This window comes from Emydura macquarii, unplaced genomic scaffold (assembly GCF_026122565.2).
Source record: "Emydura macquarii macquarii isolate MOO-44397 ecotype Brisbane River unplaced genomic scaffold, CSIRO-AGI_Emac_v2 contig_2417, whole genome shotgun sequence".
Taxonomy (NCBI): domain Eukaryota; kingdom Metazoa; phylum Chordata; order Testudines; family Chelidae; genus Emydura; species Emydura macquarii.
In genome coordinates, this window is record NW_027132554.1 from 448576 (window position 1) to 570471 (window position 121896).

The 121896-nt window shown below is 59.2% G+C and overlaps 2 protein-coding genes across 3 annotated transcripts in view; both read right to left on the minus strand.

The window, feature by feature from the left end:
* CLIC3 (chloride intracellular channel 3) overlaps nt 1-8196 on the minus strand; it is a 12143-nt gene extending 3947 nt beyond the window's left edge. The window contains exon 1 of the mRNA XM_067561478.1: nt 8161-8196. Coding sequence (XP_067417579.1) covers nt 8161-8196 — 36 coding nt within the window. The remainder of the gene's footprint in view (nt 1-8160) is intronic.
* Nucleotides 8197-11532: 3336 nt separating this feature from the next.
* Nucleotides 11533-120676, minus strand: ABCA2 (ATP binding cassette subfamily A member 2). Of its 2 annotated transcripts, XM_067561446.1 has the most exons (49): nt 120290-120676; nt 79202-79295; nt 73911-74022; nt 72420-72586; nt 70725-70852; nt 67895-67999; nt 65256-65441; nt 64608-64826; nt 63508-63830; nt 62096-62255; nt 60524-60652; nt 59295-59462; nt 58509-58605; nt 57207-57380; nt 57004-57106; nt 56484-56598; nt 50560-50750; nt 49541-49691; nt 48449-48653; nt 47950-48114; nt 46714-46894; nt 45810-46022; nt 44974-45170; nt 44165-44347; nt 42152-42336; nt 40917-41037; nt 39606-39896; nt 35907-36125; nt 35346-35448; nt 34211-34539; nt 33001-33214; nt 32019-32124; nt 31179-31290; nt 30420-30480; nt 29770-29944; nt 28054-28169; nt 26706-26853; nt 26213-26336; nt 24200-24332; nt 23233-23350; nt 22520-22698; nt 21934-22075; nt 20545-20679; nt 19844-19947; nt 19319-19411; nt 18539-18641; nt 17338-17475; nt 16667-16873; nt 11533-15894 (listed from the first exon to the last, which is right to left on the minus strand). In XM_067561446.1, exons 1-49 carry the CDS (start codon nt 120353-120355, stop codon nt 15859-15861), a joined length of 7524 nt encoding a protein of 2507 aa, XP_067417547.1. In that variant the 5' UTR covers nt 120356-120676; the 3' UTR covers nt 11533-15858. The 2 variants fall into 2 exon arrangements, with proteins under 2 accessions (XP_067417547.1, XP_067417546.1); XM_067561445.1 differs by lacking the exons at nt 67895-67999; nt 70725-70852; nt 72420-72586; ... (1 more) ...; nt 79202-79295; nt 120290-120676 and having other exon boundaries at nt 39687-39896; nt 65256-65371.
* Nucleotides 120677-121896: the final 1220 nt, after the last annotated feature.

A 121896-nucleotide genomic window follows, 5' to 3' on the forward strand; every position in this document is an offset into this window, starting at 1 on the left:
ATGGTGAGGCTGCAGGGAGCTGGTGTAAATCACCATTGCTCCATTCCAGTCTTTTACATTTGCACCAGTGAAGGATTTGGCCCTTGAGTCTTGAAGTTGGTTTTGCCCAAACATCTTTCCACAACTGCTCGCTGGCGGGTACACCCCGGCTCGCCCCGTCGTTTCCAAAGCTCAAAGGGGGGGCATGCTTCGTGCCTCCCGCAAAATACTGCCTGACTTCCCCAACAGCCAGCCTAGCCCCATCATCACCCACGCCAGCAGCGAAATCCCCGGACTTCTGTCACAACGAATTCCCTGGCGGAACCTGGCCAAAGCCAACTGGGCCTGTTATAGGGAAGCCATCCAAAAAGTGGTGATCATCTCTTCCTTGGCCTCCTTGGTGCTGCTGCCAAGAAGAGCATCCCCAGGGCTTCTGGGAAGAATACACTCCCCGCTGGACAAAAGAGGCCCGGGACCTGCTTCGGAAATACACCCAGGTTGCGAAGGCCCTGATAGGGGCTCTAGACTCAGCCAGATGCCAGCGGTAGATTGAGTGTGTTGAAGGTCTGGACATCACATGCTCTCTTCGCTGTGCCGGGGCTTGGAGCCATGGAATATCGGCCCTCGAAAGTCCAGCCCAACTCCAGAGCCTCCAAACTGGTGGGGAGCACAAACCGAGCACTTGACAAAAACACCGAGGAAGAGATTCAACATCAGCTATGATTTCAAGCCCGCCACAAGCCCCCATCACCATCAGCACAGATGAAGTACAGGAGGGTTTAGCCACACTGAAGGAAGGGAAGGCGGCCGGTGGAGAGGGTATACACCTGCAATTTTTTGATCAACTGGGTCCCAAGGGACTCCAATGGCTGGCGACACTGTACAGCAAAACCATGGAATCCAGAGGCCTCCCCAAAGCCTGGGAGGAGGCGATAGTCATTGCCCTACTCAAACCGGGCCAGGTGACTGACCAGCTGGGACGCTGTAGGCCGATATTCCCATGCATGACCTAGAAACTCCTGGATAGTCTCATCCTCCAGAGAATCAGCCTCTTGTCGAGTCCATGATCTCCGAAGAACAAGCAGGATTGTGGCCTAAAAGCAGTTGCTGCTACCAAATTTTGGCCCTTGCCATGCACATGGATGCTGGATTCCTGAAGGAAGCCAAGACCGGGGCAGTCGCTGTCATCGGCCTACGACACAGTCCCGATGCAGAAGGATCGTCCCTTGCCTCAAAACACTTCGCCTGCAATGGACGATGCTGAGCGAGACGTGGCCATATGCACGGTCGGGCAACAAAGTCAGCTCGCCCCAGCGCCAGCCTGCCACACGGCTCCGTACTCGCGCTGACGCTCTTCAACGTCTACAAGGGCGCCGTGCCGCCAACCGACTCACGCAGGTTTGCGTATGTGGGTGACTTTGCCCTGGCACCACAAGCAGCCGCCTTCAGCGACATCGAGTCCCCCTGGAATGGGGCTCTAGACACCACGGAGGAATATTTCTGGGCCCAGAGGCTCAAACCCTCGCACAAGAAGAAGCCCGGTATTCCATCTCGTGAAGAGAAATGCTGAGCGCACCCTGCAAGTGACCGTCTGCGGCGCCGCTGTGCGACAGGCCCTGATCCATCTCGGAGTAAAGTGGGATCGCCCACGAACCTTCCACCGGCGATGGCCCTCGTGTGCCCTGGAGCCGAGTTCTGTGCTTCGCTATGGACCACCAGTAGCCACACTCGGCTTGTTGCTGCCCAGCTGAACACGGTGCCTCACTGGAACCCGAAAGCCGACCCCCGGCTGCCTGTGTGGTCACACATCGCTCCCCCATCCATTTGCCGCGATGCCACAACCCACCGGGAGGTCCAGCGAAGCGAGGGAAATGAACGTCTCCCCGTCCACCGGGAGCTCACCGCCGTCCTTCCCCACCGCTTGAGGCCGTGCGAGCCCTTTTGAGCCCACACGCTCAACCTTCCACCAGTGATGGCGCTTGGAAAGCCGAACGGGGTTCCCAAGAAGTCCCAAACACACACCCGGTGAAAGGCCCAACACCGAAGCGCCTGGCTTCGATCTCCCGTGCAACCCTACACCACATCCGCACAAGCCGAGGCAGATGCGGATACTCAATGCACAAAGGGCAAATGAAAAACTCTCCAGGACAGAGCACGGACCGTGTAACGACTCAGTGCCCGATTCGCACATCCGAAGCAGGCATCCCAGCGATACACCCTGCTACTCCTGCTCCAATTATCTGGCTTAACCCCCTGCATGTAAAATAAAAGTTGTTGCTCTACATCAGCCATAGGAAGATGTTTCGATTTTAGCAAAATAAAACTTTGCAGCTGACCCAGAATGACTTTGTGGGGAATTCATTTCCCAGCGCAATGTTACGGCCTTGTTCCATGGCAGCCTGGGCCAAAAACTGTCCAAATGGCCCATTTTCCTCTGAAATGAACAATCCGGCTCAACGTGCAGCTCCGTCGCCTTGTGCCGACGTTTATGGGCGTGTGGAATGCACGCCCACGGCAGGCGTAGGTGTGTGTTACACCCCCTGTGTGCTAGTGTAAGTGCTGACACGTGGGGAATTGGGCCCGGGGTGGGACAGATCAGACCCCGTCCCCATGTCATAAAGCACAAAGCCCTGTGCAAAGCCGCCACGTGTCCTGTGCCTCACAGGAGTGCGCGGTGTCATGCACCCTGGCTCCTTGCCCTCCGCTATGGCTGGGGTGGGTAGGGCAGGGAAGGTCTCCTTGCGATTGTCACCGTCACAAAGAGCACAGCTGTTGGCCACGACATTGATTTCTTAGACACTAGTTCCCGTGCACTGGCCCTTCAACAAAGGGCTGAGCTGAGCCTCCAGATTTGCCGCACCAGTGAATCCAGCCTTGTGCTTATGGGATAGCGACCCAAGAGGACAGGCCAGTGTAATGTGGGTATTTGCAGCCAAGGGCCCAGATTATAACCCCACCTCCACGGCCCTGCCTGCGTACAGCCTGCAGAAAGGGCCAGGGTTCGGAGCAAGCCCAGCTCTGTGACACCGGTGTTCCTCTGCTGCTGGAGACGGGGGGGGGAACCCCCCCAGGTCAGAGTCTCAGGGGGCCCTTGTGACACCTGCCCACGTTCACCCAGTGGGGGTGCTGTCAGCCTAAGTGGTGAAGTCCTGCAATGTGGGAGCCCCAAGTGCTGGCTTCAGGACTGTGCCCAGGTACCCTCTACACGCGGGGCATGGAAGCAATTGCCCTGCATGGCTCTTTCACCTGGCAGGGCTGCGCTGTTAAATTCCCAGCTGTGGTGGTGCACAGCACCCTGCTCCTGTTCCCAGAGCGGCCACTGAGCCTGCATGGGCGCTGCCTGGGTGTAGGCAGTCCAGGAGCCCAGTGGTGGCTTGTGGAGGAGCCCTGCTCTAAGCCATCAGCCCCAGGACTCTGGCAGTGCTGTTTGCAGGGTGGGGAGCATGGCTTTCCTGTGTCGCCCACGTACGGAAGCAGCAGTGAACGCAGGTGGCCTGCAGCTCCCGGCGCAAAGCAGGTGAGGTGCGGGGAGTCGGGCACGCGATTCCCCCGAGCACCGTGAATAAGACCTACCCTCTATCAGCCTGGTCCATCTCCTGAGCCCAGGGTCAGAGCTCTGGCCTGCTAGCTCCCACCGCCTCATGCTGCCCTTGCCTGGGAGGTGGGGAGGTGACCCCAGCCTGCGCCCCACCAGAGTTGCAGGGGGGCTGAGCCCCTAACTCTCCAGTGTGGTGCACTGGAGCTTCCAATATTTTTCTGGAGCAGGGACCTCCCAGCCATCAAGAAAAGCCAGGGCGGGGAAGGGCCCCAGACAGGCAGAGAGCCCAGCCGCTGGCACAGACAGAGGTGATGCATGCAGCTCAATCCCCGAGGCACAGGGAGTCTCATGACAAAATTTAGTCTAAACAGACGTGTCCTTCTCGCGAGTCCCAGGGTGGATGCTGTGGTCTGGCTCCAGCTAGTCTGGTGCAGCGGGTGAGTCAGACACTGGCTGAGAATTACACCCAGGTTAGCAGCCCTGAAATACGAGCTCCAGTCCAGTGCCCTGGACACAGCCACTAGCCCCGGCGAAACCTGCCTGGGGCTGAGCACAAAGGCTAGGCAGGGCTCTACGAGCCAGGGGCTGCCTGCTGCAGGCGGGGGTTAAACCCGGCCCTTGATCTATGGCGGCGAGAGGCTGAGCTTCCCCAAACAGCCGCCATTGGAAGCTCCCACTTGTGGGGCCTGGTCTGCGCGTGGGCTGGAAGGTGGGTGGGGCTGAGGGGGAGGGGGCAGGGCAGGGGGTGGGGCCCCAGTTCAAGTGCTGGTGGTCCCCTGCCCTGCCTCCCCATCCCCAAAGGCAGGAGTCAGGGGCCGCCCATGCTCCCAGGGCGTGTGTCAGCTCTTGGGTTGAGGTTTATAGATCCCAACGCCCGAATGGCCCCGTCCCATCATTTCGTCTGACCCCCCTGGATGTAACACAAGCCAAAAACCTGCCCCCCAAGAATTCCTCCAGCAGCTAAACAGCCAGTCTTGAGTTAAAATTGCCAGCGATGGAGAATCCACCACAACCCTTAGTGAATTGTTCCAATGGTGAATTACCCTCACTGTTAAATGGTTAATTACGCCTTCGTTCCAGTCCAAATCTAGCTAGCTTCAACTTCCAGCCATTGGCTTGGGTTAGCCCTGTCTCTGTTGGATTGCAAAGCCCAGTATTAAATATTTGTCCCCCACATACGTACTTACAGTCTGTGAGCAAGTCAGCCCTGGACCTATCGAGCTCCTTCTATCTTCCACAGTAAGGCAGGTTTTCTAATCCTTTCATTATTGTGGTGGCTATTTTCTGAGTCCTCTCCAATTTACCAAGAACCTTCTTGAATTGTGGGCACCAGCCCAGGACACAGGATGCCAGCAGCGGTTGCACGAGTGCCAAGTAAAGGTCAAATAATCTCCCTATGTCTATTGAAGAGTCCCCTGTTTATGCATCTTTTTTTCAGCGCTACCACTGAGCTTAGCCAAAGGACCACACAATATATTGCACGTACCACTGCATGAGATGTTTGCACTGGATATTGCCGGTGCGGTATGGCCTGTGTGAGGCATAAATGCTGTACATTGCTGTAAGTGGAACGTAGAAGGAGTTGCGCGAACAAGGGCGTTTTGGAGGTGGCAGCACCCCTAGCAGAGGGCCTGCCGGGAGGATAAAATGTAGAAATTCATGAAGTCTGTCCATTGGGTTTTTTTACCCTTCTGTAGTGACACCTCTCCAGCAAGTCTGCAAATCTGTCAGACATTTGCCTGGAGCCTATTAACACCCCAATCAAATCCAAAACTTAACTGCCAACCTAAGGATGACACGTAGCCCAACCTTCAACACCTGCTCGTTTAGGAGGTAGCAAGTGCAGACATCAGTCAAGAACGCCCAAACTACAGAAGTACATAAACACGGGCACATTCACAGACTGTCTCACGCACCTTGCGTTGCCCAGCGGTGGGGCTGGCCATAAATTACGTGGTACATTAAGGGGTGAGTGTGTTTGTTTCAATGCGACAAGCGATGGGTGGGTCTTGAAAACCACCCAAAAATATGTTGTGCAATTTATGGACAGCCCCTTAATGAAGCAACCCTGCCCTGCAGGAGGTAAGTGTTTATTACCAGGCCCTAGTTTATGGATGGGGAAATTGAGGCACACGGCTGACGTGTCTTGTGCCAGGTGACACAGCAATCAGGAGCAGGAACAGGAGGCCCGGATCCTGACACCAGGCTTGTTTGATGAGCAGTAGATGCTGCCCCCAACAAACTACCCAGTAACTGTGGTCGACGAAGCTTTACACCCCGGCTAACCAACCCCTCTCCACAGCAATCCACACAGGCACCCAGTGGTTCTTCTCTCTCAAAGACACAAATCATTTCAAGTAAACATGGCTGGGGTGGGGCCCAAGTTCCAACAAGACTGCGTGCATTCTGCCAGCCACGAAGCCTCGTTGCGTAGAGTACAGGATTCTTTGTCGCGTCGTGTCCGAAACCATTGCCACGGACTGTTCCACCCCAGAGGTGGCTGCACTTCAGTGCGGGGAATCCCAGACTAGATGAAGTCTGTGAACCACGTCAGGAGCCTCCTGGAGGAAAGGCGCTGTAGAGGACAGCTGTGTGCTTGGGGATTTGCCAGAGGGAGGCGGTTGGGAAGGGCGTGTGCTGCGCATCCATAACCGGTTGAGGAGGTTGTGTAAAAGCCCGTGCTCGTTATCTGGGCAGGGTGTCGGCCAGAAACCAGGGGTTTGTCTTTCGATGCAGCCAGCTTGGCAACAGGAAATCAGTAGGTTGCTTTGCTCATGCAAATGCCCGAGGCTGGGGCAGTGGTGCAGGGGCTTTGACCCCTGCCAGTCCACAGGGGTGAGCGCCCAGCCGCTCCAGAGACTGGGGTCGGGCTCCTGGCAGGAGATCTCAGCTCCAGTGCCCTGCTTCCTCCTGTGCAAAGGAGGCTGCTTCGCTGGCTCTGAGAAGCAGCCAGTGGCCCAGGGCGTGGGATCCATACAGGCACCAACAGGCCCTGGGCAGCTGAACACCCCCCGCCCCCCAACTTGCTGGGAAAATGCTAGTGCACAAGCCGGGCACTAATTCGGTGCAATGGGGAGCGAGGAGCTGGGCTGGTGGAACCTGAGCTGCGGGGACAGCCGGTGAGGGCAGGGGACAGCACACGGGAAGCCGGGGGGACTGGAGGGGGAAGCAGAGCAGACAGGTCTGTGCTCTGAGGATACACAGGAGGGCCAGGCTGAGTTTATCCAAGTGCATCTGCCTTCCCCCCCGCCAGCCCCGCAACTCAGTCGCCCTTTTCTCCCCCCGCCTGCCAGCCTTCTCCACAGCTTGGCCTGATACTCCTCCACGCAGCCCTGCCCCACAACCCCTGCTCCCACAGACCCACCCCCGAATACACGCGTCTCTTGCCAACGATCCACAGCGATGGCTGCAAGCTGAATGTGCTAGAGGGGCACGGTGGGGGTGGGGACGACATGCAGAGGAAGGGGGAGCAGCAGGACCTTGCAGGTTGTTTATGGGGTACTATGGGCGGGAGAGACGCAGGATCTGGGGCTGGGGGAGGCGAGGAGCCATGTGTCTTTGTGTTGGGCAGACACCCTGATCGTGGTCCCTGGGCCTAGCTGCCAAGGTTGCTAAAGCCAAGAGTGAAGGCCCAGAATCCTTCCCACCGCCGCAAGAAAGGAGGGGACTGGCCGTGTTCCCATTAATGTCCACGGCCTGCCCGGCCTGCTCAGATCCACCCCACCCCTATTGCACGTCGGTGTACAGCCTGGCACTCTGCACCCATGCCCCACCGCCATTGCTAGAGCTGGGCACAAGTTTTCAACCAAACCCTTTTTTTCAGCAACCAAAGCAGAGTTGGGGCCACCAAAATATTTCATGTTGGTTTCATCAAATTGTTTTGGCCAAAAAAAAATCTCTTAAAAAAACCAAACCCACAAAAAGATCCGGCTCCCGTAGCAAAAAGTTGCAATGTTTTGATTCAAAATAACTTTTTGTTTTGAAACGTCCCATTTGCAATCCTTACGCCAGTGCTCAGAATTGAAACCCCGCATCTCGCTGGGCTGGACCTGAAACAACTCGAGTGGCCAAGAGTTGAGTTTTCATTTGAGCCCAAAGTGAGATTTTTCTTGAAAGTGCCAGCAACCCCCAAAAGCTGCTGTTCTCCCAGCTCCCCTCATCAACGGCCCAGCCACGACTCCAACCCCTGCGCGGGAAAGAGAGACGGGAACCTGGTCAAAAGCATCTATGGCCCATTTTCAGAAGGGCTGAAAGTGCCCAAAACTCAGGGATTTCAGCTCCCCTGTGACTTAGTCCCATCTGAAAATGTTCCCGCGTCTCTCTCCAGACACGGTGCTCGCTAGCGCACTGGCCAAGACTCCGGCAGGTGTCTTGCTCTCTGGCAAGGAGAAGGCCCATGCTACTGCGGAGAGCCCAAGGGTGATTTTCATGCAGTTAATGCTGGACTCTCCTATCAGCCTTATCCCCAGCTTCCCTTAACGGAGTGGCATTGGTACGATCGACAAAGCAAATATAACAAGTGACTCTCTCTAGTTCAGTGATGTGCTGTGCACAGATCCAGCCAGCATTGACTACCGGCCCAGCACCCCCCAGCCAGCCCTTGCACCTAGTTCCAATGGGAGCTGGGCAGCTGCACCTCTCACCTTGATAAACAGCTGGAGTTTGGAGCTCTCTGCCATCCTTCCCGTCTTCTCTGCAGCGGTGGGTGTTGCTCTGAGCGCACACTCAGGCAGACCGTCTTTATAAAGCTCTGTCACTCTGCCCCACCTTTGCTTGAGCTTCTTCAAGTGCATTCCTCTCTGGGGAGCGGGCAGCACCCGGGGCTGCTGGCTGTTCTCCTCCCAGCTCTGGTGCACAGAAACTAACCTGCACCTGGTAGCTATTTCCGCAGAGATCAATGGAGAGATGTTCTTGGGAACATCTTCTGGCCGATGCAGGTGCTGCCACCTGGGAGCTGAGCTGAGGGGCAGTGTCCTGCAACGGCTGGAGTCTGGGGGGCAGGGACTCGAGGGGGCATAGAGCAGTGCGGGGGGCGGCTGAGGGTGGCGGTGGAAATGGAGCAAGGCAGCACGTGGCCAGGGGACCCTGCCCTTCACATCTGACCTGCCCAGCTAATCAGGGCCCTGGTCCTGCAAACTCTGGCCCATGGGGCTGGGCTCCTTGTCACTCCTGTGAGTCCGTGGCACTGTTCATGTGCTGACAGCTAAGCTGGTGCTGAGGGACTGGGAGAGGAACACACTCACAGGTCAGCGATGCCGTCTGTCACGGGAGGGAGGGAGGGCTGGCTGGGGGACGTGCATACAGCACTGTTCATTCTCCTTTGGGCCCCTCGCAGCGCGCCACATTCCCCCCCCCCGAGCTCCCCAGCTGGCTCTCATGGGTAGGGCCCTACCAATTTCACGGCCATGAAAGATGCGTCAGGGACCATGAAATTGGCCCTTCCCCGTGAAATCTGATTTCCCCTGTGCTGCTGGATCCAGCCAGAGCCCCACGCCTGCTAGTGCCAGGTGGGCTGAGCCACTCCCAGCATCACCCACAAGGGAGATCAGACGCACTTCCCAGCACAGCACAGAGGTGAGGGCTGCAATCCTGCCACCCCCCTGACAACAGGTTTGCAAACTCCTCCTCCCTTTAATCCTCTTCTCATAAGAGAGAAGCAAATGGGGAGCGAGAACGAAGCATCGCATACAATCTAAACAGAAAGTGGAAGCTCTTCTGACAGTGTGTGTAATCTGGCCTCGCCCTCGGGGGAGTGAGGTTGGGGAAAAATACCAGTAACTTTCTAGATTGATTTATATGAAAATCCGACACCACTTTGGAGCAGACTCTTGGCTCTGTAGGGAGAATTACTTGATCCTTACGAAAGACAGTAAAGGGCGGGTCTGCCCTTCGTGCTTTTAATTCACCTGTGTGCCTTGCCGAAGCAGCAGCTCTCCAGAAGACTGTTGATTGATAAATAAAACTTACAGCTCCCTGTAGGTCAAACTGTGGGGCTGGGCCTGGTGCTCTACTCTGGGTGTTGCGCCCTGGTGCACTGCATAGCAACACCCAGAGCAGGGCGCCAGCCCCCCCTACTCAAACTGGGCCCAGCCTCCAGCCCATCATAAAGGCCCCCATTACAACCAAGTCTTGTCTTTCGGATCTTCCTGTTTGTTCTAGAAACGCCTCGGCCACCCAGCCCCAGCCTCTTCCGGATTAGGGGGGGGGCTGTACTGCAGCCTTAGCGTGATGTCACCCCTAGTTCTTCCCCCAGCGACTTGCAGCTGGTTTGCGTCTCCCCAGAACCACGTGCACGCTGGACGTACAATGCAGCCCCACCTCCCCTGTCGCCCTCTGCCTGTCCGTCATGAACGAGTCAGACCCCGCTACTCTATACCCGTACTCCACACATGAGATTCACCCAGCGCGCGGGGCGGGCAGACGCCCCTTGAGTGGTAATTTAGCCCGTGGACTAAAACTTCCTGTTCATTCTTCAGCCGCTTTGCATTTGTGACCCCCCTGCTCCCGGGGTCAGGGCAGTCAGCCAGAGCTGGAGGACAGCCTGGGCCCTCAGCACATGAAGCACCCACCGGCCCCGTCTCTTGCTGTGCACTCCAGGGCTCTGAGAGCCATGCACAGAGCAGCCCCCGCCCGCTGCTGCGACGGCAGCTCCTCCTCCTGCCCCTTCCCCAGGAAGGGGCGAAGCGCCTGCTCCGTTTTCCCAGCCGCGCTCTCTGTGTAAACACACATTGGGGATTTGCATAATTCTACGAACATTTGCATTCTGCTTTGGGCTGGTAGGCGACTGCATGGTGTCATTTAGACCAGGGGCTGCAGCACATGGCGACCGGCCCCCAGGTGTGCGGCCCCAGGACCTGAGCAAGAGCCTCTAGCGTCTCTGGGCAGCGTAAACACGACTGGCGTGGCACACAAAAGACAGGTTCCATTTGTGAGACCGGTGCCCACGCCAAGGGGCAGGGCAGGTGTGTGCAGCACCTAGCGCAATGGGACGTGTGCGGCGAGCATGATGGGGGCGGCGGTAACTCGCCTGAAAACAGCCAGGGCGTGGCACAGCGGCACCCTGGGCCATGGTGACTAAGGGTACGTAGGCAGTACCGTAATACATATAATAGCTGCTGTACCACAGTCCCCAAGAGGTCAGTGGGTGGCTGCAGCTCTCAGCCCCTGCACTCAGAGAGCAGAACCAACGACCCAGTGACCAAAGGCTCTTCCCCCACCCACCTCCTGAGTGGTTCTAGTCCCAGAGCTGGTTTGAAAGTCTTGGCTTTGCCCGGCTGGGTGGATCCAACCAAGTCGATGCTGTACAAAGACTCATAGAGGATGAGGGTTGGACGGGACCTCAGGAGGTGTCTAGTCCAAGCCCCTGCTCAAAGCAGGACCAGCCCCAACTAAATCATCCCAGCCAGGGCTATGTCAAGCCGCAGCTTAAAAGCCTCTAAAGATGGAGATTCCACCACCTCCCTAGGTAACCCATTCCAGTGCTTCACCACCCTCCTAGGGAAAAACGTTTTCCTAATGTCCAACCTAGACCTCCCCCACTGCAACTTGAGACCATTGCTCCTTGTTCTGTCATCTGCCACCACCGAGAACAGCCTAGCTCCATCCTCCCTGGAACCCCCTTTCAGGTAGTTAAAGGCTGCTATTAAATCCCCCCTCATTCTTCTCTTCTGCAGACTAAACAAGCCTAGTTCCCTCAGCCTCTCCTCATAAGTGTTGTGCTCCAGCCCCCTAATCATTTTCGTTTCCCCCTCTTAGACTCTCTCCAACTTGTCCACATCCTTTCTGTAGTAGGGGCCCCAAAACTGGACACAATACTCTAGTTGTGGCCTCACCAATGCCGAATAGAGGGGAATAATCACTTCCCGCAATCTGCTGGCAATGCTCCTACTAATGCAGCCCAGTATGCCGTTAGCCTTCTTGACAACCAGGGCACACTGCTGACTCCTATCCAGCTTCTTGTCCACTGTGACCCCCAGGTCCTTTTCTGCAGCAGTAAGTCGATGCGCAGGCAGGGATTGTTATATATATATATATATTTTTTTATTTAAAACAGTCATTTTCACATCTTGTTGGTTTTTTTTTTACTAGCAATATACAGGCTCTTCCAGGCTGTCCCCACTAATTAGCGCCCGCCGCACCAGCCGTGCCGTACAATCGAACAGCACTCCGCCCACCCCTGCCCGGAAAGAGAAACCGGCAGCAGAGGTGAGAGGTACAGGACCCGAATCAGAAAAGCAAATGGAGTTAAGGCAGCAGGCCAGACAGCGGGGCTCAACTCCCAAAGGGAAGGCAACAGCTCAGAAAGCCCCGTGTGGGGCAGGTTTTTGGGGCAGCGGCACCGCTGACCTCCCGGGAGCCCCCCCCTTGGGAGCTTTCGGGCACTGTCACTTGGCACAAGGGTTGGGGCTGTCTGAACTTGGAGCTAAAAAAACCAGAGGCCTCTTCTGCTTGGCCAGCCCTCACCTCTGTGCGTGACCTAGCCCCGAGGGGGACAGAGAGCCAGGTGGGGTTGGCAGGGTGTGGGTGGATGCTCACCTCTCCTTCCGTGTCCCAGTGCCACCACCCGCGTGGGTGTAGCTACGCCAGCCCTGCCCAGATCGCTGCCCTTTGGGATGAACCCATGGCTGAGGGAAAGGGCCAGAGGTGCTGCATGGAGAACCACGGGCTAGCTCCGAGCCACGGACGACTCCGCTTCTACTGCTCGCCTCCCCTGGGGAGCAGAGGCTCAGCACCAGGCGCTTTGCTGCTCCAGAAGCTCGCGCCCTGTGGCCGCTGTGGGATTGGCACAGGGAAGAGCAGCTCAGCTCAGAAGGCGGCAGCAGGAGGGAGGCATACTCAGAAAAAAAGGGGCCTTCTTTCTATGTGCTCTGGGGGTGCCGGTGACCCGGGCTACAGGGCAGCACCAAGCCAAGACTGATGGAGCCCTACCCTGAAGGGGTTAGCAGCACCTAGCCCTTGCACAGACCCTCTTCACCGGCATGTTCCTTCCACCCCACTGGGGAGCCGGGGGGAACTGTTCAAAGCAAACCAGTGGGTGGGCTTCTCCCCGGGAAAGAGGCATACTCTGAGTTTGTTACCAGGGGTCTGGCAGCCCTGGCAATCCGCCCTCTGCTGAAGGGGAGAAGCCATTGCCCAAGGGAGCAGACTGGCCCAAGGATGGCCCCAGGCAGGGCCAGCATGGAGAGCTCCACGGCAGGTATCCACAAGGGAAGCTATAGGGGCTGGAAAAACAAGCACCATTTCTCTTCTCCCCTCAACTCCCACCCGCAAGTTACATAGGTTCTTTCAGGCCAGGCTGCCAGTCCCGGTTAGCGACCCTGCATTTTATTGCAGGTTTTAATGTTAGAATAACTATCCCTGGCCCGTGGGCAGGGGCCTGGGCTGACTCCATCCCCGCCGTGCAAGGGAAACCAATAGGATTCACAGGTTCCAGAGAAGGTACAGCACTTCTGAGCAAGCCTCCGGCCCCACGCCGCTGTGTCTGCCACGGCGGGTCCAGACAGGCATTCAAGCATGGAAGAGACGATTATGAACACCACCAGGTGAGGAAATAAAAGAGGGGAAGGCGCATCCTGACGGCAGCTCTGTTAATGCAATGCCAGGATACTGGCCAGCCTGTGCCCAGGGAGCCTGCGGCATCAGCAGAGCCCCATGGGCACGAGCCGGCTTGGACACCTGACAGCTCCTCACGCACCATGCGGGCTCCCAGGGCGAGGCCAGCTTGCCACCACAGCACAAACAAGAAAAAGCTGCAGGCACGCCCATCAGGGTGTGAAAGGCTGAATGGCAGCAGAAGCCCAGCCGAGCCGGGGGCCCACCCCACGGCCAGCAGCGTTTACTTGGCCCCAAACAGGGCCATGCCAGGCCGGATGGCAGGCACAGCCCTTGTAGAAAAGGGGGCTTTGCAGGGGTCCCCCAAACCGCCCTTGTTCCATGTGGATCCCCGGCATCCCCTCGGGGGAGCATCGTCCCCTGGGGAGATCACATCCAAGCCTTGGCTCCCATGGATGTGGGCACAGAGGGCTGCCCGGGCCAGCATGGCTGGAGATGTGCTCCCGCTGCAGACCTCAGCCCAGCCCTTCTGGGGCGCCGCTGCACAGCTGCTGGGAGATTCCTGCTCCATGGATCCACCCCCCTGCAGCGCATGCCCTGGCTCCGTGTGGCAGAATTAACTAGGCAGCGTGGGCACTGCCTGCTCACCCTCCCCTCTGCTGCCAGGCTGGGCCCGGCTCTGTGGAGAGGACTCGGGAGGCCTCCTCCCAGCCCAAGCCTAGGTACACCCCTGCCCATCTATGTCACCCTGGGGCCTATCGTGGCAAGACACCGTGGGAGCTGAACAGCTTCCTGACCCAGGCTCCACCCCAGGAGGCTGAGGGCAGCTGCGCGTTCTGGCTGGGCAGCACTGGCCCTGAAACACCAGGCCCCGGTAGGCTGGTGCTGGGCGGCTTCAGATGACCAGGAAGGAAGCCCCACCACCTCCATGGGTGCCACTGGCCCGTGTGTGGGAGGGCCGGCCTGCTCCAGCAGGCAGAGACGCTGAATAAATTACATCCCCCCCACCCCACCCCACCCATGGCCACGTCCCACTAGAACAGAAACCCTAACACTGCTCTGTGGTGGTTGCAGGATTACCCCTTCAACTGGAACTGGCTCCTTAGAGCTGGAGGCACTGGGCTTCCCCCCCCCCAAAAAATCTCCTCCTTCTCAACCAAAAATTATTCCAGGTTTTTTTTATAATTTAAAAATTACAGTTTTTTAAAACAAGGGGTGTGGAGAGAGATGAGCCCAGAGCATGCAATGCCCTGAGCCTGCTCTGTCCACCATCCCCCCCAGGGGCTCTCTGTGTCCCTGCTCTGGTGACAGGTCTGATTAAAACCACTACTGTGAATGCCCCCCACCCTCCCAAGCCAGAAAAGTGGCTGGGTTAGCCTAGTGGGGGGGTGAGGGGCAGGCCCTTGGAGATTTGACTGCTTGCTTTCCATAACAAAGGGAGAAAAACTCAAGCTGGCCTCACCGTGCGGCTGGGAGCAGAATGGCTCCCCGCTGATGCAGAAAGCGGCATGGAAAGCAGGCCTGGGGTCCTGCCGCTCCCTGGGCTCAGAAGGGTTAGCAGATCTGATGGAAGGTGCGGTGGAGCAACGAAAGGCAGGCTGGCGCCTTGGCACAGGTTGCAGCCGTTTGCTTCAGAGACGGGCCTGAACCCGAACCTTAAAGTGGGGCTCTGCCGTCAGGACGCTCCTGCGGGCAGGATCTCTTGCTCAATTGAAGGAGCAGCGTGGAGGATGGTCTGGTGGGGAATGCTGCCCACCCCCTCGCCCTGCACTGCAGTGGAATGCGGTCTCGCTGCCAGGCCTGGGGGCCATGTGTGGGTCAGGCAGGAACTGTATTACAGAGGGGTCGCCAAACGTGAACAATGGGTTTGTTCCGCTGTGGCTGGGAGTCACTTGTGGTGTCCCTCAGCATCCAGGCAGCCCAGCGGGCAAAGGGCAGAGACAGCCAGTCTCAGACAGCACTGCTTGGGGCAGCAAGAAAAGCCCACCCCCTCGGTCCCGCTCCAGGCCAGCATTTCAGCGTAGCTGGCCCTCTCACTACAGCCACTGCCCCTTGTTTAAAAAAACCCCACAGAAGCCAGATACCTGAAGGGAAGCAAAGCCTGGCTCCCGCCCCTGGGTGGGCTGGCATCACACCCACAGCAGCTGCCCCACGCCATCTGTCACATCATTAAAAAAATAAATCTTCCCACTTTGCAGCTGCACCATCCACTCCTGCCTCTGGGCGGCAGCACTGGGTAACCACACAGAATCCGCACCTGGAGCCCTTTGCGGGGCGGCAGAAGCGAAGCGCCAGCCCCCGCCGCCCTGAGCCGGGTGCGGCTTCCCTCGCCGGCCGGCCAGAAGTGATCAAAGTTAGCGGTGGCCGCACGAGTTGGCTCTGTACATTTTCTCCTTCCTTCTTCGCCCCATTTCCGCAGCCCTCCGGGCCCCCTGCCCTCCTTCCCTCTGCCATCGCAAGGGGCGCCCCCCATTGCCGCAGAGAAAGTAGCTGCCACAGGCCTGGGCGAGGGTCCCCTAGCTGTGCGCACGGCCAGCGGGGAGAAATCCCCAGTGTCCGTCCAGCCAGTGCTCAGCTCTCAGTTCTCTCTGCGTCTGGCTCCGGCAGCCCTGGCGTGGGCTGGAGGATGCAGGTGGCGAACAGCCTCGCTGACGGAGAGAGGGCGGAGACGGCCGCCCGTCTCGCTCATGCTGGCTGAGCGCCGCTCAATGGAGGTCAGGGAGGGGAGGGGCGGGGGCCAGGGGGAGTCAGCGGCTCCTAGGCTGGGGAGTTCGCCCCCCCCCGGCTCCTCAGCAGAGAGTGTCCGTGTTGAAGGAGAGCTGAGCCTGCGGAGGGAAGAGCGGGAGGGGGTCACATGACAGCAAGCGTCCCTGGGGGACCATGGTGGTTCTGATCCACACAGGGTCTGCAAGCCCCAGGCAAAAGCGAGATCCCCCCCCCGCCAGCCAGCAGGGAACGGAGCTCTGGGAGCATCGCTCACGTTCCAGTGAGCCCAGCATCCCTACGCCAGATCCAGTCCAGGGCACTGGGACCCAGCCGGGCCCCTGGAAAGCTTCTGGGACCATCCCCCGTTGCCTCAATGGGCTGCGCAGGCCCCGAGGAGCGTGTGTGAAACCAAAGTAGGAGGCAGGAGGGCTCAGTGGCTGGAGAACGGGCATCGACTGGGAGCTCAGGGCAGGGTACCAGGGGCACCACCCCTCCCAGGGATGGGGTCTTGCCAAGGGGTGGGGCTTAGACAGCAGAGGCTGCCCGGGCAGATTCCTGCGTTGGGTTCTGACCCGAGCCCGTCGGGGTAGCCCCTCGGCTGCAGCAGACTCTTGGCAGGTTCAATCTGGTCCAACGGGCAGCAGAGTTGGGCCCAGACTTTGTTCTGGGACTGGCCAGCAAAATCCACTTCGGGGTCTTTGCTTCTTCCTCCTTATTCCCAGTGGAGGGTCGTGCCCAGGGCCTCCCCGTCATGCTGTGTTAGCCCTGCCCTGCACGGGCACACATAGGAGAGGACAGGGCCCTGACCGGCCCCTCTGCCCTGGGCAAAGCTAGGGTGGATGTCTGGGGACGGGGGAGCTGCAGAGGTCACGGGCCCCCCCATCCCCTCACCCTCTCCTCCTCGAAGCTGATCAAGCCCTCGTCATCTGTCTCCAGGTCCTCCGGCTCGTCCACCACCAGGGCCCGCAGCTCGGTGGGGGCGGCGCGGGGCCGCAGCAGGCTCAGGATGTGCTCCAGGGGTGACTGGATCGAGCAGTTGGGGCTGGTCTCCTGCTGCTCCAGGTTGTCGCTTTGCTTCTTGGCAAAGTTCACGAACACCTGGAAAAGCAAAAGTGAAAGTGCAGCTCTCCGGAGAGGGCTCGGCCGATCCCACGCTGCACGCCGAGGCCGGCTCGGCTTCCAGCAAAGGCGTGTGGTTTTCTGTCCCACCCTCCAGCCTACGTGCGCACCCTGTGGGGCTGGGCTGTGCCCTGTGACCCCAGCTCCACTGGAGATCGGCCCCAGCACTGGGACTCTAGCACTCGCTGGGGTCGGGCAGCAGCCACATGCACCGCACCACGGTACAGCCGTGGTCCCAGGCCACGGAAGGGCCCATCAGAGTGAAATGCCCAAGAGAGGCCGATGCTGGACAATCAAAGGGGGGCTCTGATCTCCCTCAATCCACCTGCAGCTAGCACGTTCCTGCACTTACATGGCAGCCCCAGAGCCGGCTGCAACTCTGCTGTGCTAACAGCCCTTCCCAAGAACCCCCGTGGGTGCCCGGCCCTAGCCCAGGGACTCACGTTATCAAGCGTGGTCTGGCTGACGGAGTAATCCTCGATGCCCAGCACGTCCACCACCTGCTCCATCTTGCTGAAGACCTGAGCCAGCGAGATCTGTTCAGACTTGAGCTGGTACTGCACCTTGGTGTGGTGTCGCTCCTGGGGGACGGGACAGGCGTCAGGGGCAGGACCAGGTACTGCACATCTTCTCTGCCCACCCCGACTCCCTCCAGTCCCTCTGTGATGCGAGAGCAGGGGTCCCCCTTCTGAGGCCCAGCCCTGCTCCAGGGCTCTTGCCCATGGCAAGAAACCCCCCGTGTTGGAAAGGCGGAGAGGAAAACGTACCCAAATGCTTGGAAGCCCCTGATGCCCCCCCTCCTGCTGTATTGACCCCAGAGCTGGACAGACAGGCACCAAGGGGCAGCTCCCGGCCCTTGCAGGGAGAGGGCCTCGCAGGCCAGTCCGCCTGTATCTCTTGGACTTGGCCGAGCGTTTCGTGGTGACCTGCTGGCCACGGTTCTGATCTCCGGGCAGGCGTCCGTGGAGAGGGCAGAGGTTAGACTGCCAGCTACCCAGGGTAGCGGAAAGCCGTAACTCTGCTCTGCCCCTCTTGGCGCTGGGACGGTTTGGATCCAGGACAGCAGGGGGTGGCTGGCGTGATGCATCCCATCTCTGACGCTGGCTAGTACCAGACCCCTCCATAAAGCACCAGACGGCAGGACTGTGAGCCAAGGCTCCTGGCTATTCCTGCGTCTGCCGCCAGCGAACTGTGACCCCACTTCTGCTGTCCCGGCCCTCAGCTTCCCAGCTGCACAACCAGGATAACGGTGCCGGGCGACCCCCCGGGGGCTGAATTCATTAAAGTGCTGTGGGATCCTGCCACGGAAGGGGGTAGGGCGGGGAAGGGTCGTCATGATAATACCCACTTCCCTGGCCCCTGGTGCAGAGCACCGAGTACCTACATAACGTCTCCCCGACCAGCCTCATTGCACACGCTGCAAGTCCAGAGACGGTGTCCGCACCTGCTGGCTAAGACGGGTGCAAGGGACTGCCGTCTGCCAGGCCCGGGGGGCCCAGGTAACACTCAGCCCCTCCGTTCCCCCTCAGAGGGAAGGAGAGAGGAATCCACACAGGCAGCCAGGGGACCGCTGGGGGCTCCGGACAGGCGTGTCCTGCACCCCGATCCTCCTGTGGGGACGGAGCCGCAGGGGGTGGCGCTCACCTTGAGGATGGCCTCGGGGAAGTTCCTGTTGAAGAACCGCACCACCTCCTTGACGCTGAGGCTGGACTTGGTCCGCACCGTGATCATGTAGCCATCGCCAAACCTGGGCAGGGCCGAAGAAGCCCAATAAATCCACGTCCCCCGAGAGGCCTGGCACAGCCCGGGCCCCCGCTCCGCACAGTAGGGCGCAAAGCGGCCCCAGGGAGCAGCGTTTGCCCCAAGGAGGCTCTCTCCCCCCCACTCCTGGCTCGGCAAGCTGTAGCCAGGCTGGCAACATGCCCGGCCTCCCTCTGCTGCGAGCCAACCACACTGCCCCCACATTGACACGGGCATGGGCGCGAGAACCAGGGCGCTGCTCATGGCAGCAAGTCGGCAGATCGCCACCCCTGGGCCGCGGCACCCGAGGGAGGTGCAGCACACTCCTGGCTGCTGGGGCCAGGAGGGCCCAACTCCAGCCTCTGGTTGCGTTGCTGAGCCCACTGCCGCCAGCCCACAGCCCCCTGCCTTCGCTCACGTGCCCGGCCCTCGGAAGAAGGAGAGCCTTCCTCACTGAGTCCCCTCAGGGACCGGCACAAGGCGCGCCAGCCAGGGAGCCATGGTACAGACAAGGCCACAGTGATACTGGTAATGCTGGCTGCGGGGACGCTGCACCGCGACTACCCCACCCGGATACCACGGCAGCATTTCCCAGCCTCCTCTCCGGCTCTGCCCCAGGGACACGGGTGCCCAGCGGGTGCTCTCCCCCCAGACCCATCCCTCTCCCGGGCAGGAATCTCTCACCTGTTTTTCAGGTGCTGGATGCTCCCGAGACACTTGAGCCGTCCATTCACCATGATGGCCAGCCTGGTGCAGAGCGCCTCGCACTCCTCCATGCTACGGGAGACAAGGCCGGAGATGAGCGGGGGCAGCCCGACCTGGCCGTGCTGGGCACGGGCTCCTGCTCTCTGGGGGTCACATGTCCCAGGGGCTGAGCCGCGTGTGCAGCCTGCACCAGAGTCAGACCGTGCTGGGCCCTGGGGTGCTATCGGGTGCAGAGGGGGACACCTCAGAGATGTGAATGGCACCTGGGCGCTTCTGGGGCCCTGATGGCTTCCTTGCCACGGTGGCTGGGCCCCAAGGATGTGCGGGCAGGGGCCCATGTCTTCTCCTTGGGCACTGGTGCTCCTCCGCTTCCCCTGCCCCACACATCCAGCTAGGCCGTGCTGCCCCGCTCCCTGTGGAGAGCTCTCCCATGCTAGCTGCCACGTAGTGGGGGGCAGGAGGGGACTGTTACGTCTCAGGACAGCTGCCTGGGGCCTCACTGACCTGTGGGACGTCAGCACCACGGAGCGGCCCGTTTTGATGATGTCCAGGATGAGGTTCCACAGGAAGCGCCGGGCCTTGGGGTCCATGCCTGTCGTTGGCTCGTCCTTCCAGAAGGGAGAGAGGCTGAGGTCACCCACCTAGGCATCCTGCACTGGGCCCGGCCTCCCCCTCCTCACCCCCCCTTGCCCTGCCGCCTCCCCTGGCTCTTCAGTCATTATGATGATGGGGCTGGTGTATTCTGGTACCACCAATCAGGGAGTAGGATCACAGCGTCCTAGCCATGGTCTCCTTCTCCTGCTCCCATCTCAGTGGCGGCCCCATGGCCCCTCTCTGCCCCCCATCCCAGCCTCACACCAGGTTTGGGGCACGTGGTGCAGACCCGCCTCACAGTCAGAGCACCCCCGTCCGAGCTCACACCGCAGCACTGGCCTAGACCAGGGGCAGGTGGGTTGCAGGGAGAGCATGGATGCAGGCCTGTTTTACCTATGGCAGCCAGCTGCCCTTTGGCATTAGCTTAGCCCCAGGCACCTCCCATCCCAACATTGCGTCTGCCTCTTGAGCAGAGACAGGCATCGGGGGGGACATGAATGGGAGAGCAGAGCTCATGCCTGGGCTGGCCCAGGCACCCGGGCAGCGGGCACAGCGCTGAGCCGCGCCCCTTCCCCCAGCCCGGGCCTGGCATGGGGCGACACGCTGCTCACCAGGAAGATGAAGGCTGGGAAGCCAATCAAGGCGATGGCTGTGGACAGCTTCCTCTTGTTGCCCCCACTGTAGGTGCTGGCGGGCTTGTCGGCGTATTTGGTGAGCTCCAGCTTCTTCAGTGCCCACTTCACCACCTGGAGGGGGGCAAAGCGCAATGGGGGCGGTGGTTACCGGGCCCTGGTGGCAGACCCAGGCACGCGACAGCCTGCCCCTGCTGCAGCTGCCATGGGCCCTGGCCATGGCGCAAACAGGGACCAAGGTGATCCTGGCTACAGGAGAGAAGATGCGCAGACACGGAGCTTCCTGCCGTGCGCAGCCAAGTCCTATCAAGGGGACATGCCAGGCAGGCTAAGCCCCCAATCTCAACACTGTTATAATCAGCTGATGGGGACCATCCTCCAGTTTCCCACCCTTCTCTCCTTCCAACCCCACCAGCCGCTCTGCAGAGCAAGTCAGACCTGCGCGCTGTGGAGTTCCCCACCCCTCGGGCAAAACGCAGGTGCAGGCGCTTCCCTGGCTGGCCCTCCAGCCACGAGCAGCCAAGTCAGCGCTGCCCAGGCTGTGCGCTCGTCCGCCGGCTTGTGCTTCCATCGACCCGCACATCCGGGGTGCGCACACGTGAGGCGTGAACGTGTCTGCCCCTAGGTGTGGTGCCAGGTCGGACGTGGGAAGCCGTGCTGCTCGCTCTGGAGAGGTTTGCATCCCAGTGCGGGCGGGCAGGGGCTGATGGAGGCTTTCGTCTCCCCACAGCAGCTCAATGGCACGAGGGGGATAAATGGGTGGGGAGGCGACCTGTGGCCTGTCAAACACTCCTGTTGATGTAAGCCCGTGGTGCTTGGGCGCCATGCCATGGGCAAGGAGCAGGCGCTGGCACAGAGAGCCTTTAGGAAGCACCAGGGGTGCAGAGCCAGGAGCTGCAGCTCCCCCAGTGGGACAGGAAATGGTATTTCCAGCCCCAGTTGGCACCAGAGGCCCCAGCAACATCAAGGCAGAGACTCTCAGCTCTGTGCGTGGATGGGGCTGTTGCAGCTGGGCCTCTGGCCCCCGCCCAGCATTGACCTTCTTGGGCTGGGAGCAGTCATGGGGGCAAGGGGAGGACACAGGACCCGGCCCATGGCAAGGAGAGATCCTGTTGGTCAAGTGGCAGCCCTGGGGTGTCACTACAGCCAGGGCGTGATCACAGAACAAGGGGAGGAGGAAAGCTCTGACCTGCTAGTGCCCAGGATTTCCTGCTCCCCGTCAGAGCTGCGCTCTGGGAGGGACTAGGAAGTTGGCCCAGTGTGATGATCTCGGACTTCCAGCGGGCTCCAGACTCCTTCTCCCGGGGGCAGAAGCCCAGCCCCAATGGTTGTATTCTGCAAAGCAGTAGGGGCTCCCCAAGGCCTTACCTTCTCCTCGTCCTTCCAGGGGATGCCACGCAGCCGGGTGTAGAGCTCCAGGTGTTCCTGTGCCGTGAGCTCTTCGAACAGCGCATCGAACTGCGGGCAGTAGCCCAGGCTCTGCTGCACCTGGAGGAGCTCCTTCAGGATGCTACAGGGAAAGGAAGGATGGTGCAGTGGTTAGGGCACCTAGGTTCAAGTCCCCGTTCCACCACAGGCTTCCTGGGTGACTTTGGGCAAGTTCCGTCCCTGCTCCCTGCCTCAGTTTCCCTCCCCCCCCGTCAAACGTGGCTGGCTGGGGCGGTTGATGTGTGAGCAGAGCACGCTACGTCTGCGCTCGCTGTCTAGAGCTTTGTTACTGGGCTGCCTCCTTGCTTTGGAAAAACCAAATCCCGGCCTCAGGGACCTGCGTCCCCCCCACAGCACCACCATGGGCCTAGATCCCTGAAAGTCGCAGGGGGGGTGGATTTGCTCCAGTGTGTCTGGCTGCGAGGGGCCCACCCGCAGGCCGTGAGCTCGGCTCCGGCCCAGGAGCGTGCGCACTGCCTAGTGGACAGCGGAAGTCCCACCTCGCCCGTGCTATGTCTGCAGGTACCTGTGCCCGTTGATGAAGGCCTCCCCTCCCGTGGCGCTCTCGTCCCCCGTCAGCATCTTGAAGGTGGTGGTCTTCCCCGCTCCGTTGACACCCAGCAGCCCGAAGCACTCGCCGGGCCGCACGCCCACGCACAGACGGTCCACGGCGAGGATGCGCCCAATCTTGCGGGATTTGTACACCTGAGCCGACAGGAAGGAAGGCGCAGCTCACTGCCGGGCCTGCAGCGGGCTCGCATCCCAGACCGCGGAGGGTGCCAGGCAAGCCAAAGGCACTGGGCGTGCGACACACCATCAGTGCCCAGGGCAAGAGCGCTGCTCCCCCAAGCCAACAGCCGTACTCTGGACGTGCTGGAGACCTGCCCCTTCTTACCACCCACCCCAACCCCCACAACGGGTCACCTGCATGCAGGCACCATTCGCCTCTGGTTCTGGGGCACAGCGCCCTGTCCCTGCTGGGGGATCTCCTGCTTGCATACCCCACACTCTCCAGCGGCTGGATCACACACACAGGTTGATGAGCCTGCTACAGCCGCTGAGTTAACACAGCCAAACATAGGTGCCTGGCTTCTGCTCCAGAGGACCTAGGGTCCATGCCCGGTGCCAGTGACCCACGAAGGGGCCTGGTATCAGGTCTGCGTTCCAGTGAGAAGGCGGAGAGGCCCTGTCCCATCATGGGTTGAAAGAGGCCACCAGGGAGGACGGAACCGCCCCTACCTTGGTGAGGTTCTCAATCTTGAGCATGTCGTTGTCGGCGTCGCCGCGCAGGACCCGGTGCCGCTCGTTGGCCACGTCTATGTCGTCCTCGATGGGCTTGTTGGAGACGGGCAGCCGCCTGCAGGAGGGGGAGGTGGGAGGAGGTGCAGGACGGGTCAGGGGAGCTGTGCTGCATGGCCAGATGGGCCACAAGGTCTGCATTCCCTTCCTCCTCCCAGGAGAGGAGACTGGAGGGGCGGGGGGTCTCCACGGGGCAGCATGGTCCAGCGAATGGAGCACCAGGCCAGGACCCAGGACCTCCGGATTTCTAATCCCGGCTCTGTTCTGGCTTGCTAGGTGACTGTATCCAATCCCCAACCTCCGCTGTGTCTCAGTTTCCCCACTGTAAAACAGGCCTGGTACCTCCCACCTCACAAGGGCCTGTCCGGATTCAGAGGACTGGGGGTGAATATTATGCCCCCTGCACTGTCCATGTCATGGCCCCTCTGGCAATTTGATCTGTGGAGGAGTGACCCCATATGGAGCAAATCTGTCCCTCTGGATCCAGGCTGAGCCATGGACTGCTCCTAAAGCCCCGCCTGGATGGGCCGAGGGTCACTAATCAATATGATCGGTGCTGAGGAATGGTGGGATAGTTGCCTCCCATTTGTGCTCTCTCGGGGCGGAGAGGCCATAGGAAAGGCTCTTCTCAGCCCCGCTTTGCAGCCCCAGCGACTGGGATAATATAATCTGCTTCTGAACTGTGGGGTGCTTATCTGAACCCCAGGCAGGCCCAGAATCTGTCCCCCACCACCGATGGGGATGAATTCAGAGCCCCCCTGGCTCTCCAGGGGCGTTTCCTCGTTCTGTGACTATGTGCGAAGCTGTCCCCTGATCTACCTGTCCTCATGTCTGATACCCAGGGAGAACGCGAAGGACACAACGTGTGCAGAGCCTTGCACTGGCCCACCCCGACCCCACCACTCACTGAGGTTTGCGGAAGAAGTTGTATTGGCACATGATGGTGATGAAGAAGCCGACGAAGCCTTCAATTGTCATGGCGACCAGGCCCCGGGTCACAATGTCCCACTCGAAGGGTGATTTAATTTTATCAAACTGCCCTGAGGGGAGCAAGCAAAGAATTAACAAGGGATAAGTTCAGACCCAGATAAAAACACCAGACTCGCTGCACTGTGCCTGGGCTGAGCACCCATCTAGTATGGTATCCTGGCCCTGACTGTGCTAGTGCTTGAGAGGAAGGCACAAACCCCTGGCAAAGGCACCTTGGGGGAGGGATAGGGGATTCCTTCCTGAACCCAGCTGCTGATCAACACATGCCCTGAAGCATGAGGATTGAGAGCACCTGTATTTTTCCCCCCAAGATACTAATACAAGAGATTAACGCAGAGACAAGTCTTCTTAAACAAAGTAACCCTGGCAATAGGGAAAAACAGAAGAGCCCTCCTAATAATGCACAGGGAAGAAAATATTCAGAGACAAAATCACCAATGACTATACAGCTGAAATTTCCCGATAGACGGCCATTACAAATGCCCTGTAAATGATCTCAAATGACACGTAGATTGCCATCTCTGAGGCCCCGATCCTGCCAAGGCATACACGTGTGCTTACCTTTACACACCGAGTGCTGCCAGTGACGTTAATGGGCCAACTCCCGGGAAGTGAAGTTATGCATATGGGCAAATGGCTGGAGGGTTGGGGCCTTAGATCTTAAGCTCTTGCTCTGTGTGTGAAGGATGCGAAGCAAAACAGGCCCCCGATACATGACAATTAAACGGGACAGATCTTAGTACAACGTCCAGAACTAAGTGCTGGTTTTTCTTGAAATGAAAGGCAACACTTTACAACACTGCCCAATACAAACTCAGGGCTTTAGAATCTCTGTTAGGAACAGACAGTTGTCCGTCCACTAGGTGAAAAATAACCAAAAGGGAGAAGGAGTTCTTAATATAGTGGGACTGTGAAATGGAAAAAATATTCTCTGTATATTGAAGGTGACAGTGGCATGGATCGAATGGTTCTATTTCAGTTTCAATTTTGCTTCACTTCTGGAATTGATCCCACACAGCATCTGGGCAATTTGTTCTCACCGGCGCTAGACCTAGAAAGAACAATGCCTTTCCGTCGGGACATCATTCACCGAAGTCCTCTCGCAACTTTTCAATATCAACTACATGGAAAATGCAAACGATGAGACCTTGTATTTTTAAAAGGTTTCTCAGCGTTTTCTGGAGCCGATTCTAAGATGCCAGCAGCTCCGGAATGAAAGCAGTTTGGAAAATGGAAAGAGGTTTCCAGGGCCAAGTTAAAGAGATCACAGTTAGATTGTGAATTCCTTGGGGCAGGGACCATTTTTTGTTCTATGTTTGTACAGCACCTAGCACAATGGAGGTCCTGGTCTTTGTACATGGCTCCTAGACACTACAATAGTAATAAAGGACAGGAGGAAAAATGTCTGCAAGAATGGCTAGAACTTCCTCCAACGCTAACCACAGAACAGTCCAGTAGGCACTAATAATAGATGATGCACTCAGTGGAACCTGCGCAAAAGTTAAGTTGGGAAATTTAGGCTCGTTTCTTCTGGGCTGTGCGTTGCTGACAGCGAGCGAGACTGTGTCTGTACTGACACAGCTCTTCTGATTACACGGTGCTATGGGCTAGGAGCCCCACGGTGTCTGTACTGATACAGCCCTTCTGATTACACGGTGCTAGGGGCCCCACGGTGTCTGTACTGATACAGCCCTTCTGATTACACGGTGCTATGGGCTAGGAGCCCCACGGATGGAGCTAGGTGCTGCACAATCACAGAACAAAAAGATGACACCTGCCCCATTTCCCCCCAGTTGGCTGCGTCAGCTTTCACTTCCTCTCTCTGCAATGCAAACCTGGCAGCAGCCACGCGGGCCGTGGGTAACGTCTGTGGTGTGCTGCCCCTTGCTGTGCCACGCCGAGCGGGCAGAGGGCTGAGTGAGGGCCTTACCGATCTTGGCGTAGTACTCGTTGATGTACTCGTTGTAGGCCATCTCCATCAGCCCGTGGCCCAGGTTGTAGTTGGGGAAGATGAGGAAGCAGCTCTTCAGGTAGCTGTTCACGAGCTTCAAGTCCTGCCGAGGTGGGAAAGGGAGGAGGTGACGCACACACACTGAACTGCCTTGGGCGATCTCCTTAGAAGTGCCCCAGAGAACAAAGGTTGCCGTGCGTGGAGCAGGGATCTCCTGCCTGGCCTCTCTCACTAGTGGTCAAACCGGCCATTCCCACCTTGTTAAACGGCTGGCACACAGACAGCCGATGAGACAGCCCTGTGCAGTGAGCCGTGGCAACGTGCTCCCCCCCACCCCCACCTTTCCGGATGTCACAGGCTCCCTGGTATCATGGGCTGGAAGATCCCAGGCGCTGGCCCAGAGCAGTTCTAGCAGGGTGGAGAACGGCTGATCTAGCCAGGGCAGGGCAGGGGGGCCCCCAGGAACAGGTACCTTGTCGTGCTCGAAGAGCTGCAGCAGGAAGGTGGCGACAGTGGCCGTGATGCCAATGAAGAGGTTGATGACGATCAGGAAGACGTACGCCGAGCTGGGCACCTCGAACCAAAAGGAGGCCGGGTACATGATGGGGGTGATGGACCAGCTGGTGGAAAGAGAACTGCACGGTGAGGGCATCAGACACGGTATAGAGCCCTGGCCCTGCCCGTGCCGGCCCGCCCACCCCATTCGTACTAGACCTCGTGAACCTCCCCAAACTCTGGATCCTTGGCTCACGGGCCACAAACACAGTGTTAGCCAGGCCCCAGCCGGCGCCTCCCAGACCAGATCCTGAGCCCGAGAAGGCTGCCCTGGCACAGTCTCCAACTAAAACACAACACCACACAAGGCACCACTCTGCCTTGCTCTAGTGACTTCCCAGACACTGATGGCGTCTGCCCCCAACCTGCCTTGCATGCCGGGTCACAGACAGGGGACACTCTTACCAATGGATGCGGAGAGATCAAGCACCCCATTTTCAGAAGTACCTTCCATTTGTGGGCTGCCGGCGTGAGGCCCCGGAGGCCTGGTTTTGGCTGGTGCTGAGCACCCAGGACTCCTGCTGAAGTCAGCGGAAGCTGCAGGGCTCAGGACCTGAGACCTGGTCTGCACTGGGATCCCTGCCACTGGGGCAGATGGATACTGGGGTGAGCTGCACCAGGGCAAGCCACAAATTACACCAGTGGTTTACTCCAGTGGCTGAAACTCCAGTGTACACAAGGCCTCAGTGCCTCAGGCTGGCACCCAGAACAAAAGGCCACCTGTGAACATTTTGGCCCATGTGACTCTCTCAGGGTCCCGCACAAAGTTCTTGGCATCTCCTGAACTCCAGCCCCATATGCAAACCACACGATCATCCTTCATCCCTTCCAGGGATCCGGAGGGTCTCGAGTTTGAATAGACAGGGAACAGAAGCTCCAGTCTGTTAGGACGGGTCAGGGAGTGGCCTTGTGGGGTGGCATCACAGAGCAGCCCAGAGGCTGATAGATGGGTCGAGCTTCCAGGAGTGAGAATTTAATAGCAGCTAAAACAACTGTCAGAAGCCCACAGGGCAGGACCCGCGCAGCGCCTGCATCGTTAGGCATTTTGCTAGAAGACTGCCCCTAACACAGCGCTCCTGGCTCCATGCTGTGCACTGGAACCCCCCCCCCCAATTTGTGTGTATGACATTAGTGCCGGCTATCCACACCACAGGTACAGCATGAGCAGCGACAGATCAACCTTCCCCCACAGGGCCCTGCTCAGCGCCCCATCGCCGTTCCCCTTTCACTGCCCCCCCAACGCACAGCGCAGCGTGCAGACCTACCCGTAGAGCAGGAAGAGCGAGAGGACGGCTGGGAAGTTGGTGGGGGAGGTGTACGCCGGGAGGTCGAACACGAAGAGGATGATGATGCAGCATGTGGCCGGCACCAGGTAATTCAGCTGGAAAACAGAGGCACCAAAGAGGGGAGTGAACCGAGCTGGGACGGAGCGAAGAGAAGATCTCTGCCCTTCTCTCAGGCGGCAGCGAGTTCGGAGCCCAGGGAAGTAGGACTGGTGTGGGAGGCCAGGTCTACACCACAAGGCTTTGACGGCATAGCTGTGTTGGTCGGGGGGGGACCCACCCCGCCGAGATAGCTACGCTGGCAAACCCCCAGTGCGCACACAGCTGTGCTGACAGACCAGGGCTCCTGCCTGCTTCGCTGTGGGGGAGGTGGTGTCACCATGCTGACAAACATCTCCTGCCAGCATCCGCTGCCGGCCACACGAGGGGGCTCTGCTGGTCCGGCGACACTGGCAAAGCACCTGCAGTGCAAAGACCCAGACGATGGAATTCGCTCCCAAAGGCGAGAAGAAGGAGTTTGGGTCCCACCGTGCTCCAAAACCAACCTCTCCTGCGGGTAAGTCACCCCCCAGTAACCCCACCCGCCAAGGAAGCTAGTTCTCCTGCAGGCTGGGCAGGCTGAAAAGGAGAGCGATGGAGAAAGAGGTATTGTTATGTATTTTCCAAAGACGCTCAGACACTGCAGAACCGGGGGCTGGGTTCCAGAGCGAGACCAGCTCACACAGAGCGACTGCCGCTGCCCCAGCCTCGAGGCAAGTGAAATGGTTGCCGTGGAACTGGCCCGCTAGCACATTTCATTGCCAGTGCCCAATGGGCCAGTTCTGCACAACGTTTTTGGGAATCCAAAATGGGCCTATTCCCCAGCGAAGTTTCAGTGAAAACAGGAAGTGGAAGCGTTTTGCGGCTTGTTCCAGCCGATCGCCACGTCCATCACACGCTCCAAACTCCCCTCCAGAGAAATGGGAACGGGCGAGAGGAAGCGGCCGAGCAAATCCTGAGCACTGCCCCAGCCCTCGCTCGAGGCCTGGGTGGACGTGGAAAGGCTGAACGAGGAACTCACTGTGTTAAAGGACGTGGCTCAGGAAAAATCTGAGAAGACACGAGTGTCTCCCACACTGCACCCATTGCCCCTCCTGTGCTCCCCGTGCACCACACAGACCCACATGGGACACGCAGCCAAACCCCGTCCCCTCCACAGCAACCTCACAATAGCCGGCCTGGCTGTGCATTCCCCAGGACCGACGCCTGGCAGTCCTTGAGGAGATCCTGCACAGGGGCAGCAGGGCAGGATGCAGTCGTACCATGAGTGAGGAGAGCACAGCAGAGGTGAGGGAAAGCAAGATGCCACATGACAAGCAAACCCCAGGGACCAGACAAGGTCCCGGCCAAAGCCCCAGGAGTAAATGCTGCAGCAGCCCTCACCAGCTGGGTGGGAAGTGCCCTGCAGACCTTTCTGGGACGCAGGGCTGTCTGCTAACTGGAGCTGGGGAAGGAGAAGCTCCGGTGCTGGGAGAGTCTCTGTGCTAAGGACCTTCCCGTGGATGGATAACCGCTCCAAGGACCTGCACATGCAGGGCTGGATGGATGCTTTTCTCTGGGACACCACATAGAATCAGCTCATCATGAGAACCCCAGCTCAGGCATCCCCCGCCCACTGGCTCCTTCGCTACACAGCTCTGTGCTCTTCTCGGCTCTTACCATGTCCCAGACATAGTTGGCCAGCCAGTAGATCACCGGGTCGCAGCCGCTCACGAACTGCAGGTGCTTGGCTTTGGTGGCCTTCTCCGCCACCAGGAACACCACGAAGCTGGCCGGCACGAAGGACATGGCCACGATGATGAAGATGGCGATGACCACGTCCGTGCCTTGGAGGCTGCGGCGGAGGAAGAGGGGCGGAAACGGGAGTGAGGGGGAGGGGAGCAGAGAGGGATGCATCTTGCCCAGAGAGAGGTGGCCAGTGCTAGCCACCCCACCAGTAAGGCGTGGCTAGCATCACACTGTGCGGGGGCACAGCACGGCTCCCATAAGCCCCTCAGAAGGGAGAACTGTCCCCCGAGGTACCCCGCATACTGCAAGGCTCAGCGGGGCATTCCTACATGGAAACAGCAGCCTACACGCCTTTGTGGATCTGGGCTTTGGGGACTTTGTTTTTCAGGATCGCCAGGATTTCTCTCCTCTCAGCTTCTCGCCGGGGGGTGGGAATGGCTGGGCCAGCCTCTCCCCTCCCGGGCCCTGCGACCTTTGCCTTTTGAAAACCCAGGGGCGGCTCCATCCCTTATCCTCCCTGACAAACGCCTTCCCCCCCAGCCAGGCGCGTTCACATCACCCTCGAGCCCATCGGTACACACAGGTAATCCAGGGAGAGGCTGGCGCTCGTCTTGTTCATGGGATGGTTGGTCACGGTGATACCTGCAGCAGAACAGGCCAGGAAACAGTGAGAGAGTCGGCCTAGAACAGTCCCGCACGCCCCCACTGCCATGCATTAGCAGCCCACCACCGGCTGGGCCTTAACAGCAACGCAGCACCCCGTGAGGGGGGCAGAATGGATGCCCCTTGCCCGCTGCAGAGCGCAAGGAGTCGAGTTACCCAGAGACAACCCCCCCCCCCCCAGCACCTTTCACGGGAGGTGCTCAAAGCACCGTGCAGACATGAACGAGGAGGCCACACGTCAGCCTGGTGAAGGCGGAGCCGTTCCCATTTCAAAGGTGCATCCGCGGCACCACACAGAGGTGAAGGGACTTGCCCACGGTCATTTAAGGTCTAATCCTGCCTCTGCCACCGAGAGACCTGACTCCAATCCCCTGCTCTAACCACTAGACCCCAAACCCTTCCGACACACACGGGTTTTCAAACCCAACCCCCAGCCACACAGGAGCAGCCAGATCAGAGTCTGTTTAGCCCAGTATCTTGCTTCACACCCGCCGTCTCAGTCACCAGCCTCCCTCCTAGAGACATTTCCACCTCCCGCTCCATCAGGCCATGGCCGGATTCTGCACCGGCACAGGAGGGCGCTGTCGCAGAGGGGTTTCCATCCCATCGATTCTCCTCAGGGAGACAAACGTCTTGCTCGCCAGGTCAGAGTCCCCGGCTCGGCTCGCCCAGCTCACCGTAGGCGGCGGGGTTCCCTCGGCCCTTGGGCAGGTTGGCACGCAGGATGGCGTTGTTCAGCGCGTTCAGGTAGGTGGGCATACTGTGGTACCCCTTGTTGTTGTAGAAGACCTGGAGAGGGCACAGCGGAGACGCATACTCAGCTCTGGGGGCGCCAGGGGGGCGCCCTGCTCCAGGAGGGGCTGAGGGAGGCCGGGGGATGCAGAGCAGCTGGCAGCGAGAGAGAGCTGGCGCCAGGTCCATCCTGCAAGGCCTGGCGCAGGGACGCACGGTCCCTATGTGGGACCCTCTGGGGTCAGCCGCCTCCCTCCCAAAAGCCGCCCTCAGTCAGTGCCTGATCGAGATGGGGGACGTCATTGCTGCGTCGTGGCTGGGAGGGAGCAGCATCATCCATCTGCCTCCTCCGTCAGCCCATGGCAGCTGTCATTCGAGAGCCGCCCCAGGCGTGGGATTGCTGCCGTCTAGTCAAGGGCCTGCACGGCTGACAACCGTGACCACCTCCAACTAGCAGCAAGCTACTGAGCGCTGCTGAGGGCCACCAGAGACCTCTGCCCTCTGCCCACCCCACAGCAGGACAGGCGTCCGTGGGGTGATTGTGCGGGGACACCGGTCCTCTAGCAAACAAGCTCAATTCAGAGGGGTCCTGGAACAAGATCTGACCTTTTCCCCCTTCCCAAGAGCGTGTTGGGAAGTCTGTACGTCCCTCTTGCTCCGGGACCCCTGCACTGGGACTCTGGAAGGAGGGTGGGTATTTATGGGGACTCAGCAGGATGGGGTTGGCAACAGGGACAAGACCTTCCCTCTCTCGCAGCGTGAGGGACGGGCTTGGTGCCCCCTACCTGGGCTGTTCTCCTGACCGCGATCTTGCGCACCATGGGAGGGGCCTGGGTGCCAAAGGATGCCGGGATGGATTTCTGGACGTTGCCCACGGTGATCGCTCCATACCTACGGCAGAAGGGGATGCAAAGGAAAGGCGGCGGTTACCTTGTTTCAGCCCAGGCGACACGGAGGAAAGATGGGCAGCTCCAAGAATGGGACCTGAGCCACCCCTGAAATAGGGCTCCCGGGGGGGGGAGGGGGGAATCCCAGTGAGGGCAGGAGAATGAGCACCACGTCCGACCTACGAGCTGCTAAAACAAAACACCTCCCAGCCACCCGCTGCCACCCAGTCCCTGAGAGCCCGCTGTGCCCCTCCCTGCCTTCAGAGCCGGGCCTTGGCCTCGGCCAGAGGTTTCCAGTGAGCGCCAGGGGTCTTTCTCCCTCCTCCGGTCCACGGCGAGGCATCGGGGCTAGCGTTACCGAGCGGGCCTGCCCAGGATTTGGAGAAGGAGCCAACTTCACCCAAGAGCCTTGAGGGCCAAGTTTCCCCTCAGTTGGTCCCTGCCCAGAGCAGCTGTGGCCACTGCACCGGGCGGGAGGTCGGCCACGCAGCCTCCTGAGGGAAATCTCCGATAACGCCGACGTTCCTGACAGAGCGGGGAGGACAGTCCCCTCCACTGCCCCGTCGTGCTGAGGGCCCGGGTTTTCCCGGCCGTGGGCTCGCGCTGTGCCTTGAGCCAGGCTCAGTGAGCGGCTGCTGCAGCAGGTCACAGGGCCAACGCTACCACAGAGAGATGGACTTTCACCCCTCTCTGCTGTCTACCCACTCCCTTGCTGCTGTCTACCCGCTGTCCTCCTGCCTCACCTTGGCGCCCCGGGTCCTGGCAGGAGAAGCTGTTCCAGACTTAGCGCTCCTTGCCTCAGTCCCTGGCTGGGACACTCCCCCACACACTGAGACACCTCCACGCGGAGGAGCAGAAGTGCCAGCCGCTGCCCCCTCACCTGTGCAGCCGGAAGCGGTCCGACGTGTAGAGCAGGTACTCCGAGACGTTGCGTCCCGTGATGTCCGCCAGGATGTCCCCCGTCACCACCTTCATCTGGGGCGGGTGGCCTCCTACGCCGCTGGGGCAGGAGAAGCCCGTCCCCTGCATGGAGCAGGTGCATTTGATGGGCTCGTGGATGATGCGGGGCAGGGATGGGGCCAAGGTGACGGTCTCTGAGGAGACAAGAGGAGAGAGGTGACCCTCAGTAGTGCTTGTTCTCGCTCTGTGCGTCTGGGTGAGGGGCACAGATGAGCTCCCAAGTGCTCAATGGGACTGAATCGCTGCCCTTTGAGGTGCCCCCATCATTCATCCTCTTAAAGTGACTCCTGGGTGCAAATGAACTACAGGGTGTTCAGAGGGGGGCGAGGAGAATGAACAGGGGCATATGAGAGACTGAAAAAACTTAGACAGGAGATGAACAGCAGGAGACACGATACAAGTATATCAAATAAAGAACCGTCTCGAGAAGAGCGCTTTGGAGCTTCTGTTATCTCTGCCTCACAGCATAAGGACAAGGGGGCGGCCAATAGAAGTGAAAGGTCGCAAATTTAAAACCAACACAAGGAAATAGTTTTTCCACACAATGCACGATTCGCCTGTGGAACTCACTGCCACAAGAAATCATCAAGGCCGAGAACTTAACAGGATTCAAAAAAGGAACCGGGCACTTATACAGAAAGCAAGAACACCCGGAGCTCTGAGTTATGCTAACAAATACTTTGGAATGGATATTAAACGTCGTGCTTCAGGGTTCGAGCTGATCTCTAACTATTTGAGATGAGGAGACGACCTATGTGGGGCACAGATTATCCCACATCTGCTACTGCGGGGTTCTTGTAGTCTGAAGCAGCTGGTTTCAGCCACTGACAGAGACAGGACTATGGACTAGACAGTCCTCATGTTTGACCCAGCCTGGCATTTCCCATGTTCCTAAATCCTATGTGCCCAGTAAAGCTCTGCCCATTCCTGGCAAGGTTACTTTGAAAGGCATTACGGGAAAGTCCCAGACAAACCCACACTGGCTGGAACAAAAAGTCCTACTCTGTGGGCTCAATGGCAACGCCAGAGACCCAGGTTCTAATCCCTGCACCACTGCCGCCGGCCGGGCAGGGAACGTGTTGCTTGGCTGGACGTCCCGTCCCCCCGACTCCCGCCAGGCCAGACGTTACCCTTGATGGCAGAGGGGTACGTGGTGGAGTTCCAGGCGTGCAGCACATCATCGTCCATGGAGACGGGGTAGTCAGAGGGGGCGGGGGACGGGGGCGGGGGCACGAAGTTGGAGAGCGGCAGGCCCTGGGTGAAGGAATCGACGCACATGGCGTCGAAGTACTTGGCCGCCAGCATCTTGGACTCGTTGCTGTTGAGGTTCAGGGTCTGCACCAGCTGGTCCAGGGTGCTGTTGAACGCCGTCTTCAGCACACAGGTGGCCCCCACCCCGGAGGGCAGGTGGAAGGTGTTGACAATCTGCTGCGGGCTGGCATCTGGTGACAGCTTTATGCTGTGGAGAGGGAAAGCGGCTGAGAAAGGCTTAGAGAGTGGGGGACCTGGCCACAGCTCCTCTGGGCCAGTCACGCTCCCTAGTACCGGCCTGAGAAACCCCCTTGCTTGCAGGCCTGCCTCCTGAAGTGATATTCTAGGAGGGGCCGGACACCCCTGGGCTTCAGGGGCTCGGCCGGTGCCGAGTCCCAGCACTGCAGTGCCTGCCAACCCGGGGCCATGGAGCCTGCACTCGGGCTGGGAGGCTGAAGGGGACTGGATGGCACAGGGCACGGGCTAGAGGGCTTTCACTGGCAGGTCACGGACTCAAATCCAGGCCAGGCCAGGCGCCACTGACAGGCCTCAACCGCCCACAGCTGAGGGGAATGAGCTGTCCCTAGGGAACAGCTGGGCACATCACAGAACTCTCTCTAGGTACCACTCAGCCACGTGGTGGGCAGGTCACGGGCTGAGCTGGCCCTACAGAGCCCTGCACCCTCGCTGCTAATGGGGCAGCCTCCTGGGCAGGCACGGTGCGGATGAAGCTGGCGCTGCGCCGTCCCTGAAATCGAGAGGGGATCAGGGTGCAATTCCGAGCTGTTCTCCAGCGCCAGGCTCAGAACAACGACCCGGTGCCACAAGCACTGCCCTGGCTCCCCACAGCTCCTAGGATCCCATGCGGAGGCGGCACAGTCACTGCGGGGCACCCTGCGGCGAGCCGCGGCAGGAGAGATTGGCGTCGTGGCAGCGTGGCCGAATCCTCCTGCCGGCGTGGGGAGCCGGAAAGGGGCCTAGCACGCTGCTCCCGGACAGCGCCAGGCCTCTCACCGGTATTCGCGCCGCTCCTCGTTGGCATAGGGGATGAAGTTGCCTTTGGGCTGGGTGTAGTTGTGATACTGGGACGGCGAGAGGATCAGAGGCGGCAGGTCACCTGGGGAGACAAGAAGGGGCATGCTGAGCAGCCTGCCTGCCGGGGGGTGACGGACACCCCACCCCCTCCCCATTATAGGCTGGAAGGCCAACCCCGGTGACCCCAGGGAATGGCCCATGTGTCCCCCACATTCCAGATTTACTGAGTGACTTCTAGCTAGTCCGGCCCTGATCCCCATCCACACCCAGGACTGCTCGGGTCGCTGGTGGGTGGCCCGGAACCAGGCACAGGCTATGTGCCGCACACGTGCAGGGCTGCCAGGAGACAGGCAGAGGCGCCAGTGTCCCCAGGGGAGCACACCTCTAGTTTGTCCTGCTCTGAGCAGGGGGTTGGACTCGATGATCTCTTGAGGTCCCTTCCAACTCTAATATTCTATGAAGAGGCGACACAGGAGCCGGGCGTGGGAGGGAAGAAGGAGCGACCGCCCCTCCCCAGCGGGGGCCAGCGCCCGTACGCACCTATTTCGGGCACGGAGAGCGCCACGGTCATGGCCACGCAGACGAAGAAGGCGGGCAGCAGGATCTGCGAGAAGAGGGCCTTGGTGTTGCGCTTGGCGCAGTGGAAGCGTTTGACGATCAGCCCGTGGAACTGGCGCAGCTTGAGCCAGGAGCCCTCCAGCTTAAAGCTGCCCTGTCCCGCCAAGCCCTGGTCTGCAGCCTCAGCATCGGCCTCTTGGTCTGGAGCAGGGGAAAGCGACGGGGAGCGGGAAGAGACGCACGGAGGGGTTCAGGCGCACTCAGAGGCCCTCACGCTCCTTCCTCAGCCCCCCCAGGACTCAGCCAGGAACCGGTGCGCATGTATGAATGCGGAGCCCAGGTGCTGGCGTGGCCCATGACACAGGACGTGGCTCTCCATACAGCCCTGGCACAAGGCGTGGCGCTCTCCCGGGAGGCAGTGCCCGGGGAAAGGAGGAGGGATGCTGGGCCCCTCCCCAGGGCAGGGCTGGTCTCTGGAGGGCTGCAGCTAGCATGGACATCAGGGCTGCATGTGGAAATGCAGAGCCCTCGACTCAGAGCTGGCCACGCCAGCGAGTGGGGGCTGGTGTCGGACTCTGTTTTCTAAACTCACGTAACCCATAAGCCGGTTCCATGCTTGCAGTTTCAGCGGGTTAACAGAGCTGTCCCTACATTTGTATGGGCCTGACAACACCCCCCAACCCCAAAGGGACAAAGGGCAGCACCCAGAGGAGAGCTGCACCCACATGAACAGAGACCAGGCAGGGGCATTATTTCTTCTCTGCGCAGGAGACAGGAGAGGGTATTTCACAGCACCCATGACACTGCAATCGCACCTCTCCATGGAGCAGCCCAACGATGTACTGCCAGCCCCCATTTCCACCGGGGGAAACCTGGGCCCAGAGAAGCTACGTGACTTGCCCCAGGTCACACAGGCAGGCAGCGCAAGAGCCAGGAGCAGAGTTCAGGGCCACGACACCCAGCTCACCTGCTCGAACCATTAAACAACTAGCTCGCACTAGATCCCCTGTAACACAACGGTAGAGCAGGGTGAGGCTGCAACTTCGTTCCAGAGCTGCAGCCCTGGGGACGTCTGCTCAGGGACCCTCCACGAGAATCCGGAGGTAGGAGGGCTCAGACCAGGGGAAAGGAGCTTTGGTTTTAAACCACGCTGGCGGCTCAGTTTTTCTTAGGGGGCCAAGAGGATAATACAAAGGAGATTATTTTCCCTTGGTTCAACCACTTTGATTCTGTAACAAAGGAGGTTTATTTTGCCAGCCATACAGAGATCGAGTAACCTGGGGCAGATGGGGCCCTTCTAAAAAAAGTCCTGACCCACCAAGGTCAAAATCCTGCCAACACCACATCACGGCTCCCGTGCCCCACGTCTGTGCCCACCTGCCTCAGTGCTTCCCCCAATCTCCTGCTCCACTCGGGAGGCGAGGAAGAGTCACGTTCCTCCCATGAAGGTCTCACTCAGGCGACGCCCCTGACAGATGCCAGCAGGGGAGGTGAGAGGGCCTGGGAAAGCTGTAAGGTGGGTCGGGAATTTCCCACCGCAACTGTTTTTTGATGGAAAACTGGGTTTTTGATAAAACAATATTTTTTGGTGAAGAGTGCCTGCTTTCCATCCAAAAACTGAAATGTGTCAATTGTGAAATGCCACTGTAGTGCCTCAGGGGAGCTGTAGTTCAGGTGCCAGAATACAAAAACCAGGGGTCGCCAGATGAAATTACCAGGCAGCAGATTTAATGCAAACAAGAGGAAGTACTTGTCACACAATGCACAATTAACCTGTGGAACTCATTGCCATGGGATATTGCGAAGGCCAAAAGCATAAGTGGGCTGAAAAAAAGACCTGGATAAGTTCCTGGAGGATAGGTCCATCAGGGCTATTGGTCAAGATGATTAGGGATGCAACCCCATGCTCGGGGTGTCCCTAAATCATGATTGCCAGAAGCCGGGAGGGGAAGACGGGGGTGGATCTATCCAGAATCGCCCTGTTATCTACCCTCTCCCTGAAGCTTTGGCATGAGCCACGGTCGGAGACAAGACACTGGGCAATATGGCCTATGGTCTGACCCAGTATGGCAGCTCTTATGTTTACACCTCATCATGCTTCAGTTCTCTTCTACAGGCCAGGTTCCTCAGCCAGACCTCATTTCCCTTGATGCACTGCGTTGCAGGGAGATCCGTGGTGCATCATGGGAGTTGTAGTCCAGCCAGGGAGTCTTGCTTATAGAGGACAATGGGAGCTTCAGGCACATGAACTACAACCCCCATGAGGCACTGCAGCACCATCCCAGAATCAAAATATTTCGGTTCTCGGTTTGTTGCTGAAAATTCAAAATTTCCTATGAAAAATTTTGACAAAAGCAATTTCCCCCTCACTTTTGTTGAAATTTGCACAGGCACCCATCCCCCATTTCCTAATCAACTCGTCAGGAGTTTGACTGTTGGGAGATCGACCAAAGTGGGGAACTGGCTTGGTCTGCAATTTTGACTGGAGTTTGCGATCCTGCTGGGGTCTCGGTGCCGGGATTCTGGGATATCAGGGGAGATTTGTATTAGGCTCCCTGCTCTGTCTCCAGAGTTGGCCCAAATGCAGCCATGGCGCTCAGCAGTGGGATCCCTGGTGCATCAGGAGACGAGAAAAAAAACATGTCTCCAAATGACCCCTGATCAGAGCAGGTAGAACAACCCAAAAGAGGAACTGTGAATAAAAAGGGGGCCAGCCACTGGGTTGCTGCTATTTGTGGATTGTATTTTTTACTATTCAAATACCTTGAGGGGAGGGAAGGGGGACTCTTGGGGGTTCCTGGAAACATGTCACTGATTTCAACACAAACCTTTGTCCTGTAAAGTGCATCATTTGCTATTCCAGGTTTGCCATTCTCCCAGTTAAAGTCTCGGTCGGCCAGTCAGGGAGCAGCAGAAAACAGCCTGCCATTCAGGTGACTGATCGCACAGCGCCAACAGCCAAGAGGAGCCGGGGAGACCGAAGGCATGTGCACCAGATATTCGGCACTTGCTCCCGAAAAGCAAATGGCTTTGGAGAGCACCGTTGCTTTGCAAACCAAAAGGACTGGGGGTTGCAATGATTAATTCAGCCAGCGCGACCCCCTGGCCCCCCCCAGGCAAAGGGATGCGTCCAAGTGCAACAAAGGACGCTGCTAGACGCTAGCTGTGATCTAGGTACACGATCAACCGAGTACTCACCGAGTACTCACTGCCGGCCCGAGAGAACCCCGCAAGATCTCAGCTGACCTGGCCAGAACTCCCTGTGGCGCACTGGCTCATGGCTTCCCACCCGTGGGGCCTGACTCCTGGGGACTCACTGCCAAGTTTCAGGGGACTGCCCTCACTCCCTCCCTTTCTTTACACCTATTCTTCTGCTGTAACGGGGTGTGTGTGTGTGTGTGTGTCAGGATGGGAAGGATTGAGATGCCCAGCTGGAGTTCATCTGACCAGGCGCAGCAGCGCCCGGGGCGTGAGCGGTCTAACAGGGCCCCCGTGAGCCATCCCTCTCATTGGGGGAGGAGAAAGGAGCTCTACCCCAGCCACGGAAGAACGGATAGGTCTGGTCAGAGCCGGTGGCAGCCCCCACTTCCCCCGGCCCCGGTGACAGCTGAGCGTGGAGCCGGGACACAGCACCCCCCCTGCTAGCAAATTCAAGGCCCTGCCATGCGGCGTGTTACAAACCTTGCAGACTGACGTTATCAGGATCCTGCAGATTATCAAACAACGGAGAGTAATCCCCATAGAACTCCGAATAAGCCCCACCTTCATCGCCCCGCACGGAGCCCACAGAGGAAGCCGAGCGCAGGGACGCCTGTGACTGAGCCAGGTTGGAGCAGGCCACGAGGTTGCCGAGCTCCACCTCCGGCTTCTCGGGTGCCTCCACGTCAGGATGGGGCTCCCCGTTGGCCTCAGGCTTCAGGCCCACCTGGGGAGCCGGTGGCTGCAGGGCATCCTTCTTGGACTCCTTCATGTCTGGAAGGAGAAGGGAGCCGGTGAGGTTTGCATGGCACAGGTACAGGGGGAAAGTCCCCCAGGGAACAGCTCTCCTAGGGCATTTCACTCACTCTCCAGCAGGAAAACAGCAGCTTGGTTTCCTTAGAGACACCAGCTGGGACTGGCTGTGTTGCCTTCACTAGCCACCAAGATACCAAGGACCAGGCATGGTGGGGAGGAAGGGCTCTTCTATAATACCCTACAACCCCAGCACATTAGGATCCCACCGTAGCAGTTCAGGGAATGCCCTGGTATAATGAGCACCCCAATTCCCCTCTCAGTGCTGGCCAGGGCAGGGACAGGCCCTGCCACACCCTAGCAATATTTCACACTGATACAGGGCCTTTCATCTCCCAGGATCCCAAAGTGCTTTGCAAGCCTCACACTGAAGAACAAGCCACAGCACCAAAATGCAGCCACTGCTGGGGTGGAGCGTGGCAAGCAATGAGCATGCATCGTTCCACGCTACATTTGGAGACGGTGCCTCTGCCTTCAGCCCAAGGGCACGCCTCTGCTCTCAGGCAAACAGCAATGGATCCCTAAGGCCCATGCAAAGCAGAGAGGAGCAAAGGTTGCAGTCAAGATGTGTGTATGAAAAAGCATCAGTCAAATCAGCTGTGAGAAGCACCTGTCACAGCTGCATTAACATGATGCTGGTGTCTCTTGCTGCGGCTGGCTTGGTGCAACAAATGCATCTCTTGTACTTCCCCCTGCACCCCACAGCTCTGCCATCTCACCTCCATTCTGCCCTAAAACATTCACTACTTAGTCCAGCCCTGCCCAGCTCTACTGATGCAGTTCTGTAGGCTTCCCCTGGGCAGAGACTGCCAGCAACGGATCCATGCTCAGCGCGGAGACGTAGCAAACTCGGTTGCTTAAATGTAAGGCCGCTAACTCAGGGCATCCCCACCTCCCCACATGCCCGCACACCTGGGCACTGATGTGCATGCGCACCCCGCCCCCCTTACCAACGAAGCCGTGCACGTGCAGTGTCCTTACCGACATCGCTGTTCTCCAGGGACTGGTCCTCCTCTGAGACCTTGAGGAAAACCTCCTCCAGGGTCGTGTCCATCAGCCCAAAGCTGGTCAGCTCCAGCTCACCCAGGCTCTGCTCTAGATGCTGCAAAAACGGATCGCCTCGGGTGAGGGGAAGGAGACCACAGCAAAGAGCCAGCCCAGAAGCTCCTGGCTATTCATCAGCCTGTCCAGACCCTCCCACATGATGGTGACCTTCAGAACTGCCCCATCCCCAAATGGTCAGGCAGGGCGAATGACGAAAGGCAGGGGGTCTGATGGCTGCCCATGAGACTGCTGACAGAGACTGAACCAGGGATCTCTGGAGCTCGAGCCTTGGCCATACCAGACCCATGGCCACTGCAGATCAGGCCTGAAGTGGCAGCGGTAATGCGTCCCCCGGGGCTCGCACCAGCTGGAAGCCAGGCTCTCGGGTTGATCTGCAAACCCACCGTGAGCATCCCCTGCGCCCTGCCACTCACCACCCACCTCTGCCGGAATGCAGCCCTGGAGCGAACGCGGTGCCCACAGGGGGCGAGGGGGCTTTTGCAGGCTAAGCTCTCCGAAAGCAGAGAGCCCACAGACCCGTCCCAAGCAACCTGAGTCTGGAGAGAGCAGTGCTCCCCTCCAATGGGAAACGGAGAGGCTCCTCTGTGCTGCTGGGGTGGGGGACGCCTGGCATGGCAGTGCAGGCTCGCGGTCAGCCGGAGAAGCCGCACAGTAAGTGAGGGCACAGGGAGCTAGGAGAATTAGAGCATGCAGGCAGACTATCCTGAGGGGCACGGACGCTGGGCAGGGTGAGAGCACATACTGGGAGATGCCCCCATGCAAGGGCAAGTACCACAGCGTGGGCTGGGTCTGCAAACGAGCCTACAGGAGGGAGGCACCCAAATCTCAGACTGCTTGGGAAATCCCAGCCCAACAAATAATTCAGTGCTACCCCCAGGGGCACCCCTCCGCTAACACACCAGCGAGCACCCATCCCATCCCCCCCCAGGTACCCCTCCACTAACACACCAGCGAGTGCCCATCACAGCCCCCCCTCAGGCCTCCCTACAATCAGCAGCCAGCAAACATCACACCACCGTTCTTCTACACTAAAAGCCAAGCCGCATACCGCCACATCTCTGCCCCAGGGGTGCTCCCCTGCCCTGCATCAGCACCCGCTGAGCAGCCTCCCCTCAACGTGCCATGCCCGGCATCTTGCGCAGGGGCGATACCTGGAAAAGCCTCTCAAAGCAGCCCTTCTTGACAGCCTCGCTGGGCAGGATGTAGGAGAGCTCCGTGTTGGTGTCTGAGATCAGCAGGCAGGAGGCCACATACTTCTTGATGAACTGGGAGACGCGGGGCTCAGAGCAGGGGCTGGTGGAGGAGTGGGAGGGAGGGCTGTGCGTCTGCCCCGAGTCTAGGACAGAGGAGGATGGGTCACTTCACACACCCAGCTCAACCTGGTCCAGGAGTCCTTGGATTTTACCTTCTGGGACCCAAAAGCTGATGCTGCTTTTTGGTTTTATTTTAAACTCTGCTTTTTCAGATTCTCCTGCTGCATTCCCAGCCCCAGGGAGCGCAGCCCGGCATGGACTAAGCAAACTGCCCAGCCCTGGGGGACCCCCCTGGCCTGAAAAGGGAGTTTAGCCTCCACAGCCCATTGCACAGTTTTCTTTTGGCCTCTCTGCAGATACCCCCAACATCAGGGCTGGCTCCTAGGGATGCAATATTCCACAGACACCTGTCCCCCGGGGGAGAAGTGAGATCACAGAACTTACTTCACGCAGGACACCCAGCAGTAACAACAGCCTGGGCTGGATTGAAGCCAGCATGTTACGGAGCCCCTGAGCCATCTAATCCTCAGGGAGCAGATAGCTGAGGAGAGGGGGCGGAAATGCCAAGTCACGCTGGCTCTCGGGAGCGCCAGGTGCCACTTTTCTTCGGGTGCCCACATACGGCTTTTAGGTACCTGTGAGTGGCAGCCTTTGACCTTCCTCTTTGGCCTGGTTGGTCATTTCACGGGCTTTTCATTTTGTGCAGGGCTGCTGGGAAATTCGCCACTGAAACTTTTTTCCCCCTCCCACATGGAAAATTAGGTTTGCAACTCAAAATCAAAACCGTCCACGAAAAGCAGCCCCCTCCATTGCCATGGGAAAACGGGAAGCCCCAGGCACTGGGGGGGGAGGAGGAGAGGTTCAACAGTTTTGGCCAAACAGTTTCAGGACACTGGGAGATAACCAGGACCTGCCTCCTCCTGGCCGCAAGCAAAGACAGGTCAGCCAGGAGGCATTTTGGGGCAGAGAAGGAGGGAGTGCTCCATTGATCTAAATGCTCCCGGCGCACATTAAAGGGCTTTGCTCAGTAGTTGTCAGTTTCTCCTGCCCAGAGATGGAAACCCTGGCTGCTTCGATACATGGCCTGGAACAATCAATGAGTGTCACTGTAGCATCTCTAAACCCTCTCCATCTCCCACTCCGATGGCATTGAAATAGCTTCCCAAAAGCAATAGCCCTAAGAGAGTCGCCTCACAGCCATGCCTCCCACATGGGGACGAGGGGGACTACCTTTCCTTTCCCCACCCGTGGAGGCATGCCATCATCGCCGAGGATCAGGGGATCCTTGAGGTGAGAGCCCTCTGCTTACACAGAGAACAAAAGGGAAAATCCCTAAAGATTTCACTGGAAAACAGACCCCTCCCCACCCCCAACCAGCGCTGAAAATTACAGCTGGTCGGGAATTCAGCAAAACATGTTTTCATTGGAAAAAAAGAGGCGAGCGCGTGGAGAGCGAGCGAGCACAAGTGACGGACTGTAGCTGGGTGGTGATGGTGAGGGGCATCCACATGGTTCCAGTCCTTGCACTGAATCAGGCACATCCCAGGCGAACGTCCCATGCCCAGGTCTACTGGCTGTACTGGGGGGTGTCACTCGTGTGTTTTCAAGAAAAGAAGTTGAAAATTCTTCACTTTGCCCCTCATTGGAGCAAAAACAAACGCCAAAGCCCTGACCTTTTTCACAAAAGGGGAATGCTGTTTTCTGGCCAGCCCTACTGACAGCACCTAGCGTAGCCGGGACAAAACCAGCTCAACCTCCCGTGCTGTAACGGTGCTGGAAAGGGGCTGATCCTGTCTACGTGAGCGCAGCAGCTAAGCTGTTTCCCAAAATGGACTGGAGGGGCCCATTGCTGACAGCAGTCACCTGCGTGGCTGGCTCCCTAGCGCGGGTGGGACATGCCCGGGTACAGACCTGGGCCATTCCTGGAGTCGGACTGTTTCTTGACCACCGTCAGCTTGTAGCCGTCGCCATAGGTGCTCTTGAGGAAAAGCGGGGAGCCGCAGCACTTGAGCTTGCCATGGGAGATGATGGCGATGCGGTCGCCGAGCAGGTCAGCCTCGTCCATGTGGTGCGTGGAGAGCAGGATGGTCCTTCCTGCCAGGCCAGGGACAAGCACATGGGAAGAGTGTCAGGGAGCGGCGAGGGGGGGACGCGTGGTGGATCAGCCCCTAAGGACATCCAAGCCGCACGCGCAGCACCACGGCCTCTGCTGCCAGGAGACAATGGACGCTCTACTAAGCAGTCCACAGCTGGTACTGGCTTCAGCGAGCCTGCCACATTGACAGCAGTGTACTCTGCCTCACAGAGCCATTGCATCCACGGGACTCAGAGTGCTTTGCCCAGGTGGGGGCAGTCTTACTATCCCTGTGTTACAGGTGGGGAAACTGAGGCACGGAGGAAGGGATTTGCCTCAGGTCAGTCAGTGAGAGTGTGGCAGAGGCAGGAACAGAACCCGTGAGCCCCGATTCCCAATCCTGTGCTCCAACCACACATGGCCGGTATAACCAGGACTTTTATTTGGAGCTCAGGCATAGCCATTCCCAAAATCCAGCCCTGGTTTTCCTTCTCCCTCCAAGCAAATGGCCAGGAGGAGGCAAATCTCAGGTTACTCACTGGAGTGCAGGCTTTGTTAACCCAGGGCAGGGGCAGGGAAATCCTCCTGCCAGAGGGAATGGACTCTGACAGGGATCAGAGCGGAGGCCATGCATCGTGTTGCTCACCGGGTTTGTATTTGAGGATCAGATCCCAAATAGCCCTACGGGCGTATGGGTCAACGCCGGCAGTGGGCTCATCCAAGATCACAGCCCGGGATCCACCCACAAAGGCAATGGCCACCGACAGCTTCCTCTTCATCCCTCCTGACAGGGTCTGCACCAGGGAATGCCGCTTGTTGGACAGCTCCAGGTCTTCGATCATCCTGGGGACAGATCCGACAGGGACACGTTACAGCCCAGTCACACACAGCTCTGGGCTAGAGCCTCTCCCGGCTGTTGCAGGAGCAAGGCTGGGGAGAGATGCGCACTGGGGAAGGAGACGGTCTCAGTGTTAACAACCCACTGAAGACGAATGGGGCAGTTCACACCTCCCGTAGCTACCGTTTCAGGCTCTCTGCAAACTCAGGCAGAGGCAGAGCCGGCTGAGTGTACCCAGTGTAAGGTTTTCTCTGCAACCACAAGGGTTAAAAAATTCAATTTTTTAAAATGAAAGCAAGGCTTTCATCGCCCAAGGCCAAGAGTTTCAATAGTGGCCGGGGATTTTGGGTGCCCGACGGGAGACGCCTTAAAAGGGACCCGACTTTCAGAAAGTGCTGGGAAAAAAAAATCTGAAAAAAATCAGGTCCTTTATGATGTCTCAAGTGGGGCTCCCACAGTCAGAAGCTAAATCTTTGCCCAATTCTGCACCAAGGGGTAGACTCTGGGTCCAGTCCCACAGAATCACAGAGCACTGGGGCTCTGGTCAGAGTCCAGGAGACCCGCTCGCACAAAATGGCTCAGGCCAAGACAGTGATGGCTATTTATCGCCTAGGGAGGAGTCACTGGCCGGGGCTGGTCCCTACTTGTCCATCTCCTTGCGGATCTCCTCCTCCGCCATGCTCTTGAGCTGGGAGTAGAACCAGAGGTGCTCCTCCACCGTCAGCTTATCGAAGAGCACGTTGTGCTGGGGACACATGCCCAGGTTCTTCCGGATCTCGTCCATCTCCGTCCGGATGTCGTGGCCATAGATGGTAGCAGAGCCCGAGGTTGGGGGGAAGAGGCCAGTCAGGATGGACCTGGGAAAGAAACCCGGTAGCGTCAGGGAATCCTGCCTACCTCTCCCCCACTGCTCGGCGACGTGGGGACCACCGGGCACAGCTCCACGGCATGCAGCTCCGGGAAGCGCCCTTGGGCTGCTCTGCCCTGGTTACAGTGCTGCCTGTGCTGACCAAGGCCATCGGCTCCAGAGGCAGCGTTGAGCCCCTCCAGGGCCAGCCAGTGTGTGCGTCAGCTTGTTACCGCTCCACCCTGCGGGACCTTCACAACCCCATCCCCTCCTCCCAGCCGACCCCCTCAGATCAGCCCCTCCCTTCCTCGCCACGCTCTGCATCCACGAGCCTCCCATCACGCACTAAGCACATGCCCTCCTCTTTCAGACCTCCTCCCACCCCAGCCGTGCCCGGATCAGCCCACGGACGACCCTGGGCACTGCCAAGTGCTGCTGAAGGGACCCAGACACCTACACCGAGTGGCAGCATTGCAGGGCTGGGGGCACTGTGGGGCACAAACGTACGGGTGAGGACAGAGACTGGGAGCCCCATGGGGCCAGCGATTCCGCAGCTCTGCCAGTTTCAGAGATGGTGAGAAGCTGCTGGGGCGTGAGACCTGCACATCCTCGTCCCGCTGCTGCTCCCACTCGGCTTTCTCCACGTCAGCGCCTGCTGCGGAGTGGGGGAAACAGGGGACCTCCCTCGGCCCCTGACTCACATGGTGGTGGTTTTGCCTGCCCCATTGTGCCCCAGGAAGGAAACCACTTGGTTCTCGTAGAGGTTCAGGCTCAGCTTATTCAGCGCCAGCTTCTTGTCCGTCTTGTAGACCTTGGTGAGCTTGTCCACGCACACGACTAGCGGCAGGTGGTTCGGCTCCTCCTCTATGCCACGGGTCTCCTCTGCAAGAGAGCAGGGAGGTGTTGGGCAGAGGGCCGGGACGTCTCCCAGCCCCACAGGGCGGCTCTGTCGGGGTGCACGGGCCTTTCCCCGTGTGTGCGGGGAGCCCGGGGCTGTGTCCTACCCAGCACTGACGCAGGGGCGTGCTCCCTAGGGAGACGGGGCAAAGCACCACGGGGACAAAGGAAACTGCTGGGAGGAAGTGGCTGGAGGGTCAGCTGGACCCGCAGGCTCCAGCCAGAACCGCTACGCTCAGTGCCCAACAGCTCTCTACACACCCTGCCTGATGCTGACCGGCTGTCGGCTCCAACCCCCTTCTGCCCTTACCCCCTTGTCCTGCACCTCGTCTCCTTTATCCCTCCCCCTCCCTCTCTTGCTAATGCCCTCCCAAAACGATAAAACCCCCAAAGAAAGAAACCAACCGACAAAGAGCCCTGGGGGCAGGACCTAGGGTCTGTCGGGCCCCTAGTCCCACCCTACTAAAATAAACCCCGTGGCGCACATCAGCGTAGGCCAGGCTGATTGACACCAGCTGAGGATCTGGCCCTCGCCTTGTGTCTTGCTGAGAATCCCTCCTTCCTGTCTCTCCCCCTTTCATGCCCTCTCCTGCTCCTCCAGAATTCTACTTCCTCCGCTGGCCCCATCTCCCAGAGGCTCTCCAGGAGTTTAGGAGACGGGGACGAATCGGTCCCCAGGCCTGCTCCGTGAGGTATTATTACCCTCGCTCTCGGGGAAACTGCAGCACAGGGCACAGCTACTCTGCAAAGAGAGGGGGCATTTTTCACACAGGTTTGCTGCGTGAATTCAGTGTCCGGCGGCCCTCCAGGCTTTCACTCGCCCTGCTGAGCCGAGAGAAAAGTCCAGCGGCTGTGCAGGGCCTGCGGTGCTAACCTGGAGCTCAGAACACACCGGTTTGTAGGCCCGACAGGCCCCCCAGCCGTGGGGGAGCGACAGTGCCAGAACAGAACAGAAGCCAGGTCCCCTGGATTCCAGCCCTGGGCTCTCCCCACAGGTCCCTCTCTCCCATATCTGCCCTCCCCCCCGTGGCCGCTCTTACCCAGCCTCCTGCTCTCCATGGCGCAGGCCTGATCCTCCTCCATGACGCTCAGGCGGGTGGTTCTAGACCAGGGCCAGGTCCACTCCCAGGTTTCGACCCGCCCGTTCCCGAGCCAATAGGATTTTTGGAAGGGGAAGTACCAGGGCCGGGGCAGCCCGTACATGCCTGCAAAGGGAAGGAGAGTCCAGCGGTCAGCAGTGGTTCCACGGCCCACGTCGTGCACTGGTGTGGTCAGCGGAGCTGGGACGGGACGTGCAGCCCCTGTAAGGGGCGACGCACAGAAACCCCAGGGGGCAGCTCCTGGGTGGCTGGTTAATACCCCTCCCAGCGCCCAGGAGGGCTCATGAACACAGCAACGTGCTGATCTGCTCCCACCCCTGCAGTCGCAGCCCCGCACGGGGAGGCCGTTGGAACGTCCTCCTCAGCTCCACGCCAGGAACGTCGGCCCCACCCTGCCCCTTCCCTCCCCGGGCTGCGCAGGGAGCCCCCGGGCCCGTACCTGGGTGCACGGCCTCGATGTACCACGTCAGCACGCCGTAGACCACGGCATCCACCATCAGCATCATCATGGAGAGCAGCAGGTTGAAGTCGTCGCCTTCCACCGGCGACTGGCTGAAGGTGTGCCACTGGATGCCCACGCCGGCCACCTCGTACAGCGCAAAGTACTTGGAGCCCAGCCCGAAGGCCGTGGTCGACATGAGAGACTGAGCGGGGGCAGAGGACGGGGTTAGCCCGAGAGCTGCTCACCTGAAGCCCCGTGCAGCCATCCCCTCGGCAGGTGCCGGGTGGGGGCCATGGCGGGGCAGGGAGGTGCAGAGGCCACTGGGGGGGGGGCGCTGATGGGCAGAGAGGGACGAAGGCCTTGATGGGGGCAGGGAGGGATGCACTGAAGGTATGGATGCAGGAAAGGGAGAAGGATGCAGCTGCAGGCGCCCGGGCGCAGCTGGCACTGGGATCAGGATTGGGGCCGGGGAGCGGTCTCGTCACAAGGGGCTAACCCCCGCCCTGCCCAGCTCAGTGGCGGGGAGCAGACACAGCCCAGCTCTCACAGGGTCCAGCTGGACAGCACCTGGCCACACCCCCACCCCAAACCACGCTCCCGTCAGGATGTGGCCCAGGTTAGTTGGGAACACTCCTCGGCAGGGATCCCACCCTCCTGGAGGGGAAGAGGCTCCCTACCCCCGCAGGGCCACAGAGGCATCAGCCCAAGCTTTCGGGAGACCTCAAAGCCCTTCCCCCGTACAGCCCCCTGGCCCAGCTGGGCTCTGGCTGAGCAGTGGGTGTTAGGCTGGGAACGTGCTGTCGTGAGCACCTACGTTTCTCCTGCTCTGTCCTGCTGAAGGCCACCCGCTTGGTCCCTGGGGCTCCCTATTCCAGTGACACGGGCTGGAGGCATGGCGGGGGTGTATGCGTGTCTCCCTCCTGTCCCAGTGCTGGGAGGAGCATGCATGGCAGATGGAGGGCGATGGGACGTGAGGAGCGGGCCAGGGATGGACGGAGGGAGAGAGCAGAGCTGGGGGGCCCTGTCTCCATCCATGCCCATGGAGCCACGCCTGCAGGGAGCAGCAACGGGCCGTGCCCCGGTACTCACGGCGATGCACTTCTCAAAGGCCGTGATCTTGTCGTGGGCCACTTCCTCCCGGATGGCCACGTACATGTAGGGGACGTAGCTCAGGAAGTAGATGATGCCTCCGCAGGCCGAGGCCAGTTTGGCCTTGGAATAGAGCACGGACACCAGGAAACTGGGGGGGGAGGAAAGACCGTGTGACATCCTCAGGACCATAAATAATTCCCCACAAGCCAGCCGGTCCCTGCAAATACCCGCGTCCTGCGACAGACTGACTGTGCAGGCTCCTCGCCGCCTGCCTGCCTGCCTCCCCCTTCGCACCAGTCGCTCCGCAATGCTCGAATCAGCCGGCTACTGGGAGAGGCCTGAGCTTCCGTCATTGTCCACGTCAAGCTTCGTTCTCCTCTAGTGACGCTGGTGTAAATCAGGAGGAGCTCCCTGGAAGCCAAGGGAGTTACACCAGCGTCCGGCTGTGACTAGACGGCCTGTGGCTGCGAGACGATCCCAGCCCATACCTGGGCGGGTGGGGAAAGCATTTGCTGCCCGTTGCTCTTAACCCCCTTGAATCCTGCTGCTGGTGGGGCAGAAGCAGGCAGTGCCCCCAGGGTTCAGACTGGGGTGGTGGCTCAATGACCCACTGTTGCCTTCCTGAATCAAGGGACCCAGTGTGAGCAGCATGGGGGTGACCCTGAATGGTTACATCCATGGCTCCCCTTCCTTGGGACACGGTCCCACGCTGGCGGCCCAGCTCCGTGGCTCTGCTATAAACTGAGAAATCAAACGCTGGCTCGAAATGGAATCCAGACCCGAGTCACAAATTAGCCACCCCACCCCTGCCCACCTGTAGCAGGCAGCAGCTCCGGGACCTCGCCAGGCTCAGAGACCAGGGACAGCGGCCAGGCCCCAGGCAGTGCATGTCTAGAGGGCCCCCTTGCTGTGGTATCTTGCCCCGCTGACTGCTCGACTCTTCCCTAGCTCCTGGGACCTCTCTTGCATCCCCTGCCCCACCGCTCGGGCAGCCCCGCCCCAGCCCCGGCGCTCACCAGAACATGATGGTGGACACAGCGTAGATGGCGAGGAAGAGCCAGATGATGAAGACGTCGCTGTGCATCAGGACCTTGCCGTACTTGAGGATGGCGGTGAGCGCGGTGACGGAGATGGAGAGCTGGACAAAGCCGGTGATGAACCAGGCCACCCAGTGCACTGCGTTGTTCAGGCCCATCATCTTCATCACCTGCAAGAGACAGCGCCACGCACCATCAGAGCCTGTGGCCCGCTGGGGTTGGCTCCTTAGGACAGTCCCCGCCCGGCCCGCAGCGCTTCCCCGAGGAACACAGGGGCAAGGACAAGGCATCACAGCAGGGGCATGGTTCAAAGGTTTCGGCTCTGCGCCGGCTGCCCTGGTGGGCGTGCAGGCAAAGGGGTGTAGGGAACCAGGGGATCATTCCTAAATTTCCCTATTTGTTACAGCCGGGAGTCTGCTGCCAGGGTCTCTCTTACAGGAGCGGCACCCGCCCAACAAGCAATTCCCTCAGGCCCAGATTTCCATAGTGTTGCCAGGGTTGCAGGTGGAGACTCCTGAAAGGGGCCTGGTTCCCAGCGTTCGCGGCACTTTCTGGAAACCAGGGCTCCAGAACCACTAATCCCTTTTGATTTAACCGGCATTGAACACATCATGTAAAGGAGGCAGGACACAGGCCAGATGTGCAGAGCCTGGATAATCCAGGCTCTCGTCACGGTCCCTGTCCGACCACCATACGTGGGTTCGGGAAGGAGTTTTCCCCCAGCTCAGAGTGGCAGTGGTCTTGAGGTGCGGGTGCAGCGTGGGAAGCGAATTGCTGGCTGGGAGCATCTGGGCATCATTGCCACTGCAGGGGCCTCGGACGTCAGTGCAACACAGTCCCTCTGATTCTCTGCCTGGAGTTGGCACACAGGGTCCTTGGGTCTCACATCGGCGGTCGGGTTTGGTGTGTGGATGCTGGGGACGGTTGGTGGCCTGGGTTATACAGGAAGCCAGACTAGACCATCTGGTCATCCCTTCTGGCCTTAAACGCTATGATTCACAAACTTTGTCTTCCTCTCTCTTCCTATGCACCCAGGAATCCTTAAAGGGACAGTGCTTTGCTCAGGAGTACGTCCCATGGCCCTGGCTGGTCTGTGCCACTGGTTGCTCTCAGCTTCAAGCATCACAGTCTGAGCCTGCTTCTTAAGACAAAATAAAACAAAGGCAGGTAGAAGGGGAGAGAAGCAGCGCAGGAGAGGGGAACACGCAGCTCCTGTCTCTGGCTCCCAAAGCTCAGATCTGGGAGACTCCAGGCATGGCAAGTGGACTGTGGTCCTGGAGGTCTGGCTGGGTGGCTCTTGTTTTCCTCTGGCCAGTCTTTGGAGGCCAGAGGGTTTGTTGGTTTATTATTGTGGTGGGGCTGACGGGCATCCCTTTTAGCCACCAGAGTGTTGCCAGGTTGGATCCATCCTGGCTGGCTAAGCTGGACTCTCTGGAGCGCGGGAAGGCAAATGGAGAGATTGGAAAGTGGGAGAAGAAACAGGAAACTTAGGAATGGCCAGGGCGGCTCAGTCCTGGGGTCCACCTAGCCCAGCGCCCCGTCTCCAGCTGTGGCCACCTGCATCAGAGGGAGGTGCAGAGACCTGGGGCAGCGAGGGGATCCACTGTCCCTCACCCCTACGGTTAGCGGCTGGAGCTGATGCTCCCTTGCGCTGGAGGTTCTTGATCTCCATGTAAAGGTCCATCCCTTTTCTGGACTTGCCTTGCTCTTGGCTCCATGACAAGGCAGGCGGGGGAGGAACTGATCCGCTGTGGGGGCTGGGAGGTGGCAGGACTCTTCGGTCCCCATCCAGGGGCTGCTTGGCACTCGGCCACAGCAGAGCCGGGTCCTTCGCCTTGCTCCCTCTCAGCTCAGGACGGGGAAGGCGGCCCAGCGCCCTGCTGGCCAAACCCCGAGCCACAAAGGGGTGGCAGCTTTGTCTCACCACCGGTGCCTAATTCCCGTGGGTCTCGGGGAGCCCACACACTGGCACGTCTGTGCCGCGCAAGAAGGCCCTGCTCCGTTGCTATGCCAACGCGGTGGCCTTGCCAGATGCTCGGAAAGCTCTGAAGCGCCAAGGCCTTGAGTCCAGACGAACCTGGCCGACGCTAGCTCCCCCAGCAACAGCGTCTCCCAGTGAAAGCGACCCGCCCCGTGCTGGGCAGACCAGGGGAGGGCATCCCACACCCACGGGGCCTCGGTACTGCCAATGCCAGCTGCGGAACAGCTGTAGGGCAATCTGGCTGCAAGCTGGGGGAGGCTGGCACTGGGGGGGGGGGGGTCCCAAGAGAGCAGGGGTGGCAGTAAAGTACCCCTGGCATCTCCTCCTACCACGGCCGGCTCTGGTGAGCTGCCAAATGGGAGAGAGGCAGAGCAAAGGGCCCAGGGAGAGCTTAATGCTCGTTTGATGGCCTGAACTCCAACCGAGCTCCCCTGGGGAGGGTGAAGCTGGGGTGATTGGTGAGCTAACGGCACGCAGGGAGATGGCAGGCGGCCGTCACAGAGACGAGGGAGGTGACTGACAGGAGGATTCTCTAGGGAAGGCAGCAGTCATGTTTCCCTCCCTTCAGGGACTGCAATCCAGGCAGCCGTTTCCGCCGGGGATGGAGCAGGATCTGCACAGCTCATGCTTTGCCGGGTTCTTGGTTTCTCTTGCTGATCTCACCCTCCTGCTCTCGGCAGCCGTGCGGATCACAACGCTGCTTCTCCTGCAATCGAGGCGAGGCGCAGCTGTGCGAGACAAGGCCCAGAGACCGTGTGGGGAAGCCCCACGCTTCCAGCCACGCCCTCCCGGCTTTTCAAGAGAAGCCACGCCGAGAGCGGGAGGGGAGACAGCTCACCGGGAAATGCAGGCGGGACAAAGCAGGGCCCTCAGCCAGAGCCCGCAGCTGGAGCACTCTCCAACTCGGTTTCTTCTCACTGCCCAAAACACGGCCCGTGACGAAGCGGGAATTTTCTGTAATGTTTTTATGAAGCTGGTGCGTGCCTCAGTTTCCCCTGTGTGCTGCACGGTTACCTAGCGGCTGGGAAAGGGCTGTCTGCTCTCAGAGCGGGTGAAGAGATATAGATATGGGTGTCGCCTGGCTGGCTGGATCTTGGTTCCCATATCAATGGAGCCTCTAAAAGGACAGTGGCAAATCGAATTGCCTGGGCATGGATACCTAGCAGCCAAGGACCCAGAGAAATATAGGATCTCCCTGCTTCTCAGCAGCATTTCCCCAGCTTGGGAGCAAAGGACTGGAGAGGTATGTACAAGGTGGGGGATAAGTGCTGGCTGCTGGAGGCAGTCAGGGGCTGGAGTCTGACAAAGGAAATCAGACGGAGAGACAGACAGAGCTTGAACAGAGGGGTTCGCTACAGCTCGCTGGGCTCTGGGCTAACCAGAATGGACTGTGCTTTAACCTTCATCAGTCGGAGATTCCCGAGGGGCTTCCCACGCTGTGTTCCAGTTCATGAATCAACCTGACTTCACTGCAAATGCTGGGCAAGGTGCTTTCATCCCCAAGGAGTGGGCAAGTCTCCATCGGCGCCTGGCACAGTCGGACTTGCTGAACCGAGTTCCCGGTGCGAAGCAGGGGTGCCGCACGCCTAGAGGCCCAGGTGAAGGTGGTGAAGCTCCATGACTTAGCCTGGAGGAAGAGCGAGACCCCAGGGCATCTGGCACACTGAGGAGGTGTCTCCTAAAGACTGTTCCAAGGCTGGGGCCATAGCCTCGATTCTGTGGATCTGAGACCCCCCGAAGGGGAAGAGAGGATGCCACAGACAAGGGGAACACGGATGGCTCAGAGAACGTGAAGAGCTCTCTGCTCCTTCGGCGCCCAAGGAACTGGTGGGCAGCTGGGTCCTGCCCCGTTTTAACTCAGACCCTGGATGAGGACAGAGAAGGCCAGAGCCCCTGTGGGAGAGAAAAGCTATCCACTCCCCTTGCTGTCTGCCTAAGCCCAGCTGTCCCTGTAAGAGAGAGAGAGAGAGCACTGTCCCTTGGGCCCAGACAGGACAGGGAATGTGTGTAATGGCTTCTAAGGGCGGAGGCTGCAGGACACAGAAGCCCTGTGGTTCTCTCTGGCTCCCAGACGACGCAGCCCGTGCTGCTTCGTGTCACTGCACAGGGTCTCCCAGGGTCCTGCCAAGGTGGAAAGGGGACAGATTCCCTCAGCCTGGGTGCTGGCAGCAGGGCCAGCCTGGCAGGAAGAGGGGTCGACTGGGTGCTGGGTTAGAGAGAGCCCATGCACTCAGCAAAACCCAGCGACGGTCCCGCACCTCAGAGTGCAGGTCTGAGCAGCACGTGTGGGTCGGAGGTGGGGTGGGGCTCGGGACCTGTTCCCATCTGGCGGCTCTGAAGCCGAGAGGCCATTTGTGCTGCTCGTCTCTCAGTCCATGAGCCGGATGCCGGCACTGCAGGTGAAAGCGGCTAGAGCAAACCGAAGGGACGGGCTGCCAGCTTTGCTCCTGGGGGAAGGACAGCGTGCAGTCCCAGCAGCACCCGGGGAGCTGCCAGCATCTCAGTGCCGGGGAAGCAGAGTGTTTGGCTAGCAAGGGCACAGCTGATTTCCCTGGGAGGGATCCCACTCAGGGACCTAGGGCACAGGCATAAGCAGATCAGCGAGCAGGGCTGCAGGAGGCTCGGGCCGGGAGCCTTTATGGTCTGTTCTACTGCGTCTGCACTGCTCAGCAGAGCATCCTGACGGGGACGGGGAAAGCCCTCCACAGAAGCCTGCCCCGCCTGAACTTGGCAAAGGCAGGCCGGTCTCACGTTCCCTGTGATTGATGGTCTGATCAATCTGTGCCTGGCACGGCGCCCCAGCGACTTCATCATGCTCTCATTAGCCGCTAGTCCCCTCCCTGCTCCTGCAGACTCCTGCAGCCGGGCTCTCGGTGGAGGAGCCGTGCCAGCCGCGGAACAAAGCGCTGCTGTTTGCCCGGCGCCGTAACCAGGTGACGGGGAGAACAGGGCAGACAGGGCGGGGGCCTGGAAACGGGATCCGAGGTAGAAGAGACCCTGTCGGCTACTCTCGTCTGTCCCCGTGACCAAGCGGGGACGTTCCCCCCGGCACAGAGCCAGCGGTGCAATCCCACCGTTCCCCGAGAGCCACGCTGGCTCGGCGTGCAGGGGTCACCCTGGATTGTTGCTGCCCCAGGCTGCGTTTGCACGAGCAACCTCGAGGTGGAAATATCCCGGCGGCACCATCCAGCCCTGGGAGACCCCAGAGAGCGACACCTTGGGCCTAGGGCACGCGCTGCACATTACCGCTGTAGGTAGCTCTCGGCAGTTAATGACGTGGGCCTGCGGCGAGCCAGGGAACTAGAGCACGCATCGGCCTCAGAGCGAATAGCCGGGGACACACCCGGCCCTGGGAGTCTGACTGACTCCAACGGATTAAGCTGGGGATGAACCTGGGCCCACGTCTCCTGTGCTCTGCTTTAGAGCATGGACGTAACCACGGCCTGTCTCTCCTCTCGCTGACACCCATTTCAATGGCGTTACACCGGGGGAGAGCCTCAGGCCCCAAGGCTTTCCCTGCACCGTTTCACTCAGGTGTCCACAAACCTCCCCATGGACACGATCCCGAGAGCACCTACCCCGTGTTCACAACGGCACAGACGTGGCCTGTCCCGGACAGGATCCTGCAACATCTCCAGGCAAGGCCAGCGCTTGCGGACGGGGGAAGGAAGGTTACCCCACAAGGGCACTTCATGGACCTTTAGCTTCTCGCATTGCAATCGTCACACCGCAGAGAGGTGGAGCCAGCATCCCGTGACCCACCGCTCGCGGGCGGCCCCGCACACCTGAACTGCGACATCCGTCAACCATCACGTTTTCTCCCCCCCCCCGCTCCCTCTCCCCGCCACCGTCGCAGGCCCCGAGAGGAAGGCTAACTTCCAGCACCCCATCGCTCTGCCTGCGGGTGCTAGGTGGTCCCTACCTCTTTCAGCCGATGCTCCTTCTCTGCCACAATATGCTGGATCATCATAGCCACCGAATAGACCCAGGAGATCACCATGCACAAGGGCATCATGTGCTCAATGACGAAGAGGAAACTGGGGGGGAGAGAGCAGCAAAGTTCAGTCCTGGCTGCCCTGCGACGGGCGACGGGGAGCCCTGCCCCATCCCTCACTAGGACGAGGGGAAGGAAGTGGAACGGGCAGAACGGAGGTCGGGGAGGGGGCATCAATTCTGCTCCAGCCTCCCTCAAGGCCAAGCGCTGCGTGAGGACGTCACGGCTGAGTTCTTGCCTCACCTCTGGGTCTAGGGCCCCGTCACCATTTCACTCCCACGCCCAGGCAATTCTTGCTGCAGGCTGCTTGGGCCCAGCTCGGCGTTTGCCCCGGGGAGAGGCAGGGACTGGGATCCCTGGAGCACCCCTGACACTGCTCCTGCCGTTCTGCCCCCCACCCCGCCCCACTGTCCACTCCCACCCGCCCCGCCCCACCGGCGTTACTCACTCGTCCCTGGTGTAACACGGGTACGGGAACATCTGCACGTAGTTGCCAGGCTCCACCACGTCATGGCCCACGAAGGTGTTGATTATGGCTCGCTCCATCATGTCTGAGGGGAGACAGGAAAGCCCAGGTCAGCGAGGGGCAGGGACTGGGCCGCCCGTGAAAAGTGCGCCGTGGGCACTGGCGCGAGGGCGCTGGCCACTCACCCTGGATCCACACAAAACCGTAGAGGAAGTAGAAGCGTCCACCGGTGTTGGGGCCCGGCCGCCAGTACGCCCGCCGGATCTCGTTGGTCTTCTCGGTGAAACTGGAGTTCTGCCGGATCTTGTACATCACGTGGGGGGGCAGGGAGCCATCTTTGTTGGTCTGGAAGATCACACCTGACGGGAGAGCACGCACAGGGCACTGGAGATGGGGCAGCCTTCCCCCTCTCTGCTGGCTCTGGGGCTAGTGTACGCCGGGGCAGGGAGGGGGCCGGCTGGGGGCACTGTCACTCTGCCGGGACCCATGCAGGCAACACAGGCTGTTCAAACGTGCAGCCCAGATGCCCAGGGCATGACCCAAAGAGATCAATAGGGTCACTATTGACCTGCATGAGCTTCATAGCAGGTCCCATGCGAGGGGGCCAGTGAGAATGCACCGCAGCAGGGGTCACGGTGACCCTCGGCACATGTCTGGCACTTTGCACTGCACCATCTCGCAGGGCTTTATTTAAGCTCCACAGCTGCCTTATGAGAGCTTCCCCCATTTTATAGATGGGGAAACTGAGGCACAGAGCAGTTCAGTGACTAGCCCCAAGTCGCCCAGCAAGTCAGTGGCAGAGGCAAGACCTGCCTCCTGCTTTCTCCCATACCTGTGGCTTCCCTGCCTTCCGCTCCTGCGGTGGACAATAAACACGGGGATTACTGGAGGGGATGCCTGTATCTGAAATGAGTGACCTGCCCCAGGGCCAGCTCGTGGGCTCACATTCGCACAGGCCAGCGGGCGCTCCCTGCTCATGGCACGCGCATGATCCCCCTAGGTCGCCCGCCTCCTGCAGATGCTGTGAGAGCTAACACGGCGGGGACAGGCAGAGGGACCGAGAGGAGGGGCCGCCAGCCTCGCTGGGAATTGCTAACTCCTGGTAATCGCTCTCTGGGCCCCATGAGGAATGGGCACTCCCAGCAGTGCTGGGTCAGGCTGAGAACCCACGAGGGGGGCTAATAAAAAGGGGGGGGGCTGAGTGAAGCAGGTTCCCAGAAGCCAGGGCCTAGCATTAGCTGAGGCTACAGGTGGCTGAGCGAATGGGCCTCTCTGTTGTTAGGGTCCCGGTAACCCCCCAAATTCAAACCCCTGGATCTGGAAGTGCCGGGACCAGGCCAGCCCCTTAGGAAGACAAAGCCGGGGGCTGGTTTCCAAGCCTGTGACTCAACCTGGTGGTGAGGGACGTGCGCTGAGAGGAAATAAGTCCAGCCCAGTGACTGGAGAGAGCTGGGAAGGGAAGGGCAAGGCTGGGGGCGGTGACGTACTGGCAAACACAGTGACGTTGTCCTGGTAGGCCTGGTTGAGCGTGTAGTTCACAATGCTCTCCTCGTCGGGGAAGCCCTTGAAGATGTCCACGCTGACCTGGTGGGAGGGAAAAGCCCCATGAGACCCGGCAGCACGGACAAACACACCAGGCTCCTTTTGCAGCCCTGCCCTGCGGGGAGTGTCCCCAGGCACACACCCCTCTCCGTGGGGCTGCTCTCCCAAACTCCCTGGCAGTTAGCTGCATCCAAACGCCCCCCACAAGACGGGGGGAGTGTAAACAGGCAGCACCCAGAGCACTGAAAAGACAGATTCAGCCTGAGCGGAGAGCATCACCAGCCACAGCAACACTGCCCGCCTAGGGCCAACGCACGACCTTAAGCCACCTCTCTGAGCACCCAGGTGCTATCCCAGGACGGGGCTCCCCACAGCTGCGGATGGCTCCCAAGGGGAGTCCGGTGAGCAGCCGTGCCAAAGGCGCTTGGATCTACTCCACGTTCACCATCATCACCAGCTGAGCCCCAGCCCTTCGGCAGAGTGCTCTGGGACACCCACGCCCAGCCACCGCAGATCCTGGCCCAGCGAACTAGAGTGAACTCAACTGAGCCCTCTGGGAGGAGGAAGGGCTGAGTCAGACTTGCTGGGATTTGAACCTGCGGCTCCAGGGGATCCTCGGGAGTACAGCCCACGCAAGGCCCCCTGGAAGAGCTCCAGTACAGACACAGCAGAGACTCCTGGCATTCACGGGCAGGAGCCAGGCTCAGCTCCGAGAGGCCGCAGAGCCGCACCTTGGACATGAACTGGATCCAGCCACAGGCGGCGTTGTCGATGGTGTCCAGCTGCTGCAGCAGGGCGCTGGCGTTGGGCAGCGAGAAGTTGCCGTCAATGAAGTTGCGGAGGAGGTCGCTGTCCGAGGCATTCAGGATTTCCGGGTGCTCGTGGAGGTCGGTGATGAACTGGGGAGGACAGGCCCGGTGAGAGAGAGACAGACCGAGGGAAGAAAGCATGAAACGGTGCAGAGACGCCGAGGGGCATCCATCCCTTACCCTGTCTCCTCTCGGTGCTACTCGTGCAACACATGTGCAGGGCCGCACTCCCCCCACCTGGCACCATCGTTAGCAGCCATGCAAACACCACCTCCCCGGCCACCAGGAACGGTGCAGGGCCATGGGGAATCAAGGCCAGGAACAGGGAAGGGCCCCAGAAGACGGACTCGCCCCTTCCCTGCCCTGTGACATTAATATAACTAGGCACCTGAGTGGTCAAACTGTGCGTCACTCAGCAGTGATGCCCCGGTTGGCTCCTGCCCTCCAGATTGGACATGAGGTCTTGGGGGGGGGGCCAACAGCCCCTCCCTTGTAACACCCTCACCAGGTTACTGCAGCACAGCTGGTAATGCCAATGACCCTCTTGGGAAGCAAGAGGCAAGGACATGGCCCAGGGCTGCGCACCTGGAAGCAGAGCCCTGCAACAGGACGGGGATCCCGCAGGACACGCTGCCATAATAGCAGGAGCGGGTGAAACGTGCTTTGTGGGCAAACACTCCATCTTCTGTTTTTGTTTTTTCAATAAAGGTTTTAATACTTCAATTTAAGCGAGGGATTGAAAAAGAATTGCTGTCTATTATAACGCGAGCTAAAGAATGTTTGTACATGGTTTAAGCAAGATTTGTTTTAAACTTTTGTAAAAACTGTGTCTGAATTCTGTTTCTACACATAACATATTAATCGCCTGGCTTTTGTTTTGTTTTTAGTAGCCTGAGGGAATCTGTCTCTCTTACGGGATTTGTCAGATCTAAAGATTTTGCGGGTGGGCGGGAGATAAAAATGCAAGAAACAATTGCGGGGCAGGACAGGAGCAGGATTAAAAAAAAAAATAGTCCCAGGCAGGGCTCTGCCCTGAAGCTGTTGTAGAGATCTGGGAGGGCTCGTTAGCTGCTCAGAGGCTGTGGTGACGAGATCTCTCTTTTGATCTCGCTCCAACCCCCCCCTCCCCTTCTCCCCAGCACCTCCCTCACCTGCTGAAGCCGGCGGATCCGTCGCTGCAGCTTGCCCTCCTCCAGGAAGCCCCGGATCTCAGAGGAGATGTTCAGCCAGACCTGTGCGTAGCGAGTCACGTTCCCCACGAAGGCGAAGGTCTCGTTGGCCTGAGTGGAGAGAGGTGAGTGGGGATAGCAGGGGCCACGGAGGCAATGGGAGAGGACTGGCCCCACTGCGTGCCTGGGACTGGGCCCAGTATGCTGCCCTGGTCATGAACGCTCTCACAGGAGCAGAGTTCAGGACCCATGCACAGCAGAGAGAGCCAGGCCTTGTCTAGGCTAAGCAAGTCAAACCAGTGCAGACACACTTCGGGCTTGTCCACACACGGCGTTACTCCAGAGTAGCTATTGCATTTTAAACTGCCCCCAGCCCTTAATCCAAATTCACTTTCAAATGGCCCTTGAATGAGTCTGAGCCTCAGCCGAATCGGTTTAGCTTCATTCAGTGATTTGTGGCCAATGGTCAGGCAGGAGTTGGCTGCCTCCCAGCTTGTCCCACTGGGCAGCAGCATCTCCCTGTTCCCTGGGGCTTCGCCGCCGGCTAGCCTACCCTTCCGCTGCCGGCTCCTGGGGGCAGGGACTGTCTTGTTCTGCTTGTACAGTGCCTAGCACAATGGCACTGGCCTCTAGGCAAAATCAGAATACAGACAACACTAAACCAATCTAAGCAGGGGTTAAACCAATTTCAATGCAGCTATGTTAGGGGCCCGCCCCAGTTGAAGTAGGTCAATTTAAAGCCAATTTAATTAAACCAGTGCAACTCTTGTAGGTTGTAGTCCAGACAAGGCCTGAGTCCCGCTGCCCCAGCTAGGGAATGGTTCTGATGCAGCTGGCCACTGGATGGGACTCTGGGCCCTAATTCCTCGCTGCCTTAGTATCTATATGTATGCAAAGCAGGTATGCAATGCTCCTAAACCAGCATTTGCCCCCAGGGCATCTGCCACTCGCTGTGCCCGGGTTCAACTAGCCTCACACAGAGCTAGAGGGCCAGCTCTTAGCTGGCACCACGCACCTTCCTGTCGTGCGCCTTCGCTTGGCTCGTGGCGTTGGGACCGTCGGCGTGCAGGGAAACCACAAAGGAAACGAACACCCGGCTTCCGAGATGTCACCAACGGGCCCGGCAGCCGCTGGCACTGGGCTGGAAATGCCGCTGCCTGCCTGCCAGGCAGCCTGGGGATGTTACGCCGAGCCCACGGCCTGCAGCTGCTCTCAGCTAGAGGAAGGGACTGTCTCCTTCCTCCCGCCTCCTCTTCCCCAGGCTGCCTTCACTCACTGAGTCTTAATTACTCATTGCCAAGGCAGAGCTCAACGGGCCCCTAGGGCTTGACGGGACAGCTGAGAGGCTGGAGCCAGAGCGATCCGTGCGGCCGCGGCCGCCTGCCACAAGCGGCTCGGCAGGGAAATCTGAGGGCATCTATCCCGGCTGTCCATGGACCTCGAGACCGTAGGGGCTTCCAGGGCCCCCCCCAATAGAAGCAGGACTTGCAGTCCTACAGCCGGCAGGCCAGGCCACCCCGTGAGAGGCCCATCGGTGCCGGCCAGCGCCCTCACCTTCAGGATGACCTTATCCACCTCTGTCCCGACGGGCGAGTAAAGGATCTTGGGATTGCTGGTCATCAGGTGCACCAGCAGCCCCAGGTTGCGCTGCTCCTTGCTGGTGAAGCCCAAGGAGCTCATGTTGCCCTGCTTCAGGGCCTCGGGCTCGATGGTTCTGCAAAGGGAACCGGCTGGGCTCAGTCCCGGGGCTGGAGGGTCACCCAGCGGGGGAGCCGCACAAGGTGCTGCCAACGCGCCGGGGGGGAGAGGAAGGGGAAGGAGCAGAGCTTCAACCCAGCGGCCAAGGGCAGGGTCAGGGCAAGGAGCACACAGCCCCGGCAACACCTGGCACGGGGCAGGGGAGCCTCGGACGCCGCTGCCCGGTGCGCGGACCGCCAGGCGGCAGAGCCCCCCTTACCCCCAGTCACACGGAGGGCTTTCCCAGCCAGCTGGGCAGGTGGGCGGGGCCCGTCTGCAGGAGGAGGCGGGGCTACAGTCACCCCAGTGCCCCCACCTCCAATGCAGGGCCCCCCACCCTCTGCGTGGCAACTGCATGTCCATCGGGAGAGTAGGTCCCGCGCTGTGCGGGGGCTCCCCAAACCCCATTGCCTCGTGTGCATGGGGGGGGTGGGAGGGGGCTCGCCACGGATTCCAAGCATTCAATTCCTGGCACATGCCAGGCCTGGGTCGCACAGTAGCAGTAAGGCAAGGCCTGGTGCCGAGCCCTGTCTCGAGTGCCCCCCCAAGCCTACCGCTGACACTCCACAGCCGACTCCGCTCCCGCCACGGCAACTCCCCCGCCCGGCTCCTCCCGTGGACACCGGACACGCTGCGTCAGCCCCGGCCCCTCCTCGCCAGCTCTCCGGGGCTGCCCCTGTGCTGATGCCTGGCACGTTCCCGGCTGGGGCAAAGCGCACCCCGGGCAGAGCTGCAGCCGGCAGCGACCGGCGCATGACAAGCCTGGGCCAGGCTTCACACCGACTCACACGCCGGCAAGTCAGTGAGAGGCCACGGCGTTGATGCCACAAGAGCCGTGCACCTCCCACGGACACGGGGGCAGGGTGGGACAGACCCACTCAGGCAAGAGCCGGGCACGGGCAGGAGGATGCAGGGCAGCGTGTCGCACACACGGACTCGTGGGGGGGGCAGGAGAGCTGCGGGGAGGGGCTGGACGGAGAGCTCTGGGGATAGACGCCCTCTCTCTACCCTCTTCTCCCACACGGACAGTGCTGCGGGTGGGAGGGCCCTGCCAGCGAGAGGGGATCCAGGCTCCAAGGCCCGGGCTGACCTTGGCTTCTCCAGCTGGCAAGGGACCTTGCTCCTGCCCCGTGCCCTCAGCTGCTGCAGCCCTGGGCTCCCTGGGCCCTCCAGCCCCTCCTCCCGGGGCTTTTCGGCAGGGACAAAGGCACCCGCCCCCCAGCTCCTACCGGTTGTTCCCGCACAGGATGGGCTGCAGGCCTGCCCAGAGCTGCACGAAGGCCGAGCACTGGCCCTGGGCGTTCTCTCCCACCGGCTCCCTCTCGCCCTCCTCCGCGGTGGAGTTGGCGCCGGCCGTGACGTTGCCCCCCCAGCCGGTGCTGTTGGTGGCGGGCGGGGGCGCTTTGCTGGCACAGGCGCCCTTGGGCAGCAGCTTGGCCAGAGCCGAGAGGATGTCCACATCCTTGAGCACCTTCTCCATCTCCACAAGGTCCTCCAGGAGGGCGCGGAGCCGGTGCTGGGCCGCGGTGCTGTTCACCTGGTCCAGCTTGAGCTGCAAAGCCGAGGGCGGGAGAGGCTGGTCAGCAGGGCCGGGTGCCCACGGGTGCTGCGCTCCCGGCGCCAAAGAGTCCGGCCAGGACAGAGCCAAAAAGAGACGCCCTCCCGGCGTGGAATACGCAGGGTCCATCGCAGACACCGGCTGTGCTTCGCCACAGCCCTGCATCCCCCGTCCGTCCGTCCTCCCACGCTGTCACCCGCTCCCTACAGCCAACTCCAAACTGCCTCCTCGGCCAGCAGAGCTCTGCCTGCCTCGCCCTCCTCCTCCTCCTTCCCCAGCCTCCAAGTCACCCAACGCCCCCTCACCCGCCCTCTCCAGGTACCCCAGTCATCTCCAAGCCAGTCACCCGTTCCCTTTGCCTTGGGCCCCTTCATTCCCCTTTCGCTGTGCGCTAGCGGAGCCCTATGGAAACACGCCACGCCGGCCTCGTGTATTTGCAGCAGGTGTAAGCAGCTGCAGGAAAATACCAGGAAGCCTCAGCCGCGTGATCCACACCTGCCAAGCCTCCATGGCCCAACTTCACCTTGCAAGCTTCCGCACCCCCGGGGGCAGGCCCATGCGTCTGGGGCAGGCCATTTGCTCTGTCCCCTAAAGCTGACGGGGACTACGTTCCCGGACACCAGGCTCTGCATCCTTACGCTGTCCACGGGCAAAGACAGAGAGGGCAAGGCACATGCCCGGCTTCCCCCTCCAGCACAGGCAGGTCACGGTGTCGGCACAGGGCAACCGCCGACATGCACGCCCCCTCCGGCGGGCAGAGATGCCACTTACCCTGCTGACGATTTTGTGCACGTCCAGCTGCTCCTTGAGCTCCAGGGCCAGCTGCGTGAAGTGCTCCCGGCGGACGCTGGCGCTCCCGTTGCAGACGGTGGCCCGGTAGGCCTGCAGCCAGGGCCGCCGGCTCTCGGGGACCGTCAGGATCTGCTTCAGTGCCTCCTGATCCCGGTCACAGGTCAGGTGCTCCAGCACCGAGGGCGTGAAGAGGATGCTCTGCGGGAGACAGGACGTGCCGTCGCTCCTTGCCTGGGACAGCAAGACTCTTCCATAAAGCAGGGGGCTCCTTGTGCTGTGAGCAGCCCCTGGCTTTCCCCGTCCTGCACAGGCAACAGGGCACAGCGCCAGGCAGGAATCTGTTCCCAGCTCTGCTCGGCCTCGCCATCTGACCCCGGGCACGGCCTTCACGTGGGAAGGACGGAGACGCCAGCCAGGGAACCCCATGACCCAGCTCGGAGCCGAGGGGAATCCCAGCCAGAGACGCACAGCGACACTGCTGGGGGGCAGGGGTCCCAGCCAGGGGCCCGTAACCGGTGGGGATGAGTCCCCTCCAGCCTGGGACTAGGGAGCACGCACGGCCCTCACACCGGAGTCTTCCCCCCCCACACACACACACACCACACACAACCGCTCGCAGCCCCTCACCTCCATCTCCTTCACAAAGGCCTGGGGGCTGTAGGAAGCGGAGGCCTCGGAGGGGGCGCCGGCGAGGCCCAGGGCCTGGGACAGGAGGTGCAGCAGGGCCTGCCTGTGGGCGGATCTCTTGGGGTCACGCAGGGTCCGGTGGATCAGCCCTTCTTCCAGGTTCCTCCACCCACCCAGGAGGCTCTCCTGGAACCGACAGGGGCAGAGGAGGTGAGAGGGGCTGGGGCAGCAGGCGAGAAGTAGGGCAGGGCCCCCCGGGGGCACTGGAAAGAGGCCCACACCTCCCCCAAACCTTTAGCTGGCCAAAGAAGAACAGCTGCATCTTCGCTCCCTCCGCCTCCAGCAGCAGGCGCGGGACCAGGGGATGCCAGGGAGAGGCAGGGGAAGGGGGGGCAAAGGGAGCTCGGAGAAGGGTGGAAAGGGGGGCATGGCCCATGGGAAGCTAGGGGGCACAGGTGAGGGGAGAGGGCAGGGGATGCCGGAGGAGTCTGGAGACAGGGCCGGGATGGGGCGCGTGGGGCCGGCCGATGGCAGGAGAGGGTCTGAGGACCAGGGGGAAGGCGTAAAGGAGCCGCCTGGTGCGGGAAGAGCTGGCGGCTCAGTGCGGCTAGACCGGAGGGTGACGCGACGCGACGTGGCGGGCGCGGAGAGAAGTCTGCAGGGACGGAGCGGGGAGGAGGAGAGGTCCTCGTGGACTGGGAGCGTCGGCTGAAGGCTGCTGCCGGGGGCTTGGGCAGGGAGGGGGGCCTGGGTGGGGGTGCGTCCAGGTAGGCCCAGGCACCCCCGTCTTCCTCAAATGTACCCAGGGAAGAGACCCCGCCCGCGTGAGCCGAGTCCCGGTCCCAGCAGCGCTGGCGCAGACCCAGCCTAGCAAGCCGCCCGGCTCCTTTCACACAGGCTGCCTTGTGGTAGCAGTGCCTGAAAAGTGAACCCGGCCTGGACCCGAACCGGCGCTGGAGGAGAAAGACTCCGGAGTCCATCCCCCATCCCCGGCTGTGCACGACAGCGCTGAGGGTCCCGGTGCCCGAGGGCCGTGCATTGGGGTCACCCCCGGATACCCAATCCCAGCCCCTGGGCTGCAGGGGACCCCTCGCCCTGTGCAAAGGCTTCTCGAGTCCTGGGAGAGCTCCCTGCCTCGGGCACCTGCACCGGGGGGTCTCCAGTGAGGGGGCAGGGAACCCCCCCCACATACAGCAGGGGTGAGGGTGCAGCTGGCTGGGTGAGGTGACTGCTCCAGGTCCCGTCCTAGCCCGCCTTGCTGCGGTGCTGGGAACACCCATGACGGCTCAGGAGGGGCCCAGGGCAGCCAGCTGTGGGAGGATGAGCTAGCCGCAGCCCAGGGACTACCAGCCCGGGCGGGAGAGAGCAGCGCTGCTCTCCACGCCGCAGTGGGGACAATGGCTTGGACTCCCTGGAAAATACAGCTGGGGGTAGCCTCTAGCTTGCGGGGAGTGAGGCAGCCCCCAGCCCGGCTGTGCCGTTACAGGCAGGGAAGCCACTTGCCCCGGGTCACCCACTGAGCCGACGGCAGAGCCCAGGGACGCCGGGCTCCCGTCCTGTGCTCAGGGCCACTTGACCAGGGCACGATCCTGCCCCCCTCTCCACCAGGAGGGCAGAGGGGTCTTGGCAGCTGTCACGCCCGCTCCCCTACTCCGTCCCCGAGAGGGGGCATCAGTCTCCCCAGCCCTACCCCCCTGCAGCCTCACAGCCGGGCCAGGCACAGCAAACGGGATTCTGGCTTTGGTACCGTCTGGGGTGCTGATGGGAGCAACCCACCAGCAGGAAGCTGGCTTACCCTGGGATAGCCAGGAAAGGAGCAGTGCTGGGGTGGGGCGGGTGGTTAGTGCTGCCAAGCGAGTCCTAGCCACCATGCAGCTTCCCCCCGCACCCACAACCGCCATGTCGCCTGCTCCTCGCAGCCACCACAGTAACACACAGCCTGTCTCCTTTCCCCCAACCGCCACACAGCCAGCCCTCTTCTCCCCACAGCCGCCGCACCGCCATGCAACCTGCCCGCTTCCCCCCAACCGCCACGCAGCCAGCCCTCTTCCTCCCAGCCACAACGCAGCCAGCCCCCCCAGCCATCAAGTGCCCGTCCCTCTTCCGGTTCCCCTGCTTTCTCCCTGCCAGAGCAGAGCAAGAGACTCTCATGAGTGACACAAGTCAGACAGTCTCTGCTGTTTCCTTTCCAAGACCCACAGCCAAGCAGGGCGTGTGGGTGGGTGCTAGTGTTTGTTCTGGTGGGTTTTGTTTTCCCCAGGTTTTTTAATGCCTCTAGAAGTCACAGGGCCAAAATAAGGGCCAGCCCAGCCTGCCTGCGGCGTCCTGGCTCCCAGAATGACAGAAGCAGGGGACCCAGCGACACAGCAAGGGCTGCCCTGGGCTGGAGAGCTGCCTGTTTGGCCAGCACGGGGGTATAAATGGCCTGTCCAGAAATCCTTGGCCCGCGACATCCCAGACCTTCCATGAACCTTCCCCTGCTCCCTCCACCCAGCTCCGGTGTCAGGATCCCTCTGTCATGCTGCTCAGAGACTGTGCCCCACCCGCGCCCCAGTGATGTGCCCTGGCCCAGCTGAAGCTCAAGCCATCCCCTGCGTCCCCCTCTCATCTCCCCCCCTGCGCCGCATCTCTCTCCTCACCTCCAGCTGGAAGATCTTGTCCCCAGCGCTGAACCGGTCCCAGGGTTCTTTCTCGTGGGCATCGTCTGCCGAGGCGGGCGAGGAGCCGAAAAACAGGTGATACACCTGCAAGGGGAGAGCGCGCAGAGACGATCACCGTCTGCAGGGAGATTGCTGAGAGCTGGGGGGGGGGGGGGGGGGGGGGGGGGGGGCTTTAACCCACCAGGCAAAGGCAGAAGGCGAGCCCGTGGCTGGAAACCGAAGTCAAACCAACTCAGACTAGAAGGAAGGTGCATGCCTGGACCAGGGAGGGCAGTTAACATGGGACCGCCTGGCTGAGAACGAGGAGTCTCACGCCTGACGGCTGTAAACCAACCTGAGGTGTCCCTTGCAAACGGAGCTGCCCTCGCTCAACCAGAAGCTCCTGGGCCAGATCCAGGAACCGCTGAGCGAAGCTCTGGTGCGTGCCGGGCAGGAGAACCAATCTGATTGGCATGGACAGACCCCAGCTGCCCCCAGTTCCACTGGGCAATAGGTCTCAGCCTGCAGCTCTGAAGGAGAGATGGCAGGTCCCAGTGCAGCAGAGTGTTTTTGCCCACATCAGGTCTGGGAAGAAAGCCCATGGCTGTCTATGACTCTGGCTGCCACGTTCTCTGCCCCCCGCCAACAAGCCACCGCGCCACGGTGAGACCAATTCAGCCACACGGAGGAGCACGACCTCCATGGGGGCAGAGTGCCCCACAGCCAGCCCGGCTCACCCATCCCAGCTGATGGCTGGCATTAAACCACTGGCCGGCTGGGAGGCAAGAATGGGATGGACAATGCGGGGAACGGAGAGCCTCCCTGGGCAGAGGAGACTGGAAGAGCTTGGCTTGTTTAGCCTAGCAAAGCACAGGCTGAGCGCGGCTGGGGGTCCGATCACGGTCTGTAAATACATCCGGACGGAGAAGGGAAAGGACAGCGCCAGCCTGAGAACAAGTGGGGATACGCTGGCCCCAAGTACATTTAGGCAGATTAGTTGGTTTCTAGCCAGCAGAAGAAGGCAGCTCCTGTATCTCATGGCAAGTGTCTCCTCCATGCCCCCCTTTCTTAGCTCCCACCCCACACACCCTGCAGCCCCACGGTGGCTGTGGGGACCAGAGGATGAGGGCAGGCTAGAAACCAGCAGTTGCAGGGAAGTTTGGTTGCTGACTCTGTAGCCTGGGGAAAGTCCCATCCCAGCTCTGGGCCTTCCTACTCCCTCCTTCCCCCGAGCATGATGCTTGCCAGGCTTAAGGCTACGATTTGGACCCGGAAATGGCAGAGGTGTCTAGCTGGCAGCCGGTCACAAGCGGAGTGCCCCAGGAGTCGGTGCTGGGGCCGGTTTTGTTCAACATCTTCATCAATGATCTGGAGGATGGGGTAGATTGCACCCTCAGCAAGTTTGCAGATGACACTAAGCTGGGAGGAGTGGTAGATACCCTGGAAGGTAGGGATAGGATACAGAAGGACCTAAACAAACTGGAGGATTGGGCCAAAAGAAATCTGATGAGGTTCAACAAGGACAAGTGCAGAGTCCAGCACTTAGGAAGGAAGAATCCCATGCACAGCTATAGACTGGGGACCGACGAGCTAGGCAGTAGTTCTGCAGAAAAGGACCTGGGGGTAACAGTGGATAAGAAGCTGGATATGAGTCAGCAGTGTGCCCTGGTTGTCAAGAAGGCTAATGGCATATTGGGCTGCATTAGTAGGAGCATTGCCAGCAGATCGCGGGAAGTGATATTCCCCTCTATTTGGCATTGGTGAGGCCGCATTTAGAGTATTGTGTCCAGTTTTGGGCCCCCCACTACAAAAACGATGTGGACAAGTTGGAGAGAGTCCAGCGGAGGGCAACAAAAATGATTAGGGGGCTGGAGCACAAGACCTATGAGGAGAGGCTGAAGGAACTAGGCTTGTTTAGTCTGCAGAAGAGAAGAATGAGGGGGATTTGATAGCAGCCTTTAATTACCTGAAAGGGGGTTCCAGGGAGGATGGAGCTAGGCTGTTCTCGGTGGTGGCAGATGACAGAACCAGGAGCAATGGTCTCAAATTGCAGTTGGGGAGGTCTACGTTGGACATTAGGAAAAAGTTTTTCACTAGGAGGGTGGTGAAGCACTGGAATGGGTTACCTAGGGAGGTGGTGGAATCTCCATCTTTAGGGGTTTTTAAGCTGTGGCTTGACAAAACTCTCGCTGGGATTATTTAGCTGGGGTTAGTCCTGCTCTGAGCAGGGGGTTGGACTAGATACCTCTTGAGGTCCCTTCCAACTCTGTGATTCTATGATTCTATAGGTGCAGGCGAAAAAAAAGTCACAGAAGGGAGGGGTGGAGACCGAGCCCACTTCATTGTGGCAGCTTCTGTCCTCAAGGGCTGGCTCCCTGTTCTGGCCATTCTGCCCGGGCCTGAAGGGGCGGCCAGGCCAAGCCTGAGTGGCGTCGGGACCCTGTGCGCCCACTCGCATTCCCACTCGGTTTGCGGGGCCTACTCCAACGTGGCCGTACAGCCATTGCCAGATTTCATGGACTCGATTCAAATTCACGATTTCCATGATCTTCGCCACACTCCCTCGCCCTTGCCCAGGGGCAGAGAGAGAGAGGGGAGCTCTCTCTGCCATAGCCCCAGATTCACAAGGCATAACCCTGCCCGTCTGATGGCCAGGAGGGTGTTGTGCCCCCAACTCGGGCACTGGAGAACGCATTAGAGAGACAGCCTGAGCCTGACTGGTCCAGCGCAGCTCCCTCAGCACCAGGCAGGATCGGGCCTTCTGTCTTTTCACACGCTCCAGCCCCAGGGCCGTGCTCTTCGGAGAAGGGTTGCAGGGGCAGGCGCCTACCTCCTTGAGGTCGATGGTGGAGCCCAGCAGCAGCTGAGCCGTCTCATTGGGCAGGGAGAGGTTCTGGCTGAGGAAGCGAAGGAGTTCGCCCCGGTCCTTTGCCGCGGAGCCCAGCGTGAAGCCGGATGCTGGAAGGGAGCGAGAGAAACGCCACAGTGTTAGAGACTTGTGCTGCCCTCCACCGAACACGTGGGCCAGGCCCCGCTCAGGTGGGTTGGGGGATTTCACGCTCGGGCCCGTCCCTCTGAGCTGCATCCCGGGAGCTGGTGGTGCTGGGCACATCAGGGGAGCGGGTGGGGTGTGAGGATGTGCTAGCTAGCATGTTTTGAACCCCCACCCAGACTTTAACCCCTTTCAAAAGGTGACCACTGCTCATGGCCAGCCCTAGGCGACCCTTTAGGATTGGCCACGGCCAGCTAATGGGGCATGGCCGGTCTCTCTGCTCTCCGTCTGTGCAGCACCTGACACAACGGGGTCCTGGGTCCATGGCTGGGACCCTTAGGTGCTACCATAATACACCTAATAAAGAGCAATCCCAATGTAAACACCCTCACCATTGCCTGCAGTGGGTGCTGTTTTAGACCTTGTTGGTCAATGCATTGGCTAAGCACACCTCGTTTTGCTGGCCTGGGCAGGCCCAGAGCAGGCAGCGATGCCACAGGAACCTAGGAAGCAGGGCCAGAGGCGGGGATAGCACAGCACTCACCCGGGAGGCCACCACCGAGGGAAGTGCCTCCGTGGTGCTTTGTTCAGACACGGCTCCCCAATTCCCCGCTGTGGCGTTTGTCCCCCTTCGCTTCGCTCTGGGCGAGTGAAACGTTCCCCAGAACGGCCACAGGGAGGGTTAGAGCCACGGGTCTTGGGGCGAGCTCTTGGCCCATCTAACTCTGTATGGGCGGGGGAAATCATCCAGGGGAGAAGCAGACACAAGCCCGTGTAGTTTAGGTGACCAGCCATGGGGCACAGGTAACAAATTGAGCTGCCCATGGTTTGCCCAGCCCCAGGGGCCGGACTGGCCCGGGACAGGCTCCGCAGGGGAGCAGCGCTTGGCCAGTCAAACAGGACTCAGGGCAAAGCGCCCCCTGCTGGCCGGGCAGAGGAAAGGAGCAGACCCCAGCACATTAACTGCCAGCGCTCAAGGCTTGGCCAAACACCAGCCTGGGCCCCCATGGGCACCCTCCGTTTCCAGGTCACCCTCCCAGACCTGCTGTGGCACACGACAACCCGCTCGCAGGACGCTGTCCCAGGGCTCTGCCGCCACCACCACAGCCCCTCGTGCTGTCGCTGAGGCTCCGGGACGCCCCAACCAGGCCCCGGAGAGAACAATGGGAGAAGCCCAAGTGTTGGGGACACAGCCCAGGTCTGCTGTGACCCAGGGGTCCTGGCAGTGCGGCTGACAGAGCGGGGCTTTCCCCGCCCCCCAACTCACAGCCAAAAGCAGGAGACCCCCAGCAGCAGACCCACAACGAGCCGGAGATGGCTGCGTCCCTTCCCCATGCATCGCTGCAAAACGGGCCCTGGCTCTGACAGCTGAGCGGCAGGTAGGCTCGGAGCCAGGCAGACAGGGACCAGGGCTCTGTGAATGGCAATGCTATTCCCCAGGTATCTCGACTCCCACGGCCCAGCCCCGGGCCTGCCACAGCCCAGCCAGTGTCAAGGGGACGGCTGTGACTCATCTGTGGGGGGGACCCCTACCTGCCCGGCTGTCGAAGTGGCTCTCCATGGAGCTGGCCTCGCTGTTGCTGAGAGACTCCAGCTGATGGCGCAGGGACTCCAGCTCTTCCTCCAGCCCCGGGTGATCTGGGTCAAACAGGTTGCTCTTTTCCACCACCTCATTGAGCCGCTCCAGGAGCTGGGTCACCCTGGCGGAGAGCAGAGAGGCAGGGGCCTTAGCACAGACATGGATGGCCTGCGAGAGGGGAGATGGGGAGGGCAGCGCTCCCGCCAGGCACTGACCAGGCTGATGACTAGGGGGCAGGAATGCAAATGGGGCTGCCGGGGCGAGGGTCAGCGGTGGAGCATGGGTGTCATCAGGGGAGATCTCTCCCCCCCCCCCCAAGGGGTCAGCAGTGTCTGAAGCTCCCTGCACACCCCCAGGCACACAGCAACTGCTACCTCCTCCCCGCCTGCCCCGTCAGCCTCCTCCCTGCTGGAGAGCTTCACTGGACGGCAGCAGGGCTCATCTCCCATTCAGACACGACAAGCGAAGCCAGCCGGCTGCCGCAGGCCCACATGGGCCTGGGGGCGGCAACTCAGCACTCCGGCTCCGCTCGCTGCTGGCCCCCTGCTCTCCCGGACCACCCGCCAGCCCTCCCACCGCACGGCCACTCTGCTCTGCTCCCCAAGCAATGCCAGGCCATGGAAGCAGCGCTGATGAGTGTTCAAAGGGGGGGGATGGCCCAGTCTGACGGGGGGTGGGGGGGGCACTGGGGAATGGTGGTGAAGGAATGAAGGCAGGGTGCAGGGAGCTATGGCTCAGCTCATCCCCAAGGGAGGGAGGGATTTCATCCCCACGGGAGCAGCTCCGAAAGTACAAGTCTACAGAGAAGGGGCTCGGCCCCTTGTCAGACGCAGGGCCCGGCGCCAGCATCAGTCGGGAACATGGCGAGACGGGCCCCTCCCCCTCGTATGCCGAGGCTCCTGGACAAACCGAAACCCCCAGGATGGCCAACGGAGAGCAGTTCCCAACTCCAAACCAAGCCAACCGGAAAAATCGAGGGCCTTCAGGGGCCACGAACGGCCTGGATTCAAGCACTGCAGCAGCGTCTGCAGCCCTGGAGCTGTGCTAGTGCCCGCAGGCAGGGAAGTGAAAGAGGAGAGCTGGGCACCCAGGAGACAAACAGCATCAGAGGGTGAAGAATAAATGGAACTTCATCGGAGCGTCTGTCCTGATGCAAACCTCTGCATTTCTGCAGGGCTGGCTGGGGATGCAGTGACTTCTCAATAGAAACCAAATAATCCCTGCAGGCCCCCTGCCAGCGGGTAGCAGCAGCCTCATTTTGTAGAGGGGGAAACATGGGAAGCAACTTGCCCATGGTCCTGCAGGGAAGGAAGCCATGTTGCAGTCCTGGGCTTTAACCTGTCCTCTCCCGGCTAGACAGCAACCCGCCTACAGCAATTTCAAACCGCATCTTTACATCAAAGCGGACCCAAGGCAAAGAGACGCGTGGCCAGGGATGGACTCACGTGGAATTGGAATACTGGAGGAACCCAAACTCGTCTCTCTGGCCATCGGGGCACAAGGACTGCATCACCGGGAGGATCCCCGCCGAGGTGAGAGGGGCAGCTGTGTAGAAAGCTGGAGAGGGAGAGAGACAGTAGAAGAGAGAAAGGGGGAAGATATAGGGAGAAGGGGACAGGTGCAGGGGAGACAGACACCCAGTTCAAAGAGAAGCATGAGTGCTGGATCAGTACGATTATTGGCTAGTAAGTTATCTCCACCGAGCGGAAGGAGGTCAGAGGGTAAAGGTCAGAGGTCACGGAGCCCCCACGCCCCCATATCGTGTTAGCCTCTGTGGGGTGCCCAGCGGCTCTCCCTGGCCTTGGCATCCAGGAGCCAGTCCTGCTTTCTCATCAGGACCCTGCATGGCCCAGCTGGTCCCAGCACAGGGCCCTTCTCTCTCCCGGCTGGGCCCCAGAGTGGTGTGGGACCCTCCGCTCATCTGCGCTTCCCCAAGGCACTTTTAAAGCCCCCTGGGTCCAGGCTGCAGGGGTCTCCTCACCTCGCTGCCCTGAGCGCTCCCCCCGCCCCAGCTCCAAGGAAGCAGGGAGCAGACGTCTGACCTTTGCCCCCGGGGAAGCTGCGAACCCAGCAGCTGCTCCAGTGAATCTCAGGCGTACAGTTGATTTTCAGAGAGGAGGAGGAGGAACGGGACCCGGGCTGAGAGCAGCCAGGGAGAGAAGCCCCTGGGGCCCTTTTGAATGGGCCACCCCCCCACTAGTTCCCCCAGTCCGTGGCTGGCTGAGGCGAAGCGCGGGAGTTGCATTAGGGAGCAGAAAGGGAGAGGCAGGGTGGAGAAGGCAGCTGGGATGAGAGGCTTCAAGGGGGGGGTGAGGATGTTAACAAGCAACCTTTCCCTATAGCTTCACCCTCAGCCCGGGGGCGAGCAAAGACACAGTCCTTCCCCGCTTTGGGCCACCCCTTGGGCCCAGCCGCTCGCCCCGTGGGTGCACCTCTCTGCCATCGAGCCCAATATTTCCGATTAGAACAGCAGACCGCGCCTGCAGCTGGGCGTCACTAACGGGCCCTGGTGGCGGAGGGCAGCTCCCTATGACAGCATGCGCCAAGTGCCCCAGCTGGGCTTGGCGCTCCCCCCCCGGCGTCACCCCACTGCTGCTGGGGCAGGGCCCCAGGTGGAAAAGGAGCCCCCCCACAGGAGTGTGCCAGGGCGACCGACATGCAGGAGCAGGGGAGAGACGGGGTCCGGTGGAGAACCCCCTCCGTCTCCAGTCGCCCTGTGTGGCGGCGGGGGTGAGAAGCCGGGGTCAGACAGCGAGTCTCCTCTGTCTCCAGCACATTGTTCTGCTGCTCGGTGAATCCACAGCAAACCCCACTGGAGGGGCCGTGGGAACTGGGGCTCCGCCGTGGGAACCAGTCAGACAAATGAAATAAAACCCTAACTCCTGGCTTCTGTTCACTAACCTGGCTAGAGCCAAGAGGGGCGACAAACCCCCGGTGGAGCTGGGGCTGAAGAAAGGGCTGCGTGCTCAAAGACACTGCAGAGAGACAGGGACTACCTCCACGGGCACCTGCCGGGGGAGCCGGGCCCCCGGCCTCACCCCAGGCCGGGATTCAGTAAGGCCGAGATGCAAAGCAGTGAGCTAGGGGGTACACCAGCCCCCACAGCCCGGCCCGCTGTGGGGATCACGGATGCATTCACAGGGGCTCTCCAGTGTGGAAAGCAGCCCGGGGGAGCTCAATGGGAGAAGCGGGAGGGGGCAGAGGAAATAACGGGCAAACGAGGGGGCAGCGTGCCCTGGCTGCCACAGGAAACGCCCCGCCTCGACCATGGGCCTTAAACCCACGTGGGCCTGCACTGGGTCAGAACAGCCTGAGGCCTATTTTACCTAGGGGGGGAGACAGACACAGATATACCCATCTACACAACCACACCTATCCAAACACACACACCGCCCAGGAAAAGCAATGCTACCGAGGTCCCAATTACAACCCAGTTGTTCCCAGGCAGAATTCAGCAGGGGTGGCATCTCCCCACGCCCCCCAGGCTGGCTGTCACCCAGTGCAGCTCTGTCGAGGCTGCAGGTCAGAGCCGTGCCCTCTGCACATCGGGAACAAGCGGGCTGGTGCCAGGCCCCCCCCGGCAGTCAGCGTGACAGGGAGGGGTCTCCAGCGATCCCGCCCCAGGGGCAGGGAGACAGAGCAGAGCACAGGGCGAGCGTGCCGCCTCTTCCCCGGGTTAGAGCGGTTTGCCCCGAGGGGGGGCATGATGGGTTAGGGGAGGGGGAACCAGTTTCTCCCCAGCTTTGGAAAGCAGGGCTTTCCCAGCTGCTCCCGCTCCTTCACAGCTGGGCCCCCTGCTTTAACCCCTGCAGCTACTGTTAAACCCAGGAGGGGGGGGGGCCAGCCCAGTAATGGGGGCCAACGGAGAGAGAGAAGGAGAGTCGTGGAGCCTGGGCTGAGCAGCCAGCACCGGGGGTCTCCAGGAAAGACCGTGGGTCTATGGCATGACGCAGAACAGAGCCTCCGGGCAGGTCCCTCATTCATCACCAGCCCCCCCGGGGGCGGGAGGAGGGAGAGGAGGAGGGGCGAAGGCTCTGGTTAAAGAAGGGTGTTAGTCAAAGCAGTCAAGAAAGCCGGGCCAGCGCGGCTGCTGTTGCCCAGAAGGCTTTGCCGAAGGGAAGCGAGCGCGCCAACCCACCCAACAACTTACAGACTGGAGCATGCAGTGGCAGCGTGGAGGAGAGGCAGACGGGGGGGTGATGATGGGGAAAGAAAAAAAAAAGAACGTGTGTGAGAGAAAAACAAAACAAAGACACAAAGAGCGCACGTCAGAGATGGGGGGTCCGGCTCGCGGCCGCCCGCCGCTCCTCACCAGCACCAACGAGCCAGGAGCCCCGGGGAGGCACGGATGGGCTGAAATACGGGCTTGGGAAGCCATTACCCGATGCCACGGCCTGCTCCACGCCCAGGCAGCCAGGGCATCTCTGATGGGTCCCCGGGGCCCTTTCACCCTGCCCCACCCCCTCTGCTCCTTGCACCTCTCTCCCCCCCACCCTCCCGACCCCCATCAAGCCCGATTCATTTCCCCAGGCAGCAGGCGGGGGTTGAGTTCTCTGCTGGTGATGGGGGGCTGGAATGGGGAGGAGCAGAGCCTGCTGGAACACACCTTCCCGTCTGGGGTCCTCGGCCCGGCCCCTCATTCTGCAGCCACTTTCTGCCAGCTTCCCTCCCTCTGCCCCGACTTCCTCCCCCGGCGGGGGTACGGACCCCTGCCTCAAGGCAGCGGCCAGCCTGACCATGGGGCAAGGCAGAACTTCCCCTGGGGGCTGATTATCCCATCTTGCCCCTTCCTCTGATGCAGCTGGAGCTGGCCTCTCACACCAACAGATACTGGCCCAGAGGGAGCCCTGCTGTGAGCCAGGCAGGCAGCGCCGGCTAGTGGCCAGGGCCCTGGACTAGGAAAAGGGAGCCAGCTTCAGTTCTCGGCTTTGCCACTGACTTGCCGTGTGACCTTTTCAGTGCTCTGTGCCTCAGTTTCCCCTTTGTCTGTTGGGTCTGTTCAGAGGGGAACGCTCTTTAGGACACCTCTGTCTGTGCAGCGCCTGGCACCATGGGCTCCTCTTGGTCACTCCCAGGGAAGTCTAGGCGCTCATGTAACACAATGATAAAACATGGGCTGGCAACTCCTGTCCCTGCACGCCAGTCTCCACCCTGCTGGGACGGCACAGCCTGGGGGGAACTCCTCCGGTGCCCTTGCCAGCCAGGGGCAGAGCCCAGAGGGAACCGGCTGGAGCTCTGTTTTTCCATAGAGGGCCATGCAGCTCCTGCTGCGCGCCAGCCAGCTGACCGGCACCCAGGTGAGAGCAGTCAGGTCAGCCTAGGGGCCTCGCTGGGGCTGCACTCCCCCATGGTGCTAGGACATCGGGGGGCTACCTCTGTGCTGCACGCGGCTGAGCCGGGCCAGGACTCTTTCCCAGGGAAGGGGAGAGCCTGTCTGTCCTTTGGGGCGGGCAGTGGGAGTGGGGCTGCGGGAAGGCGCTGGAGGACTCAGCCCTCGAGTTTGCTATGGGGAGGGGGGCTGTCAGTTACCCCTCCACCCCCACTCAGCTGCCATCACTCAGAGAGCTGTGCCCCTTTCCAGCCGCCCTCCCTGATTCAGTTAGGAGCTAGCACACGCCCGGCTGCTGGGGACCGGTCAGATAACAGGCCCCAGCAAGCGGGGCTCCCACAACAGCAGGGCAGCTGGGAATTCAGTTGCCCTCAGCCAGCGAGGGGGCTGACCCCCTGCCCCAGAACCCCTAACTCTGCCCTCCACAAGCCCCTCCTGTGGCCAAGGGCAAGCAGAGCCTCTGGGCCTCCTACCCTGATGAGCCCTTCCAGGAACCCCCCGAGCCAACGGGTCTTTCTGTAGTAACGCTCGGCCCCCCGCGCTGCCACAGGGGAAGCTGACACCCACCCTGACCGAGGGGAGCCTGCCGGCAGCCTCGGCGAGAGGGGCCCATCCCAAGGAGCGACCCTGGCCTGGGCCAAGCTCCCCGGCTTGTTTAACGAAGCGGGCAGTGATGCAGCACAGCCCAACGACACCCGGGCCGGGCCGGCAGAGGCCCCTGCACCGCTGCTCTGCACCGCCTCGCCCCCGCAGGACCCGCACTCGGCCCGCAGAGGAGCACGCTGCAGGGAGGGGACTGCGATGCAGCCAATTGGCCCAGTTGCTGCAGGGAAGCGGGATAGCAGAGGGGTGGGTCAGAAGTGCAGTGGGGAAATCTGCAGAGGGACCCCCCCACCCACTCCTGTGTCTCTGCACTGCCGCCCCCCGCAGCAGCAGCTGCACTGACAGGGCGGAGAACCGAACGTCCCTGCCCATTTCACCAACATCCCGCCTTCTGGATCCCCGCAGCCTCCACCTGCCTGTGGGCCGGCACACACTGACACCCCACTCCTCCCCGCCTGGGCCCCTCAGGGAGCTCCCTCCAGCCACAGGCAGAGGGGCAGGGCACCCTTTACTCTGTCCCTGCCAGCCCGAGCCCCCCCAAACCCATCCCCAGTGGCCCAGCCAGGCCTGGAGAGCATGCGGCTGACAGCCCGGTCACAGGGCTCAGTGTGTGTGGGGAAGCAGCCGAGGGCTCTCCCAGTGGAGAGATCTGCTTGGCTGAGAGGGAGGCTATGGCTGGGGGGTCTATGCTATCCCCGGGGGTTACGTCTCTGTCTCCCCCCCAGCTCCTCCCCACGCCTCCCCTAGAAGGCAGGGCATTGCCCTCCAGAGCTCCCCAGCGCCCTCCCTGCAGCCCACACTCACCTTCCTTCACGGGGATGGTGGGCTTCTTCTGCCGCAGCCCCAGGAGGATGAAGAAGAGGACCAAGGGGATGAAGATCTCGAAGGCCAGCACCCACTGAGGAGGAGACACAAAGCACAGGAGACCGAGGTTCAGGGTGGGGCCACAAGGCAGGTTTTCTGCACACCCCCCCGACTTCCCATAGGAGCCAGCCAATCAGCACAAACTTTGCTCAGTTCTTTGGGGGCCAAACTCTGCCCCGTTACCCTCATTTACAGAGGTTGCTCCCCAGTGTGCACATTCCCAGGGGAGCCCTGCTGAGCTCCCTGGACCCACAGCAGCCGGGGAGCACAACATGAGACACAAGCCAGGCATCTCAACGCCAGGGCAGGTCTCCCAGCACAACCTGGCCCAGACACCTGCCGGCAGGCAGCTTAGCACGGCAGCTTCGGGGAGCAGGGCCCAGATCCTCACCAGTATTTAGGTGGTTGAAACCAATGGGAGTTAGGTACCTAAATGCCTTTGAGGATCTGGTGCCTTTCACCTGCTGGATGGAAACCAGACATCCACCCCAGCTTGGATCACCAGTGAAATAAATCTGGAGGAATCTCAGAGTAGTGCCTGTGAATGTTAAGCAGCAACCTAACGCCTCCCCTCCCCACCTGCAGCGAGAAACTGCTCCAGAACTGGACCAGGGGGCGGGGCAGAGCCAGGTGTGGGAGCAGGGTGCTGGGTCACAGTGGAGTGAACACAGGGGGAGGACAGTCCCTGGGGGATACAGACAGGACAGGGTGCTGGGAGGCTGCCGGAGAGCTGGTACACGGGGTGAAGGGCAGGGGATGGGGGCTGCCAGGAACTGATGCCTGGGAAGTCAATCGGGTGCCTTTGGGGCTGGAGGAGGGGGGACTGGGGGCTGACTGGGGGCTGCCAGGGTCCAGCAGCACAGACAAGGCCAGGTGCTGAGGAGCGGGTGAAACTGGGGTGCTTGCCGTTGACAAGCGTCCGTCTTGAGAACCTAGTGCTATCAGCTCCCGGGGCTGCTGATCTCAGGGCCGGAGACACCAGAGCCCCGTCCTGGCACTGGCTTCTTCCAGAGGGCCAGGAAGGGAGCGGGCACCCCTGGCCCTGCCAGTTGCCGGGAGTTACACAGCAGCGTCTCAGCATTTCTCCCCGCACCTGCGCCCCAGTGCCCGGCAGGTGGAGCAATCAACCTTGCGTGGCAGGAGCTAATCTCGTCAGCGCACCGGTGTGGAAGTTACACAGCAGCAGAGACTCGGCCGCACCTCAGCACCTGGGAGCAGTTTGCGGCCGGCCAGACCCGGCACAGTGACAAATCCAGAGGCGCTGGGGAAAGAAGCGCCAGCGCCCGGGCCGAGATTCAAGCCCAGCTCAGCGATGCCTGGCTGGCGTTACCAGCTGGTGGCAAGCCCCTCGGCCTGGATGCGATGAACTAGGGGGGTCTGAGTGCAGATCCCAGTGGCCAGTGCTCCTAGCTGGGTGCATGGGGACATGGGTGGGAACCTGCGTGCACCTGAATCCAAGCAACGATGCACACGTGTGTGTGCGCGCGGGGGACAGGCGAGCCACCTCCGTGTGTGACGCACGCACACGCCCGGCTCCGCAGGGGGACAATGCAAACCAACGCCAGCCTGTGGCCCCCGTTTCTCTGATTGGCCAGGCAGGCGGCAGCTCGTGACTGGCTTCCTGCGGATGAGTCAGCCCAGCCAGGAGTTGCTGGGGGAGACAGAACAGCACCTGCAGCTTGGGGAACATTTCCATCTGCACCCTGTGCACGTGGGCTGCCTAGAGGTGACCTGGCTCTGCCCATCCCCCCCGTTGGCTCCTGGGGGCGCTGAGTTTGTCTCCTCCCCCTCCCCAAGCCAGCTGCAGGAAGTGAAGTAGGGCCGGGTCTTTTGAGCCGATTCTGTCCAGCAGATTTGCAAGGCAGTGCTGGAAAGATGGAGCATTCCTTGGGCTGCAGCGAAGCAGCTCTCAGCTCCTTCCCCCAAATGCTTCACGCCCATGCGCACACAGCGTGAAACACAGACTAAGGGGTTAGGGCACAGGCCTGGCCGGCAGGAGCCTGGAGCTCACACAAAGCCTGGCCTTCGCGGCTCCCTGCCTCGGTTTCCTCCTCTGCAATTGGGAGAAGGATGTTACCTACCAGGCAGGGGATGCAAAGGGCTGCGGGGCCCACGGATGGGGGGTGGCAGAGAAAAGCGAGGGAGCCTAGTGCAAAGGGGGAAGGTGAGGTGCAGAGAGGCAGAGCGAGTGGTGGAAGGTCCCGGGGGGAGCCAGGCAGTCCAGCGACACTGCAGCTGGGAGGGCGTTTCCTAGGGCAGACAGACAGACAGACAGACAGGCGCTAGGCTCGAGCGAGTGCACTAAAAATAGCGCTGTGGCCCTGGCGGCTCAGGCTACCCAGCCGAGCACATGCCCAGGGAGTCGGGCGTGATGGTGCTCGGGAGTGGGGGGGGGGGCGGGGGCCTAGCCTGAGCCGCCATCTGTGCCTCTGCGGCCACACTGCCCTCGTTCGCACACTAGCTCAAGCAGCGCTAGCGTGGGTCTGTCCCCCTGTGCCCGGGAGCATCTTCCCAGCTGCAGCGTCGACGCGCCCAGCGCCAGCGCTGGGAATGAAACCCAGAAACCTCGACCCCGCGTTTCCTGCTCTCACTGCTAGAGAGAACGGCGAGCGAGTCACTTCACATACAGTTCCCTGCTGCGGTGGGTGCCCACAATAGTGAGCCGCTGAGATTTCCCCTGGCTGAAGGGATTTAGGCTCCCACTTCCCATTAAGGGATTGGGGCATCCAAACCCTAGAGGCAGCTGGCAAAATCTCAGCTGGGTCTTCAAACCTAGCTAGTGTGCGTCACTTGTGATTTGAACCGGGGGGGTTCAGCCTCATCCCACCGCATGGTCCGTCCACATCTCCAACTCCGCCCCACCCCCCGGTTCAAATCACAAGTGACGCACACTAGCTAGGTTCTGGCTGTCAGCACCGGTATCACAGCAGCTCTTCTGCTGTGCCAGGCCAGCACGGACCGGAGGAGCTGAGAGGCACGCCCAGCTCTCAGCGGCACAGACGAGCTCAGCTCAGCGGCCCAGACAGGCTGGAGGAAGCTGCATTTCCCGGGGGAGCAGAAGAGTGCTATAAATCCGTACCCTGCTCTTCAGCCCCTCAACCGCCTCACTAGTCACTGGCCAATTGCTTCCCAGCTTTAGGGTAAAAGGGGGCCTGGAGGCTGGCAGGACTTTACAGAGCCACTGAGGGGCAGGGGGTTCCAGGCGTGAGCACAGAGGTGGCTGTGGGGGGGAGCAGACCATGGGGCGGGTGAGGCTGGCACGGCTGTCGAGAGGAGACAGGAACGGAGGAGCAGGGAGGGCAGAGGTGGACACGGAGAAGGAGATGACTGCGCTTGACGTGGGGGCACAGAGGGAGCAGCACCCAGGCCGGCTGGGGCACACTGGCTCTGAAACACAGAGGGGTCCGACCCACCAGGCTATTACCCCCCGTCTCCCTCCTGCTGGGTGCCCAGCGCAAGCCACTTTCCAGGCTTGAAAACCCCAGGGGCTCGGCCGCCCGCACGCCACATCCACGGGGCAACGTCCTGGGGTCCTTTCACCCAGGCGAGCAGCTGGCTCCAGCGTTCCGACACCCCCCACCGCATCGCCAGCAGCCGTGGCTTTTCCTGGGAAATCTCCCAGCTCCGCCCCAGCCAGCCTGGCCCGGCCCAGCGCGCCAGGTACGCCAGGATCACAGGGAGTGCTGACAGAGGCCGAATCGGCAGCAGGCAGCTGCCGCCCCCAGGGAGGACCTGAGCAGCACAGCCGCTAACTGGGTTAAATACACGGGCTGGGTTAGCTGCCAAGGGCAGCTGCGGTTATGTAACCCTGGCCCTCTCCGTTTCACTCATCATCAGCGCCGGCACTGGAGATGTTCTGAAAGGTCCCACGCTGCCAGCTGAGAGACTGAGAACCTCCTCCCCGCCCGGCCGCTCTCCCTCGAGAAACCCAGCAGAAAGGTCACTCACAGGGCTCAGGGGCCTGCCTAGCCCAGTGCCAGCCCAGGCCTCTCCTGCCCCGCCCCGCAACCCGAGCATCTGGACTTGGGGGTGAAGTCCACAACTGATGTCCAGAGCTGGCAGGAGATGGAAGCAGAAGAATGTCCTGGCACTTGGCACTGAGGACAAATAGGGAGCGCTGGTAGGGTACTGCTAGGGGGGCGTTCCCACAGAGCGTGTGGGTTTTTCATAGCTACGGTGAGCTAAATGTAGACCAGACCAGACCAGGCAAAGCTGGGTTTAGAAAGGACGCCCGGGGGGGAAGGCTGTGCAGAGGGAGAAGTTTGGGGCAGGAGTGGAGGGGCTGGGTTAGCTGCTGGGCCAGCCAAGGTCAGAGAAAGCTGATCTAGGGAGAGGGTGTCTCAATGGTCAAAGGGCAGGCCAGGAGCTGCAGCAGACAATCCCCCAGATCTCTGGCTCCAGCCCCAAACATTTCCGTGTAGTGAGGAAACAGAGGCAGGGTGCCTTACTTCCGTACAGATCCCGGCATTTCTTCCACCAGGCAGAGCAATGGTGTTAGGACCCGGGGCAGCGTCTGCGTGTGTTACACCCCTTGAGGAGTTCCCCAGCCCCCAGGACACACGCCCGCTGCAGTGCTGTTTTAAGCTACAGGAGAGGGTGTGGGGGCAGCACTGATCCCAGGGGCTGAGCAGGTGGACCGGGAGGTCTCAGCTGTCGGGAGGGGCTGCTGAATACAGGATCTGCACCCCAAGCTGGGTGCAGGGACTGGACTGCATCCTCCTGCACAGGGAGCCCAAGCCAGGGCAGGGACTGGACTCAGTTCACACTCAGGAAGCTTAAAGTCCCCGAGGATTCAGCATTTTGATCCCCTCACCCCAGCCTGGCGAGTGGGGGGCTCATTCAACTTGCGACAGAGGCCCCAGGCAGGACGAGCAGGGGGCTACAGCAGAGCTGCGTGTGTGTGTGTGGGGGGGGTGTCCCTGGGCAGGCAGAGCGGGGCTTGCATGGGGAGAGCGGCTCCCACCTCCATGATTCTCCCCGCTCCCACAGACAGGTGATTTTGCCCTTCCTTGAAGACACGGCGGAGGGTGGGACATGGGTCAGTGATGGCAGGGAAGGGAATGCCAAGCATCCTGCAGCGCCCGGAGCCCGGAGCATCCGCCAAGCGCTCAGCCTGGGGCTAGTGCACAGCGTTTCCAAGGCCCCTGGAGCGGAGCCGGCACTGCCCTGAGCTGCACCCGGCTCCGCTTTCCCAGCCTCTCCCCTCTGCAGCGCTGCATCCTGCCAGGCCGCTGTCTGGAAACCCCACATCCTTGAGGGCTGCTGCCAGCCAGGCTCCATTCATCCAGGCAAGGGTGTAGCTACCCCGCCCCTGTGCCTTTCCCATCCTCCGCGGATTGGGGTCACACAATAAACCTCCCCGGATCTAAGCCTTCCCCACCCCTGGAGTGTCAGCGGCTCCTGCCTGCCCCTTCCGACCTGCCCCACACAACGGGCCGAGGTAACTCCCCTCCTTGCAGCCCCAGATTTATTTATTTTTTTTTTTTTGGTCCAAATTTACAATTCAGATCCTCTCCTTCCTTGGAACAAGTTCCACTCCAAGGGCCTGGTCACATTAACTCTGCCTCACGCTGGCCTCCTGAAGCTTTCACGCCAGGGCATGGGGACAAGCCTAACATGACTTCGCACTAGTGCTCCCCTGGGAGGAAGGAGACGTGGCAATGCCAGCCTGCCCTGGCACCCTTTATTCAACCACATGGTGCCAGCACATGCCTTGACTCCGCTGTTCTTCCCAGCCAGACTCATCACTGTTCGGCCCAGACCCCTCTGCGCCTCCCCCATCCACGCCCACTACCGCCTTACAGGTCACGCCACATTCTTCATGTTCTCTCCTCGTGCCCTACAAATTCTTCCCTCGCCTGGCTCATCGACACACTGAAGCTGCCCTGGTTTAATTTAAGCCAGTTTCAAACCCACTGCAGTTAAACCTGCACAAACCCTTGTGAGACACCCTTGTACCCGTTGTAACTGGTTACAGTGGTTTACAAGTTAAACCTGCAAAAGTCAGGATTAAAGCGATTAACTTCCCCAGACCACAGTAACGAAGACTTCAGGCTGCCTGCTGGCTTTCCAGAAAGTCAGATTGGGCTACACTCACCCAACCGAAAAACCAGGCACTCCAGTGCACACAGTCAAGCTGTCCCGCAGCAGCTCACGAGAGCGAGTACCAGTGTCAGGGCAGTCAGCTAAGAAGCAGGGCACAAACCCCAAACTGGCTTGACTTTTAGATTTATATTTCACCAACCAAGGATCAAGTGTAAACTCCTCAGGCACTATAACAGCCTTAACATGGAGTCACAGACAGTCCTCTTGGACACCCCGGTCTGTCTTGTCACCTAGGTAAGCGTGCCTGATAGATGGCCCCTTACACCAAAGATCACAGCAATATTCAGGTCACGCCCAGTCCCAAGGGCCGGTCACTTACCCCAGGTCAATTGCACCTTAGATCTTACAAAAAGAACACTTGTAACTAATCCTATAATAAAGTATCTAAAGATTTATTAACTAGGACAAGAAAACAAGAGTTATTTACAAGGTCTAAGATACACACAAGTGAGTTCCCATCTTGCGTTTCAAAATGTAATCGAAGTTTCTATAATAAGCACCTCTAGATGTCTTTTAGGGCAGTGGTTCGTGTAGCCCTGGGGGTACGCAGAGGTCTTCCAGGGGGTACAACAACTCATCTAGATATTTGCAACAGGCTACATAAAAAGCATTAGCAAAGTCAGTACAAACTAAAATTTCACACAGACAATGATTTGTTTATACTGCTCCGTCTACTATACATGAAGTGCAAGTGCAATATTTATCTTCCAGTTGATTTATTTTAGAATCATCTGGTACAAACGGGAAAGGAAGCAATTTCTCCGTAACACTGCACTGTGACACTTTGTATTGTTCTGGCTGATTTTCTAAGCAAGTAGCATTGAAGTGAGGTGAACTTTGGGGGCGGGCAAGGCAAAGCAGACTCCTGAACGGGGCACAGTAGGCTGGGAAAGTTGAGAGCCGCTGTTTTAGGGTGAACCAAGGCTAAGCACTGGGGATCTTTTGCCTTTGCCTAGTAATTCTTGCCCCCAGAGCCCAGGCAACACAAAGATACAGTTCCTCCTTGTCAGGGGCTTTTATATGCCCCCCCCTTTGAGCTGTGAACTCAGCTGATGGGAGGAATTCACTTGCAAGACATCTTCATGGGAGGGGAGGAGGGCGTAAAAGTCTTTTGTCCTCTTCCATGTTCCACTCTAGTCCATCGGGCGTTATGTCCGTCAGGACAGAACACCTTTTGCTGGAGCTCAGCCCGTCAGGCTAATTAGTCTCTCTCCCGTCTGGTGAGTTACACAGTTACAGAGGCTCACAACACAACTGCTCCCATATCACCTTACACCACAGGACGAGTGAGATTAATGAGGGCAGCAGCTCACAAGCATTCAACAAACACGAAACCCCTTTTTATCATTCGAATACCTATTTTAACCCCACCCACGCCCAGATGAGCCTGACTGATTCCCGCTAGGGGTGTGTGAGTCTTCAACAGAGGCCTGGGACCTTGGCCCGAGTTGGCACCTGGTCTGCCAGCATCACGCACGCGCCACCCCCACAGCGCAGCCTCTTAAACAGCGAGCGACTCTCAGCCAAAGCACAGCCGTGCTGCCACGCCACTGAAACACAAGGGCAGCCACACGGGGGATTGCATCAGCTCAGCTAAATAGGTTTGACTTCCTGCACGCTGGAGAAACCTGGTGTGTAGACCAGGCCTAAGACACACGCAGCCTCCCTGTCAGTTCAGCTCTGCCTCATTTCTAGGATTTCCCCAGAGACCCTCTAAAAAAGGAGGCTCAGGGCAGGGGTCTCGGGTATGAACTATACCAGGGCAGGCCAGGAGGCAAGGACAGCTTAGCACAGAGGTGCCGGGAGGGGCAGGGGGGGGCATTTCTTTAAACAAAAGGGACTGAAACCGCCCCATCCAAACCAGCTGCTCCCAAGCTCTCCACCACAAAGGCAGCATCAACTACTTATTCGGAGCCCAAGCGCGGTCCCTAATTAGCCCCCCAGGCAGGGCTGGCTGGAATGTGCCCCAGCTTTTTCACGGTGATCTGAAAAGAGGAAAATAGGGGACCCTGCCCTCCTTTGATTCTCTCTGATGCAAGAAGAACAATGGAGTCGGGCTGTCCTGCTGCCAGGAACTAAAAGGACCGTCACCTCCTCCCTGCTAGAGCACTCCTTGGAGGACTCCGTGATGGAGACTGAGCCCGTAATTGAAGGGAGGGGGGCCAGGGTTTGAATCTTTATCAAGCAGAGAGTTTTTCTCCCAAAATGTCTGAGCTCAATAGATGTTAAACAAGGAATGAAGAGCTTTGAGAAGTCTGAATAAGTCACACTGGCCCCCTCGCATCGCTAGCTCTCACTGCCTGCACATCTGTGCCCTACAGTAACCTACCGACTCCCCGCACATCCCAAGGGCCATCACAGCAAACAGTCCCAGGGCCGATGCACACTGGGGCGGTGCTGGCGCCGTCTCTGCTGTCTCTTGCACCATGGGCTTTGTCCTTTTAGAAAGGAGTGAACCGTGCCCTCTGATTTCACTCCTCATTCATCCTCCCCACCTCCGTGTTCTGTTCCTCGACGCCCCAGCCCCCTCCGGCCCCTGGCACTCTCTCTCCTACAGGGGGCTGGCAGCTTGGATTCCCCCTTCCTTCCCACACTTGGTACAGCGGCAGCTGAACTGGCTCCCGGGGCCTTTGCAGTGAAGATGCGGGCGGCAGCGCAGAGGCGCCTGCACCCTGGGGCCCGCCAGCTCCCCACACACCATGCTTCAGGAACCGCCCACTCACAAGAAAAGGAAGGGTGTGAAATTAAACCAGCAGGCGGCCATGCAGCAGGGGGACACTGATAACTAGGGTGACGGCCCCTGCCGGGGCATGGAACAGACAGCGGCAAAGAGCAAGCAAAGCACAAGGACCCGAGAAGCTGCCCCGTGGGGCAAGGCACTGGACTAGAACTCAGGAGACCTGGGTTAGAGTCCCGGCTCTGGGGAAATCTCTTCCCCTCTCTGCACCTCTGCAGCCACCTGCCTTCGTCTGGGCCCGTTAGACTGTAAGCGCCTGGGGGCAGGGACTATGCCACCACAATGGGGCCCTGCTCTCAGCTGGGGCCTTCATGTGCTGCTGCAATCCCAGCCATGAGGAGGGGTGCTCAGGGGACCCGGTGCTGGATGAGGCCCCCGAGCTGAGCTCTTCCGTGGGAGGAGCCTGGAGCTGTTCCCAGCAGAGAAGTGACTCACCGAAGCGAGGATAGTGCAAGGAAGAGGGCGAGGCGGGGGAGCGGTTTCAAAGCCGGTAATCCCCCAGCTGTTTGGCGCTGCAGCTAGTCCAACAGGCCAAGAACAGCACCAGCCCCCGCCCCCACAACAAGGGGCTTAAGAGCGCTGCCTGTCCCCGGGCGGGAGTCCCAGCAGCATCTGGGAAATGGCCCTAATCCACAGGGATCCCTGATCCCAGAAGCACGCGCCGGTCAAGTGCAGCAGAGTCGGCTGCGGATTCTGGGTATGGGCAGAAACGCCCAGTGAACCACGTCCCTCCCCCCCACCCGCTCACACCCCCCCCCCTTCCTGAGAACTTTAACCACCCAGCCAGCAAACACGTTCGGCACCAAACCCGCCCCAGCCCTTGTCCCAGAAAGAGTTAATGCTGCCAAGCAGGGCCCAGGAACCCCAGGCACCACGGGCAGGAGCGGCTGGAGAGGGACTGAGGGCCCGGGCCGTGGGGAGCAGGAAACCCCTAGCCGGCCGAGCCCCGAGGACAAGGCAGTGGCGCGGACAGAGGCTCAGAGGGAGCAGCTCATGGGGTCGGGACTGAACCGGCTGCCCCTCGGGCACAGGGCTGGGCCAGGCCAGGCAGCGGTTGAGGGTCCAGGCCACGGGAGACAAGACGGGCCAGGACAATTAGTCTGGAGGGAACAAAATAAATGGAGCCCGGGCAGCGGCTAGAGCCTGGCAGCCAGACCTGGACCCAAGAGGGCCTGACTGCAAACGGGCAGGAAAACAAGCTGAGGGGCTGGGGTTGGCCGGGATCGGCTGTGAGCGAGCGGGGTCAGGCCTGTGCAGAGCGCGAGGTCAGGGCCCCCCTGGGCCAGGCGCCAGCCAAAGGGCTAACAAGGGGCAGGGCCGGGAATAAAGCAGAGGTGCCCGCAGGGCGGGGTGGGGGCTGAAGGAGGGATTTAAGCCGATCAGGAGACGGGGATTCGAATTCTGATTTTGCCCTGAAGACTTTAACCTCCGTCGCCAGCGCTCCAGGCCCAGGCCCCTCTGCGGGCAGAGCCACCCCACCCAGGGCCCCCCGCTCCCTGTGACTGCCATGGCCCCGGGAGGCAGCTGCAGCACAGCACGCTCTGCCTCTGATCGAGGGCAGCCCCGTCCGCCTGACCCGGTACCCCAAGTCTCGCCAAGAGCCACCCGCGCCCCAGCCCTGCCCACCGCCGAGACTCCAGCCACGAGCCGTGGAGGCAGCGGAGCAGAACGGCATCTCCAGCAACTGGGTCTGGCAGACGGCTGCCCCCGGGGGGGTCCCGGCAGAGGACGCCACTGCTGTGAAGAGCAGATCGGAGCAGGCAGCTCGCGGGCTGGCAGACTTCCAGAGGCAAACTGGCAAGGCCAGCTCCCCCCCAGCTCTGTGCTCAGCCCTCCCGGGCACGTCGGCCGCTCTCCCTGCTATACCGCAGCATTTCTGCCCCACACGGGGCCACCCCACCGGAGCGGGCTGCGGGAGCCAGGAGCCATGACAGGTTCCCCTCCACCATCGCCGCAGATGTTTAATTAGCGTTGCACGCCGCGCCCTCCAGCGAGCTGCACACGCCCGACGCGGGGGCAGCTCCTCCCCAGGCCCTTCTCAAATACCAACCGCGAGGGCATCTGCTGCCACTGCTCCCAGCCAGCCCAACGGCTGGCAAGCCCTCGCCTCCCCGCGGGCCTCAGTTTCCCATTTGTGAAGAGGGGGGTAATTTATAAACACTTTGTCCAGCTAACGCCATGCGAATGAGATAATCCTCAGCCCCCTGAAGAGGGGATCACCCCAGTTCTCCGGGTCAGGAAACTGAGGCACAGCTCTTGCACTTCAGTAGGTTCTCCCTAGCCACCCTTCCGCCTGCAGAAAGCCACGCGGGCAGGTCCACAAGCTCCCAGCAGAGGAGCACACGGCTGGGGGACCTGGCAGCCCTGGAGACTGAAGCCCCAGAGCAGGAGCTGCAGGGGCGGGGGGGGGGGCAGCAGGATGAGCTTCCCCCTCCCTGCCTCTGCCACCCATCCTTGAAAGGAGCCTGGGGGATGAGGGAGGAGTTTGGGGACAGAGTCCCGTGGGCTGGGCGGGGGGCAGGGAGAATCCTCCAGGGCATCCAGGACCAGCCCTGTGCTGCTCCCCCTGCCCCCCAAGGGTGGGGTGAGCCCTTGATGCACGGTGTCTGGGGACGGCAGGCTGAACTGCAGCCCGTGGTGGGCTGCCTAGACTTCGCCCCGGGCCATTTCAGCTCCTGGAGCAGCCCAGAACCCAGAGGGCAGGAAGGCGTCTGCCAGGGGCCCCAGCACGGAACCGGACCCTCCCTCTCTGCAGCCCACCAGTGTTAGCGGAGGCAGGCCCCTGCGTGCCAGGAACTGAGCAGAGACCCCCTGGCTCACCTCACAGCCCTCAGACTGCCCCGGGGCTCCCTTGGCCTCTATTAGCAGTGCCCCGAGCCGTCTGGTCTGCTCCCCACCGCCACCCCCTCCGCAACTGCAGGGCTGCCTCGGGCAAGGTCCGCCAGGCCGGGATTACCGGGCTTTAGGGGGCACGAGGCACAGCGCTGTGCTCCCCTGGAGACCCCCCAGACAGAGACGCATGTGGACGGCAGCCCCAATCGCTCCCAAGAGCGTGGGCACACCCAGAACTGCCGCGCGGCTCGGGGCCTGGGAAGGATGCGCCAGGCCAGGCCAGCGGCGCTCAGGGCCCAAGCAGTGATGGAAGAGGGCGTAGGAACCCCTGTAAAGCAGTCCCTCCCTGAGGCAACAAGGAGCCGAGCTGATGCCATCTGGGGCACAGAGCTAGAGAGGCCAGGCCCGTGGCTGGCAGCAAGCCCCCAGCTGCAGGAGAAGATGCCAGCACAGGCACAATGCTGCTGCCAGTCTGCAGCGGGAGGGCCCAGGATCAGCATGCAGCCGCACAAGTGAGCGTGACCCGAGCGTGCGCACTGAGGCAGGGGGCCAGGAACGCCCCAGACAGCGGCTAGCGCAGCGTCGGGCACGGACACATTCGCTGCTGGCCACCTGCCTGAGACCCACTGGGTCCGCAAGCACAGCTCCAAAGGCACAGGCAGGCTTCCCAACAGCACCACGGGGGCTTCCCGACTGGGACCAGAGACCCAGGGCTGCAAGCCCACATGCCACGTTTCCGCCCCCGCCCCCCCCCACAAGCGTCGAGTGCAGAAGGCATCGTCAGAGCAGCCTTAACCCAGTACACTGTGCCTTGCACGCCCAGGATGCTCTGCACGGCACTGGACTGGCTGGGCCCACAGGAGTTGGTCTCACTCTAGCAACATCTGGACCAGCCCGCTCCTGACTGACGCCGAACCGAGCTCCCCTGCCACTCAGAGGCGAGAGGCCTGTCTCGGTGGAGCCAACAGTCCCTGGTTTCACGTGCGTGTGTCTGGCCATGACTCATTAAGGGATTTATAGTCATTTGTGGGGAGGGAAGCAGCCATGCAGCTCTGATGGCGTCTTTGCTTTAAACAGCCACCCCACCTTCTGAGCAGCACCCTAGTACTGGTGCATCTGACACCCACTGAGCAGCGTCTGTCCCCGTGCCCTTCCTTGGATGCTCTTTGCACTGCTTGCTGCTACCTGCAGCTCTCTCCCCAGCGGCAGCTGGCAGAAGATGGAATCCCAGCCCAGTTTAATGCAGAAGAAAATCAGTTATGAGACACATGCAAACAAATCAGCTTCCACACAGCTCAAGTCCCAGCTTTGACTGTGTTGTTGACCAGAGACTACCCTGTTTGGAACTCCATACACCATGCAGTGGCTGAATATATGGTGCAGGTCATTGCAGTCCCCAGTGCACGGGCCACATACAGACAGACACACCAGTCGTCAGCTGCACAGTACTCATGAGACACCATGGCTGGACCTGGGACCTCTAGCTCCTGCCACATGGGCCTCTGCCACTTGAGCTAAGGGAGATCTTTAGGTGCACGCAGTAACAGACGCCTTATCCTTGCTTCAGGCTACTTGCTAGAGGGCAACACAGCACGCGTACACGTCACAGCCTGCTAACGTTTGGACCGGACAATCAGCCCCAGAGCTATCGGCTCTCAGGGGCCTACACAGGTTAGTTTGTCCCCCACTCCACCTTCACTTCAGAGACCAGAGCGGGAAACAAAATCATCATCACGGTGCAAGGCCCCGGATACCTGGGTTCAAAACTGACAAAGAGAATCCCACCCACCACCTGCTCCGGGAACTGAGGCCTCTCAGTACAGAGTCCAAACGGGCACAATAGCTGGTCCAGAACACCTGGCACCATCTGGAATGAGGCCAGCAACGCTCCCCTCCCCCGCCCAGCCAGGAAAAACCGCAAACCACCCCAGTAATCAATAGCTAAAACAAATAAATCTTTGTCAAACGCCTAATGCACTCAGGCTGAGAGCCTGAGCTTTGAACCGGGATGGGTTTTAAACAGCACCGGGGAGGGCTGGAGGCACCACAAGTGACGCACAATCGCCCACAGCCTGTTCTTGGGTCTCTGATTAAAGGTCAGGATGGAAGCATCCTGGTTAAGCTCCATCATGGACAACTAAGAAAATAACTATGCTTTTCCATTCTCTCTCTGAGGCTGTCCCAGCATTTTACCAGCTTCAGTGAGTTCATGCCTCCCCTTTCCCCCCCAACCCGAGAACTAAGTCCCCTCTGCATCTTACAGATGGGGAAACTGAGGCAGAGACCAGCAATGGGACTCTGCCATGGTCACCCAGTGAATCAGTGGCAGAGCCAGGCACAGAATCCAGCTCTCCGCAGTCCCCAGCGACTCTTGCTTTACGAACCCAAGCCCTCCTTCTCCAGGAGGTTCAGCTAGAGAAGTGGGTCCCTTGCCTTGCGGCCTGCACTGCTGAACGTGCACTTCAACTTCAGTTCACACAGCTGCCTGCAGCCCAGCGATGCGTGAAGAACGAGACCTGGTCTGCACTAGAAGAGAACAGCAGGGTTGGTTGGGGGTGTGATTTTTTTAAAAACTAATAGTTCCACGGGTATTAACCCTAGTGTAAACGCAGTTATAGCGATGTAAGGGCTGGTCTACGCTACAGAGTCAGCACAAGGCAGCTTACAGCGACCTGACTATGGAAGTGTCTACATTTATTTCACTCCCACCCATGTAACTGCCCCGCTGTGCCAACAAAATTACTCCACCTCCACGAGCAGCATAGTGCAGGGTGATGTAGTTTGGTTGACGCAGCGTCAGTGTAGACACCGCGTTGCTTACGTCGACTGTTACTGGCTTTCAGGAGCCATCCCACAATGCCTCCCCCAGCCCCTGATCGTACAACCGATACAAGTGCTTCCAGTGAGGACAAGAAGCAATGTGCAGACACACACAAGCGATTAATTACTGCAGGGGCTGCATGCCAATGTGAGTTAGGTTGACTTAATGTTGTCGTGTAGACATGGCTTACCCCAACAGAGCTGATGCTGGTTTCTGAACCAGCATCAGTCACATGTAGACCTCGCTTGCACTTAAAAAGCTTTGGTGGAACAGATATGTTGATTAGGCATGCGTAGAAAACAAAGCGAACAAAACACATATGCCCACCCGACTGATACAGCTGTGCCAACAAAAGCCCCAGTGTAGACAGACCGTTATGATAGTGGCAAAAAGAGGCTAGGTCTGGTATTGCTTATTTTGTTCAGGGAAGCAGTATAAAAGTACACTGTTGCTGGTACAAGATGCATCTCCACCGGGCAAGTTTGCCAGTACAGCTATGGCAGCAAAGCCTTCGGAGCGTAGGCCAGACCGCGCCATGGGCAGACAGATTCTGTCTGTACTGCTGGAGGCAAGGCAGAGAAAGCGATCCTTCCCCTCCTGTACTTGCAAGCCCCTGGAATTTGCTCAGGACATTCCCTTTCCAGCCCGCCTCGCTCAACCCAGCAAGAACCATTCCTGGAAACTTTCATCTACGTCTCTTCAGGCATTTTCGAGTTATGGGACCAGGAAGGGACGTTAAAAAAAATAATCCACCGAGCAACAGCTATTCCTCACTCGGTTCTAATCAGCTTTCCAGGGCTAAAACCCCATGAACATAGCCAGTCCCAAAGCAGTAACAGAGCATAAATACAGGTTTTTAAATGATGATTATATTTTAAAACCAAGAGGGTGGCTTATTCCCTCTCACCATCAGAGCCATTGTGGGGGATGGGAAGCTATTAGTTTTATTGGTGACAACACCCTGGACTCAATGTACCCGTAAGATATTAATTAAACCTCACAACATCCCAGGGAGCTAAGAATTGTTCCATGCAAGAAAGATTCTGGGTTCGTGATTGGCTTAAAAAGAGTTGGACTAGTCAGTGTATTTCTATGAACCTGCTCAGCAGATAACAATCCCCATGTGGGAACAGCTGGAATGAACACCCAGCTCTTATTTTAATGGTGGCCTGCCAAAAGGAGGTGGGGTGGGGGGGGAATTTAGCAGGTGCTTCTCCCTCCCTCCGCATTCTTCTTCTTTCTGATGCAAGTAGGCCGTAGGAAAGATTTTCCTCCATACCCCCCAAAAAAGTCCACTTTTTCTTTTTAAATATGGAACATTCAGGTTTTTCCCTGTTTTCTCTGGAAAAAACTCTATGGACAATGGGAATGCTAGCAGATTTCAGACCTCAGACACCATGGAAGTGAAACACGGTTGACTGAGACAGGAAGTGTTTTAGCCACAATGTTTAACAGTTCGGGGGGGAGGGGGTGTTCACACCCATTTAACTCTAATGCATGAACAACAGTTGGGAGAAAAGATTGCTTTGCCAAAGATTCTGCAAGGCTCAAGTATCCGCTGCTCCAAGGAAAGCAGGACTCTACATTCCTGCTATTGCTAAGAAATAGAAACTCAGATAAAAATCCTTTTTCCAGACCTCCTTCATGCACCATAAAGAAGTTAAAAAATATATAAAGGCACAGCTCTGTTATTTTTCTTTGCACTGCACCTCCCTTATTTGCTGCCTGATGTCCCAAGACCTGGCTGTATTACACCAACACAGGACGCACTTTGTTCTATATTTCAGCAATAACGCTGCAGAGCACCGCACCCTGTGACACGCAGATGGGATTTTGTGCTAGACGTCATTGGTGCTGGATTGCTCACGTCATTCCCCTTCATATCCTGGCCACATCACTAGCCCCTTGTCGCAGGGCGAGCTGTACCTCCACCCCTCTCAGAGTACAATCTCTCAGGTGTCAGGCCTCACGTCTCTCTATCCCCAGGGTGGAATCATGCAGTTCTCCCATTTTCAGCTCAGGCCCCTTTAAACTCTAGGACAGTTCTTTTGGGTTCTGACCCCCTCTGGTCCAACCTAGAAGCTCAACAAGAAACTGAAATCAAGTTCTCCAAGCCTAAAGTTCTGCCACTGTCCCTTAACAACCCATGAGTGTTCGCTGAGGGAGGGCAGTGACCTCAAGCCAGGCTTCCATTTCCTCCTGTTTTTCCAGACAGACTCCTGAGGAGTTAAACCCAGACAGCCCTGCAGAAAACACCCAACAGTTGCTGGATTCGGTACCTTGGCCAGGCGATTACCCAGCAGCTCCAAAGCCATCAGAACACACATGCTAATACATGAACCTTGATTGGCTGCAGCTGAATGTAGTGGCCACTGCTCCTACCCTGGAAGCAAGGGGGGGGGGTTGTTACCAGCTCCCACCCACCGAGAATGCATTTCCTTTCCAGACTGTGCCTCCGTTTCCCCTCTCACATTTTTTTAGACTAAGCTCTTTGGGACCATCTCTCCTCACAGGCATGCACAGTGCTAGCACAATGAGTGGTCCCGATCTCGGCTGAGGGCTCTAGGGGGTTATTGTAACAGAAACCATTAATAGTAATAAAACCCATGATTATAACCCGAGTCCCAGGCTCTAGCCACTGAGTGTGCTGCCTTTGCTTTCCTAAAGGACCTAGTCAGAGACTAAACCCCTTAACAGCAAGACTCCTTTCAATGCAATACTCGGCTCTCAAGTGAAGATGAGTTACATCAGATCTAAGCCTGCTCATCTCACAGGCACCCGCCCCCTCTGTATTTACATTCCAGGCACACTTTCCCTGTGTGTTTCAATGCACCAGAGCAGAGCGATCTGGGTAAGCATCGCTACCACTGGCTTTTTTCCTCTCTCCTGAGAACAGCAATTGGATGGAGACGCCTGCTTTGGGCTCTTGGCTTCCCTTGACACAGCGCAGCCTGGATCAGAGCCACCCAACACACAGGGATGGGTCAGCAACCAACAGCTCTTAGAAGCGACTGATTGTGTGTAATTAACCGGTGGTGTCCAACAGTCCCAGGCCGGGCCCAGCAAGACCACGTCAGAGAACGGTGCCATTCTGCAGCGGCGGGGGTTCTGAGCGGTGGGGCGAAAGCTAACCCGCTGCTGTTGGTCACGCGGGGAGTTTTCCCGTAACGGGAGCAAGGCCAGAACAGATTGAGCAGCAATCAGCGATCGAGGGTCTGGCTGCTCCAGGGTCACCAGGCGAGCTGCTCCCGATTTACAATGGTGGGTCAAATCAGAATCTGCCCCCTGGCCTTTGCCACCTAACCCCGTTGCTTTTCCTTTTGGGTCCGGCCCTCCCACTGCTGATCCAGGCCTGCATGACTCCTCACTAGGACAGGGGGAGTGTGTGGTTACTGGGCCATGCATCCTGCATTAGACGGGGACCCAGGGCAGACATTTCTCCGTCCCATTATCAGTGCCCTGAACCAGTTCCCCAGCAGTAGATGGGCCTGAGTCTCCTCACACGGACATCAGCATAACTGCGCTGACGCCAGTGGAGTCACCCCCGATTTACACCTGAAGAGGGAGAGCAAGATCAAGGCCAGCCGCCAGGTTAACTCGAGGAAATGCTAGACGTGACACCCCGTGGGGGAAAGAAGCGCCCCCCGACTCAGTAGGCCGCGCCCTACGCAGGCACTGGCTGGCTGGAGGGCGAAAGATACCGAGGTGGGCATGTAGCCCTGCAGAGCCAGCCCGGTTACAGGAAAGGGTTTGGAGCCTGTGCCTATTTGTGCATCAGAAGCAGCCTGGCCTATTGAATTCCAGCTGTGCAGACAGGGGGGCCGTGCAGGTGTCACCGTGGGGCTGAGCTGCCCTGCAGAGCCGTTATTCCTGGTGAGGAAGCAAAAGGAAGAGACGCCCCCCGCTTCAGTGGGAGAACCCAGGAGGCCGGACTCTGGGCAAGCAGCCTGTGCAAATGCAGCAGGTTTGCAGTGGAGCCCTTGAGACACCAGGAGCCCTGGGGTGCTGTGAGAGGAGTAACGCGGCAGGACACGGGGGGGCCTGTGCATGGTGTGGCCAAGAGATGGGAGTTGCTCAGGAGGAAAGAGGCCATGCCTTGGCCACGGAGCAGAGCCTGGGCTGTAACATGCAGGGAGCTGGACCCAAACTTCTCCAGACCTTGGGGTACTGGATCCCAGGTTCTGGCTCAGACCCAGCTCCCATCAGGGACATGTTAAATTCACGCTCCGTGCCCACCCAGGGACCGAAGCGGTCACTCCTCTCCTCTCCTCCGGGGCACTCTCCCCTCCCTCCTCCCCCCCCCACACTTAAGAGCCCGATCCTGACAGCAACTCAGCCCCTCCAATGGGAGCTCAGGGGCTCAATGTTGTGCAGGAGAACCAGGCTCTCTGCCGCTGCTCCTCCCCTCTCCCGCAGCTGAGTAGAGCCCCTCTTCGGGTGCTTTCAGTGGAAATCCCATCTGTGCTACCACAGAACTGGGATTCCTCCACATGTTGGAGAAACCCTTTCCCCTTCCCTTCAGAACCTTGCAATTCACTCTCTCCAGGAGGAACAAAAATCAGGACTTCGGGCCCCCTTAACTCTGACCGCAGCACGTCTGAAGTTAGCTTTCCTGTCCCCGTAATCAGATCTGGATCTACGCGTATGAACAGGCTCAGCCCATTTCTGAAGAACTCCCCATCCCTGGCCATTATACCCCCGAGACATCTCCGAGCTAGCCTATACATTTGACATTTAGTGCACGGAAGCTGGGACGTGAACCTACCTCGTTCTAGACTGCCGCACACCACGTGTCTCTGTGGACCCTGCTGCTGCACATTAAACGCTCCGTAATGCGCTTTAATCTGCCCCACTTGGAAACGGGAGTCAATCAAAGCACACGGGGGAACTTTTAGTGCCCGGCCACGTAGCACATGACAGGTTAGTGCAGGGTAGATTTACACCCCAGCTCGCTGCAAACTAAGTATTGAAATAGACAAGCCATCCTACTTCTATATACACACACACACACCCCTTCCCAAATATAGCGGCACAGCCGCTGTAATGAATAGGACAGAAAACACTGTCACAATATATGGATATCACCCCACAAATACTTACTGGAACTGCAAGACAAATTGCAGCACCTTTCAGACACGTAGAGAGGGGAATTAAAATGCAAAGCGACTGAGACGCCGGGTGATTAACTTCAGAGATCACTTTCTATTTCAGACATTAAGGTTCCTCCTATACACCTACCGCTAAGCCCACACAAAATGCCGGCTCCATCAAAGCGGCGCAGCGATTTAGTCATCGGCTCAGCTACAGTGTCAGAAGAAACAGAGGCGCACACAGGCAGAGTTAAGGTTACTGTGTGAATAGACTTTGATGCCCTCATGTCAAAACATACAGGTTTGGGGCCCTCAAGGGCACGGTGGAGAAAATGGGCCCATTCTCAGTTATGCTGAGGCCCCTTTACACTGCTCTGGTCCCCAGATCATCCCCCCCACAAAGGCCCTCCCCAGCTGCTGGAGAACTGGCATATGGACTACCCAGCCCCTGCCTCCACCATAGGAGCAGATCTGGGGCACAGCCAGCATGTAGTGCTCCACAGCTGTTCTCTGCTTCCCAGGGTCCATGGGAAGCGACACATGAGTTAGAGCAGCCCTGAGGTTGCTCTAGCTTACAGTAGGAGCGGGCAGACCCTGCACTGCTTGAGCACACACAGCGCTTCAAAGCTCCCTTCTAATCCCTCCCTGCCCACTTCATGCCCCAAGTGCAGGACCAGAGTCAAAAGACGAGAGATGGTCCCCCAAATGGGTCCTTTACAACCCTCTCGAACCTGGAGCGTTCAGCCCAGGCAGGGAGAAGGGTCGTGCCAGGCTGTGTCCAGCCAAGCAATGGCTCAGCGCAGTTTGGCGCTGCGGCCAGGGTGCCGAGTCAGACCCAAGGCCTCGTGCTTAAGCTGGCCCCAGCGCACCGGGCAGAGCGCTTCTAGAAACAGAGCCCAAAGAAACGTGGGAATGAACTAAATACAGGGGCCAAAGGGGGTCAGGGCGCAGGCCAAAGCGAGGGATCACCGAGCCGAGAACCCAGGCGGTGCCCACTGCCCCGAGGAGTCAGTGGAGGCCAGAAAAACTCTAGGGCAAGGCGTTTGCTGCATCCCCAGCCAGAGGGGTCCTCCAGCTGCTCTCCACCCCGACCCCCCCTCCTCAACGGGCCCAGCTCTCCCCTCTGTCCGCTCCCACTCACAATTGTTTCCCCTGCCTGGCTTAACGCCTTTGTTCCCTCCCTCCCTTGTTTACTTGCTCTTATAATGGCCCCTCTGTTGTTACCCAACATCCAGGGTCTGTCCCCTCTGCCAATCCTGCCTGGCGCACAGTGGGGCCAGTGTGCCGACCGGCCCAGGCCAGGCGGGGCGGGGGTGGTGGCGTGGGATTTTTATAACATGTCGTTCACGTGCCGATTAGTCGCTCTCCAGAGAGCAAAACAAAGACTCGACCCTGGGCTCGGACCCGGCACCTGCGTTAGAGCAACACACCCAGTGCGCTCGCCCTGGCCTGCCATGGGTGCCCAGGCCTCTGGCGCCTGGCATCACGAGCCATCTCTGCCACTAGCGCAGGGCGGGTGGGACGCTCCTGAAGGCAGGGTGGGTGGGTTTCACCCCCGCTCTGCACTAGCATTAAAAAAACACCCGGGGTGCAAGGCCCACAGCTTCCCCAGGGGTCTTGACGGATGTACCCCCAAGTGGGGGAAGCCTTCCAAGGAGCAGACACAGAAGACAGGGCACTGAACGCTGCTTCCTTGGGCGGGAGAGGGGGGTGTAGGGGAAGAGACAGAAACACAAGCTTTTCTGAGGAGTGGTTAGATCCAGGTATAGTGTTTGCAGGAGCCGTGCAAGCTTCCAGCCCTGCCTGTGCCCCTCGATCCTGACCCCCAACCCTCCTAGCGTCACAGTGAAGGGGACCCCTCCTCATTCATCCCTGTGAGCAGCCAGATGGCTCCTCTGCCTCCTCCTCCTTGCACCACCTGGCTGGCCCGGGGGCGCGACCAAGCGGCTCAGCTGCGCAGCCAGCACGGCGCAAAAGCAATGACTGGGGGGGGCGGGATTAGCCCAAGGAAGGGGACACTTGGACGGGTGGCCAGAGGCTGGGCTTGGGTGAAGGGATCCCAATGCAGGGCCTTCGAAAGCCAGGCTGCTCAGAGCACCAGTAAGAGCAGGAGACAGGCCCGCCCCGGCACTGGACCAGATGCTCTCCTGGGGCTTTTCCTTCTGTTATCCTAGGGTAGGAGCCTTTATTTAAAGTCATGAGGGTCCCGGCCCAATGCCCCCACGGGGTCGGGAGCAGGCTGCATCTCTGGTCACGTAGAGAGCGCAGGGGGACGGGCAGAGCCCCCCCAGACAGGGAGCACCGCAGTCCTCAGCTCCCCTGACCGGCCGTTACCCAGCATTAGAGTCCAGGACACCCTCCCCCTGCGGCGCCCCCAGAAGCCAGCAGAGTTACTGGCCAGGCGGTGCCCTGAACCCCTGTGCCGGGGGCGGTGAGCCACGCTGCCTGCTTCCCCCTCACTCAGCCCGCCCTGCGCTTTCCTCCTGCACAAGAAACAGGCGAGGCCTCACCTTGCTGCGCTGCCATGGTAACCGCACCAGCGTTGCCAAGGAGTCAGGGGCCCGGCTGTGATGCAGGAACTGTCAGGCTGCTAGGAGGGGCAGGGGTGCCCAGCACCAGGTGGGGGCCCCTGCCCTCGAGGCAGCAGCCAGGGCCCTGCACTTTCCCAACGGTTTCCAAGCAACAAATCTGCCTAGGACACAGGCAAGACCAGAGCCGAGGTTTGCAGGAGCAGGGCGGGCTCAGCTGTGGGGTTTCCTGCAGGCGTGAGCTCTGTGGGGCAGGGGGTGTCTCGGGCTCCATCAGCTCCACGCCCAGCACTAAGGAGCCCAAGCAGAGGGCACAATGCACATGTCAAAGGAGAAGGCCATGGACACGTCCTTGGGGAGAACGGGGAGCAGAGAAAAGGTCTGGATTCGGGCTGTCACCAACGTGGGCACCCTCTGCCGCAGGATTCAGGGCCTTGCAGGTCGGTCTCCTGCTGGAGGAGGAACCAGCGCCACGGAGTCCATGGATTCTGTTCGTGCAGCTGGTTCGTTTCCATTATACGCACACCAGTCGTGGAGCAGAGGTGGGCACAAATGGCACGCAGGGAAAGCCTCATGCTTAAATCTCAGCCCAACACCAGTGCCCGGTTCCCTGCCCCTGGAGCACACTCTAGTTAGAGGGCTGGCACGGCACGCGGGTACAGGGGGCCCTCGAGGGGGACACTGCCCATGGGGGTGCAGCTGGAGGAGAGATCAGCCAGACATTGCAGTTCTCAGACCTCTCTGGATGAGGATGGGGCTCACCAGTTTATTTCACAGGTGGGGACTGGCAGGGCCATGACGCCCCAGGTCCATCAAAAGCAAATGAAGCAGCATCCTCCAATCTGAGAACCAACATGCTCATCACGTTTGAGCAGCCCAAGGAAGTGATGCGTATTACAGCAGGGACATGCAGCAAACCCACAGCCAGGGCAGGGGGCACTTGGGGGTGAGATGTGGTAACACTAGAGGGGAAACCCTGCTACAACTGCCTTGCCACCGCCCTCCTCCCCCAACCCTCCATCCTCAAAGGGAGCCAGGGCTGGATCTTTAAGGAGGATGCGCACGCCCAAGCACACACCACCACCACCTCTAGCTGTTGTTCGTGCATCTCATCCCCAGATCTCCGAGCACTTTGCAAAGCACCGCAGTCTCCCTCTCCCCACTGTAGAGATGGGAAAACTGAGGCCCAGCACAGTGCGGTGACTCACTCCGCCAGGTCAGTGGCAGAGCTGGGAACAGAAGCCAGGCCTCCTGTCCACTGCAGCACACGGCCTCCCATCCAGCCCCTGCGAACTAGGACCTGATATAGAGCCCACTGAAGTCCATGGGAGCATTTCCGTTCATGTCAATGGACTTTGAATCAACCTAACAGCCAGGGGGGAGGCTCCCACCGAGGGCCCTGTCCCACGCACAAACCCCAGACAGACCCATCTGCGGCGCAGTTTAACAGAGCAGCTCTTCTGGGCGAAGGATCCCTGGGGGCAGCTGCTCCCGTGCCCCAGCCCGCCTGCCAGGCCTGGGATGCTGGTGGATGTAACCGATCTCCATTTGGATGCAGAGGGTGTAACTTTTGGTTCCCTCCCCGTCACCCGTCTCGCCTAACGGACCACAGTCTGGGTCCAAGGAGACCCCTCACTCTGCACTTTGGACCAGGAGACCTGCCTTCCACCTCTCTGACCGCAGGGAAGATCCCAAGAGCAGGCTACGCCCTGGAGAACTCAACGATGGAGGAGGGTGTTAGAAAGTCACGAGTAAATCAATGGGAAGCAGCCAACGCTAGAACCTGCGCAGAACACTCCCATCTTTCGAGTCCTGTGTCTGCCCTGCAGGTGTCCAGTCCCGGGGTCTGTGAGCATCCCCACAGCCCCTGCAGTCAGCGATCCACAACCCGGCTCTGCGGGGCTGTCGATTAGATCCTCAAGGTGCTGCTAGACACCTGCATCGCCATGAAGCCACCCCTCACGTTAGCACCTCGGCAATGAGGGGCGATCTCATCAAGCTGCAGGAAGCCAGCTCAGCACCAGTCGCTGATCTCCGGCCCCAAACCCTCTGGGTTTAGATCATGGTTTCCAGACAGCCTCCGACACAGAAAGGCTGCAGGTTCATCCATCCCCCTCCCCAATCACAAAGCCCAGCGTGTTTCTACGGCACCTCTGCACGGCCTAGGCACCAGCAAACCACCTTGTCTGCTCTCTGCCCAGTTATATTTGCTTATACGCTCCTGTCCCCTTGGGAGCTTCTCCGCCATCGTTTCCTGAAGCCTTGGCTGGAAGGTCCGTCTCCTTGCTCTGCGTTTGTACAGCGCTGAGCACAGCCCAGTCCAAGCCAGGACCGGAGCGCCTCGCTGCTTCCAAACTACAAATCAGGATTGGCACCAGATTTCTAATTCCGACGCGGCGCAATCAGAGCCGCTTTCCCACCCGCTGGCTGTCCTGCAAGAATCAAATCCAGCCCCTGCCAGAAACAGGAACAACTCCCATCCAAGCTAGTAGGCATGCAGAACCATAACCCAGGGGAGCGATTGCCCTAGGGGAGTTGGGAACTGCGCAGGGAAATGGGGGGGGAGAGGATGATGGGGCTGCTTTTCCTGCATAAGCTACTCAGTTTGCAAGCCCATAAAAGGCCAAATCCACACGCGTTCCCACGTTCCGCCAGTGACACGCTTCTCACCGCCCCTCCCCCTTCACATCCCGGCTGTACCGAACAAGCGGGGAACGCTGGGTGCAAGCGGGCCTGCCACGCCCGGGGAGCACGCAGAGTAGCAGAAGCACAAAGGGCAGCACGGCTGTGCTCGGTCTCTCCGCAGTCCCCTGGCTCTCTGGAGACATCTGCACCACCGCATGCCGCGGGCCCCAGGAATACTTAGCAGGGTCACCCCAAAACATGCCAACACCAGTAAAAGTCAGGAGCGCGGCTGAAAACCAACACGTGCGGCTCTATTTCTTCACCTTCTGGATTTTGAATCTTTAGGGGACTCTTTTTCCAGCTTTTCTCCACAACCACAAGTGCTAGAAATCGATTCAATTTTTTTTTTTATCTATTCATGTGACTCCAGCTGCTGGGGTTTTAAGGCAAAAAAACCCCCCACCAAATAGCTGGAAATTTCCTATAAAAATCACAGGGGTTGGCACCGCCGGGCACTCACCATAGCCAACGTGTTTGGGAAAAGGCTGGCGGCTTCAACTGCCCGTCCCTGATCCTCGCAGCACCAGGCCCTGCCAGGGGTCTACGCTGCACTGCTTGCTGCATAGAAGGGAGGAGCTGGGACTTGGCGGAGAAGGTTTGGGATCACTGCTTCTTACACTCCAGCCAGTCCTCCCTGGTCCCCAGTGCTCTCCATCCAGCCGCTGACGGTCATCCTACTGAGACCGCCAGCCCTTTGGGGCAGGGACCGTCCCCCTGCTACGTGCATGCAGCACCTAGCACAACTGACTGGGGCCTATGGGCCTTAACAGAACACAGGATAAGAAGGTTTGGGGATGGTAGAGAGGATCCTTCCTTCTTTTTTTGGGGGTGGGGTGGGGAGGAGAGATTACTTAGAATATGAACCCACAAAGATCAACCCAGCTCTCCCCACCCTACCAGACACCCACCCCCTTCCAGAGATGGGGGGGTTGGGGACAGATGAGCATTCTCAGCAGCACCGGACAGCCTCAATCCTGGACCAAGCCCTACAGCGCTAGACACGGCGACAGACAGAGCAAAAAGACAGTCCCTGCCCCCACCGAAGCGACGATCGAAAAGAACAAGAGACAGTCGGACACAGACTCATCCCTGTGGCAGAGAGGAAGAGGCCCACAGTTTGGAGTACACAGCACCCTCCTCCCCACACCGGTGAACTTTAAAAGGTCACATTTTGGAAACCCAGCTGCACACACATGCGGGATGCAATGAGAGGCCAGTGCCTGCACACCGAGCGCACGCATGGCCATCGCGCCGCTCGGGCCCTCACGGCTTAACGTGCAGTGACAGCACCGAGGAGAAATGCACCGCCCGAACGTTGACAGACATCCTAGCAAATCCCAGAGCGTTGCCCCCGTGGAGCTGTTTGCATCCATCACTCCCATTACCCAGCACGGCCCAAAAAGAAGCAGTGCAGCCCTGACTGATTTGCTGCGGACTGGAGAGCGGAGTAAGTGAGAGACATGATGCTCAGTTCTGATTCCCGCAGCGGGCAAGGCTCAGGAACTCACCAGCTCCTCCTTTAAGTTACCAAGCCCTCTGCCAGTGTAGGGGCTTTGTGCGAGACCTTTAATCATCCACTCGGCTGAAGCAGCTGCAACCCGGCAGGGGAGATGCCCAGAGATGGCAGGATGGAAAGAGATGCTGCATTATGGACCCTTTGCTGTATTGGAGAGCTGGCTCTGATACATTCCAGTACCCAAATCCCCCGGCAGTTCTAACGCACCCACATAGCCCTAGCTTCACCAGGGGAACGGCAATCACAGTGACATACGGACGTGCCCTAACCCCCCTTGAACGGTCCGACTTCCCCTGCATGGCTGGATTCAATGTGAAATTAGCCTGCTCCTCTTCCACCCAGCTTGTTGCAATTCATGCCCCCTGGGTGCCCAGTCCCCCGCGGCCTCTTTCCCCTAGCTTGATTGCCCCCTCCCCACCCCAGCCACACCCACTCAAATGGAAATGCTGCCCTTGGCAGGATGGGTGAGCACAGAGTAGAGGAATGCAGGCACCAAAGTGGCCAGCAGGGGGCGGTCTGAGACAGCATGGCCAATCCCGGAAGCCAAAGGAAGAGGAAAAATATATTCCCGCAGACAGGTGTGGGGGAAGTGAAAAACAGGAAGGGGAGAAGAAGGGGAGACAAAGGCTGCGGGAGGGGAAGGAAAGGCCTCACTGTTCCCTGGCGCTGCAGTGGGAGTAAGGCTAGAACCCTGAGCTTCAAGCAGGACTCCTGGGCTCTATTCCCAGCCTCTGCCACTGACTTGCTGGGTGGCCTTGAGCAAGTCACTTGCCCCTTCCGTGCCTCGGATTCCATCTCGTTAACTCAGGAAACTGGGATTTCAACAGAGCAAACCTCAATATTTACTGACCAAGATCAATGGTCCTTGATCTACGGGGCAGGGACCGTCTACCCGGTCTGCATCTGTGCAGCGCCTAGCACTGTGGGGGCCTGGGCCACGACTCCTAGGTACAACTGTAACACAATTAAGTATTAACAATCCCCTGCCTCCCCCACCCCCACCCCCACCCCCCTTCTCTAGATGATGAGCTAATCAAGACAATGGATGGGGCAAAGAACTGCTCCTCTGCCCAGCTGGCATGGCTCGGCCCAGCTCCGGCACTCAGCCAGCGTGCAGCTTCCCACCCCTCCGGGCAGGAAGGGGAGGGCTGCACAGGGAGTCCCAGCTAGCCTGCCTTTGCTGGGAGCTGATGGGCATGTCACAGGGCCTGGATAGAAGGGAAGCAGGAGATGGCCAGGTCTCTGCTAAGGGTCTGGATGTCCCAGTGCCTCCTCCCCCCACAACCATCTCGAAAGGAGCATTTCCCTTTAAATCTACACCTGGCGGAAGTGTTTGTGGTCAGGCAGAAGGACGCCCAGCTCCTCGCTGAACGGCTGCGGCTCGCCGTAGGCTTGGAGATGCCAGACTGAGCAGCGCCAGGACGGCTGCCCGCCACAATCCTAGCCCCATTCCCCCGATCACTGGGGTGGGGGCCAAACAGCAGAGTGACCCCATCGCCCAGCCAGGCGGCCAACTGAGAGAGCGGCGTGCGCGGCAGAGCTCGGAGCCGACCGGCCGCGCCGGGGCGGCGAGACACACCCCCGGCAAAGCCGCGGGGCCTAGGGATGAGGAAGGAGGAGAGCGACCGAAATGCTTCGAGTCCAGTCCCTGGTTCGCGGCCACACACGTGGATGGGGGAAGGAATCACATCCCGCGAGCTGCCCTGAGCGAGACGGGGCATCACACAGCGCACTCCGGGACCAGGGGGAGCAGCCGTCGCTCTCGGCGCTTTGGAAGGGCAAGGCCTAGCGCAGGGATACGCAGACGGAGGCTCCCAAGCCACATGAATGTCTCCCCGGCGGCTCTTCGCAGCACATGCTATTAACACTGTGATTTAATTATTAACCAGCCTAAGTTATTAACTATCCGGATGCTTTTACTAGGTTATTAACCAATTGTAGGTGATAAAAGAATACTTGGTCAGTCATTTTACTGGGAGTGTGTGAGTGTGTAAAAGTAACAATGAATTCACACTCCTGTGGCTCTTTTGGGTAATGCTGATCACTAATTTGGCTCCTGAATCACTGAGGTCTGAGGATCACTGGCCTAGCGGAACAAGCATGGGACTCCTGACCCTCACCCCCCAACTCTGCACTGTGGCCTGAAGCAAGCTGCTTCGCCTCTGTGCCTCAGTTTCCGCCCCACCCTAACCCCAACCCTTCCTCCAAGAGCACGTGCCAGGATGACGGAGTTCAGCCACACAGCCCTCTGAAAGGGGGACACCCGTGTCACGGGGTTGTTACTGGGACCTCACACAAGGGCCCTCCAGGCTTCGGGCTGCTCCTGCCATGGGCCAGTGGCTGCCGCGTGTGGCAGGGAAGTCAGCCGTGCTCTGGGCTCACCGCAGTGTCACTGGGTGGGCTTCGTGGCCCGTGACATACAGGAGGTCAGAGTGCAGTGGTCCCCCCTGGCCCTCTACGACTGTGACACTGTCGTACCTAGAGCAGGCGCTTTCGGAGCCAGGATCTGGGGTCTTTCCTGTTCATACAGCACCTGGCACAGTGGGGCCCCGATCTGCAGCCAGGGCCACTTCGCATTAATGAACAACAATCAGCCTGCCCTGGCTCCAGGCTTGCCCAGCGTTAATGCTGGTTTTAAAGGGGAATTAATGTCCGCCAGGACGTTGGCATTTCCAGCTCCAGTCGCTCCGACGTCCAAACTGTCAGGGCAGAGCCCTGGGTGCGAGGTCAAGCCGGAGCCAGAATCATAGAATCAGAGTTGGAAGGGACCTCAGGAGGTATCTAGTCCAACCCCCTGCTCAAAGCAGGACTAACCTCAGCTAAATCATCCCAGCCAGGGCTTTGTCAAGCCTCAGCGTAAAAACCTCTAAAGATGGAGATTCCACCACCTCCCTAGGTAACCCATTCCAGTGCTTCACCACCCTCCTAGCGAAAAACTTTTTCCTAACATCCAACCTAGACCTCCCCAACTGCAACTTGAGACCATTGCTCCTTGTTCTGTCATCGGCCACCACCGAGAACAGCCCAGCTTCATCCTCCCTGGATCCCCCTTTCAGGTAGTTAAAGGCCGCTATCAAATCCCCCCTCACTCTGCTCTTTTGCAGACTAAACAAGCCTAGTTCCTTCAGCCTCTCCTCATAAGTCTTGTGTTCCAGCCCCCTAATCATTTTTGTTGCCCTCCGCTGGACTCTCTCCAACTTCTCCACATCCTATCTGTAGTGGGGGGCCCAAAACTGGACACAATACGCCAAATGCAGCCTCACCAATGCTGAATAGAGGGGAATAATCACTTCCCGTGACCTGCTGGCAATGCTCCTACTAATGCAGCCCAATATGCTATTAGCCTTCTTGGCAACCAGGGCACACTGCTGACTCATATCCAGCTTTTTATCCACTGTAACCCGCAGGTCCTTTTCTGCAGAACTGCTGCCTAGCTCGTCGGTCCCCAGTCTGTAGCTGTGTATGGGATTCTTCCTTCCTAAGTGCTGGATTCTGCACTTGTCCTTGTTGAACCTCATCAGATTTCTTTTGGCCCAATCCTCCAGTTTGTCCAGGTCACTCTGTATCCTATCCCTACCTTCCAGGGTATCTACCACTCCCCCCAGCTTAGTGTCATCTGCAAACGTGCTGAGGGTGCAATCTACCCCATTCTCCAGATCATTGATGAAGATGTTGAACAAAACCGGCCTCAGCACCGACCCCCGGGGCACTCCGCTTGTGACCGGTTGCCAGCTAGACATGGAGCCATTGATCACTACTCTGAGCCCTATGCTCTAGCCAGTTCTCTATCCATTTTATAGCCCATTCATCCAACCCATACTTCTGTAACTTGCTGATAAGAATACTGAGAGAGACCAGATCAAAAGCTTTGCTAAAGTCAAGGTATATCACATCCACAACTTGTCCGGCTGCTCGCTGGCATCAGAGGGCTGCCGTACCCTCCCCGCTGACCTCGTTGGAAAGGAATCACCAGACCCCTCTCTGGGGCCAGTTACAGATCAACCGTAACCACTGTGCATGCAGGAGAGGCCGGTGAGATTCTCCACCGCACCAGGGTACGCTGCTGCCTCCAAGGCTCAGCTCTCACTGCTCTAGAGACCAGAGAACAGGGTTATGGCCATGGGCCTTTGTGACTAAAGCTACAGCAGCAGAACCTGCTTTTAGGGCCCGATCCTGCCACTCTGAAGTCAAGGCCTCAAGTCGCACTGGCTCAAGCGTTAGGCTTTACATGCCACACAATAGCACCAGAGGCCCCATGGCGCTCGGTGCTGTACAGAGAGTGAGAGGCAATCCCTGCCCCCAACAAGCTGAAGCTAGACAAGACAGAAAGGCTGGATGGGGGTATGGAGAGGGGACGGGACTGGCCCAAGGTCCCACAGGAGATCAGTGGACCCAAGCGTCCCGAGTCCCCGGCAGCAAGAGCCGAGCCTAGCCGTAGCATAGCAGAAGGAAGCAGCCGGATTGCAGTCACCCCAGGGACACACACAGGCGGCGTCCCCTGAGCTGCGAGGGCTTCCACAGAAAGAAACTGCCGCTTTTGAAAGGAAATTCCACTCTTGGCAAGGTGTGAGTGGGTGTGAGAGTGAGTGTGAGAGAGAGACCAGTGGCTTCAAGAACCATTAGCTGGTGACTCCACACCCAACACCAATTCCCCAACTGAAACCAGCAGGAACTTTTCAACTGACATTTCCACTGGGAGGAGAGTGGGGGCTTGCTGGTCTGTCCTGTCCCGTCCCCCCAGCCGCCTTCATATCCTACTCCTGTCTCTGGCCTTTAAGTGACCACACAGAAGCTCTCCCCGCCTTTTACCAGGGGACAGAGCAGTTGGGAAACAAAGTTTTCACTAGGAAAATTCAGACATCTTGACATTTGTTTTCGTTCCAAAGTGGAACCAAAAGCCAGAATTGCCACGTTTCCTGCACATCAAGAATTCCAACCCATTTTGACTCAGATTGCATATTATGTTTGGACATGATCAAAATTAAGTCTTGCTAAATACATGTTTTAGACACACTATGCAAACAGATCAAGCCATTTTAAGTTAAAAAAAAATCAAAGCAATCAAGTTGAATTCATCAAAGCGACACATTTTTACCTGATGGAGGAGATTCACTGAGACATTTTTCTGTTGCAGGTTTTGACGGAAATTGACGTATTCCCACAAAACCTTTAGGTTTTGCCAAAATTGCCATTTAGGACAGAAAACTGCTCCATCAGAAACATGTTGACCTCTCGCCCCTTCCCACCCCGCTATCAAATGGAGGTTCCTGGGGACCAATCCTGGTGTGCTGGGTTAGGAATTCACGGACAGAGCCCAGCCAGGCAGGATGCTCTGCTACTGGAAGCATTTTCCTAGTAACCCAATAATGCCAGGATGAGGTTGTCAGCCAGTAGGAAGCACTCATACCGAAGTCGACTAGTTTGTCCCAACCTGAAGCACATCAACTCTGCTATTCTCTCCGCCCCCCTAACCCAACCAGCCTGTGCACTGCTCAGTGAGGGACTGTTGCAGATGGGGAGGAGTCTTGCAAACTAGATGAGTCCCACCTGCAGCCACCTTCAGGTGCAAGTTTTCTGACTTGAACTGGTTGCAGGCTCAGGGTTACTGCTATGGCCCCAGTTTTGGAAGGGTCTCTAGGAGGAACTACTTCAGTGAGCCAGAACCCCCTAGGCATCTCGCTCTTCCTCCAGGGTAAGCCACCCAGCTTCACGGCCTGCAGCACCTCTGCAGCACACCAGAGCTCCATTCAGTAAGTCTAACGGAGACAGACCCCGATGGAGACTAGTCGATTCCTTGGAGATCAGTGCACCTCACCCAGCGTTGTCAGAACAGGGGGGTTTATTCATCAGCTGGAACACAGCACAGGAATTCCTTGGGGAGGGGGGTCTAGAGAAATGAAGGTTAAAGCATAGTCCATTCTGGGTGGCCAAGCTGTAGTGGCCAAGCCCCTTGGGTCAAGCTCTCCCTCCCTCCATCTGACCTCCTTGGTCAAGCTCCAGGAGAAAGCCTTCCAGCAGCCAACAATTCTCCTCCACCTCATAACCCTCCCGTGCTCTGATCTCGGGCTGGGGAATGGTTGTTCAGCTTCCCTAAGGAGAGGCAGGGAACGCCATCTCCCTCCGGGTCATTGGTTGCTAAGTGCCAATGCCCTGGCAATTGGTCTTCTCAGCTGCTCCCTGGATATGGAGACTAAGGCTCAGAGGGCTAGGTGATATCCCCATCCATACATCCCAGTCCCCTCCCACTCACTGGGAAACAATGCAGCAAATAGGGGAAACTGAGGCACAAAACGGGACTCAAACATATTACAGAAAAAAATCCCACTGCCTCACAGAGGCAAATCCCCTTGGTTAGCTGACTGCGAAGTATTTCGCCCTTGCACTGCAGTTCGGCATTTAAAAAGCACAGACTCAACTTGCTTTTGTTTGTTTTAATTGACCCATTTTTAGAAGTTCCCGTTTCTGGCAGAACGGCCTTCAAACAGTTTCTCCCGATTCTTTTGCTTTTCCATTCCAGTCCCACAAACTGTTCATATAAAAGGGTTTTCTGCTCCCCCTTATGTTCAGAAGGGACTTTTGAGACCCTAACAGACCAACTACTCCACAGAAACAGACAAATCAACAGGCCTCAGGTTTTCACGGCTTTCACAGACTTTCAAGATTGCTCAGGGCCAGATTTTCAGGTGCTTAGTGCCCATTCAGAGCCAGACTGGAAAACCTAGCCCATTATTTTGGTGCCTATGAGGGAATCAAAGACAGCAGACCCCAATACCTGCAGTTCTTTGGCAAACCAGGCCCTGATTCAGTGCACTGAGCTCTTCTGAAAATGCTGGCCAGAGCGCTGGCGGATGCAAAAAGTCAACAAACTTCTGTTGTTAGGGGAAGAAAAAGAAGAAGAAGAAGCTAGGCAGAGCTTCCCTGCAGAGCTACGGGGAGGCAAAGCTGCAGGTAACCCCAATCCCCACCCTCAAACTGTAAACACAGTCAGGGGGTCCCTGTGGAACTGACAGCAACATGCCGGCCCTCTACCTATGGATCTTCAGGTTTTATATGCCGCCCATCACCCGCACATCTGGGCACCTCCCACGTACAAATCAACAGCAGCTCAAAGAAGCATCAGCGAAGGAAAGCCAAGCTCTCTGGGAGCAGGGCATGGTCATCACCCCCATTTTACACATGGGGAACCAGAGGCACAGAGAGGTACAGGCCAAGAAAATCAGACCTGGGCACCTATATCTAGGCACCCAGAGAAGTGGCCTGATTTGCAAAGATCCTGACCATAATCCATGGAAGCCAACTGAAACCCAAGGGCACTCAGCACCTCTGGAAACTAGGCACCTCAATTACTTCGCTTTAGGCACCCGAGTTTCGGCATCCTTGCCCGGAGTCCCCATGGGACACCTGAAGACGACCAGGAAGGCCACTCCAGATGGCAGGCGCTGCAGGGAAACAGCTTTTCATGCCGGCGATGGCAGCATTAAGATGAGGCCTACACGGCAGCGGAGAGGCTGCTTCCCAGCAAGGCTCGACAGGTGTGTTCGCTCTGCTGGAGCAGGTGCGCTCAAACCCGCCCCACCCCCAGGCGCACTTGCATAGCTAGCGCTAGCCACCGCCCACGCAGCAAACAGCCGCGCTGCTGGTTAGAGCCAGCTCGCTCCAGGTCTGCCTCCGACCCGCCCAGCCGCTCTGTAGCCGTTACTGAGCCGAGGGTGAGGCTGCTGCTGGTGTAGAAAGCTTCCCAGGAATCTGGAGTGGCTCACCAGGGCAGAAAAATGCACCTCATTTGGCTAGAATGTGTGTTAGGTGCCCCCATATTTGAATCTCAATCTCACACCCCCCTCCACGGGATCGGCATATTACACTTCAAAGGGCCAAAGAACACCAGTGACTCTGCGAGCAGAGAGCTGGCGTCAATAAATAGTTACACCTGATCTTTCAGACCCCCCCCTTGGGGATGCAGATCACAGCTCCGGTACTTGTGTTCAGTGAACAGGGCCGTCTCACTGGTGGGTCCCCGCTGAGCCCCATCCTGCACAGAGCTCAGAGAGACCATCTGGCAATGATTTCGGACCATTTTTGCACCTTGTCGGTGAACAGAGCAGGCCTGGACAGTCTTTCGTGGTGGTTTTAACAAATCAAGTCCTCTCCCCCCTCCCCTTCCCCAGCTTTGCCTTCTTTTTTTTTTAACTTTAGAAGACAGATGGCACAAACAGCCTGACCTTCCCAGTCGGAGGGCCAGGAGGAGTGTGGGACCGTGGCGTGGGGGCTCTCAGTCCTTCGCTGGGAGGGGCGTGATCCTTTACAGAAGGAGCTCCCCCCACATACACACAGGGGGGAGTGTTAAAGAAGAATTTAAAATAGTCTGAACAAAAGTCATCTCCCCACGCAAGCTGCTCAGGTTCCATTTCCTTGGACGCTCTCATGGCATTACACAGGTGCTCACTGCAACACTGGCTTTCAGGTGGAGCTCTGCTGTGCTCTTAAAGCCATGATTCAATCTCGCCGGTTCGTATGAAAAATGCAGCACAAACGGACAGCATTGACTCGAGTCCAGAATGGCTTGCCTGGGGATTTATAAGGAACTCTGGCAACCTTGGAGTTCTCTCCAAGCCAGGCATTACAAAACCCAGGAAATTCAGCGTTCAGGTCACACTGAAGTCCCAGCATGTGAAAAGGTAAGAAATGGACAGCACAAGGCAGCCAAACAACCTTAACTCTGCCCTGCAGTGATGCAATGAGGACGACGAAAATATGAAAAAATTGTTTGTTTAAAAAAAGTCAATGCAATCTAATCTGGGACTCCAAATACTCAAACCCCTTAGCCATGCTAGCAGGGCGCCACAACAGGGTAGAGTTAACAGTGTTTGGGTGCCTTCACTGTGCATTTCTTACCTTCATGTGTCTGGAAAGCAGGGCAACCTTAATTCTGAAAATCCTGGGTTGAATTGCCTGTTTTTGAAGATAACATCCCAGTTATGTTGTTAGAGATCTTGGACTTCCAGAGGCTTCTTCTCAATCTTAATTGCATCTCAATATAGTTCTTTTGAGGAGGAATACTTCTGCTGGCTCTCCAGTCATCTACAGACTCTTCCCAGGGTAGACAATACCTGAATTTCTAATGTAAAAAAAAAAATTAAAAAAAATACAGCCAACCCCCCCTCCTTCCCCTTTTGACATGCACCCTAAAACAGCGCAAAAGGGAAGACAAACAATTGCCCTTTGCAAGGACACCTTTAACAAAATACCACAAGACTCTCATGCTTCCCCTGCTGCGACCCACAAAGTGCACACAGGAACACAAAGCACCTCTTCTTTTCGAAGGCAGCACCCTTCCCGCCACTGCCTGATCCCAATGCGTGCGACGTCACATCCCGAGGCCACAGAAAGGGTTTCGGAGAGCAGCGATGCCAGATCAGGCCTTTGCCGAGCAAAGCGGGCAGGAGGCCGGGGCTGGCGAAGGAGGAGCAAGGTCACAAACTTCTTGGTAATCGAGAGCAAAGAAGGGAAAAAGGGAAGCAGAAAGCGACTAGCGAAGTGTTAGTGACACACACAGCACGCATCTAATGTGCGCTCAGTGAGAGCGGAGATGCCATTCAGCCCTGACTTGCTGTGTCACTGCAGAACTTAGATCAGCTGGAGTCATTGTCATGCTCGTGTACAACTCTCCTGCCTCTCTGCTCACGCTGATCCAAACCCGGCCTCACCCACCGGGCAAGGGTGCCCATTACCTGGTGGTGCAGGGGTAACCCAGCACCACCCGTCCCAGCAGATCTCTCCAGAGGGAACCAAATGACAAGCAACTTGATTTCAGAAGCGATACGCATCTACCAGTGCCATCAAAGCGGCTGAGAAATGCAGATGCTCAGCCCTTTTGGGAAAAAGCCAGGCCCTAACTGTAACGTGGAGCCTCGGAAGAACAGCCTTGACTTCTGACACACTAGCCTTAGAATTCAACACAAGACATTGTTCACAGCTTCTTATTTGTACTACAGCAACACTTAGACCCCAGCTGAGCTCAGGGCTCCATTGTGCCAAGTGCTGCCCCAAGAAGCTTATAGTCTAGGTACACAAGAGAGTGGGAGGGGAAACTGAGGCACAGAGCAGAAAGTGACTTGCCCATGGTGACCGAGGAAGTCAGTGGCAGACGCAGGAATACAGCCTAGCTCTTCTGACTCCCGGCCAATGTCTTATTCATTAGGTTTTGCCACCCACCACGTTCTTGCACCTCTGCAGGTGAGAGACCATCCGGTCCACGATTCAGCATCTGTTCTGTCTCACTGTCCGCACTGCAAAGGCTACAGCAGACACCCCTACCCCATCTCACAGCGCTCCTCCTTGGTGTCATCTCTTCGCCATTCCTTAGTGGCACACAGACACACAAGGGCATGGTGTGGCTTGGAGGGACAGTCCGGGGCAGGTCTGAGAGCCACTTACCCCAGACGGGAGAGCGTGTGCGCAAGGCGCTGTCTGTGAGATCAGAGCTGAGTGGCAGCCGCAGGGTGCAACTACCCCCCAGGCGCTATGACCAGTCCAGGTGCTGATCAGAGGGGGCGTCTGGGAGCCCCACACAGCCAGGGCACAGGCGCATGCAGCTCAGCAGCGGTTACCACAACCGTACTGCGGGGAGGAGGGAAGTTACACTTACCCGGCTCCCCCTCACTTTAATCCCTGCCCCGGGCCCACATCAGGGGCCCAGCTCGGATGCTGAAATCCAATTCCAACCTGTATTTTTGCCTGGCAGGGCACAAGTTCAGCTTTCACCTGGTCAGGCAGGAGCGCTGGCTGCTTCGCAAACAGAAGACCAGCAGGAGCAGGGGAAGGGCTGCTGAGACCCGCTCCACCTTGGCACAGGACCCACCCGCTCAGGCACTGCCCCAGGGCGAGGTACCAGGTAACACAGTGATTACACCAGTGCAGAGAGGAAGAGGTCCAGTTACCCAAGCCAAGGCAAAGAGCCAGGGTCACACGAAACGGCGACGCCTGGGGCAGGGAGCGCGCAGGTCACAGCCAGGGGCGCACCAGGTGTGACCGGTGCCCAGCCCACAGCAGAAGCCATGGGTGGCAAGAGAGGTGCCATGCACCAGCCAAACAGGCTGCACAGAGGCAGGGCCTGGGGGCGCCCCGGCACACAGGTGCGGCAGTTAAGTAGAGCCCGGCTCCCACTGCATCTGCTGGGGCAGCTGCTCCGACACACGCTCTGCAAGCCCCCGAGCCGCGGGGGTGCTCCCTGCTCGCCAGGTTCACGCACACGCTCGCCAGGTGGCCGGGGGAGGTGCCACTTCTCGGCCAGACCCTGCCAGCCTCACGCTGAACACCCTGCTCCCCAGGGAGCCTCACCAACATCAGGGCGCTGCCCAGCGGGAGGCTGGCAGACTCTAGCTCGACATGCATCCCCTGGGCAGCGCGTCACTGCACCAAGGCGCATGATGCCAGCGCAACTTGCCTGGGCAACTTATTGCCCCTCCTTTGGTGACCGAGATGCACTCCTTGCATAGGCCGCGTCCCGGCATCAGACAGGAGACTCTGGCCCCCGTGGCCCATCTAGCTAGGTATTTAGCCCACACACAATGCTATGGGGTGTGCCCAGTTCTTGTAGCCGCTGGATCCACCACATGCCCTGCTCCACAGAGCAGGGCAGCCCCAGTGCTAGAAGAAAGGCAGCTACTGCAGCAGCTCTGATCCCCCCCAAAGCATCCTTCTGCCCCCTCTTCAGAGAAGCTGAGCCAGTTGGGAAGAGGATTCAGAAAGCAAAAAATTCCAATGCACAGAGGGTGCAGCCCACACTTCACAGTGACTGCCTAGATTTTGAGGAACGAATCCCAGGGCCTGGGTGGCCAGTGCGTCCAGGAGCAATTCGGGTTGTCGCACGTTACTCTCGGCAAAAAGAAAATCAGACCTGAAAAAGCAGAGCTGCCCCGAGCATTTACTAGCTCGACACACCTCCCTCCAAAACTCTCAGTATGAGGGTCCCACGCACCTTCTCTCGGGGCAGGAATTCACAGCACAAGGCTAGGCACTCGTTGGCATGACGTCTGGCCAGCACTGCTTAGTAATGCAACAGGATGACTCAGCCAGCAGAGAAGCTAATTTACTAAGCTGGGTTCTGGTACCTTGGGATAAAGCTAGTGGGTATGGAGACACAGCAGGGCTTTGGGCATAAAGAGAGAATTCTGCCCAGCCTTACCCGATCCTTCCCCTTCACAAGCACATCCCAGCTGGATGATCGGAGACATCGATGCTCCAGATACCACGATATAGGGCCCAATGCTGCAAGCGCTCACTCCTGCGAATTCCCCCATCACATCAGTGGAATTGAGGGCTGCTGATGTGAGCAAGGGTTGCCAGATCAGGCCTGTGTTACTTGACGGGGAGGGAAAAAGTACCAGCCCAACATCTCTGAAGCTGTTGCTTGCTAACCCTAAGGCCAGAGACCTATTAAGCCATGTCACCTGTTCTCCCCCCCCAAAAAAAATCCTGCCAGTAAAGGAGCCTAACGCTTTGCCAACTCTGCTTTTAAATGTGTCCAAGGAGAGGGCTTCCACACTGGCCTGGGAAGGGCTTCCACACTGGGAAGGGCTATTTCACCAACACAACTCGTTCATTTCCCCCCAGCCCCGCTTCTCTCGCTCTGTTACTGAACGAAGCCCCAGGATTGTAGCTAAATAACCAAGGAAGACACTTGCATTGCTAAGGAACCCACAAGCATATTCTGCATAATGTCCTTCATTACTATGCACATAATTCCTCTTCAAATCAATGCCCATTTCAGCTCGCACGATAGAAGGAACGCCGTGTAGCAGATAACACACGCTAGTCAGCCTAGGAATTTCTTGACAATGAATCAGACCGAAATGGCTGGGGGATGGGAAGGAGTTAAATGTAAGCAATAATCCCTATATATTCACAGATTTCAAGACCAGAAAGGACCATTGCGATCATCTAGCCTGACCCCCTGTATAACGCAGGCCAAAGAACTGCTCCAAAATAATTTCCAGAGCAGATCTTTTAGAAAAAAACAGCCAGTCTTGATTTAAAAATTGTCAGTGATGGAGAATCCACCACAGCCCTTGGTAAATTGTTCCAAGGGTTAATTACGCTCACCATTAAAAATTTACATCTCATTTCCAGTCTGAATGCGTCTTGCTTCAACCTGCAGGCATTAGAATGTTTTATACTCTTCTCTGGTAGATCGAAGATCCCAGTATTAAATATTTGTTCCCTGTGTAGGTGCTTATAGACTGTGATCAAAGCACTCCTCAACCTTCTCTTTCCAAAGCTAAACAGATGGAGGCTCCTCGCATTTATCGCTATAGGGCAGGTTTTCTAATCCTTTAATCATTCCTGTGCCTCTTCTCTGAACCCTCATACTTAGAGCCAAATTGATTCTTCTTTTAGAAATCTGACAAGAGAATCTTCTCCCACAGCCTTTGGGATCAGGAAGGGACAGGCTGGGGAGGGGGAAGGGAAAATCCTCTATGCACCTTAAATCTCTCTCAAGCTGCAGCGCTGCCTCCCGAGATCCAAAAGCAGGATAGCTCCCTCCAGATTAACAAACAGGGAAGGATACAGCTGACCCACATAGGATTTGGAAACCTATTTATAGCACACAGATACAAATGGCTTGTGAAAGTGCTCCCATAACACATCCACATCCACAGGGATAATAAAAAGGGAGCTTGGAAAACCTGGGATTTTAGTCAGGGGTGGGGGGGGGGGGGAGAGGAAAGAGAGGAGGGGGGGTGGAGAAAGCAGATGACAAAGCTGTAGATCTTGGAACCAACATGAATCCAGCCCAGAAGCTCATGTATGTTCTGAACCGGCACAAGTATGTGGTGCCTCCTACCGGAGAAAACCTATGTGTAACCCAGGTGACCCTGGGACACGGAGGCTGCACAGGTAAGACATCCAATTGTTGCTACCGCACACCGGCATGTTTGCTCCGTACACACACGGCGCACAGCAACACACAGGCACGGACTCGGAGCGGCCTTTCTCAGTTACTCTTCATGTTTATGGGCAGACTGCGTCCACCCTGGCAGGCAGACAGCCCTAGATTTCTGCATCCACCGCCCCTAGTTATTCACATCACATAGCCAGAGCCTGGGGTATTGCAACTTCCAGGGCCCAGACCTGGTGGGTGGGAGCAGCCTCAGGCTCAAAGGCAAAGGATAAATAAAAAGGCAAAGCCGCCTGGTGACTCCCCCCCACCCCCCTACAGCTCGTTACATATACTGGCCTGCTCCCCACACCAAGGGCCCACCCTCAGCTGCCATGTCTCTGTCTGCAAGGAGCGAGGTCTCTGGGCTGGGAGGCGGACTGGGGGCTGGGGTGGCAGAATTTCCCTGCCCAGGATCTCCATGCCAGGCAAGGATTGCCTTCAGAGGCTTCCTGTTGCACGGTTACTAGCCAGGGACAAGCAAGCTACAGCCTCCATAGAGGTGTGGGGGAGGAAGGGGGCTCGCTGACAACAGGCATCTCCCCCCATTCTCTGCCCCTCTCCTTCCCAGCCCGGCCAGCGCTTCGCTTTCACCCCCAGGCCAGGATGAACGCGCCCCAGCGGCGGGAGGCAAAGCAGCGGGGCAGATTGCCCGGGAGCTGCCCTTTAACCGGCCTCCCCACGCGGCCCCGGCCGGCGGCCCGGCCCCCGGAGTGCACCCCCCAGCCCGGCCCCCCGTGCGCTTTGCGGGGCGGCTGAAAATAGCGCGCAGACTTACAGGGCTCCTGCGCTTGAGCGTCACGTTCTTCCAGAGCAGGAGGTGCAGCTGGTGCAGGAACCCCATGGCGGCTGCGGCGCGCCCCGCGAATTCGCGGCTCCTGTGCACTTGGAGGAAGGGGGGGGGGGCAGCGCTCACCCCCCCACGGCCGCCATCCTTGGCCACGGCCGGCTGCTCTGCGCGCTGGGGGGCGGGGATCGGGGCTCCCTCCCGGGGCCGGGGTCACTCGCGGGGCCAGGCGAGCAGCCGGGGAGTCCGCGGCCTGGCGGCGCGTCTGCAGCCGCTGGAGTGGCGCCAGCAGGCGGGTCCCGCACCGTGCACCGCGCAGGCAGCTCCGTGCGGCTCTGCTCGGCCCGGCCGGCTCCCCGCAGGTGGAGGTGCTCCGGGGGTGCGGGTGCAAGGCCAGCCCGCTGCGGCTGCATTCCGCTGGGGGGGGGCGGCAGGCAGCGAGCCCCGCCTCCGGCCGGCGCCGGAGAACCGCCTCTTAAAGCCGCACAGCCCAGCCAGCGAGCCCGCGGCCCCCCCCCTGGGCAGCACGCACGGCCGGGGGCGAGTGCAGACCCCTGCTCCGGGTCCCGTCTGCACGGCTCCTGCAGCGCCGGCACGGCTCTGCAGTGGAAGCGGGGGCCCGGACTCCCGTGGGAACGGGCGCGAGTAGGGGCTGGGGCCGAGCCCCCTGAGTTAGAGCATGATCCGCAGCGGGTTACAAAACAGTGGGGCCCGACCGTCCCTGCCGGCCTCTGTGCCTTTGTTTCCCCTCCCCGAGTGGGGCAGGGTAGCCCCCAGCGCCGTGGGGGGCCCTATGTTGGCATGTTAGCACTTTGGGAGAGCAGGCTCATTGGTGCCGCCTGCTGGGGGTTTTTTCCATCCTTTTCTGCCCCATAACCAGAGGCGACAGGTAACTATTGATAGTGGGGGCGCACGTGATGTTTGGGGGGCGCGAGCAACCACGCCAGGTAGCTCAGGCCAGCCCCACATGCCTGGACTCGGGGAGGGGGGTGACGCCTCCATCCCCTGACTCACCTCATTGGGCCACCCCACCCGTCTGGGCTGGGAGGGGTGCTATCAAAAGATCTAGGAGGGGCACATGACCCCCCATGCTCATTGCCTCGCCCCTTGCTTTTTGCGCCTTGGGTGGCTGCCCCACTTGTCTGCCCCAGGCCCACGGTCACACAGCAGCTGGGGAGCTGCACTGGGAACAGAACTGCTCCTGCCTGCTCCGCGGGACCCTGCTAGATACCGTGCTACAGACGTGGGCTTTTTTCACTATCTTGCTAGACGGATCCTCATTTTCTCACTGATTTTTGCTCCATCTCCTCCATGCTTCCTTACCTGTGCCCCTCCCTCGCTCACCGGAACACTGGGGCGTATGTCCTTCCCTCCCTCCCTGCTTTGAACCTTTACTAAAAGTTGCCCCCTCTGCTATGTATTTTCACCTTTTGCTAGTTTGCCCTCAGAACCATTAGCTCAAAGCACCTGACAATTAACTAACCAGCATCACTATACCCCTCTGAAGTGTGCAGGCTAGTAGCATTATCATCCAAGGCAGCAGCGTGGGCCTCTGGTCTTTTTGATGCCCTCTAGAGGTAGTTCCTCTGCTAGTGATT

What these genes read in the sequence shown, in the direction of transcription:
- ABCA2 (XM_067561446.1), bottom strand. Translation starts at nt 120,355, where the DNA reads ATGGGGTTCCTGCACCAGCTGCACCTCCTGCTCTGGAAGAACGTGACG. An exon ending in TGATAACGTCAGTCTGCAAG is followed by an intron (nt 36,126 to 39,605) that starts GTTTGTAACACG and finishes CCCCTGCTCCAG; the next exon opens with ACCAAGAGGCCGATGCTGAG. An exon ending in TCAGCTTCGAGGAGGAGAGG is followed by an intron (nt 15,895 to 16,666) that starts GTGAGGGGATGG and finishes TTCCCTCCGCAG; the next exon opens with GCTCAGCTCTCCTTCAACAC.